The 132927-nt window shown below is 40.4% G+C and overlaps 3 protein-coding genes across 8 annotated transcripts; 2 read left to right on the forward strand and 1 right to left on the reverse strand.

Moving 5' to 3' along the window:
- The first annotated feature begins 1175 nt into the window (after nucleotides 1-1175).
- On the forward strand, nucleotides 1176-46150 carry rhpn2 (rhophilin, Rho GTPase binding protein 2). Of its 3 annotated transcripts, none has more exons than XM_030044668.1 (15): nucleotides 1176-1390; nucleotides 8973-9088; nucleotides 17352-17480; nucleotides 27720-27795; nucleotides 28547-28624; nucleotides 29255-29379; nucleotides 30382-30548; nucleotides 32235-32422; nucleotides 32895-33051; nucleotides 35948-36072; nucleotides 36326-36515; nucleotides 37524-37600; nucleotides 39658-39804; nucleotides 41817-41972; nucleotides 43068-46150. In XM_030044668.1, exons 1-15 carry the CDS (start codon nucleotides 1328-1330, stop codon nucleotides 43332-43334), a joined length of 2061 nt encoding a protein of 686 aa, XP_029900528.1. In that variant the 5' UTR covers nucleotides 1176-1327; the 3' UTR covers nucleotides 43335-46150. The 3 variants fall into 3 exon arrangements, with proteins under 3 accessions (XP_029900528.1, XP_029900520.1, XP_029900534.1); XM_030044660.1 differs by having other exon boundaries at nucleotides 35948-36067; nucleotides 36321-36515; XM_030044674.1 differs by having other exon boundaries at nucleotides 35948-36067; nucleotides 36321-36515; nucleotides 37524-37570.
- Nucleotides 46151-47357: 1207 nt separating this feature from the next.
- Nucleotides 47358-115216, forward strand: cep89 (centrosomal protein 89). Of its 4 annotated transcripts, none has more exons than XM_030048173.1 (19): nucleotides 47358-47638; nucleotides 48292-48398; nucleotides 49403-49534; nucleotides 49705-49906; nucleotides 51126-51183; nucleotides 53369-53473; nucleotides 54179-54232; nucleotides 54999-55265; nucleotides 56072-56214; nucleotides 56427-56477; nucleotides 57425-57508; nucleotides 61079-61182; nucleotides 64859-64974; nucleotides 65385-65586; nucleotides 66329-66496; nucleotides 67212-67353; nucleotides 68334-68423; nucleotides 101932-102080; nucleotides 113429-115216. In XM_030048173.1, exons 1-19 carry the CDS (start codon nucleotides 47597-47599, stop codon nucleotides 113751-113753), a joined length of 2541 nt encoding a protein of 846 aa, XP_029904033.1. In that variant the 5' UTR covers nucleotides 47358-47596; the 3' UTR covers nucleotides 113754-115216. The 4 variants fall into 4 exon arrangements, with proteins under 4 accessions (XP_029904033.1, XP_029904034.1, XP_029904035.1 ...); XM_030048174.1 differs by having other exon boundaries at nucleotides 55098-55265; XM_030048175.1 differs by lacking the exon at nucleotides 101932-102080 and having other exon boundaries at nucleotides 113429-113699.
- LOC115377599 (E3 ubiquitin-protein ligase RNF182) lies at nucleotides 79961-81551 on the reverse strand. Its single transcript, XM_030077452.1, has 2 exons — nucleotides 81545-81551; nucleotides 79961-81500 (listed from the first exon to the last, which is right to left on the reverse strand). Exons 1-2 carry the CDS (start codon nucleotides 81549-81551, stop codon nucleotides 80755-80757), a joined length of 753 nt encoding a protein of 250 aa, XP_029933312.1. The 3' UTR covers nucleotides 79961-80754.
- Nucleotides 115217-132927: the final 17711 nt, after the last annotated feature.

Genomic DNA, 132927 nt, shown 5'->3' on the forward strand with positions numbered 1-132927 from the left:
ATAACTTTTGTGATGCGGATCCTTTATTTTGTTTATTATTTCTTCCTTTTTTTGATTTGAGCTCACAGTTCAGGAAGTCAAACTTAATGAGAATTTTCTCCCCAAATAAGGGACATCTTGTTGGCTTCCTTTATCAGACTGAAAATGAAAGATGAACTGTGGGACCTTTCCACTGTGAGTCAGTCAGACAGGGCGTGGCAATGGGTGTGGCCTATCAGGAAAAGATGCATTATTAGAGAGGGCAAAAGGTCTGACTGATTTTCACATGAATGAGAGACAATGTCCTCAAGAAGTTTACTGCTGCCCATCACAGAGTTCATGATGAAACTAATGTTAGCTATTCATACTGAGGGCAGCTGAAGAAAATTTGTCACTTTCATCAATGATGGAAGCCCTTTACTGCACACCAGAGGGGAAGAGGGTTAGGGCTAGTTTAGGGGAAGACCAAGGATGACCTGGTGATGCGTGGTTGAGGCAGAGCTGAGAGGCTACAGGGCTCAGCTGGAAGGAGGCATCCAAAGTGGCCTTTTGAATCACGTCAAATAATGAGGCCTGAGTAATTCAGTAAGTCATAAATGCCCACGCCCATGTAGGAGACTGGGAAGTACATACCATTTCTGTACTGAGCATGTTTTTGTGAGTTCCAAACAGATTTGAAAAATGGAAAAACATGGTGGAAAGTTCAGCCATGGGGCAAAGAAGAGCGAATTTAACCTTTGGCCTATCTCAAAAAGGCACATAACTCCAGTAACAGAGATACTCCCTAAATCAACCACACACCAGGGACCTCTATTATGGCATCCTATTATGGTATTGCTGTTTTTACTTTATTTTCCAACACCACTTGGAACTCATTTTGAATTCATTAAACAAAATATTAACTTAAACTAAAAGCACCAAAAGTTTAATTTGGTCATTTATGTGACTTGTACATGGCTCTGTCTTGGGAATTGTATTGCGCTGGCGGAGGTATGCACGCTGCTGAGTGTTGTCTCTCTAGTTTGTTTCGTTTTGCGCTTCAGGGTCAGTCAGTATTTTCACGTTTTTCCTATACACACGAATGAAGCATGAGGGGTGTCAACTTTTTTTTCCTGACGGGTCATGAACGCACCGCCAGCCTTTCCCTCTGGGCGGAGTTTGTCCTGGAAAAATCCCTGGTTCACATCAGAGGAGCCAGAGAGGAGAGACAGTACCGAGAGAGACTCACCTGGGGAGCAGCGGCTACCTGCCTTAAATTACGTCAAAGTTAATTAAACGGAATTAAATTAAAATTCCTCTTTTTTTCTGAGATTTTCAACCAACTGTTGGTCCGAGTCTGAGCTTCAGCATGACGGACACTATTTTACCGAACGGCATCAAGGACAGCGGGGGAGACAATTACTTCAAAAAGGTTAGTTTTTACATAACTAGTTTCCTTTGCTTATGGAAAAAAAAAATCTAGTTTTTGGAGTTGGAGTTTTTTGTTTTTTTTTTTACTGCCCACTGGGGTAAACTAGAGAGAAAAGTAGCTAACTGAGTCCTACATTCACTGCAGTCCAGTTTGAAGCTCCAGTACTTGAGTATTTCCATTTAGTGACTTTGTACTTTAACTGCACTACTTTTGAGAGGGAAATCTGCTTCTGACTACACTACATTTATCTGACTGCTGTAGTTACTAGTTTCTTTGCAGAATAAGCTTTTAAAAACATCAAAAGTTACGCTTTTTTAGGGTGTAAACAAGCCAAAAATGTATTGAGCCATTACAGCGACAATATTGAAATACTAATTTTCACAGTAACTTCTTTTACTGTTCATTCTTACTTATATTTACTGATAATTATGTATATGTCTAAAATGTATATATTTTTTAAATACTTTTCCCCCCACTGCTGTCTACTGTCAGAAGATGGGATATTTTTTATGTCCAGGTGAACCTTGGATAATATCAAATTTGGAGGAGACGTCTGTTTCACTGACTTATTTTTTAATTTGTGGTGTGTTTTTTCTTCACCTACTGAAGCCTCTTTGTTTTCAGTGATGTCCATGTACTTCATACTGTGTTAGAATTGTGATGGTATGTAAGTTGAGTGTATTTTCTTATATTTTTTCCAGCTTGTTCTTGCAAATTGTACATTGTCACAGTCATTGTGTTTCATTTTGATGGTAGACCTTTTGGTGAACTTTCACCTTGGCGATTTCCACTGTTCACACAGCTCACAGCTTAAATCTGAGCAAACACTGCAGCTCCTGATGGGACAACAACAGCTGTCAGCTTCAGGTGTTGGTGTGTGTGTGTGTGTGTGTGTGTGTGTGTGTGTGTCAGAGTAGCTGCGTTTCCTCAGCTGATAGTGGTTGCTGAGCTGTTTAGAGATTGAACGCACAGTGACATACATGGCAGAGTGTGTTAACGTGTTACCTGCCAGTGGAAAAAAAGCCACAGCCAACATGACACATTATGGATTAGACCTGCAACTAATAATTATTTTCATTGTCAGTCAAGCTCTCTTTTTGAAGTAACCGATCAGTCCAGTCTACAAAAGAGTCAAAAATCATGACAAATGCTTATGGGAAGTTAGCAGAGCCCAAGGCGAGGTCATCAAATTGCTTCAGCAGCCAAAAAACACCCAAAGTATTTATTTCATGGCTATCGAAATTATAAAAGATTATTAAAATTATAAGCGACCCATCAGTGAATCAGCTAATGATTTCCGCACTGTTATGGAAGCTGGGTTCCTCCAGAGTAACACGAATAGCCCTGGTAAGCATAAACCAGATTAGCCCACTGCCCAACAGCTAAATAATTTTAAGCCGTCCTGCTTGGGAAGTTGGTTTTGCTCAGTTAAAAAATGCAGCCACAGGAGGATCATTAGGTCACAGGGGGGCTGACCTTTGAAAAACTTGTTACTCTCAGCTCCTTGCAATGTTGGTGATGTAGGTATAGAAGTTCATTCAACATTTATTATTTTGTTTATTGACTTTACCGATGTTACGGGCACAGGGGAAGTCATTCTGGATAACAGTGTCAGCTTAATGCCTGACATGTAAATGTGGGTGCTCAGTGGGAGGTTATGTAAATTGTCACTCAGGGAAGAGCGCAGAATATTCCCTGTCTTTATTTGTGTTGAAGATGAAGCCTTTTCATCATGTAAATTAGCTTGTGAGCGGTCCTTTTACAGCTGCGATCATCAGTATCATTAGCATTTAGTGACATAGGACTGGCAAGGTGAACCTCTCCAGCCAGATCTGCATTTTATCTACCTGCAACTGTAGCGTTTTATAAATCACCTCTGTTGAGGTTGAGTGTATGAGAAAAAGACTTGGCAGGGGGTTGAATAATTACCTAATGTGTGTTTACTGTATTCCCTGGCTGCCATGATGCTGTCCGTGTCTGGTTTGGCCACATACTTGTACTGGTGTCCTCAACTGGACTGTTTTTTTTATAGCCGAGCATGTTTAGATGGGCTGCTGAACAGAGCCTTTGTGTCCTCCGATCCCCCTGAATCCCCATCTGAGCGCTGTCTGGATTTAGCTTTGTGCTGCACTTCCTGTGTCTATAAAAAGGCCAATGGGTGCCAAGAGTCTGGCTTGGCTACAGGCGATAATGAATTTAATATGTCTATCATAAATTGTTTCCGTTCTTCTTACTGTTCTGCACACTGTAGGTCTGACCTATGTATCTTGTTGCTCTCTCCTCCTTTATTTCCCCCCTCTATAGATTTCCATTGTTATTATTTTGATTGTGGGACTCCCTTCTCAGTATGAAAAGCCTTGCACAATTTCTTATGGGCACGGAGTAACTTGAACTTCTCGTGGTGTTTAATGTTAAAGAGATCTGTGATTTGGAAAGAGTTCTGCCCAAATTTTAGCTAAGCAGAGCCAAGAGTGTTTTTGTCTCCCTCTGCTCCCTCTCCCTTCATCTCAAGGGTGAAAATGAGTCTGGTGATTTACGAGACCTCGCTGGGTTGAGCGATGCTGCAGGGAGCTGCCGTGGTTCAGGGCCTCCTTCCAGCTCGGTGCTGTTTCACCTCCAGCTGGCCGAGGTCCGACTGGACGGCTGCAGGATGGAAAAATGGTGGACTAAAAAGCCGATTCGGCATGTTTCTGCTCTTTCTCCTCCTCGGCCGGCGAACGCATTGACGTCGCATCTGGCCCCAGGCCGCGCTGTAGCCAGACCACAGAGACAAATTGACAACATGTGTCCTGGTTCAGAGAGCAGCCCAACTTACTCTGTAGTTGGAAACAGTTAAATGCCCTCAGCAGGGTTTAAACTGCAGGAAAACAAATAAGAGATGAGACAGTGACCAATTGCTGTCTCACTCACAAATGCAAAATGTTGTGCACTTTCCTAAAAGTGACGCATGTCGCTTTTTGCTCATATCCAAACTCGCTCAGAGCAAGACTGAAAGATGCAGAAAAATTGCCGGTCAGGACCGTTTAGACCAAACATTTGGAGTAAGGACATTTATCATTAAGTTTATGTAGTTTTCACCTTCAGAATAACTCACTTGATAAATTGCCAGCTGGTTTAAATGTTCCTTACTTAATCAACCCTCAGTTTTGCATAGTGCACCTTAAAAAATCTTAAATTCTTATGTTACCTGTCTTCAACCTTGGATACTGAATTTTATTTAATGGCTGAAGTGAATAAAAAGCCTTCACCTGGTCAGTTTGAGTGTCATGGAGATGTTGTAATATTTACTACAGTCAGTGTACTTTGGTGAAAATAAGGAGTGGAGAGTCCTTTCCGCTGTCACAACTGGGTCATTCATGGCTGAAGCCTCTCCGGCCACTTGCCAGCCGTAATCACCAGTTGTATAACCCCGAGATCCCATGAATCACCGCTCCGCACGTTCTTTATGAAGCCTTGGTTATACAACAGCAGACCGACTTGCTGTTTGGTGGATGTGATTATGGGCTATGAGGCCTTTATGTTTTGCACTAATGAAGTTTTACCAGCCTTTGGTGAAAGGCTGTGTTGGTTCAGAAAGGCAGTAACAGTGTCAGGGTTAGAGATTCAATTCTCTGTGAGGCTCAACAGGTAGAGCAAGGTGATTCAAGTGCTCCAAAAGGTAGAAGTCAGGTGTCAAAACAGCTGGTTTATGGTTAAGTGTATTTTAATGTATTTAAAGTGAACATTGACAGCATTTCACTCTTGTAATTATGGTATGATTATGACTAAACCTCTGTATGTGACAGAAAACAGCTGGATAAAACTGCATGGTGCATACACAGAAATTGGACGTGAACTTCACTGTACACCACTGTCAGAAATCCACCAAACCAGTGTCACACATTTCTTTTAGGACCTTTTCACACCTGAAAGTCCCAACCAAGTTTCATGTTTTTGTTATATTATTGATTATATTATATTACATACATCATTTGATCAGGCTAGTTTTTCTTTTGCATTGCAGATATTCAAGTGCACTGAAGAACTTTATACAACATACCATCATTTGGTTTGTACCCATTGTGCACAGCTGCACAAGGGGTGTGTGTGTCACTTTAACTGGTCTCAAAGTCTGAGCCACCCATCGGGAGAGGAACTTCCAGGTTTCATACCTGGAGGCTGCTCGTCTCCTAAACACCTCATCAGCCAGATCAAAGTCATATGCAGTGCCAGTATGCTGCTGCTTGTCTTGAAAAAAAAAAAAGCACGTAGCTGCTTTTTTCTCTTTTTTTACTGCATCAATTTAAAGGTGCACTGTGCAAAATTGAGGGTTCATTGAAGTATGGATTTAATTTGAATGTCCGCAGTGTTTTTGTGTCCTGTGTATTTATTTTATTCCCATTAATGTAAGCGAGCTGCTAAAACAAATGTGACTCAGTCCTGTTCATATGGCAGTAAAATTCTGACTCTTGAATCAGAAGGAAATGAACTTGTTGTAGGATCAGAGTCATCACTGTGGAAATGAGTTCCTGTGTCATGGTGTGTGTTGTGATAATAATATAGATTACAGACAGAATGTACTGCTGTGGCTACTATCAGTCATTAACCACTCCCTTCTTAGCACGCACACACATACACACACACACTTTCCTCTATATGATGTAATGGCTTACCTACGTGCGTAAGGCTGTCAGTCGACGCCCTCTGCAGCCATGTGCTAACAATAGCCACCGCCCCGCCCAGCCAAGCCCCGCCCCCGACAGTATCGCTTCAACCTTATTGTGTGAGTGACGAGGCTTTAATTTGTTTCTTTAAAGGTTAATCATTAGACTGAGGTCGCTGTGCTGTTCATGTGGTTAACACCCAGGGACAGTATGGCACATATTTGAGAAGCTGCCATGTGTTGCTGTTATATAAAGACACTCTGCTCACGGGGGCTCGACATGTAGAGCACGAAACACCTAAAAGTCAGGTGTCAAAACAGCCAGGTTGCGGCGTCCTGGGTTCGGGTCCGGCCTGGGCCTTTTGCTTTATGTCGTCCCCCCTCTCCCCTCTGTCTTTCCGGTCTCTCCACTGTGGCTGTCTTGTAGGAAGCCCACCCCTGAGCAAAAGATACTCTGCTCTCTCATTGTACAGTAAATCTGTCAGGATGATCAGCAGCTAAATGATTACAGTGTAAATGTAATAGTTGTCTATATACATTCCTAGGTTTTGAGATTTAGCACGTTCAGTGTTGTGTAACTGCATCTTTTAACTGCTCGTCCTCACGTTGTTTTTGGGACGGTTGGGGGCTTATGATGGAAATACTTTGTATATCTCTGCTCATCTTCATTTTTGAGCGAGCTATAGTGCATGTATAGCCACAATAAAGGAACTTTTATACGATCTGTGACAAAAGTGTAATGATGCTACGCTTGCTTTTATAGTTTGCCAAATACAGATGACAAAAGAATCTCCTCTGCGGCCAAAGATTTGGTGTGATTGGCTGAAAATGGTCAGGGTCATTGTGGAGGGCTGTTACTCGCTGTTGTCCCAATGCAGAAGAACAAAAGTTGGCCACCTCCCCATACATTAGATCTCTGTGTTAGCTACCTCACAGCCTGCTGGTTAACTGTAAAAACTGCCGATACCTGATGATGCTCCATTTGATTGGTGAAAGTACTTTCAGCAGTTTTCCAGAAACAACTGACTGGACTAAAATGAATGTATGTGATTATGTATTAACAATTATTATTATTAACAAGATATTGAAAATGACAGATATAGTCATATCATATTAGGGAAGACGTTTTTGGGGACTTGCATCCACCAATAATTTTAATTTCCTCTGCTCCTTAATGGACTTTGCCAGGCATTGTGGAACTTCCTGTTCCACCTAATGCCGTTTTCCGTGTCCTAATGCCAGAAGACGGTACCTTTGTGTCTTTTGTGAATGAGACCGTTTTGCATCCTATAATTGTCTTCCTCCTACCTAGAAATGCCACTTAAACAGGAACCTTCTTTGCACTTGAGACAGAGCCAGTGTTTAAAGTCGTGTCCTATCTTCTCATTTCGCTATCATCCATTGTTCTTTTAGTCTCAGGGGGAATATTGTTACATCTATTGTGTTGATTTTTTTTATGTCCTTACTGTTGGTTGCTATGTAATGCTGCTGATACAGACATTGGAGCCTCTTCTGCTTTTGGTCAGATAGAGTCTGATTTAAAAAAAAAAAAGACAAAAAGTTGAATGTGTCACACTGTCAAGGGCTGTAAACGAACCGGTTTTACTGGGCCAACTGGTCCATTTACATCTTGTTGCTAGTTATTTATTCGTTTATTTTTACAGCAGGTCTTGTGCCGCACAGACACACCTGTGCGGTGCTCTGAGTCAGGCCCTGTGAATGTCAGTGGACAGCATATCTGTGCCTGTTGACTCAGTGACGCTGGGACTCTTGTGGTTGTGATAGGGACAAGGACACACAGTGCAGCCAAATACTGTCCACAAGGTACAAACACAGAGAGAGTGAGACAGGGAGAGACCGAGAGGGTGTAACCAGGTATTGCACTTTCTAGACTCTGGCTTGAATCAGCGTGTCTTTGACTTGTAGTTTCTATCGTTATAACACCCGTTAAAGTTAAAGCACATTTACTTTAAAGTCGTTTCTATGAAATATTCACATCAAAGACGGAGTAAAGACAGAGTGAGAGTCAAAATGGTGTGAAGTGTGAACTGTGACCCTGACTGAAAAAACAAAAAACAAACAAACAAAAAAAAAAAAAACACGGTCTGAACACTCCGAGTCAACACACACACACTGATACACCACAGTCTGCTGAACTATGGCTGTACAGCAACATATACAGGAAAAAAATGTGTCACATATACATCAGAATATACTGAGCAACAGCTTTCAAAACAGATAAAAATGTCCAAAAGTATTTGCATGTGTAGATGACATTAATTTGAAATCTCTAGTTGAGTGGTCAAAAAATAAAGCATTTAAAGGTACCAATTTCACCAAAAACACGTCTGATTTTTAGTCTTTATATTCATACTTTTTTTATATACCTATTTTAAAACCATCCCACCCCAGTCCACTCTGCAAAAAATACATTCCACATAATATTTAAGAATATGTTTTAAAAGTACAAACCTGGCCAACTGGTGAATGTATTTTTACGTGTAAATTCATTCATTCAAAATATATTTAAAGTTACCAAAATACAGTATATATTTTGAAAAGGCTATTTTTGCAGATATGCCATGTGTTTCCAAAATTGCAACAGTGAAAATAAAAGTAAATGTTTCCACTGTTCAGAAGATATATTTTTTTTCTGAATTGCAGCTATATGCACAATCACGTTTTGGTTTTTAATGGATTTTGAGTCGTATTCTGAGGTGTGTACGCCTACGTGAAATGTTGTTTGGGTTGAGTGGGAATACAGAGATAAAGTGTGTCGTCACTGTTGTTTAGAAAATGTCCTGCACAAGATGTCCTTATAAACGTTTTCTTGTTAGAGTTTGACATGAAGAAAATGTTTCCTGGCTCTAATGTGTCTGGCCCTTTCTCTTTCTCTCTCTCTCTCTCTCTTTCTCTCCCTCGCTCTCTCTCTCTCCACAGGGCTGTAACCCGTTCGCTCAGACGGGACGAAGCAAACTGCAGAATAAGCGAGCCAGCCTGAACCAGCAGATCATCAAACAGATGAGGATGAGAGCTGGAGCCGAGAACCTGCTGAAGTAAGAACAAAACACACACCTGATAAATACACACATACTTATAGAAGTGTGTCTGTGTGTCCATGAATATTCTTCAAACTCCATTCTGAGGCATGTAAATGAGCATAAAATCCGTAAACCGCATCAATCCGTAAACCTGGAATCAGTTTGAATTTCACATTTCACATTTTAAAATTAAATGCATACAAAACATAATTCTATTGTACTCCAGTGTCAATATCCATCTCTGTTCCAAAGAATATCTGAAGTAGGGCTGAACTTTGCTTTATAGAGACCCCAAATGGCAGGGAGAGACATTGTTTGAATTTTTTGAAAGTCTGAAGGACTTCATTACCCAGAAATCCTGTGCAGTGATGTCAGTAAACGAAAGGCCTTTTTTACCAGCTGTTACTACATTTGTGCACAAGAACCCAGATTAGTGAGTAGCGAGTCATGGAAAGAAATCAGGTAACACATTTACACCACATCTGCCCTGGAGGGTGGAAGCGGATGTGTTGTGTAAATTATATACAGCAGAAAGTCTTTTTTTTTTCTTCTGAGCGTTGCACATTGTGTGTTTACCGTGTTAGTTTCTTTATCCACTCTCTCTTGCACATGCTCACATGCAGAAGAGCAGACATCTACACGGTCCAGTAATTGAGCTTCTCCAGAAAAAAATCTACCTTTGTTAACCAGATTTCTCTTAATTCCTTATTAGCCCGATTACTGAAGTGCATGTAAACACAGTGAACGTGTTGGAAGTGGTGAAGGAGGAGGTTGAGCCATCTTTGCATGGAGCAACCTCTTATTGCTGTTTAGGAAACACTTTTGGCTTTTGCTTTAAAGTTTAAATTTATCCTTTGTGCCAGTATGATTTTCCACCTGTGTCCACTGGGCATGAGATACTCTTTCTTTCTTTTTGAAGGATAATTCTGAAATTTGTCAACTTGGGCCCTACTTTTCCACCTTTTGGGGTCTAAATGACTTAACAAAAAAGGGGACAAAAAAAATTTGAAATTGAACCGTTACTGAGCAAGAACATTAACCCAGCAGTCGTGAAATGGGCTGCAGTGTCATCGCATGGGGCAGATTTGCTGTCAAGTTTGCCCATAGATGTGCATGATTTGGTCTGATTGTTACATTGTGTCTGACAATCACTCGTTTAAAATGAACAACTTTTCCAAAAGGATGAGTCGGAGTCTCACACAGGCAAAAACATACCGACGGAAGCAAACATTTGTTACATCAGATGAAATTAGATATTTTAAGTCGCTGTGTTTCTGTTCAGCCATTCATTAAGACGGAGGCTGTGTCCCTTGTCAGCTTGACTGAATGACTGTATAGATTATTATGTAATTGCACCATAATTGGCCTCTAGTAACCAGCTTCCCAGATGGTTTGTTGATGTTTGACGAGTTTGGCTTTACCTCCTTCATCGTCTTGTCAGAGCTGTCACGAGGCGTCAGTGAGATTTAAGACACCCATAAGGGGAGATAATGTCAGGCGTATTCAAATCCTGAAGAGGAGCATTCCACTTAGCCTGCAAACAAAAGGCCCACTGTGCTGTATGGTTCAGATGAAACCACAGAGACATTTTTAACATCTAGCTGATTTTTTTTGTCTTTTGATCATGGGTTTTGAGACTCTGTTGTTTTCTAGCACTCATTTCTATTGTCTCGTCTTGTATTAAAATATGAATTGACTGAGGAGGCAAAATAGGATTGTGTTTGACAAAGTGTGCTGGATGCAGTCGCTGTCAGACCCCAGGGATGTGCCCGTTGTTCAGGGTTCAACAGATAAATCAGGAAATTCCTTGTTCGCGCTGAAATGCTTGGTCTTGCGGGGTTGGATGACGCATTGGAGATCAGGTTTCTCAGCAAGTACAGTAGAACAGAAAGCAGAGTCAGTCCACCGTCCTCCCACGCTCCCTCCAACCTCCAGCTTTTGTTCCTAAACATAGAACAACCACCCTGGAAATCTGTGACTAGCTGCAGGTTTGCAGCCTCATTTGTAATCATTAATGGTTGATGTCGTCAGAGCTGACGATAAAGTTTAGCTGTTCGGGTTTGAATAATAGACAGCAGTTTGGATGAAAGAGGGTGAGGGAGAGTAGTCTGAAGGTCAGAACCTCAGATTAAAGGACAGTAAAATGATTGAAAGACCGTTCAGAGTTTTTCCCACAGGAAAAAAAGGGTTTGTACCTGTGAGGGCCAGAAAACATTTTCAGTCGACCCTCTGTACCTTGAACTTGGACCCCACTTTTGGCCCAGACAAACTTATCCAGAGTAACTTAAAACATGTGAGCAGGTTTAATGTGTCGCTCTATGATACTTTAACAGGTGGTTTCTAAATAACGTTGAACCTGTGATCTTCAAGTTAAAGGACAGTCTCTCCACACTACCACCATACACACCAGAGAGGAGCAGGTTCTGACTTGTGTAGTGTGTGTAGCTGATTAAAAAGGTCCCGGTTGCTGGTCTCAGAGAGCTGATCATTAAACCCATCAAGTGGAAACGAGACCCACAGCTGTTGAAACAGTTAAAACAGAGTGACAGACAAAACCTGAATGACACAAAATGTGTTCCCCTTGGAGACAAAACCAAGAGGTTGCTGTGCATGGCTAATTTATGAGCAGTGCTCCTAAAATTATCATGAAATGGACATAACACCGACAAAACTGGTCAAGGAAGACATTTTTAGACATGAAACAGTGTATCCCGGGCTTAGCAGCTAGCTTTCACAACAGAGGAATTTCAGGAGTCATTAATGACTTCCAAAAAGGAGTCAACTAATCAACTAGTTGGGATCAGGGTTCAAAACACTGCAGAACAATGAGGAAATGTCCACCTGGGTCTTTGGTTAGCTCAAAAATACTAAATAGTTTACCTTGTGTTTGGATTGTGAATAGTTTCCAATAAACATGAGTGTCCACTGGTTGCATAAAGCTTACGAATGAATCAGTTTATTGAAACAAACAGTGACAGTTCAGCTGAAGTTGGCGACGCGATGCAGGCACTCATGCCGCGGTGTCGATGAATAGGTTTGCTTTTCTGTGAAACCTTTAGAGGATACTGATGTGGAGAAATGACTGGATATGTGCCTCCACTTCCTGCATGTGCTTTGGCATTTTTACTTGATAGATTATTAAAATCGACTTGAATAATCAAAGAATTTTATGTCATCCAACTAATCAGCCATCTAATTGTTTTAAAATGATTTATACAGCCCTACAGGCAAGTGCCAAAAAGTGAAGTGGAGTGGACCGCAGCAAACCACTTTGCAAAAAGCCCCCAAGTAATCTCGCCCAATCAAACGATGTGACTTGGCTTGAACTGAAGTACGAGAAGACGCTGTGCTCAGCTGCTTACTAAACATACAGAGTGCTTGGAAGGGTGCGTTTGATTTAGTATTCCCATCCTTACCAAATCTGTAGATCATGCAAGATGTTCTTTGCACTGAGCAAGGCTGGATTAATGGATGGTAATGATAACAATAATACTAATTGTTATCATTAACAACTTAAAATAAAAGAATACAACATTTTTCTTTCATGCACACACCCAAAATTGACCCCATTATTTGAAATTGTAAGGACTATCAGTAGAATACTTGAAAGTTAAAATGATTGATAGTTGCAGCCCTACAGGCAGGTGCCATAAAAAAGAGGCATGGTTGCCTGCAGCAAACTGTTTTGGCAGATAACAATAATCCCAAATAGGTTATTTCCACATGAAGGGCTTGTGTTTTGCTTTGCACCTCTATTCAAAAACACGGCTCCGTGTTGGATTGGTACTCGGTGTCGGCCGATACCCGCAGTCCTGTACTTGGTGTCAGTATCAGGAGAGAGAAAATGGTACTGATGTATCCATAGTGCCGTGAAACCCCGTCTGCCCCCCCTCATGTGATGGATGATGCCGGTTTGTTTCTCTGAACTTCATTTTTAAAGGTTCAAGTCCTGAAACCTGTTGGGCTGGAGAGGAACCAGCTCGGTAGATTTCTGAAGAGAGAAACAGGAAGTAGGAAAGCTGTAGAGCCATAAATCTTCCTGTACGCCCCTCCTTTTGACCCACTTAATCTCTTAGGCTTTTGTTTTTGTTTTTTTTTCCCTCTATGCACCCTCTAATAAAGGCAAAAACTGCAAAAACGAAACAAATTAATTTTTTGTCTTAAAACCTGACATATCTCAGCTGAGCTCTGTGCCATGGGGTCGTTTTTCCAGGAAATACTTCAATGTACTCAATGAAACATGCTGTGTCCTTTTTAAATTTGATTTACAATATCACAGACATGAATTTTGTTTTAATTTCCTTTTTTTTTTATTGTGGTGGTTTGGAGTTTCCGAATGGGCAGGCAGAATGGTGTTGAGTTTTGTCGAGTGTAATCTGTCTTCTGTCAGAGAGAAATAGGTCATAGTTTCATGTCAAAAGTTGTCTCTCTGTCTGTGACGGTGGAGGCCTCTGTGTGTGTGTGTGTGTGTGTGTGTGTGTGTGTGTGTGTGTGTCTGTTTTCCATTAGGCCAGTGTTAGCTCACTGTTAGCCTCGGAGCCTCCACATTCATCCAAGGCCTGGGGCAGATGGACTTTGTGTGTGTGTGTGTGTGTGTGTGTGTGTGTGTGTGTGTGTGTGTGTGTGTGTGTGTGTGTCTGTGCCAGCCCAGCTGCAGTGCAGAGCACAACCTGTGTGTGTTTGAATTTCAGGTATGCTCTCAGCTGTAATTCTTAGCTCACACACAGTATGATTGTATCTGTGTGTGTGTGTGTGTGTGTGTGTGTGTGTGTGTGTGTGTTGATGAACAGGGTTGTTTTTGCTGCCCCTTTTACCTGGACATACACCTGGAATGTTATTCTGCATTCATGTCATATCAGAAAGCTTTCTGCGAGAAACTCTGTTTGCTCCCCTCAGGTTTCAGGTAAACAGCCTCGATTTCCCAATTTCCTGGATTCTGACAAAGGAAATACCGCAAGTCATTGGCTCTTGGTATTTTATTTGGATTTTATATTTGTGGCTGGCATTACAATGTTTGATTTCAAGGAGGGTTTGTTTGAACTGTTATGGTTTAATATAAAACTATTTTCCCATCTAAAGAGCCAATGAAGAATCTCAGGTATACAGTCTGTGTGTGTGTGTGTGTGTGTGTGTGTGTGTGTGTGAGAGAGAGAGAGAGAGAGAGAGTGAGTATATTCCCTTCATGTCCTCAATAGCTCATCTGTTTCTCTTTTTCCCCTCTCCTATCCTCTACCTGGTCACATCTGGCTGCCATAGACAAAGTCAAGTCAGTTTTATTTGTATATCCCAAAATCACAACTTACAAATCTGCCTCAAGGGGCTTTACAGCAATACAACATGCTCTGTCCTTAGACCCTCACATTGGATGAGGAACAACTCCAAAAAAAAAAAAAAAAGAAAGAAACGACAGAGAGACCCTGCAACATCTCAAGTGTCTCCTAAAAATAATGGGAGCGTCAGTCCAAACTTTATGACTCCTCTATTTTTGAGTGTTTAACAAAGTTCCTTAGTGCTAAAACCCTCCCTCGCTGCTCTGCACACACCTGTCCCAATGCACCGTTCATGTACAGATCATAAAAATGATCTATCATTTGGTCTCGGTTGCACATGATGTCAGACATTAAAACAAAAACGGTACTTAAAATTCGTCTGTTTGCTCCGAAATGGCAGCTGTTGGTAACCGTGCCAACCGTGTTTTTTGTGAACAGGAAGTGGCCACTTTGAAGTGATGGAGATGTGTAAAACATATCAGCAATCCCAGAAAGTTTACACGAGGGCATTGCCAATGAAATCTGCGGTCACTGTTGGTATTGACAGTTAATTGATTCATAACCCACAAAAACCCCCTCCATTTGAATATGTCAGCATGACATCTGCTTCTCCAGTGTTTCTATGATCGATTCACTGACAGAGAAACATGTGATCCTTAGCAACTGCGTTCACTTCACCATTCCTCTCAATTCAAGAGTTCTCCCAGTTCCTCAGTCAAAGTCTTAGCAGCTTTGTGAATTGTTTCAAGAGGGAGTTCTTAGCTAGAAACTTTCACTGCTGCTTTGGAGGACTCTCAGCGGTAAGATAAAATGTTTTGTGCATGCAGCCCCACATATCTCTCCTCTCCAGATATGAAAATGAGAAACTGTAAGTTTGACTTAAGTCCAAAAATAAAGCCCTGCTTTCCAGAGAAGAGGATGAGAAAAGCTTGAGTGAAACCACACTGATGGTTTACAGTCTGGTTCCCAGGGTCTGTGGGATGATTAGATATTAAATTGGATATTAATAACAGGCTGCAGGCCTGTCCTGTCCAAACCACAGCACCTCGACCTCCTCCTCATTGATGGCTTCAACAGACCAAACCTCCGCACCAAGACATCAGCAGTCCCATGGTCACTGATGGTGTGTGTGTGTGTGTGTGTGTGTGTGTGTGTGTGTGTGTGTGTGTGTGTGTGTGTGTTGTGGGCTGGTAAATTTCCTCGACATGCTTCCTTTTCTTGTGGAGAATGGAGAGAAAATCACTCCAAACTCCTGGTACTTAAATGTGCCTTTCATATTGAACAGTAAGTGCTGTGACCAGTAGATATAGAATATGTATATGACTTTGTCCCATGTGACATAGCAGTATGGAAAAAATGTGTTTTTTTTTTCTAACTTTGTAATTACTTAAAAAGAAAAGTTATGGGGAAATCAGAGTTTAAGGGGTTAATATTGATTCCATAAAAGATCAGTCGTCATGGCTCAGAATAATTGCAAATAACTGCATTCATCACTTTCAACACTTCTTTAGATCACCTCCTCTCCTGTCGGATGTCACATCAACTGAATGTGTGTGTTTTTTGGCAGTGAGAGGTTTAGACTGACTGACGACACGCTGACAGGTTTGAGCAATAAGAAACAAGATGTTAGCATTCATTGCAGAGCACGGATAAGCTTATACAGGGTGTGTGTGTGTGTGTGTGTGTGTGTTTCCTTAAATCACAATGGATGTGAGTGAAAGCCTGTGTGGATTTTCACAAGCAACAATACATCCTTATCTCTGCTTTATAGTGGATCCAAACACCTGTTCTAAAGTAACACACACACACACACACACACACACACATACACGCCTTTCAATGGTGTCATTACATCCTTATCTCTGCTTTGCAGGGAATCCTAACACCTTGTCTGTTGACCCCGATTCACAGGATGGACACACACACACACACACACACACACACACACACACACACACACAAACACATAGCCAGTGTGACACTGATCCTTCTCAGCTCTTCCCAGGTACATGCCTTCCTTCCCTAAAATAAAAAAAAAGAAAGAAAGAAAGAAAAAAAGCCTAAATACTGCCTGCAGTGTAAATTATTTATTTAGCTGTGTCAGTGCATTCAGTTCCACACACAGTAACTGTTCACAGTTCACATCCAAACTGTACAGAGCATTATATATATTGCATTTAATATGCACTGCAATATGCACATCATAGCCATGGTGGTTTGAGTTGAGGGGGGGGGGTCAGGAGAAATCAAATTGCCGCCAGTGATTGATCCACAAACTGGTTTTGTCACATTCTCAACAAACACAGATAAATCTGTCATCTCTTGTCTGTAATTCTGCAGTTCATTGTGTTGATATATATATATATTTTTTTACCCCAAGGCAAAATTGTGAGTCACTATGTATTTGAATTAGGCTTATTAGATGATTAATTTTACAAGTCATAATAAATCTGAGGAGTTTCCAGTGTTCATCGCAGTTAATCACGTTTTTAATAGTATGGTTTATAGCATGTTGAATATGTCACATTACAATTAATTAAATGGAATTAATTATTTATTGGAGGCCTATTAAAATCTTAGAAGTGTTGCTGAGGATGTTATCTAAAATGCCTCATAACACCAGGTGTTTACCTTGGGAATCAAACCTGCGACCCTGGCAGTGTTGGTGCCTTGCTCTTCATGTGGAAGTGAGCAGTGATTTGGCTCTTGGTGAAGTGGTGTGTGCTGGACGGTAATTCAAGTGCACAGCCGGACACAGTGATCAGGCTCAGTGGTCGAGCACACCAGAGGGGGGACGCTTGTTTTATGAATCAGCTGTGAGGGAATCAGGCTGTGTCGGGGTGGAGAATAAGGAAGAATAAGGAGACTAATATGTATTTCCACCCTGCTGTCTCCTCATTTCTTTTTCACTTTTTCAAACTGTTTCTTTTCCCTCTCTCTTGTTCTTGCTCTCTCTCTATATATATATATTTACCTTTTTGTTTCTCTCTCGATCCTCTCCTGTGCAGGGCGACGTCAAACAACAAAGTCAGAGAGATGGTTGTGTTGGAGCTGAGTTATGTGAACTCCAACCTGCAGCTACTGATGGAGCAGCTGGAGGGGCTCAACAGCTCAGTGGAGGTCTACCAGAGCTCCCAGTGAGTACAAACACCACCGCTGTTACTGCTCATAACATTAATAATTACTTCATTGAGCGCTCAGCAACACCAAGTGCTGTATAAGATGAAGAAAAATGTGAACAAGAAGTAAAGAAGACAAAAAACAACAATCATTTAAATAAATGAATATAATAAAACAGGATATAGTTCAGCTGTTAGACAATAAGCCATTTTGTTTCGAGAGATTTTAATTTGTTTCATCACAAATTACAATACAGAGAGCCGTAATGCAGAGAAAAACAAAAAAAGGACTGAACAAGGACATCAGTTAAACAGTGTATGTGTGTATGTGTGTGTGTGTGAGTGTGTAAGCGTGCAGTTTCTTTCTGCCTGTGTTTGTCGGGTTTTAACATGCAGCTGAACTGAAAACTCTAAATCCCCCTAAACTCTAAATTAGACAGCAGCCTTAATGCCGCTGTAGCAGGCATTTTGAAATGCGTTTCATAACTCTCATCTGATTCTCATTGTTTTCCGAGGTGGCTCTTAATTTGACATTTTCAGCACTGGAAAGCCCCCTGCTGTGCTCTTAAGCCGCGCCACTAAATTTCATGCCGTGCATTCCTTGAGCTGAGTTGACTGGGCAGCTGATGTTCGAATGGGGCGTAGTTGTCAGCAAATGCACATTTTTTGACAAACTTGCTTTTAGTCTTTTTTGTTTTTTTTTGGATAAAGGCAGTGGATGAAAAGATAAAGATGGACCACCTTGTATACTGGAAGGATAAACTACGGGTTTGGAAGATGGATGGATGGTGTGTGTGTGTGTGTGTGTGTGTGTGTGTGTGTGTGTGTGTGTGCGCTCATCTTAGTGACATTTTAAAGGTTGCCTTGAGCTAAGTGCGTGTTTGTTAATCCCTGACATACAACAAGCTTCCTCTAAACAGTTCAGTATCACCACTTTAATAAAGTTTACGGGACACTCCCTATCTCTTCACCTCCCACCTCCGCCTCTTCATACCACAGCATTTAACTCAAGTATTTCCTCAAGTATTCATAGCCATGAAATTATATTTCAGTGTACGGGGATTTCACATCTCGCCCCGGCCTCTTGCATGGTCGAGTTAAGTTTATTTTTGCAGCGAGCCACATGCAGACTGTTGACCTCTGTAGTGCACTGAGAGGTTCCAGTCGGCCGTCACACTGTCAAAACCTTTTGTCTCCCAAATGTCAACTTTTCAGGCTCTAAATCACAGCTGTGATTTTAGCCTCACCACCATGCATTTTTAGTCTATCCAGTGGGTTTTGAATGGGTTTCATCAGCCTTAGGCATTTTCTTTTTTTCCTCAGTTGCTATCGTCCTTTCTCAGTGAGAAAAACACCGCCAAGGGGCTTTTTCAGGAGGTGACACTATAGCCATTCTTCTTGTTGTGATTGGGTTTCAGTTGAATTTTTTTATTATTGTATTTTTGAAAAGTTGATCTCGTCAGACAAACAGACAAACAAGCAAAGGAAACGATGAAAAACAACTATGGCAGCAGTATTTTTAAGCATCCTCTTTACAGTGATCACTCTATGAGTTTAACAACCGCATCCCATAGGATACTGTGTAAAAAGACCAAAAAACAAATAAACAAACACAACCTTTAATGTTAAAACATGAGGATCATGTGTTTGTCACATGACTGCAGTGCAGCGTCCATGCTGCTGTAGTGTTGAAGTTTACCCGGAAACGCCTCGTTCTGCCCCCTAAATCACCTCACCTTGCCCGATCCTGGCCTTTACCTTAACTCTAAAGCAAGTCCTAATGCTAATTTTAACAACAGACCCAAGTTCTGATCCTAGACAAGCCAACCCTTTAAGCTTTACCTGTGGTCCTGATCCTAAATTAGAGCGTTCAACGAGAGGAAAGGCCAAAATCACCTCAGTTCACAGAAATGCTCAGGCTCTGAAGATGTAAAAATCAAACTGGTTCTCCCTAGTGTTGACGTATGAGAACTCACACAAACACACACACATACACACACCACACACACACACACACCTATGTACAGTGTTGAAGGCCTGCACAGGAGAGGCTGAGTGAGGGCTTTGACATGTTGTGATTAGATTGTTATGCCTGCAGCAGCTGAAAGAGGATTGATGACAGAGCACAGGAGAGGGATGGTGTGCAGAAGAAGAAAGAGAGAAAGAGATTTAGTAAGACAGAGAGAGAGAGAGAGAGATAAGGGGTATGCTGTTGAACTGGAAGAGCTGGTTTTTGGACACAATGCACATTTCAGTGAGGAAAAACGATGAGCTGAATTTCCATGTTAACTAAGATAAACACTCGACACAACAAAGCTTCTTTCTGAGCTGTCTGTCGTGTGTGTGTGTGTTGTGTGGGGGTAGGGGGTTAGGTATGGGTATGTGTGACAGTGATGGACTATGATTATCTCTTTTGTTAATGTCAAGTAGTCAAGTTTCTTGTTGGAGTTTGTAGGGTGTGGATGTGTGTAATTTGGACACGCGACGCCTCAGTCACATTGTGGTCCATCCAGATGAAGCAGTGAAGTTGTAAAACAGCAAATTGGAGCAGATTATCTCACACAAGATGATGCCTTATCTGACAAAATGACCAATAAAGATGGAACTAAATGACAAATGATAATAGTAATCACGGTATAATGCATTTGAATAGCACTATTGTTGCATCAAGTACAAAGTGCTTCGTATAGCTGAAGGAGGGAAAGTAGACTTTAAATAATAGTGTAGGTGTAACAAGCTGATAAATGCAAATATGTCAAGCTCTTAAACTCTGTCGCTCCCATGGGTGGGTTCTTCATCGCTCTGCAGCCATCCTCTGTTCAAACCTGCACAACTTTGTTTAAAATTGTATTGGAGATCCACAGGTTTCCAAAGATACCAATATGTACTGCTGAATTACAGGAAAATGGGTGTAAAATCATGCAAAAGACATATTTTCTATTTGATGTAATGCTGCCGCCATATGACACTGGGTTTTGATTATTTCACTCAACACAAGCGTGACGTAACTTCAGCGAAGTGCTGCGACCATCCAATACAGTAAATGGAAATTTAAAGTTCAATCGGAGATGAAGTGGTTAAGACGGGATCAAAACAAACAAACAAAAAAAACCATCAGGGTGGCTGCACCACACTACATCTGAAATAAATAAAATAAGAGGAGTTAAAGATACAAGGTACAAGATACAAAAATACATAAATACATAAAATGCATAAACATCAAAAAATACATAAAATAAACAAGAATGGAAACCAGGAAAGGAAAAAAAAACAACTCTAGTATTAGAGAATTTAGGGAACATAATGTAAAATTTTAACATGGTTTAAAAACAGGGGTTGATGGAACATGAAGATGAATCTTTATTGTCCACCAAGTGGAAATGTGCCTTACATCGAGTTTCTTGTTGCTTTACAGTGTAGCTCTGCTTTTCAAACATGATGCACACAGAGAGCAGCCGCAGCTACAGTGAAGCTTTATGGGAATAAGAAGTGAACTCTCTATGCTGGATGCTATGCTGGATTTCTCCCTGTGTGTTTGTTTCACATTGCTAAAATTTCTGAGTTTACAAAGGAGCCCTTTATATTCAGGGGTGGACACTAAAAACTCACTTTTAGCTGCTTCATAGCAAATGCAACATCATACAGTCAAACAGCCCCATAAACACAGCGTGAATCTCCAGTCCAGATAGTGTTTTAAATAGTGTTAATGTGATTTAGGCTGTAGTTTTCCTTTATGTGGCTGATGAAAAGAGAACACTTAAGATTTGAGAGAATGTCTTCAGGTAAAAATGGTTTTCTGTCATGAACCTGTAACATTTTGGAATCAAAGCCTTAAAATATTTTTTTCTCAGCTCTTAAGATCAAGTGGTCTGCTCCTTTTTGTCCGTTAACTGTGATCAAAAGCCATTTAGAGTCAGCCGTTTCTGCTCTCAGGGGGTTCTCTTGATTAAGAACATATCACACCCACACACACACACACACACACACACACACACATAGACACATGCGTGTTCTTGCATATACTTTCACTAAACACACTCCTTTAGAAGAGGCCTTGTCGCCCCTGACAACCAGTCACAACACAACAAAGTGATGGGATACGGGGGGGCTGTGGAGAATAGTGGTGTGTTGGGTTTGAGGGGGGTCAGGTGGTAACCATGGCGATGTTTCTGAGGGTCATTCACAGGAATTCGACATCCTTCACAACCCAGCCTGCTAATCCAGCAGGTCATTGAGCGCTATTTCCATTTTCCAAACAGCGGTCTGTTCACCATGAAGCCTCTCTTAATGAGCTACCGAGCTACTTCAGTTTTCCCTTTAACTCCAGGTTTCCCCCTTTAAATAACACAGAAATCGGCTAATGGTCTTATCAAACCAAAAATAGCACGTTTCCTTGGCACTGGGAGAGCCCAGATTAGTTTGGTTTGTTTTCAGGATTTCAGTGAAGTGCGAACCAGAAGCGTTAAGCTGCTTCTCATAATTCATTATTGGACATCCTGCTGAAGTGCCACTGAGCCACCCAGGAGCTAGGTTATTATCACCTCAGATATCAACAGAGGCTCCTGCCCCCCACCCCCCCTGGATGTTTTATTTATATTCCAAGCAGGGACCAAAAAAAAAAAAAAAAAACAAAGTATCAGTTTTATTGTCATGTACACAGAGAAGAAAAGACAATCTTAGCACCTTACTGATCTTAGTGAAGCTGGAATCATACAGTGGTTGGCATTTTTACTTGATAAATAGCTGAAATGATTAATCAATTATAAAAATAAAAAAAATTAAAACACTTGCTGTCTGTTTTTAACTAATGCTCTTGTCCAGAGTACCTTATTAATTAATTAATTAATTTATTAAACTGCTACCTCTTCTAACACTAACATTTGGGGCTGCCATCATACAACACAGTCTGATGAAGAGCTCAGGTTCAAAACATCACATTTTGGTGGTTAAAAAACAAAACAAAACAAAACAAACAAACAAAAAAAACAATTTGGGGATTGACAGGCATAGTGTGGCGACTTTGCATTGCTGCTTGAGCCCTGAACCTGTGGTTAACACTGTACGTGCGAGTAGTTTCTGCAAATATACAAAATTGCCTCATGCATCTTAGTGATGGGATAGTCTATTAAAGTTCAACGTATCGCGGCACAAAAATGTGACAGTACACTCAAGGGTCACAAAAAAACAATTGTGATATCAGTTACACGTTGTTCTGCTGTAGAAATCACAAATGAGATGGCTCACCCATCCCACCCAAATTATGTTACATAAGTGCATATTTATATTTTTCACAAGTGCATATATTGCTTATTATAAGAGCATATTTGCACTTTATAATTATAGCATTTTTAAATTGTTTACAGCCTAGTGAGCTATTGCTGTGGCTACAAAGAGTGGTTGCTCAAAAAAACAGCCACTGAGAAAACAATGCCGTTGTTTGATTTTTTTTTTTTTTTTTTTTTTAAATTATGGTGTGCTGTGGCTTTGTGGAATCGTGTATCTTATATCAAGTATCTGATCATATTGTGAGATAAACATATCATCTCAGCACTGGTGCACCTTTAATATTCCTCCTCTTCCTTCCACACCTGTACCTTAGACAGGTGCAGACAGGAGACTGGAGTGAATATCCAAATTCCCATCAGCCTCTATACCGGCCTTTCAGAAAGACACCTGCTCACTGCTCCATATACAGACAATAGCCAGGCTGTGAAACTGCCACCACTTATCCTCCATTATGTGTCTGTTACAGAGAAGATGAAACTGTAATGATCCCTGTGGGGAAGTTGGGTTGGTGCATCAGCAAATCGCAACGGGATACAGCACAAGACAAACAAAACACGTGTCAAGAAGAAACGTTTAATGTAAGAGCAAGACTGCAGCCCAGTGAGCGGGCTGTATAAGAGACCGAAGTGTTTGTCTGAGCAGACGACTGAGTTAGTGACTAGGGGCCTGTGTTGCTGATTATGGGTTTACTTTCCTTTACAGTGAACACATACGATTCAGAGAAGCTGGTTGAGCTTCATGAGAGTGCAGCTCCACTCTGCCGCTCTTTAGTGAAACCTTCTTATTAAAACCCACCTCGGCTTTTTCCGCCTCATCTTGTCATCTTCATGCAGCTCATACCGCTGCAGGTTACATGTCTAATAAATCTCTTCTATACAATACATGCAGCTCAGCAAATGAAAACAAATTGCATAGGATTCTGTAGTAAATATGATGGTTTAACATCAGTTTATCGACTATATTACTGTAGTATCTTTAACTGAAAGAAAAGCAGGGTAGGCGATTTACTGTTAAATTGTTGACTCAGCAGTTATTCGCCTAGAATTTCTTCTTTCAGCGACATACGGTGTGACCCAGGGAGTGTGTTTTCATGATTATACAAATACCACAGGAATACTATATGCAGCAGTGTGTGTGTGTGTGTGTGTGTGTGTGTGTGTGTGTGTGTGTGTAATTCTCGCTCTGTCTGCGACTACATGCATTTTGTCAGTTTGATCATGAATGTACGTCTCAACAGAAATAGGCTACGTTTAATTTAATAAAATCCGTAATCACATGACCTAAATGGTCCACAGTCCGACCAACCAACACGGACCATGGAAGTGGGCGGGGCTTCCAAAACACATCCAGTTCCTTTATTGTTTTGTCCATTTGTATAGACTAAAAATATCTACCTAATGTATAGGTGATGCATGAGAAAAATATGAGAATCCGAAGAAGCCTAATTTGTAAATTTACAATCTGTATGTCCAAAATGTGGTTTATGCTCACCTCAGCAGATCTATAGAATGACACATGTGCACAGAGCGTGCCTAGGTGTGTAAACGTGAGCTGTAAAAAAATCTTATCTCATGTATTCGCTTTGTGCAGGTGTAGGTAACATATACAGAAGGTTTCTGTGTGGGAATAGCAGAGGTGTGTACATCGTCATCACCCGGTCTTTGTAAGGATTTATCTGGGTAGGACGATGCTGTACAGCCACAATGGAGCGTTAGCCTACCTGCCTGAAATACAACCTCGGCCTTCAGTCAGGAAACAAAGCGTCTGCTCGCCTTTCTCAGCTTTTCCCAGCAGCTCTCTGTCCTCTGAATAGACTCTTTTTGAGGTGATTTCTCGCTCAGGCCAGATCCAGCTGGTTTTGGCATGAGGTAATGCGTAACACAAAGAGATGGTAATATTTTCTTAGCAGCATGGTACAAATGTCTGACTGATACTGACCTCCCTTAACCTCCTTATAAAAAATAAAGCAGCTAAAACAATGTGTATTGTTGTGAGTCTTCGCTAATATGAAAATGCCTGTGAAGAGCTTAAAAGAGGATTCATGAAATGTAACTTCACCTAATACTGCTTTTATAGACAATAATCATGGTGACAGCATTTATTAATTGGTATTATTTCTCTGAAATTGAAAACTTGTGTGATTTGTGATATAGTGTGTGTGAATCTTCACCTCCTCTTCAATTTCCCTATGAAGTCAATCGAATGAAATCTTATAAAAAATTTGCTTTTAGTGTTGTTTTTTTTCTTAGAGTGGATGAAATACCTGGCATCTCCATCATCCATCATCATTATATGGAGAAAAATGGTGCTGTGCCCCTAGACCCTTGAGCTCCCCATCACTGATCGCCTGTGATGTTGATGACCTTGAAACTTAAGCTTTTTCTACTCTTGACAAAAACATGGGGCTAGACAATAATTTAGTGTAACCCCTTCAACAGAATCATATTAGACAAAAAGAAATATATTCTGTTATTGTGACAAAATACACCGTCTAAATGAATGGTGAAGCACATATTGTTCAACACCTCACAAAATAAGATCTGAAGAAAATTAGGAAATATGATTTGAAAAAGTTTTATCATACTTTCTTTATTACAGTTGAGTGCGATGAACAGCGGTGTTGTCATAATTTAACGTATGATTTTGAATGTTGGCGGATAATGTGTTGTTATGCATGGGTATTAAATTAATCATGCAGTATTAATCATGATATTAATTTTGACCCAGTCCTATCAGAATGAAAAATGTAAATGGGCATAAGAAGCAGGTTGCTGTCTAACACCGTGTTTGTACGACTGTGTTCATTACAACTGACTGACGCTCTGTTTAAACTCTATGTGCTACACTGCCATGCTGTTCATCTCTTCCAAGATGAAGTCCTGACATTCACTGTCTTTGGTGATGACATGGATGGTGACTCTCTATGGGTTTTGGTATTTAGTCAAGGGTAGATTTCTGAGCTCTCACTGTTTGAAGCCAGAGCTAGGCTGGGCTGCCTCGGTGGTGTAGCACTCATCTGCTCCATGTCTTGGACATTGGTGTGTTAATGATAAGCAGGAGAGTTGAAGTGGTGGTAGGTGATGGGTGGTAGAGGAGACTGGTGGGAGGATTTTAAAATTCCTGCAGAAGAGACGTAGTCAGCCCCCCCAAAACCAGAAAAAGACCGCAGTGGTTTCATCTGAAGTACTAATGGGCTGTACCGCATAGTCCCATCCTCCTCTGTTTCTGATGAATGAGACTTTTCTGTGATTCAGTGTGCTAGAGGAATGCTGCCATATCAGCAAGTGATGAATGAGACTAGGAGCTGTTTGAAAGCTGTGGCATTGGCTTCTTGTACACCTCACCTCCCATCCCTGTAGAGCTGAAGAATTCTGATTGAAGTAGAGCACACACTGCAAAAATCTCCATTTTGACTCTCATATTTAGTGTTAGAATCTTGTTTTTTTCTCAAAGAAAGTGAAAAATCTGACCACAGAATGAGGTAATCCTACATTTCCAATGCAGTTTCACTTCTTTCAGGGGTTTTCTTGGGAATAAGTATAAATTAGTCGAAACTAGTCAGAATGGGGCAGGTCAGCCCACTTGTATCGAGGAAATGACACTTGATTCACTTGACTTATTTGAAGAAAAGCAAGATTTTAACACTGAAGATGAGATGAAATGACTTGTAATGTGGATTTTTTTTTTGTGCAGAAAGCGTATTTTGTTAAAATCATCAAGAATCAGTTGCTTAGGCTATTTGTGATTTTGCTATTGTTACATTCACTGGAGGCTGCTCTGCATAAATTAGAAGTCTCAAATGTAAACGTTAAACATAGAAGGAACCACATACATAGACTGTTTTAAGCCTAGAAACACCTCATTTTCCCTTGCATGGCAGGAGAAGGTGTTTTTTTAGACTCCTAATCAGTAGCAGGTTTTTGTCAGGTGAAAATTCCTCAGCTCCGATAAGAAGTTGGACCTGTTTTCCATCTGTCAACAACAAGGTTCATACAGCTAGAGCTCACAGGAAACCATTGTACTTATGACTGCAAAGTGGAAGTTCTGCACTCCAAAACAAAACAAAACAAAAAATCCCCGAAAACTTAACAAGTCATTTTATTCACTGTTGAAATCATGTTTTTCTTCAGAAAAGGTAAAAAAAACCCAAAACATCTGCCTCTGGAATAAGATAATCACTTGTTTTGTATGGTAATCAATTTGTTTCCAGAATTTTCTTCAATGAAGTATCATTTCTTAACTGTAATGTGTTTTTCTACCTCATTCTGCCTTGTTTCACCATATTTATACTTGTTCCCACCGAAAAATCCTGTGAAACTGCTGATTTTTTAAATTGCCACAAAAAACAACAAAACAAAACAAGATTTTACATTTGAATATGAGACTAAATGACTTGTTTGCAGGGTGTCTGATGTTTTATGATGCCAGAACTCTGTTTGATGCATGAGGAAATGGTGGAAGGTGGTAGCCCTGCTCTGACAGACGCTAATGGACTTCTCTGAGTTTCATCCTCATAAAACCACAGTAAAGAGCAAATTAAAACATAAATTAGTTCAAATGATCAAACAGAAAGTTGTCATTGCTCGGCCTTTGTGTAGCACAGTACACAGTGTTATCTGCTCTAGACTATGACGTTGACAGGCTGTGCATATCAAGGCTTGGTCTGTCGTCAGAGGGTGTTCCCTGCTGCCTGATAACTTCTATCATGCCCTAGTGCCTCTTTTTAACCTACTATTAGCCTATTGATTTATCATCTGTTTTGGCACTTGGTCTTATACAAACAGTACTAGTATTTGTATTATTTGTGAAATAGGTATGTGCATTCCAGTATCTTTCTTATTCTGCACTGTCCGTTTTCAAGGCCCTGCTGCATACTGTGCTACTGTGATAGTTGTCAATAACCCTCATGCCTCACTGATACGGTTTCCCCTTCATTCGCTGTTGAGTAACTGATTCTGTTTCTGCATACAGGGAGACGGCAACCATCCCGCTCATTCCACTGGGTCTGAAGGAGACGAAAGAGGTGGACTTCTCTGTTGCGTTCAAGGTACAGCACGAATGACCACAGTTTCACCATAGCCCACTGTTACTTTTTTAAAATTTTTTATAAATATGTCATCACATTACCCTTATTAATTCATGAAAGAGAGACTGTTTGACTAAGATGAAATAGTTTTATTAGCCAAGATGAGGACAGTAATTATTGAAAATGGAAGGATAATCACGCAGCTGCATTGCTGCTCAGGGAGTCATGCTGTTAAATGTACCCATTGACAGTGACCTACTTGTAGTTACGATTGTTGGCAGGCATTATGGGAAGTGTTGCGACTGTATAATCTTCAGGCAAGTTAATTTCACTCCATTTACTGGCTGTAATTGCACCTCAGGCTTACAGTGATCAGGTGTCTCCAGTGATGCCTGGCAGTGACACAATGACCTACTGGTTCATTTGGCACTGTTGGTAGTTTAGGGATGATGTGGCTGATGTGATTGTGGCTGCCTTGTAAACAAAAGTGTCACAGGTTTAATCCTCAAAACAGATTTTTAGTATTAACAAAGTACTGACTATTCCTACTATGATTGTTTATGTGAATTAGAACATTGCTATGCTGATTAATATTGTTAATAAATACTCTGCAGTTAGTAGTGCTACTAAGATGGTTGTTAGTGTTACTTGGTTTTTAGGATATCTAGTGTGATTATTAATAATGTTACCGTGATTCCTTGCGTTACTATGGTGACTAAAAGTGTTAACATGCGGACGAGTGAGTGAGACAACCTGTGTTTGTTTTCGGCAGGACTTTATCTTGGAGCACTACAGTGAGGACGGGAAGAACTTTGATGATGAGATTGCAGATCTGATGGACCTGCGACAGGTACTTAACACTCATTATATGATGATATGATATACTGTGTGATTTTACAGAATGAAGTATACAAACACAGTTTAAAAAAATATATCATCTACAACTCCCAGAGAGAAAATAAAAAATATAGTTATTATAAAGACATAAAATAAGCTAGCTGCCAGCTTTTGAAAAATTGCATGGAAAAATAAGTTGTGTTAAAATGAATGTAGGACTTTCTTTTAACTGAGCAGGTTAATTCACCAGTAATCAGACCTCCATTTAAGTACAATTTCAGCAATGTAACAATACTTGAACGTGTTATTTTTGTCTTTTTTCCACTCCTCGACAAGTGATGTTGTACAGTATTATGCGTTACAATGATTGCTGAAAACCATTAATCTCCAAAGTGTTACCTTTTTAGAAATAAATAAAACGAGTTTTACTTTTTAGTTTGACCATGTGAATGCATCCAATGGGATTTTAAGCACTTTAACTTGCCCAAGGTTCACAAAATTTTCTCTGACACAGAGGACTATGAAATCCTTTGTCCAAGTACAAACACTGATCATGACTAGGTTTTCATCTTTCATCTAGGTTTCACCAGCAAAAGTTATTCATTTCTGCAGACTGAATCATATATTTCCTTTGTTTTCTTAGGCCTGCCGGACTCCGAGCCGCAGTGAAGCAGGAATAGAGCTGCTGGCAAAATACTTCAACCATCTTCCTCTACTGGAGAGCCGATTTTTCTCCCCAACCCGGCAGACTGGAATCTTCTTTACCTGGTATACATATATAAACGTAATAATAAGAAGAAGCAGAGAAGGAATAATAACTCTAGTATTATAGCCAACTTTATTTATGTATCACATATCAAAATAATTACAAGGTACTTTAGAAGACAAATAAAAGCAACAATATCAAAACAAGTGAAAAGTAACACTAGCTAGATGCTCAACACCTGTAGGAGACTTGGCAAAGAATGTAATAATACATAGCTCTTTTCTAAACAATCATTACAAAGTGTGTTACAAAACATAGTTAAAGTCAGGAGAAGTAACTCAAACTCAAGCAGGGACAGTACTTAAAATGTGTAGAGATGAAGACTTAGAGAAGTATTTCAAAGTTGGCTAATGATAAAAAAGATCCTGTCATCCAAATAATCAAAAGCTTAATGGTGTCAAATGATGACTAATATATACTAATATATGAGATACAAGTTATTTTATAACAGTCAGTAAACAATATCTGAAAAACAGTCAAGATGAGGTGCTGGAATTTGCTGGTTTTAGGTGTATGTATAACTGAGTGTCATCTACATACAGTGAAAACCTATATTATATTTGCCAATGATTTCCCCACACTGAAGCGAATAAATGGAGAATACTACAGGGCCAGCAATATGAATGTTGTTAAACATGATGTGTTACATCTATCAAGACAGCAATCTCTCTGTATGAGCTGTTTTCAGTGCCTTTTTGCTGATAAATATAAGCCTGTTACTTTTGTCAGCTGAAACAAACTTTTAGCCGAACAGATAGATGCCTGCTACACGTCTTTTAGGCCCTGTTTTATTCAGCTACTGTACATTATTATCCTGTACATGACATTTGTATGTTGCATTGTTTATGGCTTTTAGTGAACATTATTTTATTTTCTGCAAAACACTTTGTAGCTCCATTATTTAACACTTGGGAATCCTCAAACAAATGGTATAATGTGTCTAGCTAAAAACAAGTAATCTAATGTTGTACTCATCGGTGTCTGCTTCCATCTTTCTCCTCCAGGTATGATTCCTTCACGGGTGTGCCGGTCTGCCAGCAGAACCTGTCACTGGAGAAAGCCAGCATCCTCTTCAACATGGCCGCCCTCTACACTCAGATTGGTTCCCGCAGTGACCGGCAAACCATTGCCGGGCTGGAGGAGGCCATCTCTTCCTTCCAGAAAGCTGCAGGTATGCGGAAGTGAGGACTGACATTGTGGTTATATAAAATAACTGAAAAAATGTTGTCTCTAGCCAACATTTAGCCACTCTAGAGAGTTTTAATAACAGACATCCACAGTTGGGTGTTTTCTTACTTGAGTACAAAGATTCCATGGTAGGTTTTAATTGACCTTTAATGGCCTGAAAAACATAAAATATGTAGTACACTCCTACAACTGATGATGGAAGTGCTATGTACCTTGTTGTGCAATATGAACAGTAACTAGAGTGTAAATGGAGCCAGCACTGGGCAGCCCTCCCCAAAGACTTGTTAAACCAGAGGAAAACAGACTCTAGGGGCCAGTCACGAACACAGTTAAACACTCCACTGTTCCCCATCAGATAACATGACACTTTAATGATCTTGTGGGAAAACTTTGTCCTAATGAACAACACGATTTATTGAGCTGGTAAATGCTGTTCACAAATAGCCTGAGACAGCACTTGTGATGAGCGGTGAGAATAGAGAAAGGGAGATGAAAAAATGAAAGAGAGAGACATGTAATAAGGAGTGAATGGACAGAAAGACCTCATTTGACCCAAAGTAGATGCTTTACATCCATCTTGTAGTCATGCCCCGCTGAATTTAGACTGACAGTTTTTGAAAATGACTTGTGTTAACACCTTGCTCTCAAGTGGAAAATAAATGTTGTTGATCTTCTATGCCTCCCTGTCATGTGGCTCAGCTCCAGAAAAGCATCACTCATATGAACTAGTTTCCCAACCATCATAGGTTTGACAAAGCTCTAACAAACCTTGATAGAATTATTACCTGGCAGTGGATGAAGAATTGCACAATAATTGCAGCTCTGCCCAGGGCTTGGTTACATTGCTGTGATGGCTATAATTTCCCCCTGGATGAAGTAAACAATTATGTTGTTATGGGACACATTGTCTCCGGTATGAGATACTGGTAGTAAACCAGGATGGGAGGCGACGGCCAGAGATGCTAGGTATAGATGCATTGCCTTTGACTTCGGGAAACAAGAGAGCTTTAGAGGATGGGAGGAGCGAGCTAGCATGGGCAGAACCATGACTGAAGACTACTGAGGCAGCGCTCTGTTATTAAGCTGTCTACAGCTTTCTGCTGCCAAGTTTTTAATCTGTAAAATAAAAGGGAGCCGTGCTTGGTTGGAACGCAGATGGCCTTGTTGCTTCCAGCTAACATGAAGAACTAATTTCAAATGGTTTGTGTTTTGGCTCAGTTTAAAAGAAGCACAAAGACATTGATCTCAGTGCTAGCAGTGGTATTCTTCTCCTTTTATTACACAGTGTTTGGTTGAGAGTGGCAGATGTCAGGAGAGGAGGAATGGGTTAACGTGACACAGTTCAGGGCTTTGAATCAAATTCACAATATCATTAAAACATCACAATCACTGTAATTGCTATGTGGAAGTTTTCCAGAAGTCTATGACCATTTGAGAAAGTTTCAATAATGAAGACCATTATGCCTCTCTGAATGAAGAGTCTGGTATGGGGAATGCTGTTTTGTAGCTGACCTTGACTACAGAGAGTAGTAATCAAAAAGAGAATTGCCCTGCAGGGAGACAGAGTCACAATCAAATCACTGTAACTTACTTTACCATCAAATTCATGAGCTATTTTTAATGTCTGTAGAAGGGCATCTGTTCAAAACTCCTTGATTCCCATCTCTAGGTCTCCTGAACCACCTGAAGGAGACATTCACTCACACACCCAGCTACGACATGAGCCCAGCCATGCTCAATATGCTGATCCGCATGATGCTGGCCCAGGCTCAGGAGTGTCTGTTTGAGAAGACTGTCCTGCCCGGCATCCGAAACAACTTCTACTCCCTGCTGAAGATGGCTCAGGAGGCCACCAAGGTAAAGACATTGCATTACACACTGATGTTAATTATAGATGGATATTTTGTTGAGCTCCGTCCATCTTAGCTTTAGTAACCAGCAGCACAGAAAACATGTAGGCACATTCAGTCACACACACAACAGACTTTGATAGACATACAGTACATAGCCTCTGACCTCATCATACAAAATGGGATGTTCTTATTTTGCTCTATGTGTCCTGCATTTGTCTTTAAGCACTTTTCATTCATATGATTTGTTTAAAAAAAAGAAGTACAAGTACAGGTACTTGTTTCCTTTTAACTGAATATGGTTTCTTTGAAGAGTTGATTTGTCTCAAAGCCCCTTCAAGAATGTCATTAAGTGTGAATGTAAACTAATAATGCCACATCAGTGTCAGATTCTCCACTTCCGTCACTGAGTTTGGAGTTTGTACAGGTTGGTGCTGTTAATGGCCTCTTAGTAACTTTATCCTCTTCCTCTCTGCCAGGTCTCAGAAACCTACGACCAAGTCCACCAGTCCATGATCCAGGCGCCAATTAAAGACAATGTCCCGTTGTTCTGGTCCACCATGTCACAGATCATAACCAACCACTACCGCTCCCTGGCTCACTACTTTGTAGCCACGGCGCTACTGGACCACCAGTGTAAGAGAAACAACTTTTAACCTTCAGTTAGACTGGATGTAATAGCCAACTGGAAGCTAACTGAACAACTTAATTCAGTTTTGCCTCTTCTCAGTTTTTCAGTCTTTTCCTCTCTCCTTGAGTTTCTAAGAGATACAAACATACTGACTTGTTTTGAAAATTGCTTTGGTTGTATAATTTCTGTTGAGCAGTCAGGCCAATGAAACAATTCAATTGAGAATTAGAGCAAGCAGAGGAAAATTTAATAAGGAAGGCTAATGCAAATATGTAAAAAGCCATAACCCAATTATGAATAAGCAGAAAAAACAATAATTATTCTGATATCAGTATCTTAGATCCATTACTCTAAGGCTTCAGTTACACTGAACTAAATACAGTGCAGAAGTCCTCCACCCTAACAAGTCATTCAGTTTCTTTATTTAGTCTTAAACTTTTATTTTTCCCAAGTAAACATTTCTGCAATATAGTGAGATACTCTTTGCACTCTCATTTGTTAAGGCTGATCACTTAGCTAATACAAGAAAATGCCATGTGATGTATGAAAATTGTTGGAACAAACTGGTGGCTACAGATCTAACGAGTAACACTTGAAGTAAAAGTAAATCAAATACAGTTTCTGTTTGTGCAGCAGGGTGGCTCTATGTTTATACAGTAGATTGAAATACCTTCATAGAGTCACAGTCATTCTCTAACTGTAGTGGCTAAGTCAAGCCATGATTTATGTAATATTTAATGTTTAATATGTAACACTGTAGGTAAGTACCACAGTACTTTAAAAGTCAGCATAGTTTTACTCATAGTAGTCATGTTCAGTTGTTTCATATTCAGTTGTTTGAGTGTACTAGATGTTGGCTGCTGCAGGTGGTAAAAATCTGTTCTAGGATCAGTGTTACAGGACTTTCTGATGTTAAACTCCCTGGAGAATCAGGTCTCCCACTCAAATGCACTGCAGAGTCCTGAGCAGTCCAACGGTGCAGTCATCTAAGAGCTGGACTGAACCACAGCCAGCCACAACACTATTACATAACAGCTATTTAGAGCACTCTTTAACACACACACACACACACACGCACACACACACATACACACACCACTCCCCTTGGTAAAGAGTGGCTGTGTTTCCAGCCATGAGAAACTGCAGCCTCTTAATTTTTTTCTGCATCACAAAGCAGCAAGACAAAGTTGAGAGAGAGAGAGAAAGAAAGAAAGAAAGAGAGAGGGAGAGGGAAAGGGAGAGAGAGAATAGTACCTCATGCCTAAAGGAAAAAATGGACTGAAATAGAAGTAGACTGGTGGGGGATTACAGTTATGTAGCTTCTTAATGCGGTCTGCATAATCAGGTGGCAAGATGGAAAGAGAGAGAGAGAGAGTAACTGAGTGAGTGAGGGAGGAGGGGAGAGAGGAAGAGAAATATGTTTGCGTGAGTTTGTAAATTTTCCTCTACAATTAGTGCTGCTACTAATTTTGTCTTGTGCTGCTTGCCTGAAACTCTGCCTCGATTGTCTGTAGCTGTGTGGCGGTCTCATGTTTTTATCTGGATTGTTTTTTTCTTCATCAACAACATATAATGTGTAATGTAGACAAAATCAAACCTAACCTAACCCTACCAAAAAGGGTAACTGTTTCAGAAAGCAACATTAAATTAAATATAGTGGGTATGCGACTAATAGGAAAAAAGTGGTGCATAATGCAAATGCAAGGGTGGCATTGTTGACAATGAGGATTGGGCATCAACATGAGCACAAAACTAACCACGGTGGAGGGGCGATGAAGCGAAGCCACTTTGAGTTTAGCAGCTCATTAGCAAATTCTTGTGTGAAAGAGGAGTATGTAGTAATTAACCACAGAACTGTAGAGAAAGGATTCATCCCAGAAACGAGACAGGATGAAGAGAGCTGCAGTAAACAGACAAACTACAACTAGAGTTCAGTCAACAGTGAATATTGTTTCCAGGAAGTGAACTCTAATGGTGAAGGGAATTGAACTGGAAGCTGTGTTTCCTTTATTGATTTTATTGATTGAGTCATAAACCCATTTAGGAGAGTAGACAGTTTGAAGCAACACACAGAGGATTGTATCATTCCTCAAAATCCTCATTAAGTAACGAGAGCATAGAGTGGTCCAGTTTTGAGTCCTAAAACCTGAATGTCATGAGTCTCCTGGCTGAAACGAAATCACAGTTTGAATAAGGTTTTGGTTAAAAGTCAGTAATACAGTTGCAGGTTAAGACAAACTGAAGACTGTTTTAAACTATCCAAAACTTGTCAAGAGATTAAATCATTAAAAATCCATTCTTGAGTTTCAAATTTTTTACATGCTTTAAAAAAGGAAGTTTCTGCAAATGTCTTAAGAAATTGAACTGTAGTACGTTAATTGCAAAATCATGTCATTATGCTGAATAGGCCGTTTGAAAGCCTCCTACCTCTGGTACTTGTGTATTTTTCAACTTAATGATATTCTGCTGGAGATTGTTAAATTGTAGGTTTTTAAATAAGCTATTCTAGTATTACCCTGGAAGTCAGTTATAGTGCATAGTTGCCGCAATTTTTGCTGAATTTATGATCGTTTCTATTGAAGAAAAGCTGATTTATGCCAAAAGTCTAAAACTGGAAAACTTTTGCCATAAGAAGCTTCATATTTTGATATTAAATGATATTTCAGTTGCAGGTGTTACTAGCATTTTGGATTGAGTGAATTAAAACCTTGGTGGCATTATGCTGCCAGTTTTGTTGCAGCTGAACTTTTTTTGTAATCTTGAAGATGTTTTGCACCAATGCCACTTGCCCTTGACTTCGCGCCACTAGATACACAATGACCTGAATGACTGAAAACCTTTATTGACGTATTTAAAAACTATTAACTATTAGATCATTTTTTCACACTGTCCTCTGTCCAGTGAATCCCAGTGATGATGAGGACCAGCAGGAGAAGACCTTGTCTCAGGTGTATGATCGCCTTCCTGAGGGACGCTCTCCTCTGGACATCCTGAAGAGGAGAGATGAACGCCGGCGTATCGGTAAGACCAAAGACAGCGTCAGCACAGCAGAAGACAGTAGAACCCAGTAGAATCTGTCAACCTTGTGGTTCCTATGATCCAGGTTCCACTGGCTGCTGATAATCAATGTCTCTCATGACCTGACTTTCCCACCTCAACTCTTTACTTTTCCCTTCCTCTGCTTTCCATCTCCGTTTTATTTTCTGTCTGGTCCTCTCTCTTCTTCTCCCTCTCCTTCTTGCCCCCCTGTCTTTCGCCTCCTCTCCCAACTCAGGCAAAGCTCACCTTCGTCGTGCCATCCTGGCTCACGAGGAGGCACTGAGGATCTGCGGTTTGTGCCGCGACCTGAGGAGGCTGGAGGTTCTGCAGGAGATCCTGCAGGCGAGCCACCAGCGCTCGGTCAACAAGTTTGCCGACAACGATAACGAGGACGAATTCACCGACTACATGGAGGCCCCAGACATCATCTGTGAGTGGGAAAGTCCTCAGACTTACCCCGCCTTCCTTGTGTGACAACAGCACCAATTTGTGTACATTCTTTGAGAGGAAGCAACCTCTTGTTTTATTGTCAGTAAATCCATAGCAACCAAGCAATTGACCTGTCAAATAAACAAAGTCAGTGCCAGAGGTTTACAGGGAAGGCGTGGCCTGACGTCTGTTTAGGCAACTCCCTACCTCTATATCTTATCTGTAATGATTCAAATGGAGGGAGCTCAAACTAAGTTCTTTTTTGTTATACATCTTTTAATATAGGACATCATAGAATATCAACAGTTATCACTCACCAGTTAAAACATGACTTAGACGGCACAGTACCTCTGCTGTTTTTGCAGTTTAGAAAAGGATTATAGCATAGTGTGTTAGTGGACGAATGAATTGAGGTTTACTATCACAATATATAGAACTGATACAGCAGAGAATAAATTGGTCTGTCGTCTCATCCTCGGTATTAAAATTTTGTTTTTCTTCAGATAAGGTCAAATAAATTTGCCAGTGGGATGAGATAATCCCATTTGTCTCCAGTAGTAATGAACTTGTTGACTTGTGGTGAAAGATTATAGAATAGCACATGAGGTTATAACAGAATAAGAGGGTAATTTACAACACAACTGTAAAGGATAGGTTAGTATTTGATAGAACAAGTGTGAAATTAACTGCAGTCTCTATTAACCTTGAGTGACGTGAAAGCTATTGTTCCTTTGGCTGGTATAGAAACTCCAGTCACTCCAGCAACACCACAACAAACACATCAGAAATTAGACTAATGCCAAGCAACAGCAAAGTGTTTTATGAGCTTTGTCTTTCTTAAAACAGTTTCTAAACAGCCTCCACATCCTGTAATCAGATAAGTCAGACTGATGATGTAATGTTGACACTGCTAACTCCCTGCCAGCTTTTTTGTATGGAGGACATTTGAAGTGTGGTTGTGACAATAAACAGTAGGGTGACAGCTTTCTGTTTGTCCCTCTCTCCATAGCTAAAACAGAGCACAAAGCAGAGATGGAAGTTCCTACGTTGTCAAAGGTGAAAGTCATCGACTTTTTCCAGAGGCTGGTATGTGGGTTACTAATCCTCTTCCACTCACATTGCTGTTTTTCACACACACTGCTGGGTTATTCAGGACGGGACATGAAATAGCTCTGGATTTGGGTTTTAGAGGTGGCGATGCAATTTTAAAGCGTGCCAAAATTTAACACCCAGAGTGTTTTTTGTCATTCCTGAATAAAAACCAACCATGAATGAGTCTCCTGGCTGCTTTGACATGTTGGGCCAACAGTCCGTTGATAATCTGCACTGTTTTTGTAAAGCCTCCCGGACTCTCATTCAGAGCAAGGCAGCACTAACACTAACCATGGACTGAGGCATTCTGATCTGCCTTGAACTCCACTCCATTTATTCTGGTATTTAATTAAAAATAAAAACCCTCCAGAAGTATGAGAGGAGTTGAACATACACATCAGCGCTTCTGTGGTGGGGAAGGGGGTGATTTTAACTGAACTGAAGGTTTCCATGATCCTCTCTGTGTACTGTTCAAAAATCTCTATTGCACCAAGTAATTTAGCCTCATCTTCAGTGTTTCAATCTTGCAAATGAAAAAATCTGCCAGTGGTATGAGATAGGTGTCACTTGTGTCCAGTTTTGAATACTTGTGTGCCTTATATCAACATATTATTTCCCTGTTCCCTGAAAAATTCTTGAAAAAAGTGAAACTGCATTGAAAACAGGTGGGATTATCTCATCCCTCTGGCAGATTTCTTTTTACCTTGTTTGAAGAAAAGCAAGACTTGGACACTGAATATGAGACGAAATAACCTGTTAGAATGGATCTTTTTGTAGACCCAGTCTTCCATGAAACATGCTCAACATGCAAATTAACATTTTTTTTTCAGACGCACGCAGTCTAAAAATAAGGCAGTTTTTCTAAATTCCTGTACAAGTGAACTTGTTAAACAAGGTCTTGCCCCTACAGCAACACGGCTCTCCTCACATGTTCCTAGACACAAGCTCATAATAAAAATTGTAAGGTGCTTTGGTTAAAAGCCCTCACCTAATGGGTGGAGGTGGGGTGGGGCTGTTGGTGGTGTTGATCAGGGGTTGACACCCTCTGTCAATCCCATCTGTTGTATTTTCACTATAAGACCAGGCATGTGGTTCCTTTCAGCTCCACTAACACACACCAGTGCAATCTGGGTTCCTAGATAACGTTTGTTGTAAAAGGGAGCTGAACTGATGAACTGAGAGGTCAGAGTTCAGAATTTACATTGTGTCTTTACTTGAAGGCACAAAATGATGACATGCAGAAAGAGGTTAGGTGAGATTAAGAAAAAAACAAAAAACAAAACCGGAGCTTGTACAAATGTCTTGCCTCAAAATTAGCTAAGGGAAATGTTTTAGTTCCTAGATCAACCAGCTTAAAAACAACACGTAGTAAGGAAGGGTGAGGGTCAGGTCTGCATTTCCTGAAAGAGTCATGAGCCTAAGAAGTCCAACATAGGAAGCATAGTAAGGTTACAGTTGGTTTCCCAAAAACTTCATAACTAGATGTTCCTAAAACATCATTGTAGATTTCTAGATTATCATCTCTTATTGAGAAACACAGCTCAGAGCCGCCGTTCCCAGACAGATTAAAATATCTCTGCTAATGAATCAGAGGCTCCCTGGCTCCAGGTTGAAAAATCCTTTCCAGTTCTTTATGACTGAGCTCATTCACAGTCTCAGTGATGAGATTCAAATCCGTCAAGATGCGAGGGGAGATGAGGCAGGATTAAAGATAAAGCCTGCAGTATCTTTTTGTACAGTCACCATGGTGATAATTAAAGAGGTGTGGGAGACAGGTTTCATCAGTATTACACACACAAGACTGGCAGGAGGAGACACTGACTGAGATTTTCCTGTCAGATGAAAAATGTATTAACAATGGGAGATAGAAGTTGCTCATAGTTACTCATAGATCCTTTTTTTATAAGAAGGATCATCACATTTTCAGAAATTTTCCCAGGATTTTAGTAAGCAGTTTGTCCTTCAGAACCTGACCATATGGCAGCTGACTTATATAATCTTTCATAGTGCAAAAATTGTATTAACCCCCCCACCCCTCCTTCTCCACACAGGGTCCTCTGTCCATTTTCTCAGCCAAGCAGCGGTGGACGGCACCGCGGACGATACAGCTTCGCCCAGACGACGGAGACCTGGGCTTCACCCTGAAGGGAGAGCAGCCCGTCCAGGTGGTTTCCCTGGACCCACTCTGCCCCGCCGCCGTGAGTTACACCTCAACCTGCTCACACTGTCCCTCTGACCCTCTGACACTGGAGCAGCTGCCGTGCTGCACACAGGGATGTAGTGAAAGATTAACCCAGCTCAGTGCAGTTTACCCTCCTGTTTATTATCAGACTGGCTTAGCTGTCTTTTAGGAGGACAGCAGACAGATTCTTAATGTAAATGTATTCTGTGCATCATATTAAAATAGTGGTGCCTTTTTAAAAACATATATTAATACTTTTCTGAAAATATTGTTTTAAATTGATGACTGGCTACTATAGTTCATAGTTCACCCTTCTTTTCATACTACTACTACTACTTCTAATACTACTACTACGACTAATGATAATAAAATAATAATAATATTGAAGATAACAATAAGTAAACTGTATTAATAGAGCCTTTTTCCGAACCAAAAAAAGTGCTTCACAACAAGGTGCAAGTACAGAAAATTAAATATTCAGAGCAAATGAAAAGTTGTAATAAAATGTAAAAAGTAAGGCCCAAAAAGCAGTTCCATATTTACATGGAAAATAAAAACTCAAACAAATGGCCATAAATCACAAATCAAATGAAAATGCTATTGTAAATCAGGCGAAAATCACAGCAGCCAGACAATGAAACACCTTAAAAATTGTTAGACAGATGCTGTAGTCTGATTTACCAAACATAATGGAGAAGTTAATCTGAAGATCAGCGGGCTGCTGCTGCTATGCACGTGCTCTGTAATACATTAACAAAAGCTGGATGTATAGATTACTTGATGTTAACTCTATACAGTGAGCACCTTTGTCTGCGTCAACAGAGGGTTTGAACATCTACATCAGTATTTCCCAACTTTTTTTGTCTTGTGTACCCCCTGAGACTTTTTGTCAGACCATGAGTACCCCCTCACTCATACGTGCTGATGATTCTCCAAAAGTAGAACGTAACACAACTGATTATTAAATGAAAATCATTTTATTTCATTTCCTTAATTTAAATTAAATCTCAGGCATTTCCTTCTTTTTAACTCAAATTAATTAAACAAAAATAAATATGTTGCCTTGAAAATAAATGAGTAATATAAATAAATACAAAATCAAAATAAATAATAAATCTTCCTTTGTTATTTCTAACTCTTGTAACATTTGCCACAAAAACTGGAGAACCTTTGAATAAGTCCCCTTTAAACAGGCATTTAAATTTTTTAAAAACAAGAACAAAACACTTAACAAAAAATAATATTGTTAACATAATGTTATGTTATGAAAAGTTGTCACGTACCCCTGCAATGTGCTCGCGTACCCCTAGTTGGGAATCACTGATCTACATCACTGATATTTGCAAATCACTCCGTCTAATTGCCCCAAATTCACAATTAAACCTCACTGACGTCTTTGCTGCTGTGATGCAGTCAGTCACGTTTCCTTTTCACTGGTGATGAAGTATTTTAATTTTAGACACTAAATTAAAATACAGCCTCAGACAAGCCACTCTTCCATTCCCTGCTCTTCATACTAATTGATCAGAGTCTCCTTTCAGACTGACCGCTCATTAAGAGGCACTAACAGAGAGCACACTGTTTTTAGGCCTACGAGCCTGCACAAATAAGCAGATTAGCAGCTAAGCCAAACTTTTTATGACTTAAATTCTCAGGATTTTTTTTTTTTTTTATGTCAGTGAATGGACTGATTGCTCTGAGTCCAGCTGACTTGCCTGTGGCTGACGTGGATCACTCCATCAGACAGAAATAGCTGAACCTGTTGAGATAAGACAAGCTTCCCACAGCCCTGGAATGATGCGCTGTGGTGTTGTTTAGAGGGCTGATATCTTGCTGATACACACACAAGAACACAAACACACACACACACCATGTTCCATGTTTGTCTGCTCTGCTCTCACTGCACCTCTGTTGCTCAGCTGAAGTGAGATAAACCCATTCAGATAAACCCTCAGCTGTAAATAATTACTCCATTCTATTTGCTGTCCTTGGTAACACTTCCTCCTCCTCTTTCTCTCCTGTTTCCAGGCTGATGGGCTGAAAGAGGGCGACTACATCGTTGCCGTGGGTAACACCGATTGCAAGTGGCTGGGCGTGAGCGAGGTGATGCGGCTGCTGAAGGATGTGGACGAGGATGGGATTAGCATCAAGGTGGTCAGCATGATGGACAGCAACCCGAGCATGGTAAGCCCCGCCCCTTTCTCCCCCTGCTTCTGCTGAGTCAGAGGCGCAAAGTCATCCATCTGGTTTCTCTAACTGACAGATAGTGATAGAAAAACTGGTCTTTACGTCAGGACGCTAAGGAGCGTTATCAGTGTCTCAGGTTTCTCTTTCGAGGTTGTGTTTCCGACAAATGTGCAGTATAATGTTTCCCATGAGAAAGAGCTCTGTGGATTTGACCCAGCGTATGAAACCGGTTCCAGCTGTCATGTTGAATTTGAATGAGACTGAGACATTTCTAGCCACAGTCATTTGACCAGAAAGTAAGCTTACAAACCCACAGCAGAAGAGCTTTCTTTAGTTTGAGTGTGCAAGAAATGGTATTCAGACAAGTTGCCAAAACACTTGGACAAAGAGCTGAAGTTTGTCTTTTTGCTTATTCTCAATAGGACACAGATTTCACATTAAAGCTTGATTACTAAACAAACGTTATCATTCTGGGTATTTTCACAGCAGTGATGTTAAACAGTGTTGAAAAGACTAACTTAAGCACTAAAGGACTGATCAGAGACTGCAGATTCCCCAGAGACTCAGCACAAAGTTGCTGTTTGACAGGGTTGGAAACAGTCTAAAATGCCCTACTCAAATATAAGTTGTCAGTTTTTAGAAAGAATAATGTTTCATGTGATCTTTTCCATGTAATTCTAAAAGGACAAGAGCACAATCTAGATTCTTTGAACTGGAAAAAAGAGAAGTGACAGAATAAAGGTGACAAAGTAAATGCAGATTCCTCTTCCCTTCGCTGACGGGCTTTTCATTGCAGATGGAAACACAGTTTGTCAGTCTATGTCACTTCACATTCTGATGCTAAATCTGTTCTCTGGAATGGATGGACTTTGATATGGAGTAAAGTACAACACTGCAGCTAAAACACACTGAGGGAAAAATCAATTTTTCTGACTTAAATAAAGGCAAGGTCTCAAAGAAGCTAATCAGTTACACTTACAGTTGGATTAAAAGGAATTAAGTTACTTCCGGCTTTACTCTTTGACCAAACAAATGTATTCTCACATCTGCTTCTTTGCTGCTAAACATCACCCTCATGCTCTCTCTGTTTAGCCCACCAAGAGTGCCACCTTTTGTGGGAACCTCCCTAAGACCTACTCCATGATCTGCCTGGCCTTCGACGACGACGACAAGAACCCCAAGTCCCGCAAAGTCACCAAGAAGCCGTCGTTCCTGAGCTGGGGGCTGAAGAACAGGCTGAAGAGCGCGAGCACGCTCAGCCTCCCCACCGCCGACGCATCGAGCACGCTGCCCTGGAGCAAGCCCTGCCCCACCTTCCCCAGCTCCAGCTCCTACAACAATGACAGCGCCCTCTACTGAGGCACCTGCGGGCTCTTTCCCTTCTACGAGCACCGTGCTGTACCCGTACTGAGCTGAGTGTTGCAGTGGCACAGCGGTGGTACCCTCCGGTTTTAGTGTATTTAGCTCATGTGTTAACAGTTATCATGATGACATTCGACTGCAGCACCCGTGGAAAGTGGCTGCACCAAATGTGTGGGTGCTTGTGTTGGTACATGGGTGCCTCATAAACTGAACTATACACAAAACTAGTGGGAAGTCACTCCATACTTTGCCATAGTATGTGTACAGCACGATACAAATTCACAGTGGGTCAAAAAAAAGAAAAAAGAAAAAGAAAAAAAAAAAAAACACCGCAGTGATCATCAGTAGTGAGTTACTTACTGTGTTATTTTGGCCTTGAGAGGAAAAGCTCCAGATGTATTGAAGAACAAAAACACAGTTGTCTAAACAGCACTAGTGTGTGTTTGTACTCCACTGCAAGAGGTCAGCTGTCTAGTGGTTTGACCGGCCCCTCGGTAGCTGTGCGTTCCGCTGAGAGCTACACACTGCACAGCACAACGGACTGATCTGCTGCAGTGCAGTAAGGTGCACACTGCACACTGTATCTGTGAGGGATTTTGTTCATTGCCACAGTGCATTGCAAAAAAGAAACCTCCATCTTACCAAGTCATTTAGTCTCAAATTGAAGTTTTATTATTATTATTATTATTATTATTTTATCAAACAAGTACACAAAAAATCTGCCAGTGGCATGAGGTAATTCCACTTCTCTCCAGTGCTAATCAGCTTGTTTCCAGAATTTTGTTGAATCATTATTGAATTATATTGAGTCATTTTCTTGATGCTAATGGGCTGATCTGCCTTATTCTGCCTTGTTTCATCATATTTATATTTGTTTCAAGAAAAAAAAAGTGACATAAATGAAACTACCTTGGAAACAAGTGAGAAAGTTTTAAGTAGGAAGATTTTAATACTGAATATGAGACTAAATGACTTGGTGATTTTTTTTGCTGTGTAGTTGTTGCAAACAGTGGATATTGAAGTTTTAAGGCTTAAAAGTCACCTGTTTTCTAAGTAGATATGTACATGTGTCAAACCGTGTTGTTGCAATATGTTAAAAGCCCGGTGAGGGAAAATATTCTTCTACTGTGGAGTCGGTATTTGTGTGTGGAGAGTTGATGAATGCAATGCGCTGTAAGCTGCTAAAAAAAAAAAAAAAACATTCATATCTTTATTTTGTATTATTATCATTTATGTATTTGTGACACAGCCTTTGGAGAACATTGTTCAGGGCGACCGAACAATGTAGGGACACAGCGTAAACGGAAATAATTGGTGTTTTAGGTTTGCTTGGCATACCACAAACTAAAATACCTCTGTCTCTGATACACCAGGAGTTTACCACTCACTTTAACTTTTCTGACTCATCTCAGTATCTAACCCACTGCTGTCCGGTTTTGAGAAGAGAGCTGACTGTGTGTCTCAGTTAATGTGAATTTTGCTGCTCATGAAGGATGTTTTGTCTGCAGAGGTGAAGACTGTGGCCAGACCGACAACATTCCTGGATGAAACCTGCCGTCATCACTGCAAAAATTCACCTCCTAACTTGTTATTTAGTCCAATATTTAGTGTTAAAAATCTTCTTTTAGTGAGAAACACTGACCAGTGGGGTGAGACAATCCCACTTGTTTCCGATGCCGATCAACTTCTTTCAATAGCTATCTTTAATCGAGTGTCATTATCTGCCTTATTCTGCCTTGTTTCAACATATTTATACTTGTTCCCAGATTAATTCCTGAAAGAAGTGAAACTGCTTTGGAAACAAGTGGGATTATGTCCTCCCACTGGCAGATTTTGCCACTTATTTGATAGAAAACAAGTTTTTTTGCACTGAATATGAGGTTAAATGACTTGGTAACCTGTTTTTTGCAGTGCTGTCACTGAATAGTGAGTTAGATTTAAGGCCACAGTCAGTTTTCTGCTAGTCTACCCAACCTGTGTCACACCCAGTTTGATCCTACACTTTACTGACACTCTGAAGTGTTGGTCTATCTCTTTATCTACAAAGTAGATTCTTATACACATTTGATAATCAAATTATTTATGTCATAAAACACAAAAAAGTCGAAAAAAAAATTGTAGGCTTCAGAACTAGTTTGTGGATGGTGAAGTTGTGAATTTTTGTACATTAGTTTTCTTGGTTGGTTCTGAGAATGTATTTTACTGTAGGCTTGTTTCATCCTTTGGTGAACCAGTACGCTGGTGGATTTTATCTGTGTAGAAATGTTTTAACATTTAAAACTTCAGTTAGGTGGATTAATGGACTCTTCAGTACAGATGTAGGAATACTTCTTCCAGTATTGGGCGATTTTAAAAGCATTGTTTACTATTCCTAAAAATAGTAACATGAAGAAGATTTAACACTCTTAGCCTTTTTCTGTACAAAACTGACCAAGTCTTGTTTACTTAAGTGCCATTTATGCATTTTCATGAAGGAAAAAAAAATTAAATGAAGGTCACAATAACTATAAAGGTATAATAAGAATGTGCTGTAAATGATTAAATGTGTCAAGTGTGAACTATTTCTTTTTCCATATATACATTATACACACAGGCCATGCTGTCTCACCAGACCTCTATGTGCATTGATCTTAAATGCCTTTGTCTATATGCAGATGTACCTGTTCTACTGCTAATACTCTCTGGTGGCCTTTCTTCCTTCTCTGGGCTTCCTGCTGCACAATAACTGTGGTGTCAGTGCCTCCATAATTGTTTTCTTGTGTTGTGTGTCCTTGTGTAAACTAAAATATCAATAAACAAGGGAATAAAGCTAATTTGTTGGATTTCTTTTGTTTTCGGATTTGAATTTTGCTCAAGCTGGGACCAAAAAAACAAGTCTATTTTAGTGAACCTGGAGCCATTTGAATGGTTCCAGGTTCACTGTAATCCTTAAAACCATGATTACATAGCATGTAATCATTTGGTTTTTTTTTTTCCTCACTGCATTCCTCAGAGTTCACTTGTTAAACAAAGTGTGCAGCACTGTGATCTTGTTGTCCCTCAGTTTTCTGTTGCTCTGTTTTGTCTGATGGTTATTGCTGCTGCTCCTGTTTCCAAAGTTATCCTCTATTTTCTAAGAAACTGCACACTCAATGCTTTGAGCAGAGAAAGTTTCCCAAGAAAGACATAATAAAATATTATAACAATATGACAAGGCTTTGATCACATATTTTTATATAAACTAAACACTAAATTAATTGAGAATTGGGCATGGATATTAAAGAGGGAAACAGAAAAAAGGCTGGATTTTGTTTTCAATTATTAGCTGTTAATCATCTTAAATATTATTCCTATTGCCGCTGACATTGCTTTGGCAGCACATTTTATTTTCTGTGATGTCAAACAAGCATCACATTCACTGCAAATAATATCCCTCTCAACAAGTCTAGTCTCATATTCTGTGATAAAATCTTGTTTTTCTTCAAACAAGGTAAAAAAAAAAAAAAGTGCCAGTAGGATGAGATAATCCCACTTACCCCCACTTGCTTTTCTTGAATTAAGTGTCGTTTCTTTGAGTGTTGGGGGAAATTCCTGAAACAAGTGAAACTGCAGTAGAAATAAATGAGATTATGGCATCCCATTGGTTGATTTTTTTCACTGATTATAAGACAAATAAGAATTTAACACAAAATGAGACTTAATGACATGGTAATTTTGAAAGGAATCAGAGAAAAGAGAGGAACTGTGATTTATTTGGATCCCTGGTTACTAATTTTCTCCATAAAGCAGAACAGAGGTAAAAGGAAAAAAAAGAAAAAGAAAAAGAAACAAATACAGACATAAAGAAAGCTAAAAATATCTTGGTTTGATTGCGTGATTGGTGCTCGTCAGTAAATAGAACGACAGCGACCTCTGCTGGTCGGACAGCAAACTCAAAACCAACGGCGTTGCTAGGATAATTCAAACACGCCTGTGATTGGCTACTGTTTTCAATTTCAGCCAATCAGCAGTCCTTTTGTAGCGATGCGCCTGATAGCAGAGCAGCGTCTGGATACCATGGAAGTCTGATAGCAAAGCAAGTCAGGTTGACAAGAATATATTCTGTTATATTGTCTATGTCATTTCATTTGTATATAATTTAAATTTATAGAGAATGGAGAGACGAGTTTTTATAACTACGAGTTTTTAACCGTCGCTTGTGAAACAAGTTTAGCTGTGAGCTGTTCGCCTGAAACGGAAAAGATTTGAGCCGAAAGCAAAAAACTTCGATATTTTCCACCATGTTCAAGTTCAGCTTCAGAAGGGACAAAGACAAAGAGTTTGTACGTATCATATATTTTTTGTAACGTAAAGACAATTATATAGCTATCTTAAAACACTTATGTTAACGTTTTCTCATTTGTAGCATCGGTGCTTTGAGGTGTATTACTAAAAATACGTTAACTTCGGTTAGCTGAACAAACGAACACACACCTTCAACTGAGCTTATGGACCTTTATCCTGCATTTATGTGCTGCTTGCTGTTGAAAACCTACTGTGACATAATGATAATGTTATTTAGCCTAGTGATGATTTAGAGCCGTGTTTATCCTGTACTAGCTGATCCTGTATTTTACCTGTATTTTCCCCTGCTTTCCATGTCATGCTAGCTAGTTTCTCCAAACAGTCCTTAAAAAAACGTTTATTTATTTATTATTATTATTTTTTTTTTATGTCCACAATTTATTACTTGACCCTCTATAAATTGTCAAGACAGCTGTTCAGTAAGTTCATGACTGAAGCCTTCCTCAACCACCCACTATCATGGAGTCAGCAGCATGTTGACAGTATGTTGGTGTGTGTTTGTGTGTTTGTGTGTTTGTGTGTTTGTGTGTGTGTGTGTGTGTGTGTGTGTGTGTGTGTGTGTGTGTGTGTTCATGTGAAGCTAACATCTCCCCTAACAGTGCCCTGTGTTTTGTTTTGTGGTATTGTATAGAGGCATATAGCTCATGGTTTGGTCCCCGCTGCCTCCATTGCTCCCAAGCCCGCTGTGCCTCGTACCCCACCCCCCCGCAGCCCAGACCCCTCACCTGAGAGACCCAGGTACCCCCTCACTGCCTGTCACATCACCTCCAGCCTGCAGCCTCCTCCAGATGTGTTTCCTCTTGAGCTGTAGTTTGTACCACATATGGCTCTGCTGTGCTCCCAGGTTTCGCTGTGCTACAAACTGTAAATTGAAACATTGAGCAGACCAGTTTACCTTGTGGCTCAAATTGTTGCCTGATGGTGGTGGTGTTGCCCAACTACATTTGCATCGCCCAACCCTGTGTATCACTATCCTCTGTGTCTTCAGATTGTCTTCATACCATCATTTTCTTGTAACTCATCAAAGGAATGTAATAGAAAAGTTTAATTCTGTAAAAGTATTGGCTGTCTTTGTCTCTGTAGTGCAGTTGATATCGACACTGATATTCCTCATCATACATTTACTTTTCTACACCAGAGACTCTTCAGCAGACCCCTTGTGTGACTCTTCAGTGGAGTCACATAATGGGTAACGGATTCCACATTTTTAAAATTTGTTCACCTAAAATGTATTGTTTGCATTGCTTTTTCTCTACTTTGAAAACAAAGGGACCAGTGTAGCAGGAGGCTGGCAGCTAGCTGTGACCCTTACTTGGGTGAGACTAAATTTACACACTGAATGTGCATACCCTGCCCTAACCACCCCTGACTGGATAGTAATCATTGTCTTCGGTTAAGTGTTAGGGTTACGGTTGGGTGAATTAGGCTGGGAGAGTAGTGTGTTTGTGTCTGATTTTTGTAACTGTAGAATAACTGAATAACAGTAAAAAAAAAACAAAAAAACAATTACACAGGCAGAGGAGGGGCGGATCTTCCTGCAACATGCACATCCAGTATGTCAGTATAGCCATTCTGCAAATGTGAAGCAATGCTAACAAAAGACATTTCATGGAAACTGAACATCAACTGTCTCCAGTTACCACAATGTACTGTACATGTCAGTTGAAGAAAACAACTAACTACAACTGAAAGTTTTCCTTTAATAGAAATTATGTGGTAAATAGTGTTTATTTCTTGTTCAGATCGGCCTTAGCAGCAGCCATCTTGTCTTCTTCGCTGACTGGACAGACGTTTGCTGTCCCTCCTGTCAGAGTTAGGTCTTTCTCCGACAGTGACCAGTCACAGTCCTTCACATCTGAACTAAACATCAACAGGTAAACCATCTCTGGCAAACTGCTCTAGCAATCTGCTGCTCAGATTATCACAACCAGCTGTGTTGACTGATGGGAAAAGCTTCAATAACACCCAGAAGAGCAGCTTGTCTCAGATCAGCTCTCCTCTACTTTTTTTTTTTTCTCAAATGCTTGATACTCGCCCTCTGCAGAGACAGATGGTCAGAGGATTTGGCCAGCCAGCCTCACCTGTTCTCCACTGACCAATCTGAAGAGGAGTTGCAAGACAAAGACGAGGAGGAGGTGGAGGACAACGAGGAAGAGGAGGGAGAGGAGCATGTCTACCAAACTCTGGACAGACGTCAGGAGTGTACAATTATTGAGCCCATCTATGCACTGCCCCTAAAACCAAAGGTGAGATTCCAGAGACAGGCAGTAGCATTGTGGAGGGTTGGAGGGTTGCCATTCCAAGTACCAAGTGGGAAAATCTGAATGAGGAGAGTGAATGTGGAGTTATATGAAGGTGAAGCAAGGTGAGTGGGTGTTGAGGGAATAAAACTGCTCTCTGTCTTTCAAGTCCAGATTTTTGCACCTGGTTTAGGATTCAAAGTGACCCTCTTATCACAAAGCTGCATCTATGAACACATCTAATACGACTGTGTCAGATCCCAAGGTTTTTTATGGTGTGTCTGAAGAAAAGTTACAGTGATGCCAGTGTGTGCCATTGGCAGGGTCTCTGTGGTCATCTGACTGAAAAATAACTCTGGCCACTGTTGACTCTCTATTCATTTATCCTAAAATTAGAAATGTTACATGTAAGTAAGCCACATGTTCTTCTAAAACACAGGCAAAAGAGTCTTAACCTAGCCGGGGTTTCTTCACAATAGCAGGTTTGACAAAACCTGACAACACTAATCCCAGACTAACCAATTATGCAACGGTGGTAATCAACTCACTCTGTTGACTTTTAAGTTGAAAAAGGAGTAGGCAGTAGTGGGAAAATGAAAGAGAAGATAAGCACATAATTCTTGACAAAATAGACTAGACTAAAATGATAAAACAACAGTAGCAACAGACTAGAATATGAATAATTTTGGCATTAAGTATACATGCTGCCAATAATTGTCTACCCAAGACTGTATGCTAGAAGTGGGGAGGAAGAGGTGGAAATGGATTTCAATTTTTTTTTCTTCATTCAAGAAAAGCAAACTGAAACAAAAATATTAGCAACACAAAATATAACAGTGAAAAATAACACTGTTCTTCTGCCAAGGCAAAAGGGGATTGCTGAAGGATAACTTTTCAGATAATTGCAGGAATACTGCAGATAGTGGAAATGCTGAATATCTCTGACTACTGCCCTGTCATTAAATGTCCATACTTTTCAGGGAAACAAAATTGTGCCATAGCATTGAGTCTATTATAGCCATCTCTGATAAAATAAGTTTTCAAAGGCAAAGTAATGATACATTGATATGTTGCTAGTATAATAAATTTCATTCATTGTTGCACAGTAGTCTGCTTATTGCTGTTCATTAAATAGAAATAGAAAACAGACACAAACAGTGCCCTGTTTTGAAATCTGTTTGAAATGAGTCATTGACTATCTGTCTGCTGTCTATCTCTCCTCCAGACAAGTCCGCCCCTGCTGAACCAGACGTCTCCATCTGATAGAAGAATGCCTTCACCAGGTAGTGCTTTTATCATTGGTCCATCCCACCTGCATGCCATTCTCTCGCTCTGGTTGGAGTCTTGTAATAACACATGATATCCTCCTGTAAGGTAATGGGTGAACACTGGCATGGCAGAGTGTACTGCTGTAAAAGTGTGCTCATAATCTGGCAGCAACAGCATCAACCTGCACCCAAACATAACAGACTTCAAATGTGGTTTTATTTAGAAAAGCGCACTTAATCCACTTTACATGACCTGTAACTTTGCTCATTCTAAGAATTCATGCATGATTTACGTATTACACTGTCCAATAAAACAGCAACATCAATTGTGAATATCCTCATGGTTTTCTTACAAGCTCTTTGGAAAGTAACTTATGTTAAGAGCACAAAGTTAAGGAAGAGTTAACTGAATGCTGGTGTGTTAATGGGTCAGACTTTTGTTTTTTTGCTGTTGGTTACTTGTCACTGATCCATTGTGTGCAAATTGTGCAGTGTCCACATTGGCGGTCAGCTTGATGCTGCCTTGCTCACTGACACACATTGTGCCATTTTCCTCTGCAAAAGTACCAAACCAAACTTTGGCATTAAAAAATAGGAACTTTGGAGCAGCTCCAGCTGTTTTTTGGTCCCTGCTTGGCATGTGGGAATTACAAAAACCACCAGGACCACGGAGGAGGGACTATTGCACTGATTGGTTACAGGCTTTTGCGTCACTGAAGCATCTAACAGCGAGAGCTGGCAGCTGCCTTATTTATATTCATGTTGAATTAGAAGCATTTTGTTGTTAACTGTCGAGCATTTGAGAAAGCCAAATGGACAAGAACAGGCTGAAGTCCGAGCTGTTGTCGTCACTTGGTCAGAGGACAAGATGCAGTTGGAGCTAGATGGAATGGAAAGATACAAGATGGAAATATTTCTGCACTGGAGGGAATATATATATATGTATATATATATATATATATATACACACATATATGTACACACTCGGCTTCGGCTATTCGGCTTTCGGGTGAAATTTCAGGATGAACCTAAAATGCATTATAACCTTTACAGGTGAACTTAATGTGACCTTCTGTAAACTTTTGAATGCACATGTCCAGCTGTTCAGTGTTTCAGTACTTTTTGCACAATTTGCTGTTCGTTCACACCGGACGCGATAATGCAAATTCGCGTGTCAAGTTTACATTAAAAGTCAATGCAAAGACGCGATGACGCGCGATTTCGGGTCGGGCGGCGCGTTTCGCGTTTTCTTGCCGTCTCCATCGATGTTGGAGACGGCAAGGAGAGCGCTATGCATCAGCCACTGTTGTCACCAGACGAGCCTTTGGTGGTGGTGGTGTTACTGTGTGGGCAGGTGTGTCTAGTCAGTACAGAACTGCCCTAATGGTACAGTGATAAGCCCGTACTACCTGAATAACATCATTAATCCAGACATTGTGCCCCTGCATGAACAACACAGGCCTAATTTCATCTTCATGGACGACAATGCTCCAGCTCATCGAGGTCGCATCATTAGGGAACGGCTGCTGGAGACTGGGGTACCTCAAATGGAGTGGCCTGCACTTTCTCAGACCTGAATCCCATAGAAAACCTATGGGATCAGCTGAGTTGCCATGTAGAGGCTCGGAGCTCTGTACCCCAGAACCTCAATGTCCTGAGGGCCGCCCTTCAAGAAGAGTGGGATGCCATGCCTCAGCAGACAATAAGTCGACTTGTGAACAGCATGAGACGTCGTTGTCAAGCTGTAATTGATGCTCAAGGGCACATGACAAGTTATTGAGACACTGACATTTTTTGTTGTGGTATATCCACCACTGTTGTTGGCTTTTGTTTCAATAAATTGTTTGAGATGAGGAAATCGCCAGTGCATGCTTCTACTTAAATGCCCTGCTTTCATGATATAATATCACTGTAGTGTGAACTTTTTACATTTTCCGTAAATTTCACCCGAAAGCCAAATATCCCTGACTTTTTGTGAGTAGTGTATATATGTTAAGTCCATGCTGCTGTGGTCACAGAGTGGTAACAAAGCATGGCATCAATGTCTGATGGTGTGATCATCTCAGGTAGTGTGTACAGTCACCATGTGCAGTTTATTATGCAGTGGAAGGGCTCATTTAATAAAATCAGCAGGAGACTGTGCTGCTTGCTGTAATAGTCCTCTACTCATTTAGTGACAGCACGATGTTCCTTCTTTCAGACTTCAAAGAGGAGGCCAGACTCCGCTCTCCTAAAGCCCGTCATGGCTCCTCGAAGAAGAAAGAGAGCAGGCAGAACACTGGGAGTTGGACAGAGGACGTGTCAGGTAGGTGGAGGCTCTTTTATAGCCTGCTGTCAATCTGATTTTTCCTTTTCTCATATTGTATTCTTTCTGTTAGTGAATAACTCGATTTGTATAGTCCCACTTCCTTTAAACTTAAGTTAAGTCCCCACTAAACACTTTTTAAATCTGTAAACTGGTTGCTGGTTAATACTGATTGGATTATAACATATGATTGACTGAAATGTAACACAAAGTCCAACAGCAAAAACCACATCCCTGCATACATTGTTCAACACCATTTTGCAGGCTGTAAAGTCTGGGGATGCCTGGTTCAGGTATTAGTCTTTTTTTTTTTTTTCTAAATCACTAAATCTGAAAGTTTTACTCCATGTTAATGGTTTATAAGTTCTATGTTAGTAAGTCCTTTAAGGTTTTCTAGACTGAGCTGTTAACTGATCATGTATTAAGGATTCATCAAGAAAGTTAAATATTATACTAGACAGTGCCGGGTTGATAGTAAACATCAGATGGCTGTAGACAGTGTGTTGGTTCTGTCCACAGATTCAGACTGTACCTAGACAACAAACTGCCATGTAATCAATGCCTAAGCTATACATATCAGTCTGCAAAAAAAGCATATGTATCAGTTTACTTAAAATTGGTCTCTCATATTTTCTATGTGTGTGTGTGTGTGTGTGTGTGTGTGTGTGTGTGTCTATGTGTGCTGTATTTTGGTGCATTGTCCAGCCTCTGTTCATCCCTCCCCTGGCCCATGCCACGCTGTTCGTACTGCAGGGTTGGGTATGTTATTTTAAAAATACATTACACTACAGCTGCCTGTTATCTCGTCAAAACAGTAACATAATCTAAGGACTAACCCCAACTCGGTAATGTATTCTGATTATGTTTCACTTACTTTTAAATATCCCACATTTGAGCCCGATAAAAAGAGTGCAATTTTCAGGAAGTGCTGGAAATTTCTTCTTTCTTTAGCACGCAAAAGCTGGTTTTCTAAAGCCACATTTACAGTAGAGGATTTTCACATCCTTCTCATGTGGCCCGTTTTCAATGCTTCAGCTCAGATGCATTGTATCAGTATCTATATAACACATACAGGCCCACACTCAACATGATGCTCAATCACATTTTATGTTTGCCAAAACGAAAATATCTGTGCTGTTTTGCTCTCCACCTGAATGACGGGTGCTGGGAGAATTGCAGAAATTTTCAAATAAAGGTTACAGTCCCTCACACCATCTGCACTGTAACATTTTATCTATGCAATGTTTCGGTGCTTTGAAATTCCTCACCTGTGAGATTTACAATGTGAATGAGCATCATGAGCATCCATCATCATGGATTATACTTTAAATGTGAATCCCAATCAGAATACATTTTTCTTAAGTAATGTAATAAAATACATTAAAACATTTTTGTATTTCGAGTATGTAATGTCATTACAAATTTTTCTTTCTACCCAACTCTCACTGTACCTTAACCGCTCCCCCCACACACCTACGCACTTTCCACCACCCAAACCACCAAACTACCAACTTGCCTACCACAGCTCCCACACCCAACCCACTCGCTCCAACTAACCAAGAACCCTGCAACAACCCCACCCACCCTGCCAGCCCAGACCAACCCACCACTCACCTGTTCCCAGGGGCCCACAAGGAGGTGCAAAAAGAGGTAAAGAAGGAGGTGGTCCGGGCACTGATGGAGCACAAGGCTGGCCTGGCAGAGGAACGCAGGCTCCTGGAGGACAGACTGCAGCGCCTGGAGCAGGAGCTCAGCCACGACCAGGCCTCCTCCAGCAGGAGGCACTCTGCAGGTGGAGTGGAGCGTCAAGGAGACACAGGGAGGGGGTTTAAGGATATGAGGGAAAGGAGCAGGATGGTGGAGGAATGGAAAAGATGAATGAGAGGAAGAAAGTGAAAGGGGAAGTCACTAGAGAAAGATGCATGGGGAGGAGGAAGGAGGCAGGGAAAGAGAGGAGCTGGAGAGAAGCAGCACGATGTGGATCTCAAGCTCCAAAGCAGCTCAGAAGGAGGAAGGGGAGGAAGGAATGAGAGATGAAAGTGAATAAAAGACAGAATAAAAATCAACAAAATGTAAATTCTGTTTTGCTTGCTCTGCTTAGGTTACAGGGCCTGTCAGAGTTAAGTGCCTTGCTGAAAGACCCTTTAGCAATGCACAGCCACATAGGCATGGAATATGTGTTGGAGGATGAACTCATTAACCTCTAGGTCATCCTGTTTTCAATTATCTGCATCTCATTTCAATATTATCAACAGAATATATTTAATGCTTCACCTCTTCCAGAAATTTCCATAGTTACCCATTGCCCTGTGGTTTCGTGATTATTGTGGGCCACAACGAATGGTTATTTTCATTGTCAGTCTAATCTTGTTAATCTATTGACATTTTTTTTTTTAGATTAGATTATCATTTAGTCTATATAAAGTATAAAAAAATAATAACAAATAGTCATGGGAAGTGATGTCTTCTGACCAGCAGCCAGGCAACAAACAAACAAAGGATTCATGTGATGATATAATACACAAAAAACTAAGGATATCTGTCATTTTTGCTGATCTAGGAATCAGAGTTTGCTCTAATTTTTGCTTTTCCCTGCAGATGTCCAGGCAGAGACACAGACTCAAAGGCAACAAATGCAGAAGCTAGTGGACGAAAATGATGCCCTGAAATTGACAGTTCACCGTCTGAATGTGGAGCTGAGCCGCTACCAGGCCAAGTTCAGACCACTGTCCAAACAAGAGGTTTGGCAGACTATTACACATTCTTGAGTTTAAACAATATGATTCCATTTCAAAACCCGGACCTGGCTAATTAAAACTGCATGATCCATCCATCCCTCCATCTAACTATGGATGGATGACGGGATGAATGTATCTCTCTCTCTCTCTCTCTCTCTCTCTCTCTCTCTCTCTCTCTCTCTCTCTCTCTCTCTCTCTCTCCCACTCTTTTCCAGAGCTCCAGAATCAATAGCCTACCAATGACTGGACCACCTCCTCCCTGGCTCGTCAGTATTTTAATATGGATTTAATGTTACAGTATTTTTACACAGTATAGCTGGTTAATAGTTTAGCTATCTCCCTGAAATGATGGTTTTGGGGATATTGTGGATTCTCAATGTCCACCACCATACCAACTGTAAAATTGTGATAAGGCGAATATCCTTTATTCAAAACTTCTCAGATTTGCTGTGCAGATTCATGGGCCCTAGACTATCAACCTTATTGATTTTGGTGACCTCATGACCTTTTCTCTATCTCCTGTTTGTTGTTGTTCACTGCCATTATATCTGGTTTGGATTCAGTAATCAGTAGGATTTGACCAATATGTTCACTGCACAATGTAGCCATGATTGTAGAATAATTAGTAAACTTTACTGATGCAATGCCACCTGTAGTTTCAACATCAGGTCAGTGAGAAGTGAAATTTCCACAACATAAAAAACATGGGAATGCAAAAACGAATGCATTTATATACCATAACTTTTCATTGTTGCAAGACATGGATATTGGGTTTCTATATTGGGTGGATATAGGGTTTCTCCGTCCTTGAATCTCAAATCAGACAACAATCCAATTACAAAGGCTGAAGCATTCAGTTTGCAGTTAATGGTGATGGGGGCTATTTGTACAGAGCTCTTTTGAGGGCTTTATCTGCGCCACAGCTTGATTTACACACATTTCCAAGTCTTATTAAAACACTTTGTCATGACCACCAGCTAAATGTGACTTATACTATATTTGAGCAGCCTCTGTCAGGTAACCAACGATCATTTGTCTTCCAATCCTATTCTAAAAATGTAGTTAGCTAGTAAATGGCTTCTGAATTCTCAGATTTACCTGCCATGGTAGCTAAACTAAAAAACTGGTCCTGATTTGAATTAGCCACACATGGGCATGATGATTGTTGTGATGTTGAGGCCAACTTGAAATCATGCCTTTTGCCCTTTTTTAGCTGGACATGAAATATTTGTCTCCTCTGCTGCTGGCCTATGAAGACAGGATGAATGAGAAGGATGCTCTTCTGCAGGCTGTTGAGGTAAAGATAGTGTGTGTGTGTTTGTGTGTTCTTACTATCCACTAAATCATCCGTGGAGTAGAATGATTCCCCATGGGAATATTATATGGGCTGTTAGGACAGAGAAACAGGCAGCTAACAGCCAGTTAGAGCATTTAATGTGCAATTTCTAAGGCAGTGCATGAAATGGTCTTCTGGTCTTCATTAAAGAATAATTCTGGTATTTTTCAACCTGGACCTTATTTTTCCACCTTTTGGGGTCCAAATGACTGATAGGGACATAATATTTTTTAAATTGGTCCAATATTGAGCTAGAATACCTCAGCCGGCTGCAATGTGATCACATGGGGCACAAGTGCTTGTTTTTGCCACTGACAGGCTAAGATTGTTATTATAAGTGTCTGTCAACATTATGGAAAGGATCCCTACAGAGCTAGACATTTACATTTAATAATATTACCTCCACTCTGGTGGCAGCAGGTCTCTCTGCTGCCACCAGGAACAGCTTTTTGGAACAGCTTTTTTCTTTAGGTAAAAGTGCTTTGATGAGGGATTTCTTCTCGTCTTTGAATGGCAGTTGAAATATGGTCACTGCAGACCCAATGGTCTGCCAGGTGCAGTGTATGGACAGGAGTGTGACAGTTAGCACAGTTAACTTCAGTGTGTCCTAATCCAACAAACATAGTCTATAAAAGCTGCTCCAAGTGTGGCGTGTCATTGTGTTGCACAACAATTCAGAAATGCACAAATATGAACCATTGTTTTTCTTTTTTAAAATCTTTTAGATTACACTAAGCTACACTTTCTATACTGTTTCTACTGTTGTCTTCCTGCAACATCTCACATCATGTGAGATTTCAGAGCGAGATTTCTCCTTGAGGAAGACTTCTGCTAAGGTGGTAGACGCATGTCTAGCTCTGTAGGGATCATTTCCATAATGTTGTCAGACACTTATAATAACAATCTGAACCTGGCTGTGGCAAAAACAAGTAGTTTTAGTGGATGTAGTTTGACATGCATACACGCTCTGTTTAATTACACTGCAGACGGTTTTGTGACTGCTGGCTGCAGCGTTCTTACTTAATTATGTTTATTATTATCTGGAATTAACCTTTAACACTGTGAACTATCTGTTTGGCGCCAGCATTTATCTGCTGCTTGTGTCAAGCAACTTAGTCCACTTAATGGGAAAGCCAAAGTTTGGAGCCCTGTTCTAAATACTTTATCTTTACTTTACTTTAAAATAGTGCATGGAATGTTTAAGCTTTGGAATCAACCGGTTACTGTGGCTGATAAGATTGCATTGCACACAATTTAGACTTTTTTGCACCTTAGTTGCAGAGTTTAAGTCTTATTCAATGAAAACATTATACAGATCAAGTCATGGGGCTCTAGTTTCCTGGCGCAGCGCAGGGTGGCGCAGTGAGGCGAACCCCGTGCAGAGCTAATTTCAACCAGTGCAACCTGAGGGGCGCACAGTTTGCTAGTTTCGCAGACCGAGGTGCGCCGAGATGGGAGTGGTGGCGCAGCAGGGGGAGGTGTCGACAGATTCAGCTTGGCGCAGTGACAGTTTTGTGCCAAAAGATTGTGATAGTAGCATTGAATAGTGTTTTTTGTCGGTATTTATTGCATTGTTAATGTGCATGACATTACGGAAGCCTCCCTGTGAGGTTTTGGTGACGTGTCCGCACTGCGCGCCGGTCTCCGCTCCGCGCCGCCTGCGGCAGTAGCCCTCCATGTTAATTGTGTAAACTTTCATTACGCCTTCACGCAGCGCATTTTAAAGGCGAGGACAGGGGCTCATTTGATTGGTTTAAAGTGAATCGGCTGTGTCAAACCCACTCCACGCCTTCTCTCCTCCCTTCTGCCGGTAGGAGGGACGGCGGAGTACTTGCGCCACCGTGCACAGCGTGCCAAACTTGCAAAATCCACCTGGCCACACATAGTTGGCGAAGCGCAACTGCACTGCGACCCGGCCTCGCCAGGTCTGCGAAACTAGAGCCCATGGTGTTACAAAGCCGCCAAAAAGAGCAACGTTCAAAGGAATTAGCCCCTTTCATTTGCATGGACAAATTTTGGGCTTCGGCTGTAAGACTTATCCAGCAGGGCTGCCCCCTTGCATACCAAAGCGGCTCTATAATTGGATTGTTCTTTCGTTTGAGTTTCAAGGAGGAAAAACTCTCATTCTCGCTTTGCTGACTTTCTTGTGACAATACTCACAGTAGCAATACTCAGAATGAATGACCAAACTCTGTGCAAAAGTTTGAAAAAGATTTTGTAAGGGATATAACAATTTAGTGGAGTTAGTTTTGTCAAATTTTAATAGATTGCGTGCAGTCTTGATTTGGATGGCCTTTGTTGCTGACAAATTTTATGTCAGAATTTTCACTAATTAACATATATATGATCATAACAAAGGGAAATAAGCTTTATTTTTCAACCAGCACTATCAAGCACACTTTCCACTCTTTGCACACTGTCAGTAAATAGCATGGCACTTTTAGCAGCCACTTTGTGGTGCCATCTCAGGATCCAACATCACATATAGATATTTAAATGAATACATTTGTACATGTGTGGAAAAATTCATCACATGGATGGCTTTTTTTCTCATTGCACAATTATAGATGCAAATAAATTGGCTTCATTTTTTTCACCACCACTATCAAGCTCATTTTCCATTCATTATGCACATCTAGTATATAACATGGCATTTTGTTTTGGCCATTTTGTTGATAAAGCATGCATCTTTCCCTGTGCATTCCCTAAATGGCTTTGTGACTCATTTCCCTGTCCTGGTGTACATCACAGTAAGACTGAGAAGGGCACCGCTACAAAGCTGGAAGGCTGAGAGAAATTGTAGAGAGAATGTCTGTGCCAGATAGTGTGTGGTATGTGACTGACATACAGTTTTGTGTGTGGGACTCACACCTTGGAGAGGCTCCTTTCATTTCTGTTGGCAACGCCACGATAAGGAGGAAAGTTTGTCATCAGAGAATTAATGATCACTGGATAACCAAATTGTCAACTTAGTGCATTGTGACCTTTGGTTCTCTGAAACTCTGCCCTGCTCCCACATGAGCCTAAATCGCATCACACAGCTCTGTGTTTATGACAACCTGCTGCTAGCTGATATATGAAGCTTTTCCCAAACCCAGTTAGGAGTAGAGCAAACACATCCTCTCCCCTCAGAAAAGCCTTCAAGCTTGTCATTTTCTACTCTTTTTAAAACACTAACATTTTGCACGTTATCTAAGTCTGATGCTGTAGATGCATCAACTCACATCCGTATACTGCCAGGGTCCAAGTTCTTGGTGCTGATATCCTCGCATTAGGTGTCTAATGAAAAAAAAATCTGAAGAATATCTCAGTATTTTGGTCGTTGGCTAAACTTATAGGCTGAAATGTTTTACCCTCATGTTAGCCATTAATAAAAATATAGTGTGATTAACTTAAAGTATTTTTGAATATTTTGAATTGCTGCCATTGTCATGGTTTTCATGGGTTTTTGAAGGTAGGCATCTGATTTTAGAATGACACTTTTACTGTCCTCAAACTTTATTACTCTGTGTCTCTGTGTGCTTGCCTTAGGAGGAGATGAAGAAGTTACGTTTTCGTGTGGAGGAGGTTGTCAAAGAAAATGAGCGACTAAATGATGAAATAGCAAAGAGTGGAGGAGTCAGCCCAAAGGATTGGTGAGATGATTTGTGCTCTGTGTGTGTGTGTGTGTGTGTGTGTGTGTGTGTGTGTGTGTGTGTGTTCTTGTCTCTATCAGCTGATGATTCACCATGTTTGACCTCCAGTCTTCCTCAGATATTCAAGTTTATTGAAAAACACATCACTTGCCCTTCAACTCCTGTTAGCACTTACATGACTGCTACATGACTACATGACTCTTTCTGCTGGTGTAGTGAAAACTGAACACACTTGATGGTCTGTTCAGGCACCTTCACTGTTACTAATGTTAAGTGCTTGGGTTGATCGCTTTTGATACATGATAGGAACTGCTGACTTCCTGACTTCCTCATTTCATGCAGCAACAAAGATATGATTAGAATAACAATCCACAGAGAAATGTAATTAACTAGGAAAGTGCCAATTGTGGTAAAACTGTGTGGGCTAGCTGGAGGTAGCTGAAAATCAAAGCAAAAAGCTGCTTGCTGTAAACCTTATACTGCATGAAATAATAAAATCTAAAGTTGTAAAATCACTGCTCTCATTCACTCACTGCTCTCACTGCTCTCATTCACAGTCATTTTAGGTTTAGGATCTGGTGATTTAAGCACTTGATCTGATTAGTCAGTTTTAGACAAGTGTATGAGTGAATGCATTAATGAAACTTCTTTCCCATCACTTTTTCCGTATTTCTTCAACCTCTACGTTTGTAGACTGCATCATGCACTGCTGGGAGGGCCATTTGGATGGCTAGGTGACCACTATCCCATGATCGCCAAAAGAAATGGAACACCCTACCCTACACAGGAGCACACAAAACAGAAGGGTAGGGTGAAGTGGTAGGGCCAGAGGGAGGAATTGGATTTGGCCTTAAAGTTATCTTTGCATAGGTATTATATTTAGTTCACAGGTATTTCAAATTCTTAAGGAGTCCATTGTTAAGGAGCACCCACAAGTCAAGCACATCCATGCACACACATGCAGGACTTGACAAAACATATGCATGTTGAATGGACAATAAACACCATACAGGTTCTTTCCATTTGCTTTTTCAAGAAAAGTTTCCAGTGCACACATTGTTATCAAAGAACTATTTCATGTTCTCTCCATCCTCCAATGAAATCACCTCAATTGCATTAGACTGCTGAAATAATTCTCTACGTAAAGCATAAGTGGATGATACAATGCAAAATTAAATTAATTTTAGATATCCCCAAGCTCACAGAGGTTACAGACGCAATCTATTTCATCTACAAGACTGAATCATCCTGCTTCCATGTGCAGGGGCAGAATGCTTTAATGTAACTGAGCACATGGTGACCTTTTCTGTTTTGACACTGACAACTGGACATACTGTTCCTTCTACATGAGTATTCCTTCCTCAGAGGATATAAACCATGAAGCTTAAGTTTGTATTGCATATCCTGCATCTGTTTTACTTGGTGCTTTCTTATCATTTGTCACCTCAACATATTTACATCACCTACGCTTTTGCACTATACTTTTCCTGTCTTTTTAGTTGTACCGTGGCATACAAGCAATCTGTTCCGCAGTCTAATTATATTAACATGACATCTTATCTCACATGGTTCCCATTCCATATCACCTGTGACAGTTAGTGTTGGGGAAAACATGTGGACTTCCTGTCCTGTTATAAATACCCCCTTTTTAATCTAATTTATTAAACATAAACAGACATCTCATACATTTGTATAGGTAGATATTTGTAATAATTAATATATTCCAAATCCTGACTTCCAGATGAGATTTTAAAACAACTTTCCATGATTTCCAAAGTGCATTGCTTTGTTTTTGCAAGGGTTTATAGTGAGGCACCATTTCTTACACCAGTTACACAAAACAAGAAATTAAGATGAATCTCACCAGTGTAAATGCTTGTCTTTCTGCAAGGGAATAACACTCATTTTTATGTGAAGCAGCAACACTTTAAGGCATTAGAACCCTGCAATATAACTATGTAAAATAAGAACAAAGTGGACATATTGGTTTGATTAGTCATGTTTGAATGTTTGAATTGCATTTGCATACAAACCAACATTGTCATTCAGCTGGCTGCTCAGTCGAAGACCACGTACATTACACTCCTTCCATTGTCTCTTTGTTTAAACTTTATATGCTTTTCTCTTCCATGCCTAGCTTTCTTTCTCCACTGTGTACAGTTTTTTGTTTTGGTGGCCCAGTGGGAATTGGACCTCTACTCCTGGCAGGGTTCGAGCCTTGCTGTACCCATTGATAAGAACATGAGTATGCATGTAAAAACACTGAGCTTACATTTGAGCAACCATACAGTATTGTGTCACATACAGCACATACATTTTCTGGCAGGGTTTACCATGGCATTGCAGAGCTGACAAACAAGTTTCTACTGACTTTCCTCAAGCATACTGTGTTATGGTGTAGTAGAATACTTAAAGCTACATTAAGCAAAATTACATGTTTTTTTTTTTTTTTTTTACAGTAAAATGCAATGTGAGAGTTATCACTGTTGTTCCACCGCACAATTTACAGCCAACCTGTTTTTATTATTGCCTGGTTTTAGCTGTCTAAATTTCTGTAAGGGCCCAAGAATAAGTTCCTCCTCTGCCCTCCTCTTCACACCCTTGTTGCTTCAACTTCATTTAAAGTTTCTTTGAAACCACACATACTCCAATTAAACATATTCAAATTTCAGATCAGTCTCAGGACCGCCTTTGTTGCTGCAATCAGCACTGCGGCAACAGAAAGAGTTAACTGAAAAAACAGTTACCTTGCAGCTGAAAGACTGCAGCCTCACCTTATCTTTGAATTAGAGGTCAGAGATACAATAATCCAAGTAATCTAACAGGAGTTTTATTTGCCTTAACTTTCGGTTTTGTACAAGCGATTTATGTTGAACCGGAAGCAGGGCAGACTCTTCTATTGTACAGTGTACTTCATGCCTACGAATAATATCTGGACAGCCATGGGCTTTTTTTTAATATCACCAGATAATTACAGTGACAGAAATGTTTTGCAAAAGTGTTGCCATAGGACCCACCCTTTCAGCCAGTGTGAAAAGATGGTCACTGCCTCTCTGGCCCATGAACATCCATGTGATGTTATTTGGATGCTTTTGGAAACTATGGCCCTGTTTGTGCTAAATGCCCCCTTTAGGCAACCAAGTTTTATGCAAATTTATGCAGTACTTTTTTGAGTTATTCTCCTTATTCTACTGCTGGATGGACGGGGCAATCACATACTGTACCTCCCTGTCAGAGGTTTCACGACCTTGGCGGAGGAAATAACACTTAATATATTTTGAACCCTACTTGACTACACTAACTGGTATTGACCAGTGGTTCTCTGAAGTTTGTAGCAATCGATCTGAACTTCAAAGCAGCTGCACAGTCTGTCACAGTCCTGCAGCCTGTTTGTAGCTCTGTTAGAGAAAAACCCTCAGCATTCAGTACTAGCAGGGACAACACATCGCTGAACCAACATCAACACAGCAGGTAACCCAGAATAAAGAAGCACAGAGAGAGGGACTTTGTTCATGTGTGATTATGCTTGATGTCCTGAAATGATCCCCCTCCTGTTGCTCTGACCCACATTTCTCTCTTACTTTATCTCTTCCCCCTCTCTCTCTCTCTCTCTCTCTCTCTCTCTCTCTCTCTCTCTCTCTCTCTCTCTCTCTGTCTCTCTCTCTGTCTCTCTCAGTCACCAGCTGCAGCAGCAGGCCATTCTGGTTCTGCAGGAGAACCAGGTTCTGATTGATCAGCTGGAGGTTCAGCATGTCAAAGCCAAGGCCAGCTACAACCGACACCACTCTGAAGGTACTGCATAGATGGAGGCGGGGCCTGGGGAAAAGATAAGTGAAAGCCAATGAAAAAATGTAAGGGGACCACAGCAGAGGCTAAGGGAAAAAGCACAGGCTGTGACTGTACTAGTGGTTGAGATTTGTGTGGAGCGGAGCACTGTGACTGGCCCTGATTGTTATTCAAACAGCCAGCTGGCAGAGTTTACAATTAATACAGGTTAAAGTCTTTCCATCAACATAGTAATCAAAAACAGTGTATCATGTCATCATATCCATGATACACAGCTGGATGACCCTAACCATATCTGATTGTCAAGAATTAAATGAAAGATCGATGGTGTATTTCTGTCTAACTGAAATATATCTTTGTCTCCCCCTCTGTCTTATGATTTTTTTGTTGATTCCTCCTCTCCCATCTCTCTGTAGTATCCAAGGTGTCCAAGAAGTTAATGCTGTTAGAGGAGGAAAAGCAGCATTTGCAGGAGGAGCTGGAGGAGATAAGGAGGGAGGCACAGGTAAACCAGAGGGAACTACAGGAAAAGATCAAGGAGGTGCAGGGGCTGCAGGCTCGCCTGAAGGACGCTGTCACCTGGGATGAACACAACAGCATCATCAGCAAACTCAGATGGTACCAAACATCATCTGTGTTTTAAACTAATATGTCAAATCATGGTGCATGTAGATTCAACAGTCTTCCTATTTTCATTGTAACCAAACACTACAATAGCTCATCAATTATTTTTTAATGTGTGTTAAAGTAGTAAGATGATCTTTTTTGGAGTTTGATTGTAAAAAAAAAAAAAAAAAAAAAAGTCTCGAGCTTCCACAAGTCATGATTGGATACCAGTGTTGTAGAATTTGGTCCAAACAACTGTTTGATGTTTTTAACACAATCTATCTGCAACAGAGGATCAAAAATCACCACTTTGATTGTAATATCTGCAGGAGATCTCATTTTCCTATTAAAGTCGATAAGAGAAGGCCATATCACACTGTTTTTCCATTAATGGCAATACATTGAGCACAGAATGAGGTCTGTGGCTCCTGGAAATTGGGGCAAATCTTTTCTTCTCTCCCCTCTATCTCTGATAGTATTGAGAGTTACTAAGCACTGTTTGTTTCTTTGTGGATATCCACAGTAATGTACAGATTTTTCACAAAAGGCTGTAACATGCGGATATGTGTAGTGTGAGACTTGGTGATAGATGTAATTTTTTTTTTTTTTTTAAAGTGATAATTAGATAGAACGTGTACCTCCCTGGTATTAAAGTTGTTGATCCAGAGAGAAGTGTAAGATGGATTTTTTTTTGTTTTGTTTTGTTTGTCATGTTATGTCATGAATTGCTGTGACATCTGCCCTGGTCCTTCAGGCAGCTGGAGCAGGAGGAGGCCAGGAAGAGGAGCGAGGTGGAGGAGCTGCTGCTCAAAGTGTCCACTCTGCAGAAGGAGAACAAGAGTTTAGCTCTGCAGAAAACAAACCTGACTGTGGACATCGAGAGAATGGAGGCAGACTTGGAGCTGGGCAGACAGGCTAACAGGTACTAATGAAACTACTGCTGATGTTGTTTCTGCTACTGCAACCACTAGTACTACTACCAGTACTGCTACTGTTAGCACTGCAAGTGTGGCTACTACAGTTACTATAGTTAGTACTAGTGGACTTGTGTCCAGTTGGTAACTGTTGCTGACAAGAGTGAAGACTGGTGGTGGGAACATTTAAGGTGTGGAGCCTGGGGGTTCTCCCTAAGTTACATATCATTTTTATTCATTTATTTATTTATTTATTTACAGAGCTATCTTATTTATCTGTCTGTCTTTGTAGACTGAAGTCAGTCTGAGTCTGCAGATCTTTCTCTCTTCCCCATAGAGTTGATCTCAGATTAATAGAGCCTCTCATTCTGAGGTGTGAAAATTGTCAGATGGTGTTTGAAGAGAGTGATTTATCTCTGTCCCATGGAAAGCGCAGAGTCTCAGAGATCAGCCACTTAAACCTCTTTTTTGTCTCCTCTATTCCTTGGACTCTTTTTCTCCCTTTCCATCACTCCTTGGACTCTTTTTTTTCTCCCTTTCCATCACTCCTTCCTTGTTTCCTTTGTTCCCCCTTATCTCCTTCCCTCCTTCTCTACTGCCTCATTCCTTCCTTTTATTCTGTTTTTCTTCCCCCCCCCCTCCTCTCCCTTTCTCCCTCTCTGTCATTCTCTCTCCTTTCCTCCTACCATGTTACTTCCCCTCTTCTGTGTTTCTATCATCCAGGAAGACTGAGAGGAGGATGACTGTGTTGAAACGACAGAAGGAGGAGTATGTCTTGAAGGAGGTGAAGGCTCGGCATTACCTGGGAGCCGTCATGTCTGTGGCTGAGCAAATATCCAAGGAGAGAGACCAGCTAATTCACATGGTACTATTAACATAGCTGACCTGAAAAAGGTCTTGTGACTGAAATGTTGACAATTATTTCCACTTAAAGTAAATTCATGTTTCCTGTTGTGTCTCCTTCAGTCTAATTTCAAGAATTGAATTGGAATTTATCTGGCATTCACAATTCACTTCTGAGCCAAGCACACAAATGACAGTAAAACTAATATAATTATGTTTAATTGTGCTGCATGCATATTTGAGCTGTCTCAGTTTAAATTATAGGGATTGGAAGGTGTTAATTGATATTGTGGTGGGGGTTTTAGAATGGTTTCAGATATCAGACAGTATGAGCAGGTGTTACTTCCACATGTGAGTGCATATTCTGCAGCTGCCAGTGTTTTAAGATCAACAATTCTGTTTTCCAAGCTTAAAACCATAAGTTGATGAATGATATTGAAAGATTTGTAGTGTAGAGGTGAGGTGGAAATGAAACTGTGGGGACTTTCACACTGAAGGGATGGAAGAAAAATAAATAAATAAATGAATAAAATAACTGCAATTATTCTTCAAAGGATAATTGCAGTTATTTTCAGTCGAACTATATTTCCCTTGTTTTGTAATTATAATGATTGTTTCCTGTAGTTTGCTGGGAATGCTCAACTCTAATACACACTGAAAGGGCCAAATAACTCTGTATGAGCAATTAAAAAGAACATAAGGCCTAGGTTGAAAATTTCAATTATTGTGTTAATTTGTCCTCAGTTTAATTCTAAGTAGCTTCTACAGCCTTAAAAATGAACTTTCAGATAACTTGCCATGGCAGTGCTAATGCCTTCTTGGACTCATATTGCCATACAGGACCAACACCATTTTGCACAGCTTCAGTTTTGACAATCTGTCCTTCTTCTGTCTCTCTTAATCCCACACTCCCTCCATCCAACCATGCATTCATTCTCTCCTTCTCTGTTGTGCTCTTGTCCTAGATCAGTAACCCCTCCTCTTTCCCTTCTCCCTTTTCAGGCCTCTGTCCTCCAGCAGGACAAGCAAAAATTCATCGGCACAATCCTGGAAGGCACCGTTCGCTTCAGAAAACTCCAGGAAGATGTCAAAGTAAGGCCTTCATTTTGGAGAAAATGCAGTTTGCTGCTTCTGAAATAATAGCAAAACCTGAGCTTTTGTTTCTTGGCCTGAATACAGAGACTAGGGAAATCAATGAACCCTATTCAACCAATTACAGCAGCAAACTGCTTTCGCTGATAACAGACTGATAAGCATTGGAACAGAGACTGTTAAAATTTTCTGAACCAGTGTGCTTCAGGTGCTTTGCTACCTGCTTCTTCCTTCCTAATAGGTTTTTTTTAATTCAGCCATTCTCCTCAAGAAAACCTTTTAATCTACTTTCTATTGATTGTTCCATTCCACATGTACTGTACCTGTTCAGCTATTTACTGCAGGCCACCACCAAGCAGAAAACATCATTAAAGTGATGACAGCTTGTTTCTCTCAGCCTGCTGTTTGCCAGACAGAGCTCAGCTGTGTTTCTGTGGAAGTAACTGCCCAATTTGTTACTGTAATTTAATAGCTTTTTGTGCATTTGCTCTTTTGTGTTTGCTCTTGATGAGCGCAAAGAGTTCACAGAACACACAGAACATACAAAACATGTGACCTTTTCCATGTAATTCCTTTTAGAATTACATGGAAAAGATCTCATGTAACACTGTTCTCATTTCTAAGAATTTTTACTTTACTTACTTTATATTTTTAATGAACTAGTTATTACTTTCACTCAGTAACCTTTTGCTTTGGTACTTTTACGTCTTGACAGTATTCACATTGGACAGGTATTGGCACTGGACTGGTTGATATGAAGTTAAGTATCTGGATTGACTCTGTTGTGAAATTCAGTGATATGAACTAGATTCGAAGTTGAACATTAACTTTGGACATGAGCGATTTCTGGTCTCTCTGATATGGCTTTGGTCCACTGGTCTCCTTGGGAGGAGGGTCACTGCTAAACCAACTGAATGATTTGGAGTGATCATCAAGAGAGAACTAGGATCATGTCTGGTTCCTGTGTCCAACATCATTATCATGCTCTGCAACCTGTTGACTGGTAAAAAGAAACTACATTGCCTGGGGATATTTTCCTGTTTTTTTTTTTTTTTTTTCCTTGTATGTTCTGGAAGTTTAACATTGGTAGTGCTGGGTGAGAGCTCAACTCAAGGCAGCTTAAGAAACACATGCAAATAGACTAAACACAAGCAAATTAAGAAAGCATCTTCCTCAATTATACAGTATTTAGAAAACACTCAGCGAATTCAGACAAAGCATAACACAGACGCAACACATTACAGATGATACCACAAATTACAGAAACGTGCTTCAGTTACGCCAAATAAACGTTGTGTTGTCTGGAAAGTGCGATCTGTACTGACATTTCATTCAAGAAAATTCTGCAGACAAGTTGATTATCATTTGAATGCAGTGGGATCAGCACATATACCCATCAGATTTTTCATTTGTTTAAAAAAAAAAAAAGCAGGATTTTAACACTGCATATGAGACTGAATGACTAATTCAGATTTTTTTGAAGTGTGTGTGTCTTGTACTTTCTTTTGTTCCCTTGTGTTTGTGCTTTATTGTGTTAATATATAATTTATTGCTGATTGGTTAGATCTAATCCAACTGGTGTTCAGCATGTTTCTCTGCCTTCCCCTCAGTGCATACTAGGATAGACTACAAGCCCCTGTGACTTTGATGAGGAATAAGCAGATATGGAAATGGATGTGTGGATTGATCTTATCCAGTCCCCTGAGACATGCATGTGATAAAAGGCTCTATAAATAAATGAAATTCAAGTTATGTTGTTTGGGGTTGATGCAATGTGACAAGTTGGGGTCACACCATACTGTCACTGCAGAGGTAGAACTAAAGGAGCTTAGTCAGATTGCAGGAGCTTTTCAATATTCTCCAGTGGTCTGGAGCTTCCTAAATGGTATCTTTCTCTCTCTCTCTCACACACACACACACACACATACTGTACATACACACACACACACACACACACACACACACACACACACACACACACACACACATATGCACACAGATCGTGCAATGCAATAGTTTGATTAATTCTTGGTGTATGGCTGCTCCTGGTCATCTGTAAAGACCTCCGCTGAGTCTTGGATGTGTCAGCCACAGGCTACCTGTTTCGCTTCAACAAACAGGGAAGGTTATGTGTGTGTGTGTGTGTGTGTGTGTGTGTGTGTGTGTGTGTGTGTGTGTGTGTGTGTGTGTGTGTGTGTGTGTGTGTGTGTGTGTGTGTGTGTGTGTGTGTGTGTGTGTGTGTGTGTGTGTGTGTGTGTGTGTGTGTGTGTGTGTGTAGCTATCATGCTTTTCATATATTGCGCCATTGGTTAGAGCAGCTTTTGGAATGGTAGGGAAGAAAAGTAATTGTCTCCACAAGTATATTGTTTCAGGTTAGAATGTCTTAGAATATGATCATTAAATAGTTTCTAGCTGCCATTTAATTAGTATCATAGTAAAATTACAACTCTTCAAGATCACATACAGATGATGCTTATCAGATCACACCTGAGATCAACCAATTAGAGCATGTGATTTCATGTAGACATGACGTCAAGTTGAGATTCTTTGGCAGATATGTGACATCCATGAGGAGAGCCTTTTCAATCAGCAGTATACATGCCTGAAATAACTGAAACAGGTACAAAGAGCAATACCAGACATGTTGGCCATGATTTTGTGGTCAAGCCAAAAACAAATGCAAATCAGATATAAAAATGCATAACAGAGAGAAAATAGTCCTGTATACACGCATCACAACGAAAACTGATATTGTGAGTCCAATTAAGGCTCTCCCACAGTAGATCTCAATCTAATGTGAATCATACATATATAAATATTTAGTTTATTAGACATTCTTTGTTGGTATGGAGGGTCGCAGCTGTCAGTAAGTGTCTGGTTCAGTGTCTCGGCTCCCTTAGCCCTGACACCCTGAGTGCTAGCACTGTGTGGCTCAGTCTCTTGACACCCTGATGTCTGGCACCCTGAAGCCTGGTACCCTGAGGCCTGGCACTGGCTCCATAATCCAAACAAACTGCTTTCACCAGCAATTGGGGCACAGCTTGTCAGACAGCTGACTTTGTTTCTGCTTTAGCAGCTGTTTGTCAGTGTGCTGGCCCTGCAAGATCTGTTGTACCTCGAGTTCTGGCATCCTGAGGCTTGGTGCCTTGATTGAACCAACTGACCTCTTCTCACTTGTAAATTAGTTTATATCTTGTCAGACAACCAACAAAGTTTCAGTTTCTTTCACTTATTCCTCTTCTGTTCTTATCTTTTTTGCTGTCTGCCTCTTCCCCCTCCTCTCTGCTCCAGTCTGGGTCAGTGGTCTGTGTCCCAGTTATCCAAAATTAAATGGAGATGTTTGTGTTGGTTGAGGGGTGTCCCTTGCTGTAGTTTCACTAAAAAGTAGCACACTGAGGAAAAGTAGGCCCTTACTTCATTTAATGTGAATCTGAGAGTAATGTCAGTGTGATGAGGACTGAGATTACTGTAAAACAAACATTACAGGCCAATCAGAGCTACTGTTACTTATCAATCACTTCAAAATGTCTAAGCCTGCATCTGCGTCACATGGTCAAAATATCATTTTCAGAAAAGTAATTTTCTTCTGTAGTCTGTTCATTCCTAAACTGGGACTTAGTAATTCATATCTGGCTTGAACAATACAAGTTTTAGAGTTCACAACTTTAAAACTCAGACTCAAGGTGTCACTTATATCTGAGAATGATTCAAGAAAGAGATAAAAGAGAGAGCCTCAGTGATTATGGCTGCAGCGCAGCTGATGATTATCAAATTGTATGACAAATGAAAATGTTATGGTGAAAAAAGACAAAAATCATGACCACTATGAAAGAGTGATAGAATGTGACAGATAATGTGAGTTTTGATAGGAAATGCTTTGTTTAGTTATCTTAATGCAGCAGGAGCTCTATTGTTTTTTTTTTCTTTCTTCTTTCTTTTTCATTTTTCCTCACTAAAAGTGTTCATGCAGCAAAAACTCCAAGACTGAAAAACACAAAAATGCAGGTGGATTGCAAATTCCATCTACCACTCAGTTAAATTAATGTAAATTCTTTAAGTTTAAAAAGAACAAAATACCCGATTTTATGCACATGTGATGTTACTGCCTCAAGTTGTGAGAAGCTGTGTGAAAACCCATGCCAATGGCAATGGTACAATCACTGTCTGGGAATCTCAAGGTCCACATTTCAGTCCCCAAGTGGCCAAGTCCTACTTACCAACAATGTGGCAATTCACGTACTGTATATGGTATCAGGCCCGGACTGTACATCGGGAGAACCGGGAGAATTCCCGAAGCGCCGGCCTGTCACTGGCCTGCTGGCCTGCCTGTCTTTTTTTATTTTTTTTTTTTTTTTGGACAGGTCGCCGGCCAGGCCAATCAGCTGTCATGCCGGTCCGCTCTCCGGTTGGCCTGTCCCTTACAGAGGGACAGGCCAGGCCAGGCCAATCAGAGGCCAGCAGCCTGTGACAAGATCAAGACGTGATTGGTTTGTTTTGATTAACACCCGCCCCAACAGTCCGAGCACGCTGTGAACATAGGAGGGGGTGTGGCGACTCGCGCGAGTGTGTTGGACTGTGGAGGAGAGCGGAGGAGGCGGAAGGAAAGGTTTAGTGATTACATTGCAGTTGATAAATAAATTTTTCCATGGACCCCAATCCAAATCCGGGGAAAAAAAGAGGAAAGGTGGGGCAGAAAGGGAGAGAGAGAAAAAAAGAAAGGCACTCGAGGAAGACGCTGCCAAGTGCCTCAAGTTGCCCTTGTTATTCAGCCCCCCCCCTCGCTGTCGCACCGTCAAAAAAAAGTGATGCTTCAACAAGTGAGTTTTCTAAAACACACTGGTTCTTCTCAGTAGGAGGTTCTTTAGGCCATGTACACTCTCAGGTAGAGTTGAATTAACACTGAGGATTAGATTTTACACGTACAGTGTAGAAATGTAGGACCTGGACTTGAAATTCAAAAGTTTTGAAATTAAATAAGGATTGAGGTTTTAAAATCACTGATTTACAAGCCATATTTTTTTTACTGCCTTTGAGATTCATTTTTTTGTGCAACAAATGGGATATAATCATTCCATTATTCTTATAGTGAATGCAAAACACAATAATTCTATGTTTGCTATTCAAAGGTGGTGGTGGTATTGATAGCAGTCCTGTTGGTGCTGCAGAAAGAGAGGCCAGTGCACGACCATTGGCAGAAGGTACACAACAATGTCTACAGTAGGGCATGTGATAGGTGGTACATGAGTCATTTGCATGTTCCTTGGGATTACATTACAAAAATGGTAGTTATTCTTTATTATTAATCACCAACCTGTAACAAGTTGCAGACATATGAAAACCAGGCAGTTGACATAAATATGGAGTGGCTATGTGACATCAGAGTGAGTGTTGGAGTGGGTAGTGCCTGTATGTGTAGGCTTCTCCAACACTCCAGGAACACTCCAACGAATCAGACTAGTTCAAGTGACTTTGCTCATCTGTGTGAAGCCTGAAACCAGGTCGTTGCTGCTTGAGGCTTTTCAGAATTCATAAACTGTTTAATAAGCATCAAAGCTCGAAAAGTTCTCATGCTGCTTAGACCCCCCTCATCGCTGCTTGCAGCTATATTTTATTTTGATCTTTCCTAGGGCCAGAAACCTCAATGATATGTCACATTTTATAGACTTTTGAAGAGCAGGTAAGGAGAGTCGTGCTGTTAGGCCATGTACAACTTAGAAGCATCAAAAATCCAAAGTTGTTTTCGTCCTCCTCAGAGTTATGGATGGTCATTAATGCTTTTTATCTCATCTAGTTTAGACTCCTGCAACTCCCTCTGCTCCACAGTGAAGCTCTCTCATCCCCAGCTTGCTCAGAGAGTAGCAGACAAATATCTCCACAGGTTAACCAGTCAGAGCTGATTTGAAGATAACTACTGGACCACCATATAGAGCATGGCAAGCTCTGGCCCCTTGCTAAATCACAGACCTTCTGTGGTTTTTGTGTGGATGGCTTTATATAGAGGTTGGTTATGCAATAAATTTGCATTTAAATTCAGTTACCTGCTGACTTGTTGAAGTAGCTTTTTGATGGATTTAGGTGCTGGACTTTTAAGGAGCTCTGTGCCATGCTAAAGGATTCAGATGTGATTTCTGTGGCTTTCTGTGCCAAGCCCTGCACATATACCCTCCATAGCCCACATCTCCCAAGCATCTTCTGCTCACTCACTACATGAATTTCCATCACATTTCCCTCTCCGCATGGAAAAAGAATTCCCCACGTATCAAATCTCATTAAAATGGAAACACATCTGAGAGTTATCACCAAATCTATATTTTTTTTCTCAACAAGGAAACAGGCATTGAAATTTGTATTGTATTTAAGTCACTCTAATGTTTAAGCTGTCAGTGGTTCTTCTGTAGGCAAAGGAATTAAGATTTGCCAGATAAATTGAAACATGCAAAAACAAAGTAGCCTGAATTAACCATGGATAGAACAGGGGCCTGTTGTGTAATAAAAGGTGTAACATACATGCTCTTTTTCAGTGCTGATGTGAAAAAGGACATGTGGATGCATTAATGCATTTTGTTAATTCACTCTCCTCAAGGAAGCAATAGCCATTCCTGTAGCATATGCTGTGTGAAAAAGATCATGCCCTGAACTATTAGTGCTCTCTATTTTGTTCAGCTGTGCCTTGTGGGGAAAGCAATGACAGAACCATTATCAATTAAGCTAGAAACAAGACCATAATTCCATAATTCATGATAATGCAAATGAAAAACAGTACGGAGCTTAACATTAAACAGAAGACACAAGCACGTCACATTCAGAACATGTTCATAATTCTCAAATGCAGTCCATTATGGTCACTGAGCCATTTGTCTCATCCATATCCATATGTCTGGCTTTGGCTGTCTACTAAGCTACACAGGGAATGGGAAACCCATAACCCTGGCAGTAATAGTGCCTTGCCAACAGGTCTCTGGTGTGTGTGTGTGTGTGTGTGTGTGTGTGTGCTCCAGCTTTCAGCAGTTCCTGTCACTCCAACCAGAGCAGCAAACGAAACTGAAGTAGTTCTGACAATTTTATTAGTGTCTCCATAGCAACAAGAGAGAGAAAGAAAACTGTGTGTGTGTGTGTGTGTGTGTGTGTGTGTGTGTGTGTGTGTGTGTGTGTGTGTGTGTGTGTGTGTGTGTGTGTGTGTGTGTGTGTGTGTGTGTGTGTGTGTGTGTGTGTGTGCGTGCGTATGAATTTTATGGGTGCTGTTCAGGCAGGTAAAAGTGAACAGCTGTAAATAATGGACCCCAGAGAAAGAGAGATTACTCTGTACAGTCTCATCAGTAGAAACCTGCTTCCTCCTTCTCTCTTGTTATTAAACTTGGCTACTGTTTTGTTCACTGCCATGGCAACAAGAAGTTCATTAAGAGTCACATCTGATTAATCCTGTTCCATTACATCTGTTTAATTATTTGCAGACAGCCTGTTGTGCGGGTGAAGAGTTTTCCTACGTCATAGTGCTTTGATTGTTGACCTATTAAAACTGGGATCTGGACCAGTCAGAGGTCTGATGAAGTGGATACGATACAGTTCGATTGATTATATATTGTTTATTTGATCAGTTCTACACTGGGGGCTCTATCTTGTGCCACCCGCTATCCGCTGCCACTACCCGCTACCCGCAAATTGCGGATTTAGGAGCTTCCGCTATCCCTAAACGGTATCTTGCGCCAAATAGCGCAATCCGCAAATAGCGGGTTTAGGGAGTCTGGCGCAAGATAGGGCCCTGGATGTCTGCAGGAAGCTCTTAATATCATTTGTTTGTTCTTCTTCTTCTTCTTCTTGTGCAAGAATGTAGATCTTAAACCTTATTGATTTTGTTTGGATTCCCCAACTTTTCCTGCTCTATAATAATTAATATCTCAGAGATAATAAGTCCTAGTCCAACCAAATTTGGTGCATAGGTTTCAAATCCCCATCACTGCTTAGGCTACAACAATTATAGTGATCAGCCAGATGGCAGTGCATTAAAAACTAACTTTTACATTTCTAACTGGCAAGACATCATGTTGTCTGTTGTTTGATATGAGTGGATCTTGGGTTGACCTGGGAAATTTTGGTACTATGTCTGTGATCTCATCACAGACATAGTCATAGTGTATTGCAGACCACCTAAGGCCAGATGCATAAACAATGCATATACACAAAAACATGCATTCATTGCTTTTCCACATAGAAATTGGTATTTAAAAAAAAAAAAAAGTAGTGTCAACATCCTGTTCCATCAGGAAGTACATCAAATCATGAAGTAAATGCAGTTCCATGGGATCTTTAATGGTCTTGTTCATATTCCTGGTTAGTAATAACCCATGCTGTTAGTTTGTGTTGAAAGATACTGCATATATGCAGCTCACACTGAGAATGCTGCCTGGCTCAAGGAGCTTTTCCTGAATGGGAAGGCACAGGAATTCTGCTAAATAAAGACACTAAGTGGAGGACAGCCTAGCCTAGATCATGAAAAACAAGATAACATCTATAAATTTAATGAATCTGGACTGTAAGACAGGATTTTTTTGCGATCATAAAAAAAATTATATGTATATACATATATTCCAGTTGATCCTCACAGCAAAAATCTCCACGTTAACAAGTCATGTTGTCTTATATTAAATTTTTTTCTTAAAACAAGTGGAAACACAAATTGCCAGTGGGATGAGATAATAATAATCTTCTTGATACTAGTGGGCTGAACTGCCTTTTTCTGCTTTGCTTCAACATATTTGTACTTTTAAATTCCTGAAACAGTTGGAACTACATTGGAAACAAGTTCACTTGTTAATAATCCCATGGAATTATCCTGTCCAACTCCAATTAGAACCTTTCTCAAAATGCAAAACTCATATATCTTATTGCACTACATAGTAGGGGGGCGAGGGGTTCCTCAGCAGGTCAGGCCATTTTGGAGTGGGACAAATATCTACAACATGAGCTGCACTCTGAGCTGCTTAAAAATATACTAAATCCAAAGAAACAGTTTCAAAAAGATCATGGAGGAGCTTAGGCTATATCCATTTATTATCAAAATTCAAAAGTGAGCCTTTAAATTTTGTAAAATTGGAAAATCCAGTCCCCCACTCCCTTACAATATTTGATCTGGAAGCAGCAGGACACTAACTTTCACTTCTTACTTCATCATGAGGTGTACTCAGATTTACCCTAAGAATTTCCACAGTCTTATTTATATGATAGGAGTCATCTTACTTTTTTGTTCAAATTATGAATGAATATTAGGTAGCTAATCTGTACTCATTTGATTGTTATGGATTTACAATGATTGCAATTTATTTTGTCACCTTGTGAACTGACAGGGAGCATGCATTAGGTAGAGTCTGCATGTGTGTGCGCGCTATAGAGAAAAGGGAGATTGTGACTACATTATTCATGTGTTATTAAAATTAATGCCCCATCTGCTTGAAACACCTGACAGTATTGAATAATTGAATAGAAAATATAAAAATATAGTTTGTCACAGGTTTGCATGACTGGTTACTTCATTTCAATGTGAGATGAATTATTGTGCTTGGCAGAATGTTACCAAAAATTCTCTTTGGCTCTGAATTTTCATTTCTTTCCCAAGAATTTTCACTCATACTCCTGTGTGAGTGAAATTTCTGTGAAAAATTTCAAGTAATTGGATTTGCATTCATGTCCGCACTTTATTAGGCATACAGACTCTTATCTATGATTAGATTTGTGACAGCTTCTGACATCTGCTCACTATTGTTGTGACTGTGAGTGTGATTGTGACTTTGAAGGCTCAAAATACATGGAGAAAATCTAAGAAATAAGTAAATATTGGACTTTTTGCTCCACAGTGAAATTATTTGGCTTTGTAACACTTAGAGGATTTTGCTGGAGAAACTATTAGGAGTCATTTTTTTTTCTTTTACCATTTTTGGAACTCTTTAGAAACGTCTTCAGCAACTTCTGTTTGAAGATGCCTTAAAAAGTGGGCTGTCACAGAGCTGTAGTATATGTTATGTGTTATATGTTATACAATATATTGTATATCCATATGGCATCCATATGGTGTGGTATACTGTCAAATTGGACACACCACATCATACACCTCTGAAACCTTACCTGCTCACCTGTAGAGAGATGAGGTCATCATGGCTAACTCAGAGGGCCAGACCGTGACATCAGTTCATCATCTCCATACGACAGACTGCTGGGAGATGCTTTTTATGTTTCCCTTTCTCCAGAGATGGTGACAGGGAAGCATGGTAAATATGGTGGAGCGAAACTCATTTTTCTGTCAGATAGAGTTGACGAGACTCAGAGACTTCCATAATGTAAGCTGCCACTCAGCTCAGAGGGATGAAAGGCAGGGCCATGTTCTAGCTGTCAGTCAGTGCAACCAGCAGGCCCGATTGTCTGTCTACCAGCAGCGCGCCTAATTCAGGCAGAAAATAAGACTTCTTTCATATATGGAACAGCAATTTATGGCTTTATTAGTGAGGAGGACCCTGTGTACTTTTGGCTGTCATTGTAGCTCAGATAATGAGAGGATAATTAATTCATAAATTGTCATTTTGGAAATGCAATCACCTTCAATTAGTGCCACTTAAAGCCAGTGTCCACTGCATTCTGGCTTCATGGTGGTCACATCACATTTGAATTAACGGATGTAAAATCCATCAGCAGTGTTTACAGCCTGGATTCAGCAGAACAAAGACAGACATTTATTTTCTGTAATTTTCCTCTGTTAATTGCTGAAGTTATGGGCAAGCCATGTCTTGACAGAATGTAAGTTTACTTCAAATACTGTGATTTGTCTCTACTGCTCACATTTTTTTTTTTTTTCACTCACTGGCTTCAAACAGGGAAATGAAGTCATGGCATAACAAAGAAGGTACTTGTTAATTCATAGGAAGAGAGAGCAGAGCTGGCAAGACGGACAACACATTTGGCTACAAAGGAACTAGAGGAAAAGGCTGTCATCTTCAATTTACTGGTTTCAGTTAGCAAACTGAAAATTTAGTGCAATAAATATATCAATTATATAAGCCAAGGATATTGATTTTCATTTCCTTTATTATGTATAGATGTACTCACAAGCCAAAAGTGTATTTCCATGCCTCTCAGACATAAGCGGCTCTGATAAATTGACCAGAAGCAGAGCAGCACAAAATGGCTGCACAGCTCCCCTATGGCTCCCATACTATGTTCACGCTGGGAGGACACAGCTAGACTGGAGAAAATGGCTCTATGTTGGCTTCAACGCAAAAACAACATAAAAAAATATATATATATCTGGTGGACCTTTGCCTTTAGTGCCCTGCAGTGAAAGCAATACTTTTTGCTTTTGCCCTTTCTGTCTTGAAAGCTCTCTAACTCATAGCTGAGGTTATGATGCACTTGATAACCTCAGAGTGATGTTGAAGGAAGTGTAAAAAAAATTGAGAGAATCAAGGGCAGTCAACGGTGATATGAAAATGTCAACAACTACAACTCAAGCAATATGGCCAAAGTGTTTCTCCATTTATTTTATATAGCTCGTAGTGTGTCACTAAGCAGAGATCTGCACCCATCAGAGCCACAGAAACACAGCAAAACATAGCAGGAGGGGGTAGAGAGACAGCAGTAAAAAGAAACTGACAAACGAAAGTAAAAGAACAGAGACCCAGACATCAGCGACTTACCTGGACTCATCTGGACTCATCAGATTTGAGACAACATGTGGAGTGTATTTTTTTTCTTATCCAAAATGCATTTTGAGGAAAATACCATGACCTGAATTTAAAAAGGACCCAGACTGTTGAAGTGTTCTCATTTAGTCAATCAAGATTTTAAGTTTCCTACTATCCTTTAAAAAGCAGAATCATTTGGTTTGACTTTTGTGCTGTCAATCATTAGGTCAGCGTATGTGTCACCTACGAACATCTCTTAAGAGTAAAAATTTTCATACAGAGAGAGAACAATACAGATCAGAAAGAGGTTTAAAAAAAAACAAAAAAAAAACACGACACGTTACAGAAACCTAGGCACTATTGGCCCTGCCTCCTATTCATAGTACATACAACACACACACAGAACAATGGCTAGTGCTACAGTCAGTTGTTCTTCCAGGTCACTGGCAAAACTTGTCAGTAGCTGTATCGTTCTTCTTGCTCAAGCTGCTCTGCCTGACACAGAAACAGACTGACACTAAGGACAATCTGAATTCAACTGGTCCATGTGCTCAAAGGCTTTAAAAACCTGTTTACAAGTGGGCCTGTTATCTGTCTGAAGAATAGCTGATACCTGTCCATGTGAGCAGCCCATTCACCAGTCCTCCCATCCTGTTAGCATCGCATCAGACCCTGGAGGAGCAGTCACACATGCCCTGGCAAAGACACTGGCAGAATCCATAGACCAGGCAAACTGTCAGGCTTGAGGGCACCAGGCTAACGCAGACAATGCCGAGAGTCACTCTCTGGATGACCAGCAGGTAGATTCCCAGAGGCAGAGACCCAAAGTAGAAGAAGCCAAGCAGCCATACCAGGATGCGAGGGACGTGATTACAGAGTTTGGACAGAGCATCCTGGTCACCGGGCCTGTTTGAGCCCAGTGACTCTGAGTCCAGGCTCTGCTCAGCGTAGATGTCGGAGCTACCATTGCGGCCGGGAGAATGCTGTGAGTCTCTCTGCACCTCCATAATGGTGATGACCAAGCAGTTGGAGGAATCATGGGAAGGGCTTGAGGAAGAGAGGCTCTTGGGAGTCAGGACGACCTCCCTGCTGTGGTCAGAGCTCCAGGACTTGTCCCGCGTTGCCAGCAGGGACATGATGTTGGCATCGTTGGGTAGGCCGGACACCTCGTACTCTGTGACTTCGGTCTGGTGGCGGCAGAAGGGGCAGGAAATGCAGCTAGCGGCATCGGCCACGTCCAAGATCTTGTTGAGGCAACGAGCACAGACCCGGTGCAGGCAGTCCAGGATCTTGGGCTTACGGTTGTGGGCATTGTAGCGCTGGTAGCAGATCTTGCACTCCAACTCCTCTGCTGGAAGACTGACCTTCTCCTCCAGCTCAGCCTGATGGCAGCTCATCTTTGACTCATGTTCTGAAGAGGAAAGACAGATTTTAGATTTTAGACAGTTTATTGACTAGTCATTGGGCATAATAGTGGTTTTTAGCAATTCGGCCAGAAAACCTATGTAAACTATTTTTTGATACAATGAATTGTATGTACATAGTTATCATTTCTTTGTCTAGGCTCTGATTTTATAACCTCCTGTGAACATGCAACTGATCCAAGAGAAGCAGGGACTGACGATAGAAAAGCCCCCACCACCCCTTTGAGGGACCTATAACTGGGGCCTACAGGTGGATGCTGCTGTGGAGGTAGGAATGAAAAATGCAGCAGCTGAGGAGCAAGCAGCAGCACAGAGTGCACATGTTCTCTTTGCTGGTTTAAATAAACTGCCTTATTGGGAAGGAGTGTTTCACTGTTAATTTCTTGAGCAATGTAAGATGTGATTGCAGAGTGACTCAAGTTGTCAGCCTAAACTAGCTAGCATGCAGACTCGCAGGTGAGTGGCAGGAAATAAGGTGGTTTGAGAGGATCATTGCTGGACTTTCCCTGCTGGCTCACTTTAAATGTGTAACAGCATAGCTATAGGATGGCATGAGTTCACACTCCCACAGTTGATTCTATTTTACAGTGACTTACAATAAGTGAGTAGTAGTGGTAGTGACTTGCTCAAGATCAGTTCAGCAAGACACGTGGCTGTTGACACACTGCCTGCTGTGCGCTTGAACCTGTGACCGTTACCTATGGCATGAATCAGTCTTTCTCAGTATGAAACCAGCCTGCACCTGCCCGGCTGTGCCAGTAATAGGTGGTGTTATGACTCACATCTGTTGGATTTTGTGGGAAAGAAACATGACAGATTTATTTTGTTGTTGTTTTTCCTCATTGTAATGTAAAGTTTCCATGGTCATGTACATACTGAGTGAGTTTCGTTACCCCTGGGTCCTTGAAACTTGTTATAGAATTTCAGTACTACATGGGAGTGAATGAGCAAAAGAAATGACCTTCCAAGATTTTATAGTTCCTAATTGAAGGCCATGGCACCCAATGTAACAAATATTCTTGTAGTTAGTTAAGACTGTAGGTTTTAGCCTCTAGCTATAAATTAAACTGTTTCCAGCAGAGAGGCCAGAACCAGAGCTGCCCTCTGGGAACTGAACTCTCCCTGAGGAAAAGTTGACCTTTTCTCTATTTTCAGACAAACCACAGTCAGATGCTGTTTTCATTCACAGCATTTCAACTGAATACTGATGCACTGCAAAATAAAGCACCAATCACAGAGCAAACAAGCTTGCAAGATCTATCTTTAGCAGTTCCAAGGCTTGAAAATATTAGTATTTCACTGAAGTCGTGCAATGCCTCACAGAGTTTGGCTATAGTGCAGAAAGGTCAAAATGAAGCCATTTTGGGGGAAAAAAAGGCGCAAGACAGTGGCCTGGGGTTTGCAAGAAGGCACGTGAAATATGTAAGGTTGAGAAAAAACAAACAAACCAACAATTCTGCAGCTATAATGCAAAGCTCAATCTGTGGTAGAAACTGAGCATCTTCATCTTCAATCTGATTCTACTTTGTTGCTTTTAATTTTTGTCATTTCCAGATTTCCAATTAAAAAAAGGAAAAGGTAAAAATATCAGTGAGTTGGTCTGAAGATGAGAATCAGGTAGACTCAACCATCATGTTACATGCTTACTCCACATTTCTCAGTTGAGTCTACATGGTCCTCACTTCAGTGAGCCCGTGGCATTCTGCGCAATGCACCCTTAAAAGAATGTAGTTTGAATTTCTCACCTAACACAGTTACTGTTTTGACAAAGTAATCAGTACTTTTTAAACTATGTTGAGAAGATTTTTACAGCAGTACTTCTACTTATACTGAAGTAAAATATCAACAAAGTAACAGTACTTCTACTTGACTAGCAATTAGTAGTACTCTTTCCACCACTGGAGAGCCTGCCTCAGAATGCCAAAGACTTTAATGAGAAATGTCTGGGCTGAAGAATTCCCACTTGATTTTATACTTTAAAAGGATTACAAGAAAATTGGACATCATCGGTGTTTGTTGTCCTTGTCCTTCACAGTAAAGGGAACATACTTCTCCTAATTTTAAGAGGGAAGAAGAGACACAATCACAAAGTTTGGAGCTTGTGTGTACACAATAGCATAACAAATTACTTTCAAATTACTGTCTAAGTCATTCATGACTTTTGTGAGTAATGAGTTCAAAACTAGATATGAACATGAATGGTGAAAATTACAGAAGAAGGAGACAAAATAAGGACATACATGGGCGTCTGCAAACTCTGTAGAGACAGAAGGTAAACCATCTGCACTCATTTACTGTTTTCTCATCAATTACTTAATGTCAGATTAACCTCTGCAGCTGTTTTGAAAGCAGTTTAAACTCACCCATCTTTCTCTTTTCTCTTGCTCTCACATTCTCCTTTTTTCTCTCTTTTACAAAAAAACAGTCTTCATCTAATATTTGTCTGCATACACACACAAACTTGCAAGTTAGCAAAATAATCAGTATATGCTTCTCTTTCTATGTCTCTGTCTCCCCCTTCTTTGTTTTAATTGGCAATAAATTTTTAAGCATTCCACTGAAGGTTTCGACCAGAGACACTCCCATTAAGATCAACAGTAGAATGAGCTTCAGATAAGCCAGAGACGGGAATTAAGTGAGACGGCTAGCGACTTCTGTCATCAGCTCTTGAAAATTAGGCAGCGCTCAGAGCTCAAAGTGAATGGGGCTGAATGTATTATTTCTTCTATCAATAAAAGTACATTAGATTTATTTGTTCAAAAATACTGGAAATCTATATGGTATTAGCTATGTTTTCATGAGTTTACCAATCCCAGCGCTCATTGGGTGGAAGGCAGGGGCCGGTCCATCACAGGGCAGACAGACTGACTAAACTGAGACTTTCCTTTTGTAAATCTTTTCTAAAAAAAATGTTTTTAGCATCTTGTGGGTGCAGTCTGATGAGGTATGGTATTTATAAGGCCACCAAAACCAAACTAGTAATTAGTAAATGCTTTTGTGCAAAATTGTTGTCTGTCATGTCTGAGAAGGGTGTAAAATTAAGTTAAATGTAGCATTTGGTTTAAATAGCCAGTGTTTGCTTTTCCTATTGACAATACACAGTATGTGACATTGCTTGGTATTGAATCTATATAAAGTAAAAGCATCATGTGCACACTATAGCTGATGTCATACTTGAGGTCTACTACTGTGGCAACTAACTCTGTTATTGTGCTATATTGAGGGCATCGCCCCTTTGGATAAACCACATTATACACTACCAATAGTGAAGAGCGCAAAGGTCACAGTACTGGATGAAATATTCCTGTGATCCTAGAATGATCATGGATGAAAAGAAGTGGTAAAAAATAGAAAGGAAAGCGATAGAGGGATTTTTTAGAGTTAACCCTCTTTGGTTGGGCAGATGGACAGTTCCAGATAGAAGGGAAAGTAGTTTTATGAGGAGATTGTGTTTGTGAGTTTGTGTGTGTCTCCATAACCAGCCAGTCATGCACTTGTGTTGTCTCATCTATTGCTGCAGTCTATAACTAATACGCAGCTCTGTCAAAACAGCTTCCCAGGACAGTAGCATGGTGGTGTGGTTGCCAGCAGACTGAAAGCATGATGGGCTTTGGACTGGATTGCATTTTGTTATGTTAGATTACATTAGAGCAAGCGTTAATGATCTCCTTGGGGAAACTGTGCAAATGTGGGTGTTAAACATGATGTAAACAACAATTACCACAATTAATGCAATCTGTTAAGTATAGATACAATTTATACATGAAAAGTATGAAAATAAATATGAATTACAGCATGAATGCAGTTAAGCAAAGTAACACTAATAATACTGAGACAAAGAAACAATGAATGAACAAACAGATTATACCAAAAATATGAAAATGTATGCAGCTGGAAAATAAATAAAAAATATGAAAATATTAAGAAAGGCAACAAATGCATAAATAAACACATTCATATTCACACTTCATATTCTCACATTTATTCATTAGGTCCACAGAGGGCCTGTATACTATATAGAAACCAGTGCAGAAAGAAAGAAGAAAGATACCAGTCTGGCAGCAGCCCAGTAAGTAAGCCATAAAATTGCCAGCATGGCTGGTACACTGTTGATAGGACACAAGCTGACAGCTACCAAAGCCCCGCAGGGCCAAAGCAGGAAGACTCCAGTGATCAATTTCCTCCGTGGAGAAACAGCATGAAACTGTCAGTCATCCTTAAGGTCAAATAGCTGCAAACACTTATCAATCAAACACCAAACGCTTGGTGAATGTGTATGAGGTTAATGAACCTGATAGATCTCCATGGTGCGTAACTGTCGTCTGCACATCCTTAAAATACCTGGAAAAGAGTTAAGGTACAGCTAATTTATTGTTGTTGCTTTTTGTTATACGGCCCTTTGATAAGTTCAGCAAGCTGGACTTACATTCAGCTCCACATAGTATTTACCAAACTAGTGGTCTGTTGGAGATCATGGATTTAAAAAAAAAAAACAAAAAAAAAAAAAAAAAAAACAAACGCTAGTATGCTGTTTAATCAGGCAATAGCCAAATGTAAAACCAAACACTGGGCATTATCGCCAAAAGACAGCTGACAGGGTGATCAGGTCTTGTATTGCCCATGATCACCCAGTAATGATTTATTTTCACAATAATGACGAGAGGGCTGTACATTATCCTTTTTATTATGAAAGGAGGCCAAATTTTAAGTCTCTGCCAAAACAAACAGTCCATATTATGTTTGCCTCCATAGTTGGATAAATTAATAACATTTCAGCTCCATCAGCCTACTACACATTATAGTCTACTCCAGATTATTATATTATAATCTGCTGTACATTCATGTAGTAAGAATATGTTTTTGGATGTGCTGTTCATACATTATCTTGTGATTTGATTTCCATATTGTTGTGACATCTCAGCTCCAACAGGGGTCGTTGTTATGCCACTTGATTAATGATAAACTGGTGGGACTGTTCATAGCAACAATCAGCTATTCATAATGGCGATCATTGTTATGAAATATCAGACCACAGAATGCCTTTATTGGCCAAGTCAAGGGTCAAGTGTTTAAGACAGCCATTTTGTAATCAAAAATAAGAGTGTTTAGATTCCTTAAAGATGACAAAGACGTGTTTCAGTACAGAAACATTGTATTAGACAACTAAGTACACAGTACAGGCATGCATGGCATAAGGGCATCAAGACCATTCATGCGGTGCAAAGGGACACAGCAAGACATTCAACCAACAGTTGGCTACATGTATCACATTACATATAAACAGTAAACTGCATATATCACTCCACAAACATTCAGCATTCAGCCACTGTGTGCCTCCTAAAATGAATCATTAATGAATAATGTTTTTGTTTTCTTCATGCTGAAGTGTAATCTCAAAGCATATGTGAGCCAATGTGGTTCCCCTGGCAGTTCAGTGACCGAGATGAGGCCTGCAACTCTTTTCTACAATAAGGCATATACCAAGTGGATTTCTGAGTGTCACTGAGACACGTGAAATGAGTGTGATCACACAGGAGGGCAAGGCTCCAGAGCTGCAGGTTTGTAATTGGAGTGTTGTCGGTGTAAATTCCCGCTAGGAAAATCTGCAGTCGGACACTGAAACACTCTCCCATGTAGCCACTCCTGATGCTGCTTTTGTACCTCTGTAGTTTGGAGTAGCTGTTTCCTCTAAATCTGATTTGTTTCTCAGTCGCCTAACATTAGCTGTGGTTATGTGCCATAGATGTGTTGTTGTGTGTGGTTGTTCCTGATATGGGCAGCCAGCTAAACTTTTATAGGTTTGATCCTCACAACAGTCAATGTAACCTTAATTCCATAACAGTAAATGAAAAATAACACGAGAAATGCACTGAGTTTTACCAAGAGCTACAGAGTTTTGAGCAGAGCTGCTTTGAGCCTTCAACCTCTTATTGACCTGTTGTTACTTCTTCCTTTGCCTCTATACTTGCTTTTCAACAAGTCTGCTCTTCTCAAGCTGATAATTTATAAAGAAAAGCCATTCATTCATTCATTCATTCATGACCATGAAATATAGATTGTGAAGGGGTGGGTGTTGCAGTGGCACGTGGCCAGCATGACTCTAAGTGACTTGCTGACTGTTAAATATTTCAGCCTTCAGTGTGTTGAGTTTAAAAGCCCTCTGGAGCATGCCAGAAAGAATCAACTCTTGCTAGATGAAACCCAGCAGCAGAATTGCCCAGTTTCCCCCTAAGATTGTTAAATATATAAAAGGGCAGGGGGTTGGTGTTATGCAATATAAAGTCACATGTACCATAACCGTTGGTTTAACTACAGCATCACCTTACCTTCAAAAGCCTCTACTGCTATTCAGATCAAGGTTGGGTGGCTACTGAACACCAGCACTGCACAACATGGGACTTCTCCGAACAAGCTAATGATTCCGGCATTGACTACCCCAGTGAGAAACAGCAGTGTGATTCCAGATAGATAAGCATTAGTGCCCGCCCTGCCTGGTTTAATAAAGACAAAAACAAATAAATCAATGAAACATAATTGTCACCTCACTGCTAGGAAATAGGATGAGTGTGTTTTACCCCTAACAGCAGTGATTTCCTCTGTCAGTACTACAGTGAGGTACCCTATCAAACTTTTTCTAGGTAGAGCTGCTCTCTGATGGATCTCCATGCACTGTCCTATCTGTCTCTGTCTCTGTGTGCCTTTACCAACCTCTGGAGGTACACTCTTAACAAAACTAGTTCTACTTCTCATATCAGGAGGTGATTTTTCTTAACGTTGTGTCACAGCAGAACCTTTTTTTCTTGCTGATATATTGGGCCATTTTAGAGGCCCCTGCTCTGACCAAACAGCCATTCATGGGCCTTTCTCTGTGTGCTCTCAATAGTTGTGTTCATATCTGGTGCTAGAGAAATATGGGGGGCAGGGGTTGATATAATAAGTGGTTATTTCTCATCAGCGGTAATATAGAGAAGATGAAGCCAAATCACTTGTACTTGTTTTGGTTTTGTAGTGGAACTGAGGCAGGCAATCGCTTAACACTTTTTTTTTTTTTTGTCATCTATTATCTATTTAGCTGGATGCAAAGATACACACCAAAGGAAGACAGTAGTAAACACACAGTATAGCGATAGTATATGTGCTTTACTGAAATTTGGGTAATTTATTTGCCACTTCATATAAAGTCATAAAAGTTTCAATGTTACACCAAAGTCAACATCCCTCAAACCCTTCAGACTCTCAGGTTTTCTTTTAGGTTTTATCTTTGCAAATTTGTCAGTTAATGGATTTAGTGAATTAGTGATGGTTTTAGTAAAATAGCACCAAAAAATAGGAAATCATTATCAATGACTGTGGTGGATTTAGTGAATTAGTGACTGATTTGGTAAACTGGAGATGGACAATGGTATAGATGAAAAGAAAAAAAAACAAAACGGGAAAAAACAACTGACTGAAGGATGAAAAAGACTGAAGGTACTACTTGTGTAATGGGGGATCAGGAAATTCTTGTGAAATGAATGAATAACTTGAAAAACAAGTGAAAAACATTGTTAATGCTGCAATGCATTTTGGGAAACCCATGCTTATAATGAGAATAGAGAAGCATAGTAATGCCCCATTGACATCCCCCCTTTTTAAGCCAACCTATCTTAGTCTTGACCCTAGTGTAACTGCACAAAAATACAGTTACATCTCAGTCTGTGGTGATGCCAATAACTGCTCTTTGAAGAAGGGTTGTGATGAGTGATTCAGATACAATTGTATCCCTAGCCCAAGCAGCACAATCTGTCAGTCTCATATAAGGAATAAGATGTTTCAAACCAGTGATTATCGACAACACCTGAAAGTGCTGTAGCAGTCAGCTTAGTGGCAAATAAACTTCATTGTACTTTAAAAAATGATCATTCCTTTAGGAATACATTCACTAGAAATCCACACTAGACTGTACACATAAAAGCTTTAGTCAGTGTAGTATACTTTGTCTGTGGCAATACCATCTGACATTGTAAACAATGAATGTACTGGGCCAAACTCAAATTAACAATCAACACCTGGTGAAAGAGTCTCCTAGCATGAATGGCCCACAGTAGTCACTGAGTGTTTGTTAAAGAATTCAGTGGTGATGATTGGTACAACATCCAAACAGCACTGAACTGTTTCCAGCTAAACAACAGTCTGCTTTGCCCTTCTGGATGCTGTTGCTAGGTTACCGTACTGAGAGGTTACTAGCTAAGAGAGCATCAGATGGTCGCTGGGTATAGAAAGATGGTCACGACGTAAAGAGGGGAACGAATACATTGAGTCTTCAGATGGACAAGTGGGTAGAGAGTTTGGTGTGGTATTGGGCTATTGTCTCATTTTGTCTTAAATAGCAGCGTAGAGTATCTCTGCAATTACTGTCGCTCTAGTCCCTTTGTTTCTCAAGCCGGTGCTGTGCTGCAGTGTCTGTCTCTGGCTGTGTGTGATAGTAAGTTGTGTTTGCTTGTAAGGCTTATTTACCCCGCTCAGTGAATATGTGGATTTCTCAGCATGCTGCCAGTCCTTGGAAAGCAGAACATTTTGATAATCAGGTTTTGATTATGTGTGTGTTGGTATGTCTATGTGTACACAGAGACGTTGTGTGCGTGATGCAGCCAGACGATCCATGTGACTGGTTTCTGTGGGTAGAACGGGCAACCTGGCTGCTTGACTGACTGAGTGACTGGCTGACTGAAGGGCCAACAGGTTGCCTGAGTTGTTGGAAGGTCTCTAGTGAACATGTTCTTGTTCAGGCTGGAAGGTGCATCATTAATATGAACAAGAGTCGCAATGTTTCGCTGTGGAGCAGCAACACAGGAGAGGAGTGAGGACATAAGGTGACATTTGGCATTTAGAAGATGGTGGAGAAGTGCAGAGTAGAGCAGAGAGAGTCAGAGAGCAGATGATGTTGGAGGGGCTGAAAATGAGGGCAGTGGAGAGTTAAAAAAAGCCCCTGTCATTTTCTAAAACAGGAACATTTTCATGTAGAGATAGGTTGAAGAACAGACTCTCTCTCACTCTCTAGTGTAATTTAGGGTCCCAGTTTTTGTCTTGAAGTGACCCAAATCTGGGCCATTACCCTCTCTTTGGACAACACTGCTTACTGTTTTTCAGCCAACACTGATCTCCCAGTGGAGGGGGGCAAAAGAAATAAGAATCCTCTATAGGAGTTAATGATGTATCACTCTACACCACTTGTAGTAACAGGTCAGTATCTTAATAGAGAAAAGTGCTTTGATCAGCAAGTTTTGTCACATTGTGACAAGGAGAACTTTGATCACCAAGATAAAAGTCAAAGCTGTATCATCACTGCTTAAGAAGTCTGTTCAACACTGAACTATAGCAGTTCTGCTGGAGCTGCTCCCATTCAATCACAGCAGCACAGCATTCAGTCTCAGCAAGGATCCTGGCAGGACCAGTAAGTCTCAGCCCTGTCTGTTTTGTTGCTTTCAAGACAGCAGATAGAAGTTTCCCACTGGAAAACACTGTTCGCCTCAGCTTTCAACTAAGTGCTCCTTTGTAACTCAGTGGGGACTCTAACGTTATGAATTCTGATGTCACCAGCAGCGAAATACCTGCAGTCAGGTGTGACGCAGTCAGGTATTCATTTGAGATAAACCATACAGACACACACACACACACACACACACACGTACAAAACACGAATGCGCTTGGCGGAGCACAGGCTTTCACCAATGTCAAAGCTGAGAGTTAAGACCCTGTCTGTACTAAGCCCCACCCACTGCTACACCCCTTGACTACCCAAAAAGGTAAACATTTCTTTGCTGATCCATGAACAGCGCTCCCACCAAATTTTGTGTGAATTCATCCTGTAATTGTTTTAGTTATCCTGCTGATGGACAGAGAGGGGCGATCACATGATCCCCTACCACAGATTTGACCTCCTTGGTGTTGGTAATGAGCCACTTTCTTCACTTAAATCATATTGTGTTCACAACTTTAAAATGCTATCGGTAAGCAGAACTGACTGCTGTGTTTTAGACTTGAGTTTGCTGTACAACATGAAGTCAAATGTGTTATTGGCTGAGTGCAAGTATATAACTATTTTGACTGGCAGAGATGCAACAACAGGCAAACCACAAACAACAACAGTCTCACAGTCAAGACCCTAATGTAGATAGTTTAGCCCCACCACCTGAGCTTTTTGCAGGCTACACTGGCATGTGTGACACTTGTGTGTTATCACAAAAATGTCTCTTTGTTCATGGGAAGAAGTGTTTGCCCATATTCCCCTCCTCTCCTCCTCTTCTGTGTGGAGTATGCTGGTAATGATAGCTTTGACCTGTGCTGTCAGAATATCTGCTCAGTGATGCTGCTCTAAATTATCCTATCGACACAGAGGATGATGGTTCTGCTGCTGGTGAGAGATCATTTTCCCTTGTCTGCCATGAGGAGAGACACCAGAGCTATAGCAATGTATTCTGGTCACTTTCCAAGAAGGGCTTTGCGGATGAAGATACTCCAGTGCTCTATTCTGTGAATGTTAAAATGTTGAGAGAAGACCGACCAACTAAGCTGTACAGAGTGCGATGATGCGTTCTGAGCGCTGAATTTGTAATATATCCTAAGGCAGCATGATATAAAGGATCAAGCTTAGCTTAAGAAGACGAGGGGGTGAACTGACACACAATATCACAATAGTCAGGCTAAGTCAGGAAAAGGCCCAGTACCAGTTGTTTGCATGCAGTAGAAACATGATTTTAGCCTGTACAAAAAGCTCAGTGTAAGTGTCAGTTTCTGCAACAGTTAATACAAATGGAAGTGCAACTTGGGATTTATAATGTTATCCACATAGATTTAGAATAAATGCTAAATCTAAAAAAATAGACTCACATATTCATCAGACATTTAAGTGTAATTACACTAATTGGTACTAAGTAAAATTGATGCAGTTTCTGTTATATCCATTTTTTTGAGTGTTCACTTTCTTGTTTAATGTTTAATAATCAATACTTATGAGTAGCTCCGCATAATTTGATGTGTGGCACCAAATGGCACACTTAAATAAGCAATATTTTATCCCACCATATTCTGAATAAATGTGCATGTGTTGACTAAACTGAAATGCAAAGTCATTATGGTGCATTCTATTTCATGTACCGCCTTTAAAAACAAAATCTTACTCCTGGTTTTGCAAGCCATGTACGTCTTTGGTTTGCAGTGCTTTCGCCTTGTCGATGTTGTTTTGTGTGTGTTTTGATCAATATAATTTCAATATAATTTCAATTATCGCCACATACATTATGACACACCTGGCGCACGATCTATATGCCTGATGATTGAATAATGTAATGAGAGCGCTGAGAGTGGAGAAAATAAGGAGGCATTGTCAGACAGAAATACTCTCTCTAACTGCTTCCTTTAAGCAGAGCAGATTTTCTTGTTACAACAGTAACAGCAGTGTTCTTTGAAAGAGCAGAATACACCTCTACTTTTTACATTATACACTTTAGTAATTTATCAGATTCTGTTATCCATGGCAATTTTCAATGACGTCAGCAGCAGAATAAGCTTAATTTCCTAGCTGACCAAGATTACAAACAACAACCAGTCAAGGGTCAAAACTGCTGTAGCTTCAAAATAGTCAGAAAAATCCATATTTGTGCCTGTTTATTAGTGACAATATATCTGCACCAGTACTACCAAGGCAGTATCCTCAGCATTCATCATTCACTCATTGACTCAAATGTCCAGTAATATGGAAACAGCTCCCAGTGAGTGTTAAAATAAATTTTGCTATAAAGGAGATAATTCAGCCAATCTCAGCTACGGATAGTGGGAAATTGCATTTTATGGCTGTAAAGGATGGAAGCCACAGCTTCTCTTCAGATGTGTGTGTGCGTGCGTGTCTGTGTGTGTGTGTGTGTGTGTGTGTGTGTGTGTGTGTGTGTGTTGCTGTGTGTATAATGTGTTTGCATTTAGTATCTGTATATATGTGTTTCATCAGTGAGACTGAATGTGGGCTCAAGTGTGTGTGTGTCTCCTGTGTAATTGAAGGACAGCTAATATAGCTACCATGAGACAGAAAAAAGATTGCAGTACTGCCTTTTGGACAACAGGGGCAGTGTTGGGCACTTGCGAAACACAGTAGACTATATGGCAGTCAATGTCACTAAGTGGTATAAATGATTGCCACATTTGATTCCAAATATTAACAACTAACTGGACTATTAGTGTTATTGTAGCACAGTCCTGTGTTTATAATGAAAACATAATTATAAGCTGATGTGAAATTGATGGTTGCAAAATTTCCACTAGTGTGAACCCACTGTTGACTGGTTGCATAGCCAGAAGAGAGAGAGAAAAAAAAAAAAAAAAAAAGGCTTTTTTTTTCAGATGGTTACAGATTGCATTGATCAAAGCACATAGAAATGTATATCCTCTTAACCACTGTCTTGTCATTTTCATCAGTTCACAGTAAAAAATTATCCCAAAAATCTCATTGACCACTGTTCATTTTACTGTTTAGCCCAGTTTTAGTGCTCTTCCCATATAGACTGCATAAAGGTTGTGTTGTGTAAAGTCAGCCTAAGATGGTTTGTGGGTGGTTTTGCTTCATTTATACTTTGCACCGCTGCATGTATGGTGTTCAGTCAACATTCCCTGGAGAAATAAATAATTAAAAAATTACATTTAAAGCCTTTAAAACACCTATTATGCTGCAACAGTGTTCTGCTTGGCTGTTCAGAGTTTTAATGTTTTTGCTGTTATTGTGTGGAGAAGGTCAGCCAGCCTCTGGGCTGGAGCTGGGTTTATTGGTTTGCCGCTGCTTAGCTCAACGCAGTGTGAGGTCTGAATGTCACTGCTTCAGCTGGCCTGATGCTGGTGCCCTGCTGCCTCCCTTGGGGCTGATAGCGGTTCAGCCTGAGAGACATTTTCCTTCCAAGATGACAGCTCTCTGCCAAAAAAAAACACCAATTCCATTCATTACTGTGTAGAATGGGGAATTTACAGACTGGAGAGAGAATTGCTACTGTGAATGGCTCAGTGGTGTTATTTAAGGTCTGTGTAGTGCTATAGCACAGCAGCATCAACAGAACTGGCTCCTTAGAAACCATCTTCAGCAGGAAATGGAAAACCTCTTTCTTCCCTCACCTCATCCTCTTCCCACTGAATGAACTGTACATTCCCTCAATCTCTCTCTTTAGCTGTTATTTTGTTTCTTTTTCCAGCACTTTTGATATGATCATTATATGCCCACAGGAATATTATCAGGGCAGTAAGGCTGTGACTTTTAGCCTCCACTCTGACCCCCATACTCTGACTTACTATTTGGTGCTTATAATGTGGGTGATATCGGAACTGAAGCTTATTCTACTGTTGTTTGTCTCTGGAAAAGAGAATTCGATAAAAGACCAAAATGTTTATAAGAAAAAGAAAAAGTAAAACAAATCTGTAATGATGCGAATTTCCTTCGGGATGAATAAAGTATCTATCTATCTATCTATCTATCTGATCATCAATTGGAAATTTGGATAATGATTTATAAAGAGAGTATAAATAGGAAGGTAGCAACTAAATAGAAAAATTAGAATATAAAATGTTGCAAGTCAGTTGTTCATTTTTTTGTGTCATATCAAATCTTTATGATATGTCAAATGTATATTTATGTTCATTCTTTTTAAAAACAAGAGTCTTACTGAGTATACCTGCCACCTGCAGCAGTGTCACCTTCCTCCAGTGCAGTGTCAGTGTCATGCTCTTTGTCTTCCACTCATTAGGGCTTCCTTGATTATCGAGGTGACAGGTTTGTCAAATGCAGAGTGCTGTGCTGATGTGCAACAATGAACATCTTAGTATCAACTTTTTTATCAGGGCATTTTTAAAAACATTTTATATTTCTAGTTTTGTAAAGGGTTGGGCTCACTTAGCTGACAGCAGTTATTAGGTCTGAACAAAGTGGTTTTGGTTGGTGATACCCGAGCTCAGGCCACAGGGGAAATTTCTCTTTTCCATCTTGTACTGAAATTTCTCGCACAGAAACTGGAGTGACAGGCACATTTACATGCATGTCAGTACTCATGATGGTATTTTATGAACCATCTGTGGTTAATTAATGAGGTTAATGGGTCAGAATATGAGGATTGCACACATATACCACTACGAGATTGCTGGGATTTATGAGTGAGGAACATCATGCCTGTGCGCATGTATGCACATAACCTCTAAAAAATGGTTTTATACATGAAATCCCAGGAGTTTCAACAAAGTTCACTATACGTAACAGAAAATCCAACTTGCAGGTAGATCTCTGCTACTAAGTGATTGATGCTTTAAACTAAAAATTGGTGACTCAAATTGTGATTAAAGGTTTAGAGCATCAGATTACATTATAATGACGAATAAAACTTATAAATATTTTATTGCGTAAATATAGTTTAGATGCTGCTTTTTAATGTGAAACATATGGAAGATGCTCAGGAATTGACAGCTAAATAAAGTTCACAGCTGCATTGAAAGATAATTGGTTTCTGTTTTGTTCCTCAGTGACACTGCTAGAGCCACATGACATTTTCCAAAACAGTATTGTTGAGTTTTTATTTTCTGGCAGTTTGTTGGGCTGCACTAGCCTCTGGGGATAATGAGGAATCTCTAAATTTCCTGTTGATTTACAGACATTTTGCTCATCTGTACAATATCACTCTTGTATTAACACTATCCTGCTGTTAGTCTCTCTCTCTCTCTCTCTCTCTCTCTCACTCACTCTATCTGTCACAAAACCACAGGTTTGCCGCAGTAGTAACAATTATATTACCTGCCATTGCCCCCACCGGCATTTTTCTTTCATTTTTTTATAGAAATAAAACCAATTTAATTCATATTGGCGTATCAGCACCTACTTATTTGCTGTACGATGGATGCTACAATTATAAACTGAAAGTGTCTGTGTGTGTTGAAGGGCTGAGCCCCAGCCCAGAGGAGAGGACAGAAACTAGCGCAAGTCAGAAGTGAGTTGATTAAATATTATTTTGTTATCATTAATCATTCTGGACCTTTGACCTTGAATAAAAATCAGATGCAGACCTTTGAGTAATAAGTTCGAGACTCGTTTCTGAGCATTCATGCTGTTCGGAAAGTAACGGGAAGCTCTAAAGATCTAAAGTGAAAGATCAAAGTAGCGCTGTACAGGTATTTAGCCAATGAATATCTTTTCCTGCAAAATGTCCAGTGTAATCAGTAACACCTGTGTTGTCACGAGTTCATTAACTGGTGGGAAAAATTCCTCACTGTTGGATCCCCACTGAGTGTGTGTGTGTGTGTCTTCAGGGAGCGTGGGTGGATGGATCAGTTCCACTCCCCTCTGGCCTCATGCCAAGCCTGCAACTTTGTGTGTGTGTGTGTCTGTGTGTGTGTGTGTGTGTGTGTGTGTGTGTGTGTGTGTGTGTGCATGCATGTGTGCATGTGTGGTTGTGCACACATGGTGTGAGTGTGCACACAAACATGTAAATGAGCATTTACCAGCTTGTTTCATACTCAGCCAGGGCACAGTAATACTCATCATAACATTAGTCATTTCCTCAATATAGCAGAATAGAAAAAATGAATAAATATCTGTCTTGCACATAAACAACCAACAGTGCAGCTGCACAGAAACGCAGACGTTGAATTAACTGAGGAATGCAGTCTTTAGCAGCTGTCATTCAGAGGCTGAAATGTTGATCTGATGATGCATTGAGGAAATTAAAAGGAAAGGTGATTCTTTTTCCTTTGTAGGTATTGTTTGAAAGTGTCAGTCTTCAACAGCTGTTAATGCATGCATCACCCACTAAAGCCACCAAACTATTTAAGAACAGACTGCGCTTTTTGCCACCCATTCTTACATGTTATTGTTCCTGAGACACACTCTACTGCATCTCTGCACCCCCTTGGGCACAGCCAAATACAGCAAATCACCAAAATATCACCAAAATGCTACTTTGCTGCTGTAAAGCTTAGGGTTGAATAATATTAACAAAATCAAGTATCATTATATCTTTGACTGTATACCTTAATGTTGATATTGTGATGATATTATAGGGATGACTGTTGATGCTTTTATAAGGTAGAGGTCAATAGTAATCTGGATATGATGACCAAGCAGGCAGAGGCAAAAAATGCAGCCCAACTATAATGCAGCCTTTAAAATCAGAAAAAGACAATACTTATATAAAATCATGATATTCCAATATCCAAAATCCCAAATGATATCTAGTCTCTTATCATGATATTGATAAAATACTGATATATCACCCAGCCCAAGCAAAGCCTTGCAATGTGCTCCACCAAAAACAGCACCCTGTACCCAAATGCCTTTGTGTAGTGTTAATTATGATACAAACCTTACTGTCCAAACTACCAGACAATGCAGCCTGTGCAAGTATCATAAAGGCTGCAAGAGACCCTATCACATCTATTCAACTTGTATCACTGTGTCTCCGTTGCATCATGCAAGGTCATATTGCAGTGGTTTGTCATTGTGGAAATTTGTCAAAATAGCAGGTTAGATTTGACCTGAAAGCAGATTGGATTGTTTTTCCCTTCTTGCCTGTAATGAGCCTCTAATATTTTAACTTCAGCTCTTCCAAGAGCTGTTTTATGGCAATTATCTGATTAAGCAGATGTGAGGAATCACCGCAGCAGAAATGGGTTTCCAGCTAAGGAGGTAGGGACTGCAGTTCCCAGGGTCGTACATGGCATGTAATCACTTGGAAGTCCAATGGGTTGAGCCACTGAGGGTGATATCAAGGGGTTAAAGGCTGAGCTTGAAGTGCTGGCAGGGATTGGGAGGAAGTGACATGGTTTACTCTCTAGCTACTTGTGTCATCAGCTCTGTAAAAACAGACAGAACCTGGCACTCAAACTGGATGAGTTTGGACATCTTTTTTCTTCCACAAATAAAACGACATTAGAACAAAATACATTTGTTTGAGCACCATATTTGAAATGTAGGCCTATGTGATCTTAACAGTGTTTTGACATGTTTAAGTCAGAAATTCATTCTGCAATTTTTAAAAAAAAAAAAAAAGATGTTTTTAACGTCTCCTTGGCTCAGTATTGAAACCACAGAGCTTGAATAGGCACAACTGTACACATAAAAATGTCCTCCACTCCGACATCCTGGGATGTTGATTCTAATAGGAAAGCTTGTTCTATCCCTTCAAATTTTGTTTCAAACTTTTCAATACTGGGGCACACCAGTACTCCACCTTCACCACATATCAGTGCTAAGTCCTTTACTGCAGTGGCTTGGTGTCAAATCCTCTCTATCTCCCCTGCCTTTGCTGTCTCTCTTGCTGCTGTCACTATCAAATAAAGCTGCAAAAATAAATAACTACATAAATGAAATAAAAAATAATAATAATCTGTATAAAGATTTTTTTCAGTATTGCTTTTCCTGTTAACAATGTGTGCATGTGACATTGCCTGTTATTGAATTTACATGAAGTAACAGAAGTATATCTACATTTTAAATTACTACATTAGCTGCGTACTTGTGCTGTACTATGGACAGTAACGAATTATCGTATTGTATTACACTGAGGACATCACCTCTCATTCATTTTGGCCCGAGCTTCAGCTCTTTGGCACAGGTATGTTTACTGCACATGTCCTTGCAGGGTGATTCTGTGATATCCAAAATCTAAAAGAGGAGAAAGGACTGATCCATCAGCTGGAGCAGCCAAATTACTGTGAGGCTCTGATATTTTGGTGTCCTTGCTGTTTGGGTGACATACAGGTTTTGCTCATTTATTTATGCATCTATTTATTTTTCTTTACCTCCTTGTTACCTTTACCGGAAAAAGTAACAAGGTGCTGGCAGCATTCCCAGAGGCTTCGTGATCCATATAAAATGGGAACACTTTTCATGGCTCAACCTGTTACATACAAGCATACAGAACTATGAAAATATGAGTCACTGAAAGGTCAGGCAATTTATTCTATACTGAAGAGAGGCTACAACAGCAGCATGAGGCTTCAACTACATCCATAAGTTGACTGGATGTACTTGCTTCTGTTTTCCAAAATACTCGATTTTTAATTTTTGTTGAAAAAAACATAGCTTGCATTTAAATGAACGTTTTACTATGTAAAATTCCATTGTGTGAGAAGCCTTTAGACTGCACTGACAAACCACTCTGTTTCACTACAGGCAGATTTCCCCCATTTACTACGATGGGCATGGAGATAAAATCAGTGAATTAATACATATAAAAAACTGTGGATATCATGGAAATTAGTGCGTACATCTGCTTACCGAGACGATGCAGTTGACTAGGCTGTCTTTCATTGTGGCAGGGGACACATATGCGTTCACACTACAAAACATATGTTGACAAATGCATCCCACGCCGCCTCTGAATGTGGCTTGAGTGATTGGATCTCAATCCATCTAATGCGTTTAATAGACAAAATAAAAGAAACACCAGATGCCGTTTGTTGTCACTGGCATAAATGCATATTTCAGGGAAGCCAGAAGCTTGGCATAGTATGGAAGAATTTGTCACCTTTTACATTGGTTTAAGTGATACGTATACATCACTAAACTTGAACTTGACAGCACAGTTCGGAGCAAAGGAGCAGCTTTGTTGTTGCTCTCCAGCTGACAATAAGAAGAACAGAGCCCTCACACAGTTGCTTAGCTCACTATTCATAAACGTGATTACTCGTTTTACTCAGTGAATCAGTATTTCAATGAATTCTTACAGTTAGCCCTGTGTAGAAAACAATAAGATTGCAAAAGCTACCGCAGGAATGTAATTATAAGTCCATGATAAATATGTGTAATCAAAACCAAAAATAATGTCCAAGAGAAACCAATTTTCAGAAGGTGGCCATGGAGAGATGGGATCAGTCTCTTCTATTATAAGCTGATTCATATGCAGTAATACATCTGATACATGAATAATTTCATTTGAATATAATCTTGTTATATTTAAGCTTAGTTTCTAGAAAAGTTCCACTGACTGCTGTCCATCTTGCTGATTGCCCACTTTTACAGCTCTATATCGCCCCCTTAAGGTGGCCTCACACATTTTTGTTGGTGGAATATCTCTATGTAGACTATCTCTGGCACAGGACTAGTTTCATAATGGTGAATGTGTTAATTTATCTCCTGTGGTAAAACAAACTGTATCCAGTGGCTTCCAAGCAGAAGATGTAGCATGGGAATACAACATGTCTCCATAATTTAATACAGACGTACAGACTGCTATCGTCTATGATCATCCCAGGATCAAATGAATATTTATTCCATTGTCTGACTATTGTTTCCTCAGATTCTTTGACCATTTTGCTGTTGTTTGTTAAGTTGATGGTCTAGGCACTGAAATTTACTGTACTGTTGACATCAGTGGAAATGTCTCAGGATAAGAGTCAGGTGACTAAAATATAAAATGTGAGTTGACAGAGCTATAAAGTCTTTTGCACACACAAAGAAATCAAACTGGCAAAAACACACAACGTCTGTCTGTATAAAGAGCAGACTCTTCTCATCACAAAACTGCAGCAAACAGAAAAACAGCACTCACGCTCATGGGCGCACATACACACTTAATCTGTTCCGCTCTTCCTCTCAAACTGTCTCCATCTACCGTACGTCTCTCTCTGTCTTTCATATTTTTGTCTCCTTCCACTGATTTATCACAACCGTTCATCTCAGTGCCCCTCTCTCAGACAATTCAATTTGCTTTATGAATGAACGAATGTTCCTCAGCCAAAGCATCCAAATTCAATTGCATAAAAAAATGCATATATCAGTAAACATCTATTGTACTTGTATGACACGTGTGTCATACAAGTACGTGTGCACGTGTGTGTGTGTGTCTGCGTGCATGTGTGTGTGCATGCATGTGCTTAAACTCTTTCTACTGCTGCTGTACTAACAGTAGCAAACATCTGACAGTGGCTTCACAGCTGATTATCCATTATTACAACTTAAATACCCCAGTCTGCAAAAGTACTGTCATCTACTGTACATCACACATGTTGCATACAGTACAAACACACACACACACACACACACACACACACACACTGTCCAAACACCCCAGAAGAAGTACTCATGCACTCATAGTGACCCCTCTTCAGAAGACAGGTGTGTGTGTGTGTGTGTGTGTGTGTGTGTGTGTGTGTGTGTGTGTGTGTGTGTGTGTGTGTGTGTGTGTGTGTGTGTGTGTGTGTGTGTGTGTGCTTGTGTGTATGTGTCATGCCTTACCTTGCCCAGGTGTGTGTGACTCTTCCTCCCTGACTCCACTCGTCTCTGTGATGCCTGTCATGTAAATCCACGTTCACAGCAACACTCCACATCCCATTCCTCTGTGCGTGTGTGTGTGTGTCTGTGTGTTTGTGTGTGTGCGTGTGCGTGTGCGTGTGTGTGTGTACGTGAACGTGTGTGTGGTCCAGGTGTACCGCAGGCAGGCGTCGGCCAGACTGGCGGCGTTGCAGGAGGCAGCAGAGGGGAAGACGGCTTCTCACCGGAGGGAGGTCCTTCACCTGCAGAGGCTGCTGGGAGAAAGACAAGAGGCTGAGGAGAGACTGCTGCAGTACAAACGGTAAGAGAGAGCGAGAGTGAGAGAGAGAGGGAGGAGCGAGGGAGGGAGGTGAAACAGTACAAGGCAGAGAGATGGAGGAGGAGGGAGGAGAGAAAGGTGAAGTGAAAGACTGTATGAATGAGAGGAGGAGAACTGGTGTATGGCAGTGAAAAAGAGGAGCAGCAGCAACAGTGTGTGTGTGTGTGTGTGTGTGTGTGTGTGTGTGTGTGTGTGTGTATGTGTGTGTGAGAGAGAGAGTGAGGGAGAGAGAGAGAGAAGCACTCAGTCACACCAACAACACAAACCAATTACTGACGAGAGACAGAGACAGATGCCTGGACAGACCCATCAGATTTGAACTTTCTCTCTGTCTCGTCTCTTTCTCCTCACATTGTTTCCATCAAACTGAATTAATCAGATTTCTGCAAGCGTGACGGCACAACACAGCGCACAACACAACACAAGACAGCGCTCAACAGTACAACAAGGCAGCATAACACACGACAGCACACCAGCAGAACGTACCAACAACATAACACAACGCCACTGTTGCTAGGAGACTACTGAAGCCCATTCTCAATTTAACCTTACTCACATATGTTTAATTCCCGAAAATGTGCTTTCAGTGGTGTCAGGGACATGAACAAATTACTGTGTGTGTGTGTGTGTGTGTGTGTGTGTGTGTGTGTGTGTGTGTGTGTGTGTGTGTGTGTGTGTCTGTCTGTCTGCAGCTTGTCTAGGAAACTACTGTGTTTATCAGCCTAAATTGTTTACGTACACTTATGTCTGTAACTCTTGTGGTTGCTATGAGTCAAAACCTTTGCAAAACGTTTTTTTTGTTTTGTTTTGTTTTGTTTTGTTTTGGGTGCTTCAGTTCTCCCTCCATTCACTGTCTACCTCGCTTGACCATGCAGCTGTCTTGCCATCCCTCTCTGCACTTACTGCGCCTCCGTATGTCACCTGTCACTTTCTTCACTGTCTAGTTCACTTGTTTTTTTTGTGTGTGCTTTGTTTTGTTTTTTAAATCTTACTCTGTCTGTCTGCTCCAATCAGGGCTGAATAAATCCAGGATGTACACTGTTTGCCTAATCTTTGCAGGTCAATAGAAAGAGAGTGAGAGAGAAGAGAGACAGAGAGACTGAGAGACAGAGAGAGAGAGATTTTGAATTTGAATTTTTGAATTTTGCTATTTCAATTTGTGCTCTTTTCAAAAGCGGTTTCTGTTAAAATCCACACAGCTTCTGGCAAACAGCAAACAAATGACTGGTGAGCTATTGTTCAGTAATACATTTGAATAATACAGTAATTTAATTTGTAATTTCAAAAGCGTTTGACAACACAATTAGCTACTGAGCCCCTCCTCCTCCTGAAGTGGTCTTTGCAGTAGGAGCCAAAATATGTGTGTTTGGGAAATACTGTGCATACAACTGGATACCGGAGACTTGGATTATATAGCATGATGATTGTGACTTTTTTAAAAAGAAATTTTGACAGCGTTTTGCTGACATAAACTTGTAAAATTACCCACCACGTTATTTTTTTCCCTTTGGATCAGAGATGGCAAAGTTTACCATGAATGCTTGCAAGTAAAAACTTTTCCATTGGAGATTGAGGGCAAAAATTATTTATTATAGGTGATGTTTTCCTTTAAAGAATAGGTTCAATATTTTTCAACCCAGGCCACAGTAAAATTTTGGTAACCACCATTTATAACTGTACAGAGCAGAACCTCACCGCTCGATTTAATGAGGAGAAACTGTCCACTCTGCTGCAGTTTCTTGGTAGCCTTAAACATTATAAATACCCCTTTCAAAAATGGGAAACTCACAGCACAGTCAAATACATCTCGATATTGTACGCCCAGAAATAGTGGCAAACAATGCTGTCTAACAAGTTGAGCGCACATGAGCGGTCTGGTGATAAATAATACCCCTGGTGTAGAGATCTGCCCCACCTTGCAGTCTAGTCGGCCACAGCAGCACTAATGGAACTAGTAGAGAATATTTCAACTGCAACAGACAATAAAGAATGTACAATGGAGTATTCATAAATCTCAAAAAAGTGTTCGATACCATTGATCATCATTTACTTATGAAGAAGCTAGAAAGATAAGTTTGATTTCTAAAATTCAGTCAGAGGCATGTCAGAGAATTAACCATTTATTGAAAATGGTAATGCAGTTATATTTCATGGACAGGCTGTGCTTTTTGAGGGAGCTTCAAGGAATCCTCTCAACTTGAGGAAAAGCGCTGGGAGCAGTAATTCTCCCGCATAGTGAATCATCCCCAAAGTGATCCAGCTTGTTGAAACTATCAGGAGGATGTTAGGCTGGTTGGAGAGAGTTGTGAGTCTGGCGTGGCATGAAATCAGCTTTGAAAGACCGCTTTGAACACTTGTATCAATGCGATTGGGTGACTAGTCAGCTGGGCCAATCAGCTGAGGCGCGGTCAATTGAATGAGTGAAATAGCTGATCAGCTGTGATGCTTGCAGACGTCAGCAAAAGCAACTTGAAAATAGGAGCCTATTAGGAGCACTCGAAGGGTGAGGAGGGAGAGCTTAACTCTTCTCAGCACTGGTGGAGGTGGGATTACTGCGATACCCATGGTAAAAATGTCTGCTGTCATGGTACTGTAAGCAGTTTTGGATGAAAGAATTTTAACAAACGGCTTGAAAGTTAACCAAAAAGTTTTTGAAAATGAAATGTGAAAAGGGAGTGAAATTGTGCTCTCTGCGTACAGAAGTGGAAAAACAAAATGATGCTGTGGGATTGTTTTCGTTTTCCAGTGGGTTTTATTTTATTTATACTGACAAATAGTGCCACTACTCTGTCTCTGACTCCTGCCCTGCAGAGGAATATCGACAGCTGGCTGGTAAATTTTTTTTTCCCTCTGAAACAACCTGCCGCCTCCCCTCTGTTCTCCTGTTCGGATGTCTGTTTTTAGCTCAGTCTCTGGGCTGCTGCCTGCTGCTATCAAATGAAGGCCAGCTAATCAGATTGTTAGCAGCTCAGTCCTGCTCTGCCCCGAGGACAGCATAATGACTAACCACACACACAACCACACATCACAAACACAGCCAAACCAGCTTTACCAAACCACACGCACTACTACCTATTGGCCTTAAATACAGGAACTTTCAGTGCTGAAGGGCATTTTGGAGTGGTGATTGCTGTTCTAGCTTTTGCAAGGGGAGGATTGCAGCAAGCCATATTCCCTGTTCTGCATCCTGTGCTCTGCTCTCTAGATAAGGAAAACATTATGTAGTCAGCCACATTTGTCTTACGGTCTCCACGTCCATCTGTTTATGTGGTTGTTTGTCTGTTTCTGCATTAAAGGCGCTGTTGGTGTTTTTGATGAAACAGATGTTTGATTGTAGGGAGGCGAGATGTGCTTAGTGGTATCAGACCTTTAGTATTTCTTATGTTTCTCCCTCACAGAGCTGGAGGCTGCCCTGCAGAGAGAGAGAGAGAGAGTTACAAAAAAATGTGATTCAACTGTGGGTCCATTTCTCCTTTTGTGTGTGTGTGTGTGTGTGTGTGTGTGTGTGTGTGTGTGTGTGTGTGTGTGCGCACATGCTCATGTAAAAGACAGAAATTCTCTGTCTGCTTCACTGTGAATGTGTGTGCATAGCCCTAGCATGGCAAGGAAACAAAATCCATTTCACATTTTATTTGCAAAGACTTGTTCATCATTTTGGTGTGAAACACTGCAACTTGCAATCTTGTCAAGTCATTTCATCTCATATTAAGTCTTATAATTGTTTTTCTTAACACAAATGAAAAAAAAAATCTGTCAGTGGGATGAGATAATCCCACTTGTTTCCAGTGCAGTTTCATTGCATTAGAAACAAGTATAAATATTTAAAATATGTTTTTTTCCCTCTTGTGTTTTAATTTGGCTCTTTTGTTGTAAAACACTTTGGTACAAACTTTGTTGTTTTTTTAAGCATTATATAAACATATTTAACTTATGTGTGAAGTATAATTATGTTGAAACAAGGCAGAATAGGAAAGATCAGCCTGATTCGAGAAAATTCTGTTAGTTAAAAGTTAATTACTATTGGAAACAATAGGGATTATCTCATCCTATTGGCAGATTGTTTCACTTGTTTAAATAAAAACATGATTTTAACACTGAATATGTGACTAAATGATTTGATAAAATGGAGATTTTCTGCAGTGCTCATGGGCAAACATTTTTGCCTGTGAGTCAAAATTATCGTAACTTCATCTAAATATCTATCCACTCATCTATCTGCACATTTTCTAGCTAGTTATCTGCAGCAGAAACAGTGCAAACAGAACAGCCCAAACATCCGTTTCCCCAGCAACTTTCTCCAGCTCTGTTATCTAAATCTACTCTAAATATTTAACAGTGGTCACACTCGACAAGATGAGTGATTATCTGCAGAGTAGACTGTCTTAACAGTTGCTATTTTAAAATCACGTGTTTTTCCAATAGAGAGGGACTTCCATATGATGGCTGCTGGCCTAGACAAGGTAGCTGCTGGTTTGCAGACACCAGTATCTGCCCACCGAACACTTGGCTGAATTCAAACTTTTCATCTCCACACAGAGAAAAATTTATTGCTGTTTCTGTCTCCCTAATCTTCTGCTTTGTATTCTGTCCATTCCTCCACCAACAGGGCTAATAGGTAGTGATTGCAGTTTGCCTGCCGAGTTCTGTGTAGCCTGCAGGGAAACAGCTTCATCTCAGGAACTCGTGTCAGATTCAGCCTTCAGATTGCTTGTTTTTTCCTCTCTTGAAATTAATCCTGTCTGTTCTCCCACCAGCCAGAGACACACAGTGGATATCTGCAGTGTATCCGTACATTGTGATCCTTGAAATAACTTTTGCATTTACAGTAGACGACTCCTTCCCTCTGTGATTTGCTCAGAGACCATGATTACATGCTGCATGATAAGCCTGTGCAGACTCCATTTTACAATGCATTTAGAATAGATGTTGACACAGATGTTTTTAGTAATGGGTTCAAATGTGTTCAGTGGGTTTATAATGAGTGTAGAATGCATTCCCAGTGGGTTTTACAAGGGGTTTACACTACCTGCACTGAAACAGATCAGGACTCTTAAATTCAGAGTCAGCTTTTACATATCAAGATTTTTTTTTCAGCTTTGCCACTGCTTTTATTTCATAATTCTGTCTTCATCCTCTCAGGTTTGTTCAGGCTCCATTTGGTGCAGCATGAATCTGTTGGCTGGGAGATGCGCAGTGTAAATTGCTGACATTATGTTATGTTAATCACGTACACACTTGGAACCTTATGCATAATTAATTCTAGGGCTTATTAATGCAGATAAACACATGTTTTAGCATGTTGCATGTTTAACACTTAAAGCCACCCTCCAGCCATTTATTAAGTGCCTAAAAAGAATCTCTGTTCATCAATATTACATACTTACAAGTTTTTGTTTTTGTTTTTGTTTTTTTTTACCATGGAAAACATACTGACTTACTGTATGGAGGTATGGGGAAACACTTACATCCCCATGCCTTCAAATGGCCTTAATGTAACTTTAAATCTTGACCTCACTGAAAATGCACAGATCTATGAATTTGCAAATAGTCCCCACCCTATCATGAACGTGTTGGTCTTGTTCTTTTATTGTTGTTGTTGTTGTTTTTTAATTAAAAACAAAACATGACCAACAGTCAGTGAACCAGCACCGCAACCAGTGGAGCTGGTGACATATCAAATCTAGGTGGCCTGGGGTACGTCTAAATCTCAGATTTTAGGGGCATGCACACACACCTCCACCTCCACCTTCAGTAGAGGATTGTGAAGCACCTCTCTAGTGACAAACTTTGCACAGTTACACGTCTGTACAGTCAAGGTCAGATAGTTTAGGGGACATAGATGTAAGAAAAACATGTTTTTTGGGAGGAGGGTGACTTTAATGCTTTAATGCTTCCTTGGTTGTCCTTCCCCGTCCTTATTAGATGTTATGTGCTTGTTTTTGTTTTCTCCTGTCTTTGTTTTGTCACTTAGGTCTGACTTGTTGACAACTAGTTAATTCTAGGAAGGCGAGGAAGGCTTTTTTTTTTTTTTTTTTTTTTTTTTGGAGTCCTTTGAGACATGCTTGTGATGGGGGACAGTATCTGCCTGCATCTGCTGCCCTGGATTCTAATTTTCCAGTAGCATAAGTATCACAGCTGTATCTGTCCTGAAATGACACATTTCTCCTCAGATATGGGAGAAGGGGTGTGAAGTATTTCTTGAAGACATAATTAAGGTCTGATAGCCTAACTAGCTCTGTTCCCTGGGGCTGTCTCGCAGCCAAACTCAGCTTGTAAACTCACACTGCATAATGGCGGTGTCTTGGCTGGCTGCATGATGAGCATGGAGATGATGTGTTATAGAGCAACAGAGCAAATCCTGAGACGGCTGAGGTCAACTGAAGGTGTAATCCTTATAGTGTGGGATTATGTTAGGCTCCACAGGTCAGAGTGCAGCTGTGTGGCCTAGTGGTCAGGACAGAAGTGCACACAGAGGCCTATTCAAACTGGTGGGCCACGTTCCCCCCCAGATTTTTGATATCTGGATTTTTTATGTATTTATTCTATGTTATATTCTATGTTATTCCTGTTATAAAATGTAGTTGTAGACATTTTATATCAGTCACACGTATTAATCCAATTATGCTATCTCATACCTCAAAAAGTCATTGTGTCAAATTACAAGAAATCACATCATTCTTTTTTTTCTGGACCTCATGTCACCTGCTCTAATTGTGCCCCCGCATAAAAAAAAAAAAAAATTGGGGCTTGCATGACGCCCCTACAGTACACATACAGTGGTCCCTCGTTAATCGCGGGAGTTACGTTCTAAAAATAACCCGCAATAGGCGAAATCCGCGAAGTAGTCAGCTTTATTTTTTACAATTATTATAGATGTTTTAAGGCTGTAAAACCCCTCACTACACACTTTAGGCAAGCTGAACGCATTCTGTGCTGTACAGGAGACACGGAGATTGATTGAAATGGTCTACAGTCCCTTAGCCAATCAGGACGCAGAACACAATGCGCTGTAAAAAAAAAAAAAAAACAAAACATGCAAAATTGCACTAAAAAAAATCAGCGAAACCGCGAGGCTGCGAAAGGTGAACTGCGTTATAGCGAGGGACAACTGTACACACACGCAGACACACACCTTCACTCAGTCACACTCGCCTTCCCCATCCCTCAGTGCAGCAGTATTCAGCTCTGTCAGAGGCTTGACAGGAGATGACTGTTGTTGCCATGTTCTGATTATTATGTTTTTCTCGAGCCTAACTCATGGTTGCGGGGTGATATAGTGGTTAGAGAGTGGTTATTGCTGTGTCGGCACCTTACAGACCTGGTACTGTGTCCCCATATGAAGCTCTGTAGTCGGATGATATCACTAATGCTTCAGCTAGACGCACCGTGAATGTATTACATTGTCTGAAATACAGTTAGACGTTTTTATGATCATCATTATTATTGTTATTATTATGGTTGTTGTTATTTTACCAGGCAATGACAGGTTTATGCTGCATGCTCATTCTTAAATGAAGACAGAAAAGTGGTTAATAGTACAAAATGTATCTTATCTGCTTTATTAGACTTCCCCATCAGACATGGTTGCACTGTTAGATATCATCTAGTTTGATGTTGAATACACTGAGTTATTTCGTGATGAAGTATTGCAGTGTACTTTTCCTTAACCTTTTTCCACTTTTCGTTAACCTTAATCTACTCCTATTTCAGACTTCCTCCATTTCCCAGAATACATTTTGACAACCACCTAAGAAAATAGTATGGGCTGTTTACATGCAGCTTGTAGAAGTGATACACATCTCACACAAATCTGCCTGTCAGCAACTCACATGAACCCACTTGCCTAACACTGCGTAATGGGTGGTGCATTGATGGCTGCTTCATGGTCACAACTTAACACAAATTGTCAGTGGTCAGGCAGTGGACAAAATGAGTAATAAAGCCTTTTCAACCAGGAAAAAATGACCCAGGTTGAAAATAAAAGGAGCAATCCTTTCAGTCTGCCTGGGCTCTCGCTTGTTTATTTAATGGAGCCACAGTGACGCATGAGCAGCATGGAGCCTCATCACCTGTAATTCAACATAATAACACACCTTCCCTCTCGCTTTCACACATTCAGTGTCAACGGTGTCCAATCTATTTGATTCCCCTTCCCTATTATATCTGCATTTTGTTGTTTTTGTCATGTTCTCCTCTTTGTTGGGTTTCAACGTCATTTGGCTTTTGTTGTCCAGTTCGTCAGTGTTCATCATGATAAATTTGTTTCAGAGAATATTTTCAGTATGTACAGTATGTACCCTCATTTTTCGTCATTTTTTGTCATTTGTGTTTGTGTGTGTGTGTGTGTGTGTGTGTGTGTGTGTGTGTGTGTGTGTGTATGCCAGGTATTAGTAATGTTGTAGGGACATAAATGTGTTTACACAGTCACGTTGTGGGGACTCGCCTCCCTTGTGGGGACAAACAGGAAGTCCCTTTGAAAAAATCATTAATTTTAGGGTGAAAACTCGATTTAAAGGAGAGCTAACTTTAGGGTTCGAGTTAGGGTTAGGCCTTTAGTGGTTAGGGTTAACATCAGGATAAGTCTGTAGGAAATGAATGTAAGTCAATGTAATGTCCTCTGAAGTGATGGAGACATGACTGTGTGTGTGTGTGTGTGTGTGTGTTTCAGTTAAGCCCTTCTGCAAGAGTCATACACATCATTATGCTGAATACATTCACTATGTTACGCACACTCATGATTCAGTGGCCACGTAACTGTCAAATTCCACTTACGTGTACACACACGCAAGCACGCAACTGCGCATGCATGTACGCACAACCATACATTCATAGAAATCACAGTAACACACACACACACACACACACACACACATTTTTGTACTCCTCTCAACATACACACTACTACTACAGTTCATGTGTTTCTGATATTTCTTTTTCATTAACTTTCCATGATTCTTTCCTTCATCTTCTCTCCTCTTTAATCCTTTCACTTTGATTCTCCTCTTCTCTTCTCCTCTTAGTTACTGATGTTGATATTTTATCTAACATTATTAATATTGTCTGTGCATATTCTCATTCGTCCAGGTCATAGGCATCTAAAGGAGATTGTATCAGGTCAGCTGGACTTAGTTATATGTCTAGAAGACGTTTCGCCTCTCATCCAAGTGGCTTCCTCAGCTTATGCTGTTCATTAGACTAGACTGGTAGTTGGTAGTATTATTATTGTAACAGTGACTGTAAAATACTTTTTTTTTTAACCCAATTTTTACAATTTTTACAGTTTTAAAGTGGAAAACTTTTTTTTTTTTTTTTTTTGCTCAAAATCCTATTCAGCATAAATGATACATTTTGCAAAGGGCTTTTGAACAAATCTTTTTGATTTGTTCCTGGTTGAATTTTATGATTTGCTGCATTTAAAAATAAGATGTACAACAGCAAATCATGCTGATGGACCAGGACAATTCTCTGGTGCTGGTGAACCTAAAATGATTCAGATCAAAATATAATGTTTAAATTATCCAAATAGCAGTGAGTAAATGGTTTTCAGCCCCAGTTGTAGTGACATTTGATCTGTGAAATTATGTGGTGAGCGTTCCCTTATGCATGAATGCAGCGGTGTCCATTATGATACATAAACAAGACACAAAAGAAAGACTACTTGTGTCAGAACCATAAAATTTATGCAAAATGAGATGAAACAAGTTCAGTGACTGTGTGTTTCTGTATTCATTCAATTCAGATTCTCTTATGTTAAAGCTGTTTTGTGCAAGACTCCCAACATCAAACCATTAGAGCGACTCAGAGGAACGCTGCCTTGGCACGTGTTCAGAGAGGTGTTCATTGAATCAGACTATGAATGAGTCGATAAAGAAAAACAAATCAAAGGCAGTCTTCCCTTAGGGAAAAAAGTTAAAAGCCTTTAGTGTGGTGGCTACAGATTACAGAATAAAAACTGCACTGACACACTGCAGCACATGCTGGCCTTTCTCAGGATGCAAACAGGAGCACAGATGCTGTTAATTTGCCTCATTGTATGGGAAAAAGAGACATGATTTGTCTGCATAACAGCACAGATCCTTCTAAAATGGAAACTAATTATCCAATATAATATATATAACAATAAGTAGATTGTAATATATATTACAATAGACAGAAACACAATCAGCAAACATCAGAGGCAAAAGCACAAGGACAGTCCAGCGTGTATTGTATGTCGCAAACAGTTTTGTAAGAAAAAGAGAACTATTGGATTTTTTAGTCATTGATTGTCATCATTGTCAGTATAATAAAGAAACAGCTTTCTTGAAACAATTATGTTGCCGTGCTACAAACTTGTGCTTTGTTACTGGATGTAACAAAGATAAGATTGAAAATCCATGGTGAAGTGGTTCAGTGATTTGCATAAACATTAGAGGAGAGTAAGTGAGCTTGTGATTTAGAGTTGCACTGAGTTTGACAACTCAATCTGTTTGTGTTCAAAGCAAACTTTTGAAAAGCTGTCAGCTTGTAAAGGAGGTGTGGTTGAAAAATCAAATAAAAACAACACTAAAACAACACTGAAAAGGCCAATAATAAATCAATTTATTTGTCAATAACGTAAACACAATCAGTTTAATTAATGACATGATTACCTTTGCTCTTCTTATTTCATTCAGTCCCTCTCTTATCTAAGCTGTGGAGAATATCTGGTGGTTTTGGTGTCAGACGGGTTCGTTGCAATGAATCATGTTCAGTTTGTCATCTTTTATCTGTGTTTTTCTTCTGCAAAGTGAGGAAAGAACAGGACACATTGACAAGATAATGGCTGTCACGATTTCTACAATTTCATCCTCTCATTTTTACATTGTAGTAATCATTTTCTCCTTCTCATATATTATTACAGATAGATGCTGGGTGCTTGGCTGCTGCTCTTGTCCTTGCAAATTGGAGAGAAGCTGTAACTGTGAGCAAGTCAAGTCTAGATTAAAAACAAAACATCCCTATTGGCTGTTTGAAACCTTGATTACAAAACAAAAAGTCTCTACTGTGTGTCTCATAACAACCATTCTCAGGGCTCTGCTCACGGCTTTTAGGCTTTTCAGGAGCTGCAGGAAGCACCAGCTCACGTGCTGAAGTGCTCTGAGATACGTGGTGTTGTACTGTCTCATTTTTTTCTCTTTCATCTGCAGTTGTAGTTTTGCTACTTATATTCTGTATCTCTCTTTTTGTATCCCTTGCTCTAGTTACCTGTCTGGCTGTCACAATCTCTGTCAGTTTTTTTTAAATTACTATCCTAAACCCTCCAGCTAAACTATCCTCTCCTCTCTCCTCTGCTCTTCTCACTCTTCCAGGGAGGTAGAGGAAGAGCTGGAGGTGGTGTGGCAGGCAGCGACCAGGGAGAACCGGCAGATGAGAGAGACTCTGTTGGACTGCACTCTCATTGGAGAGCTTCGGGGCCAGGCCGTGCTCTGCAGAGCCGCCACTGGCTCCTCTCAAGCACTAGATGAGATGACTAGCTCCGTTCAGCCTCGACCAAACAGCCCCGGGTTTCCTATCCAGAATCTCTCTACCGCTCCCGGCCTCCAGAGAAGCTCGATATTTGAATCCGACTTATCTTACCATCAGAACAACTCGCTGGATGAGAGGCGGAAACATGGGCTGGATTTCTACTGCTAAAGCACTCCCTGTCCCCTCATGCTGGCATCTGTATATAAACCAAAATGCCTCTGCCAAGCTTGATTTTGCTTCACAGAATCAAACCATTTTAAGCCTGTACACCAGTCTGTGTATGCAGCTAGCATCAGTATTTAACTACACTCTAATCATCTATACAAATCTCTGCAATTTTCTTTCCTGACAGGATTTGCAGTAAGAACATATAAAAAAAAAAACAATGAAAGAAATTGAATTCATAAAAATGCATACAATACAACAGTGACGTTTAGGCCTCAGCATAGACCTTTTCTTACATTGGTTTGCATAGTGAGACACATGGTAGTCTTTGTTTTCCACAGTCCCTCTCAGGTCTGCCTTGCGCTCAGTTTTGGCCACTCAAAGCAACTCTTTCACATGTGTGTCCATAAGAACAGAGCGCTGTTTTGACTTCACTTGTTTTGGTGTAGAAAAAAAAAATAATTTCACAGATATACGTTGGTCCAAGCAAGCATTGACATTAGTTTGAGTGCAGCCTGTTTGACATTGAGATGTCTCTCTGTTGGCCGGGCCATCGGTCCTGTCTATCAACAGCACAAAGTCGGGCAGCTCTTCCTTAACTGTGCAGTCTTTTGGCATGGACCGTACAAATAATGCCAACTGTGGCTTATCTGGAACATCACAAAAGTCATTCAAAGCAATGCTGACACACCAGCGTTTCTCAAGATCAGTATAGAGCTGTGTTTTAATTGAGTTGTTCTCTGTTCAGTGGTGTGCCATGACAGCTGCAGGTGTTACACAGAACGCTTCACGTTGTCATTTTCAGGAGTGAGGACAGAAACATCTGTCTGGCACGTCTTTGCAAATTCCCGTTCATTTTATGGTTTTTTAGCATGAGTGCTTCACAAAAAAGTCTGATTCTCTGACTGACATTTCAAGTTCCTGTCTAGATGGTAACCCTGTTCTTGCAAATGTAGGTTTGAAATCTCACGAGTGCAGTTAGGGCTAGGGTTAAGGTTGGGGTTAGGATTAGGGCAGAGCAAAGCCCCAATGAGCTGAATCAAGAGCGCATGTGCAAGAAAGCATGAGAGTTTTGCAAATCTAGGGTTACCATCTAGACACAACCACGTTTCAACGCGTTTACCTTGTGTTTGTGAAGTTCAGCATCTTTGGGAAACTCCTGGGCCATGTTAACATGGAGTGAGGTGAAATGGCAGCACCAGGTTTGAAGCTGTAAAATGTGACAGTGAAGTCTGGCATATCAAGCAAAAGGGTTTCCCATTTTGATCCACAAAGAAGTAAAAATCCCCCCATTCAGGTCAGAATATCCTGCTCTCGTCTTCATATTTGTGCTAACTTTATGTTTTCCTGCCTCTGACATGGCTTGGGCTAGAGTGGCTATATGTATGACACATGTCAAATGTACTGGCAGTATTGTCCAAAATTCAAATGCATGTTGATTTATCAGAAATATATTTTAAAATGTATAAAAAAAATAAAATAAAATAAAATAAACTGAGAATGCCGATAGAACTGCCCCAAATTGCACAGGAGCAGGCAAAGAGTGTGTGTTTTCCAAAGACTTATTTTTTTCACTCAGTCTCAGGGATTTGCAGAACTTCTTTGGAGGAATAAGAAGTATGCCAGCTTAAATTTTGAATGATAATCATTATTTGCCGCCTAGGTGCAGCATCTGGCACTCTTGGCTATGTTCTTTTGCACATACTCTCCAGTGAATTGCTGGTGCCCTAGCTTCAGGCTATTATCATCATTGTTATTGTTGATTTATTATGATTCAAGCACATACCTGTACGTTTCCATTTGTTTTAGAATGCTATATATATTTTATTCATAACATGCTCCAATATATCATTATCAAAGCATCAAAAACCACATGCCCATAATGGTGCTTTCCATCAGAGTACAATGACAGCCATATTATTATTACTGCGTTTATGCCAGCAGCCTGTCATGTAATTAGGTGGTGTATTCTCCGTGAAAGCTATTTTACAGTGTCAGTGAAGCTATGTCACACTGACACGGCTTACACACAGCCACTGCACTCAGCCGTCACGGTGACATGTTCCCTCAGTGGCCTAGAACGTGCCATAAAAATGTGTGAAAAATGTGTGAAAGGTTTTTCAGTGATGCACAGAGCTCAGTGATATCATCGCACTGCTGGATCACAGGGACGCCACGAGGCAGAGTGAGTCTGCGGAGACGAACCACAAAACCCCGCTGATGGACACACACAGAGCCGGGTGGTGCAGTGTGATGTGGTATGGTTGCGTGGATGTCACACGACACCCATCTGACATCTTCTGTAAAAAAAAAAAACAAAAAAACATTTAGCTTCACCTCACTGGCTACAAGTACAAGTGCAAGTGCGGATTGATTTTACAGTTTTATTGATCACATTGAACACACATTTTGAACTTGCACCAGCCAAGCCGGGCTCAAGTCCAAGTGTGAAATAGCTTTCCAGGTTATGGAACCACCTGCCAACTTGGTGTCTCCTTAATACTTTTCAAAATGTTCTTTTTTTTCTTTCTAGATTTACTCTGACTTAAATGTGGTCTATTCTGTTTATCTGCACGACTTAATAATTCTCTGTGTTGTCATTTTATTTAATTTCATTTTTGTCTGTTTATTTATTGCTTACATTTTGTCTATCTTGTAAGACACTTAAATTGATTGTTAAATAAAGGTTTATTATTATGATCATTATTATTATTATTATTATTATTATTATTATTATAATTATCATTATTAGAAAGTAGTTGTGTAGTAGCAGTATTGTGTCTGAAAGCTTTAATAGCCCATCTCAGAGAGAAGTGTCTATCCTGGGCAATGGATGGTAGTGGGCTGTCAAACCAGAATCAATCAGACAAACTTTATCATGCAGATAAACTTTGTCATGCAGTACAAGGTGCTTAACATCAAGAAAGCAGTGGCAAGTAATTTTTGAAAATGTTGTATTCAAATACAAATTAAAATCCTAACAACAACAATGTAAAAACAGATAGTGTAATATGAGTGGAATAATCACACAAGAATAGCATAAAACAGGAAAAATAAACAAATGGGATAAAAAAAAAAGATTATTGCTATTATGTTATTCCTGCTATTATAATTATCTAATTAAATCATAAGAACACTGAGAAAAATCTAGGGAAGCACTACTTGTGTTGAAAAGGATAAAACACTAATCAGTAGAGATTTCATGCCACCAGGATTTTGATACTTTATTTATTTATTTATTTATTTATTTGGATCCCCATTAGCTGTCGCCCTAGGCAACCGCTACTCTTCCTGGGGTCCACACAAAATAAAAATACATACAACAATGGACTTAAATATAAACACTTTACAAACAAACAAATTAAATGTAAACAAGTATCTAAACAAATAGACACTTAAACAAAGGTTAATCCGTCATCATCAAGAAACACAAAATTTGCATAATGATCTAAGCAAAAGCATCCCAGATTCAATAGATATATAATATGACAGATATTTTCAAATACACCTCCTAATTATCCATTAAAAAACACAGTCTGTGTTCTGTTTGTTAAATAGCTATAAAACCAGGTAAGCGCTGATTGCTCAAAGCCATAACAGGAAAGTTTCTTCAGTAAAAGATCATGATCAATGATATCAAAGGCAGCAGAGAAGTCTAGAAATACAGCACCAATCATATTTTTCTTTTCAATCCCTCTGAGCCAATCATCAGACATATGTGTCAGCGCGGTAGCAGTGGAGTGGCTCTTTCTGTATGCATGTTGAAAATCACAGATTAAGCCAGTGGATAAATAATTGTTGATTTGTTCATATACAATAGTTTCTGCCAATTTACCTAACAGAGGTAGTATACTTATAGGGCAACTATTTGAACTCGAGAAAGGCAATTTTTTGTTCTTTGGTAGTGGGATTATTTTAGCCTGTTTCCACGCCTGTGGACATGTACAACATGTAAAGCTTAGATTGATGATATGAGCTAATGCAGGAGCAATATCATCAGCAGCCAATTTGAGGAGCCTGCTGTCAAGGCCATCAACACCCAGTGGTTTGTCCTTGCAGATTTTCAGGAGATCCTTTACCTTCTTTATGTTTACTGTTTCCAATTTGAATCTAACATATTTTCTTTTCATAATTTAATTTCTTATCAATAGGTGAGATATATCATCACTTAGATTAGGCATATTTTCTTTTAGTTTATCTAGTTTGCTAATGAAATAATCATTCAGGTAATTTGTAATTTCAACAGGCTTAGTTATGAATTTGTCTCCAGCTTCCATGAACGATGGGTTGTCTTTGTTTTTCCTCCCTGTCAGTTTATTTAAAACTTTCCATATTTTTTTGCTGCCATTTCCTACCTTATGAAATTGGTTATCAAAATATATTTTCTTTTTTTTTCCTGTTAAGTTTGGTGACAGAATTTCTCATTTTCCGATAGAGGTCCCAGTCACATTTATTTCCTGTTACAACTGCAGTTTTCTTCAACTGATCTTGCATTTTCAATTTCTTTGTCTAACCAGGGTGTTATGGCGTTCCTGACATTAGACTTCCTCATTGGTGCATGTTTCTCTACCAGGGGCATAAATAGCTTGTTAAACTTCAATAGAGCGGTTTCAGGATTATTCATTGATATGATTTCTGACCAGCTGATCTTTTTTACATCATTAACAAATTCATCACGATTAAACAATTTATATGATCTCTTAAATACTACTGTGGGTCCAGGTCTACCAACTTTAGTATTTCTCACAGGTTGGCTTAGCTCCGGCTGTCGTTGGCGCCGATGTCGCTCCTGCTACCTGTTGGCGCTGGCTTAGCTCCGGCTGCCTGTCGGCACTCGCTTAGCTCCGGCTACCGTCAGTGCAGGTGTCGCTCCGGCTGCTGTCGGCGCCGATGTCGCTCCGGCTACCCGACGACTCCGGCTCCCTATCGGCGCTGGCTCAGCTCAGGCTACCTGTCGGCGCTCGCTTAGCTCCGGCTACCGTCAGTGCAGATGTCGCTTCGGCCACCCGTCGGCGCTGGTGTCGCTCCGGCTACCCGTCAAGCTGGCTTAGCTCCGGCTAACTGTTGGTGCTGGCTTGCTACCTAAGCAGCGTTACCTAGCAAGAAGTAACCGGGTCCTTTAATGTCCAGTTCCAAGATCTTGTCTGGTGTTCAGGGGCGGACTGGCCATCTGGACGTTCTGGAGAATACCAGAATGGCCAATGCTGCCAGTTGACTGACGGCCGGCCGTTTTTTTTTTTTTTCCTCCCCTCTTTGCTTGTAATCTACTGTTGTTCCATGTCCAGACCGATAGGTGGCAACAATGTGCCGGTAGGCCCTTAGATGCGCAGGCTTACTCGCCAGTGTTACCAACTTGGCGACTTTCTCGCTAAATCTGGCGACTTTCCAACTCCCTATGGCGACTTTTTTGTTAAAAGCGACTAGCGACAAATCTAGCGACTTTTCCTGGTGTTATTGGAGACTTTCTGTTATTTTGGAGACTGAAATGAAAGCATGCATCGTTCCTCTGCAGTTCCTGTTCTCAGCGAGCAGCGGGTGATGCCGCGAGCCCCTCCCCCGCCCCAAAGTCCTCACAGGCGGTCACAGCCTTGAGCCACGCGCGGCAGTCGCAGGCAGCTGCAGTCAGGAGAGGAGCAGAGAGGAAACGCACCACTCTGCGGCCAGGCAGCAGATGAATCGCGTGTGCGCAAAGCCGTGTTGATCGCGCCCTTCCCGTAAATTTGTAGTTCTAAAACATATTTAGGGTGTTTTTTACTCACTTTTTGTCTCTCCCACAACGTTATTCCTCTCCTACAGCGTTCATTACAATCACGTGCAAATTGCCAATTATGCAAATTAGGCGATGATGTCATTTGGCGACTTCTAGCCACTTTTAGGACAGCCAATAGCTACTTTCCTTACTGAGGAGTTGGCAACACTGTTACTCGCCACTCAGCCATGTCAAAGATACTCGTGGTAGTGTGTGCAAGTTGAGATGACTAGAGAGAGACCATGGACACCACTTGTATTGCTCACCCGTGATCGACTTATCAATCACGGAATTGCGGAATTAGCCAAATAAAACGGAATCTATTTTTAACGCAGAATTTGACATAATAACAACTGCACCGGCACCGCACGAGCCAAAAGGCAGACAAACTCTCCAGCTACAGCAGTGCACTGACATAGAGTTGCCACTCCGCTCTATTTTCACTGGCTAACAGCAGCACACTGGCTTAGCTTGTCTATTCAGAGAAGAGGTATCACTTCGGCTTACCTGTGTTATCACAGGCATACTACTGCTCATTCATCGGTAGTTGAATTGTTAGGTCTGTTTTATAAGTAATTTACATTTTTAAAACAAATAATTTAACATATTGTTAAATTATTAGAGTCAAGCTTACTTGACTTCCGCTGTTATATTATTTTAGGTTGATATGTTTTTATCTACACTCAGAAATTTGTTATTTTGGGCTGGGCTTAGTCAAAGTCCAGGGCTGTTTTTTAGTCCCAGTCCGCCCCTGCTGGTGTTCACACCTAAAACTCGCTCAATTCGATTCAGTAAGGCCTGTCTGTGTGGAGTCTGCATGTTCTCCCTGTGTTTGTACGGGTTTCCTCCGGTTGCTCCAGTTTCCCCGACCATCAAAAAACATGCATATTAGGTTAATTCTCCTGTCAGCGCCCTTGACCAAGGCACTGACTTAGAATTGGAGTTGGCCCCCGGGCGCTGCACTGTGGCTGCCCACCACTCCTTTCTTCCACGTGGGGGTCAAAAAAGGATAACTTAAGATTCATCCGCCCTAGTTCACAGACTGAAAGAGAGGCAAGTTGGTGTTGCTCTCTAATTTGGGCGCAGCCGTGGACTAAAGGTTAGAGGAATGAGCTTGTGATGGGAAGGTTATTGGCTTGATCCATCAGATCCTGCAGAAAAAAAATCTGAGGTGGATTCGGTGAATGGCGCTCTCACCTTAAGCAAGGCATTTGACTCCCAGCTGCTTGGTAGCCAGTAGCGTGACAGAACAGTCTGGCAGTCTGACACTGAGCAACAGTCTCTGATTTGAGCCACTGGATTTCCCTCATCACAGTGAGGTCCTTTACAATGCCAGAGCCCAGCTTACTGAACAATTCACTGCTGCGAGAGTGTGGAAATGGAACAGCTCAGGATATAATATACTCCATATTGACTCAGTCACTGATCGTGTTACTTGCTCTCCCTATTTCAATGCAGCTCAGCACTGCTGCACCACATTTTGACTTTTACTAGTTGAAGCGTTCTACCTATCTCCAACCCAGTCAAACATGTTAATATTTCTCTTCTAGTCCTTTATTTATATAATGTACATATTTTAAATGTATAATAAATGTACTTTGCAATAGACGTTGTTGTTTGTGTTTACTAAATGTCTTTCTACTACTCCATCTTTGATTACTAACTACGATTATTGACCACAGATATGCACCTGGGCCTCCAGAGCCTTACTGGGGTCAGCACAGCCACCAAAACTCTCCTTGTAAAATCACACACATAATTCCACCAACTTGAACCTTTTTGAATGACTCTAAGGCAGTTTTAAGATATCCATCTGACAGTGTGTACAAATATGAATCCCAGCAGCAAGCATGCACAACAGCACTGCTGCTGAAAAAAAAAAAAAAAAAAAAAACAGAAAACACTGAAGTCAGGTGAGAACTCTTTGTTTTTTAGCTTTTATTTTTTGGTCCTAAATTTCATTTGAAGAGGCATTAAAAAAAATCTCAAAATTTAAATTTCTAAACCTGCGGAAGCCATGGTAAAGATCCATTGATGGAAAGAAATTGTATCAGTAGGTGACTCCCTCCTCCTCAGTCAAGCATGTCTTGCAAGGTGTCCATGATGAAGATGGCTCCCAGGGTCTAAAGTAAAACTTTACAGCTGACACAGGAGAGGAGGTTCTTTGGAACTGACATGAGGCATGATGTCCATGAGCATGTTAGCTGCTACAAGCAGTGTGATTTCAGCAAGACACATGAGCATGAATAAAGAACTCTGCTGGAAAGCATCAAAACTTCAAGTCCGCAGGCACTGGAGTTCATGGATCTCTTGTTTCACTGACTGGTCATAGCACTTGCAAGCATGAGGCATTTTGGTAAAAGCTGCTGTCAACACTAATACACACATATTTCTGCACCAAAGGGCACTAACAGGTCTCCTAACAACCGCCAATGATTGGCAGCTGATGGTGGACCTGGGAAAACAGCTCTGGTTCCCGGAGTCCATCACAGCGACCACACTGAGAGCAGATATGGTGCTTTTTTTCGGCAGCTGGTGATCCTGGAACTCACTGTTCCTTGGGAGGACTGGATAGAGGAGGCGTCTTCGAGAAAACAGGCCAAATACGCTGAACTGGCAAATGAATGCCGCAATCAAGGATAGAAGACCTGGTGCCTGCCCATAGAAGTGGGCTGCAGAGGTTTTGCAGGCCGGACCCTCTGCAAAGCTTGCTCTTGGGCATTACAGGCATGCACAAAAGGCAGGCCATCAAGCACAACACGGAGGCAGCTGAGAAGGCCTCAAGATGGCTGTGGTTAAGAAGGTGCAAACCATGGAGTGCTACTCAGACACAAGTCGGGGTCTGATCAGCCCCGGCTGGGTCGCCCTGGTGAGGGTGTCTGATGTTTTGAAAGACCCAAAACACCCGATGACCCAGGGTAACATCACTGATGATGTGTCTGAGTGCATCGCAGGATGTATCATAGAAAAAAGAAATTTTATAGATGCAACATACTACACCATTTTTTAATAACTGTAAATGATGTAACACGTCTGCTGACAGTGTCATCATGTATGTCTGGATGTCATTTACTATTTTCCAACTTCAAATCTGTAAAACAGCTAGTGCACAAATATCTATCTATCTATCTATCTATCTATCTGTCAGGACCTCAAGTACTATTTTAAGCCAGTCATATCAGTCCTTGATGTCATGAAGCATCCCTTGAATTTGTCAGTGGTGACACTCTCTCATTACAGTCTAAGTTGCAGTCTAAGCTCTTTAATGGACTCATTGTGGTTCTCTCTAAAACTATTGTGTCATGAGGAACTTGTGGCATGAGCAGCAACAAGGTCAATTTATTGTGACGTAAACCATTTTCCTTAAAAAAGCTGTTTGATCATCATAACAAGGCATCTCCTCCATAGACTGCCATTCAAACGAAAGAGCTCATGGTCCCCCTTGTGCTCAACAGCGTAACATTTCTTCAACAGGTGATTGTTGTTGTGGGCAGCACACTCAAAACACTGAGCCAAATTAAGTATATTGATTCTGCATTTCCATGCATCATTGGTGTGGACACACTACGTACTCAAAACTTGGTCAGAATGATTATTTAGTATGCATTTTGGACACAGTTATTGAGCTTTGCCCACAGCTGCCGAGCTGATGAATTGGCTGGCTACTCTCCCTTCTACTTAATGTGTAGAGGGATCACCAGACTGCTGGTGGATGTCATGTTCCAAAGTAAACCAATGCTGACTGTAGCCAACAGCACCAACAGAACAGTATAATAGCAGGCCAAATGTCAGCGGCACTGAGGATGAGATCAGGCCATTCCTCAGTAATGAGGGTGAAAGCAGATGCAGGAAATTGGAAATGGGATTCTGCCCTTTACATTGTGGTGTCCAGCGAGCCCAGATGCCAGCCACTTCAGATGGAAATCCGGCTGTGTAAGTCTGGGTTATGAGCCAGTGTGCACATATTTTTCCATGTTTATAACTATATAAATGCACGACGAAGCAGCAACATTGTCATGTTAATGGTGGTGGGAGAGAGCCTGCGAGCGTGTATTGATGCTACTCCCATAAGAAACAGAATTTGCTAGAATCCCTCAATTTCTGTGGGTACTCCATCCCACATTGTCACAGAGCGAACTGCAGAGCCTGTACTCTCGTGTGGTAGATTCTTCTGCCTTTGAGCCATCTTGCAGCTGCTGCACTAGAAATGATAATGTGGAGAGGATGGGAATGATCGGAGCTGCTGCAGTCTGGCTTCTGTCTTTAAAATGTATTTACAGAGGCTGAGCTGGATCAGCCTGTCAGTCTGGTTTAACAAAGCTGAGTCAATCTGACTGCCTCTGCTTTCTTGAATGTTTTCCTACAGTTGCCAGCCTGACAGCATCAAGGAAAACTGCTAATCTGTAAATCTGCCTCTGAGTAGTTCAGTGGGCACATCAAGGTACTTCCATTCTATGCCACCTTTCTGCCCCATTTTCATGAGAAAGAGGGGATAAGATGAAGAGGGGATGAGCTAAGGAGAAAAGAGTTGCTAAGAGTATGAAGGTAGAGGGACACACTCATAAACACACACATCTGTTAGAAAAATCTATCACATAATGTTTTGTTTTAATCAAATTTGGAGTCTTCATTTATTTATTTTTCTGTTTATCAAGGGCAACAGCCAATTGTAGATTATGTAGATGCCATAAAATCTGTTTGCTAGTTGCATCTGTGTGCACTTTAAAGTCAAATACTGCCATCATGTGGCGTGAACCTGTAATGACAGTCATTTGTTGCCCTTTGCCTCAGTTGTGACGCATTAAATCTCTGTATCCCACTGTAATATCTGTAGTCCTTGTTATTGGACAAATGAACTCCATGAGCACAAAGCCTACAACATCCGGTTTCAGTTTAACCCTTTCATGCATGAATTATTACATCATACAGTAATCATATTTTCTGTTGTTTGTTTTGCTTGTAAAGAAATATAAAATTATCAGCTTACTTTAAAATCAGTATACATTGGTTTCAAGGAATTAGGGATTTGTGCACTGCCATGGACATCATGCTGTTTTTCTGTTTCTCTCCACTGTGTGTATCTAATAAAGCAGACGGTTATGTCATTCGTGTCGCACTGTTACACTGGTGAACTTGTCTTTTATGGTTATATGGTTTCAGTACAGTGCTACAAGTCTTCAATCAGCATTGTCTGAATGCAAAATATTTTATGGTTCTTAGTGTGAGGCACAGAGTCAAAAGTTGTAGACAGGACAGTTTGAAAACCAAGTCGAAGATGTATTGTGGTTATTTGTTTTACAGTTAATGGTTTTTATTGTAGCTGGATTGCAAACATTGCATTGAAGTTGTCACGTGCAACAAACACGGGCTGAGAAATGAAAACCAGCCACAACAATCTGCTAAATAACTGTATCTGTCAATTAGTCTATAGATTGCCCTCCCAAAAAAGGTATATAAATACATTAAATAAAATAATAATAATCTCAAAAAGGTGACTAAGTGGAATTTCACATGGGCCTGCGGAAAATTTGTTTCTAAACTAAAATCCTGCAACAAATGACACAAAAGAACACACAAATACTATTTAGTCTATGATACTTCCATGATTGCATTTAAGGGTACAATTCAGTATACTTAGGCATACATAATTATGTATTGAGTACTGGTATACCTATTATATATAAATGGGTGGAGTTAGGTATGCTGAGTACTTACACAGTAAAACACAGGAAAAGGTGTAGTACATTGGAATTACATGGTAATATGCTGGAATACAAACCTAATAGGCAAAATATACCATGTAATGCTTGATGTAAATATCCCATCAAAAACTGGATAACATGTCATGTAGCCAAAAAATATTTTGTTTTTACCTGTCTGATTCTCACAAAATGAAAAGGCCTAACAGATTCCCCAACATATCTCCCTTCCCTCTGCCATTTTTGAATTTGTGATATCACAGGTAAAAAAGACATGAACAGCAATAACCATATGGAAATGACATGTCTTGGGTGAGTTCACCCACTAGTGGTTTGAACATGGTAATACCAATCTAGCCAGTTAAAGTGGCCTTTACTGTAAATGTTTGTCCACATCACGCCAGAAAAGGGTTCATGTCACACAGCAGAGATTACAACTCCTATAACGTTTCACGGATTCAAGGATTCAAGGAACTTTACTGTCATACCAGCTCACATTTACACGTTAGTGGTACAAAATTAGGACTCAGGTCCCGGTATAAGCCTAAATAAATAAATAAAGCAAGGTTAAAAAAAAAAAAAAAAAAAAAGAAAGAAAGAAAGAAAGAAAGACGTGTAAATATAAAATATAAAATATGTAAGTATAAACAGTATATATAAATATAAACAATATGTATAACTATAAACAGTATGTATAAACTATAAACAGCCTATATAAATATAAACAGTATATGTATATATATATATATACACACACACACACACACACACACACACACGGTGGTCCTGCTCTGAATGCTCCTCAGCCGCCTGCCTGATATGAGGGGAGGGGCTGAAACAGACTGTGAGCGGGATGGGTGGAGTCCTTCATGATGTGGAGGGTCCTCCCCCTGCATCGTGAAGTGTAGAGGTCCGAAGTGGCGGGAAGGCTGCTCCCCACAGTCCTCTGTGCAGCCTTAACCACCCTTATTACAGCATTTGAGGAAACAACCTCAGGCCTTAATGCAGTCAACCTATCACCCAGACTCTCTCTACAGGATATACTGTGTTAATGTTTGACAGTCAGTGAAAATTACATTACTGTAATGCCGTTTAACTTCTGACCTGGATCTTTTGCTAACTGAGAACTTAAATGTTAATTAGTAAGCACTGAGAAGACACCCTTCAACTTGATTGCAAATTAGTCAGTGTTAGGACTAATGTAGCTACTATTTTTATGAATTTATTGCTATCTGGTGCTACCAACCATCAACAGTCTTATAGCATGACAGCCCTCTTTTTCAGTACTTTCAGTAATAGTAGGTGCAAGTTCACCTACTATTTTTTAACCAGAAAAAGAAAGAAAAAGAGAAGGACTCATTGATGTAGCACCCAAAACATAAACAGATTTCAGAAAGGTTAACCTCCTGACCCCCCTTCCTCTTCCAGCCAAGTGTATCACATTTACAGGAAAGCAACAACAGCACACTGTTGTGTTCCATCATTTTCTCACTCAATCTTGGTATCTGGAGCCAGGCAGGGGGACGGTGGACGGAGAGCGAGTAGCTGGTGGCTGGAGCAGCATCGTATCCTTCAAGCCTCTTTACAATTTATCTTCTATCTAATCTTTCAGGTATGTCTCAGGCCACTATCTACTGCTCTGAGGAAAATAAAAAATAATATTTAAAAAAATGAAACCAACCTACATAAAAAGAATAATAATAATGGAAAGTGATAAAATCTCTAAAGTATACCAAAATTAATAAACTTTACCTCTCGTGGTCATCTCTGCTCTGTGCACCTGCTCCTTATCTCTGGAATGCTTTAAGTAAAACAGTTATTGTCTTAGTTTTATCTCATCTTCTCATATTGTCTCTGTGCATACACGTGTACAGTGCATTCAGAAAGGATTCAGACTCCCTTCACTTTTTCCAAACCACAAAAAACCACAAAAAATCATTGTTAACACTAATAAATAATTTTGAATAATATAGTAATATTCAATGAAAGCACAATGCAAGTGTTGCTATTTATAAATGTAGAACAGTGTGTTTTTAAGTGTTAAAAATTAACAACAAAAATGAACCCCCATGCCTCAAAGTGGTTTGGTCAGCATCCTGCTACCGGCAGAGCAGCAGCTCGGTAACTTTCAGTCAGTCTGTCACTCAGCCGGAGAGGCAGCAGCCCAGGGGCGCCACCAGGAATTTTGGGCCCCATGAAAAAAAAAAATACATATATATTTACATGATGATTGTTTAATAATTTTATATTAGTTTTTACCTATTTTTTGGGCCCCCTGTCAGGCAAGGGCCCTTGGAATTGTCCTAACTTTTCCCCCATATACGGCGCCCCTGCAGCAGCCTGATGATAACTGGCAAGAAAACCTCCTCAAGTGAAAGCCAGTGAGTCATTTATTACACCACTTGTTCACCAAGCACAAGGTTGTAATATGAAAAGTGATATTTTCCCCTGCTTGGTTCAAAACCTGCCTCTTTCAGCTCACTGTTTAAGCTAATAGCTAATGATTGTTTACAAGTTCAGGCAAGTGCATGACAGTGAGGAAGAGAGAGGGCCGACCACAGGAGGAGCAAATACTGAGCTTTTTATTCTTTCAAAAAGTCTGTCAGGATATTAATGTCAGAAATAGTTCATATTTTACTGATATTTTGAGTTTGTCTCTAGATAAATCTCTTTTTTTTTTTTTTTTTTTTGCATTTTAAGTTGCATTATTTTGTGACAGTTTCATTTTCTTATTTTATCTCAAAGGGACAGTGTACAGCTCAAACTATACTATATACTGTATGTCACTATTTGATGCCATATCTTGCTTTGTTTTTTGTTGACACTACAATAAATATGTTTTTTGAAGAATAGTTTGATGTAGATGGATTATTCAAGGTATTTCCTCTAGTTTTAGAGCTTATTTTGAGTTTCTAGTTCTTGTAAAGCTACTTTGATGGACTGTAGTGGAAATAGAACAGTGAGCAAAGAAATTTGGTTAGAGGATTATTGCTTTTAATACCATTATTTAAAACATATGAAAATGCTGAGGGCTCAAGACTGTACGGCAAATTTCAAAGGAGCGTAAGAGAGAAAGAGGGAGGTACAGTTGTGCCAGACAGCATTTTTTTTCATGTCCCCCCCAACAATTACTCTCAGAAATTTTGCTGTTTGCTGCCCCCCCACAATAATGAAATGTGATTTTCGCCCCTGTTCATGTTCATCTATTATCTCAGCATTTACACCTGTGTCCTTATAGTCTAACTGTACACTTACATAATAAATCTTGGCTCAGATATCCAGATATATACAGTACATGTTGTGCGATTCTTCAGTCGTATGCTAAAATGTTTCTGTAAAACCTCAAATTGTGCATTGTCATGGGAACCAGAAATGCCCAGACAGTGACCTCTATCACTACTGGCAATGATATTACGCTGCACTCAGACTCTCACTGATTGGCTCCCCTTGTTTGACCTCCGACATAGGTAACCCTTGAACCCTATAAAGTCAGTGTTGTTAAAGAGGAGCTTATTGTGCCAGTGTTTGGACTAACAGCATGCAGCACAGCTTCCCCAGCCTCCACACAGAGGTACTGTGTTTTAATTTATATTAGTGACAATTATAGCTCAGTGGAGTTTAACTCTGCTCAAATTTACACCTTTATTTTACATGAGCTTAGTTACTGTATGTCTCTTTCCATTTTCTGCAGTGTACCTCATTTTATTTTCATTTAATTTAGTTTTGTTTGTTTTTAGTTTTCTTCATAAATGAAGAAAAAAGAAAAAAATCAAAATAATCTAAATTTAGATTATTTAAATGTTGCTCACTTACATAACATCTATTTTATTTGTTGATCTATTGATTTTTCTTTATCTGGTTTAGTTTGATTATGTAACGTTACGTTACCTTTACCTCAGTTATGTCATTCGTGCCGCAGTGTTACACTGGTGAACTTGTCTTTTATGGTTATATGGTTTCAGTATAGTGCTACAAGTCATTGATCAGCATTGTCTGAACGCAAAATGTTTTACGGTTCTTAGTGTGAGGCACAGAATCAAAAGTCGACAGTCGACAGGACAGTTTGAAAACCAAGTCGAAGATGTATTGTGGTTATTTGCAGTGTTGTAATGTAACGAAGTACGAATACTTCGTTAAGTAGAATTTTCACATATCTGTACTTTACTTCGTCATTTATATTTCTGACAACTTTTACTTTTACTCCACCACATTTCAGAAATAAAATGTGTACTTTTACTCCGATACATTTCTCTTAACCATCTTCGTTACTCGTTACTACAAAATAAAAGTTGAGTTGGTGACGTAATTCCTGTTTGTTATCGTTTCAACTGATTTCAACCGCGGCCACCAAGTGCGTAGAAGAAGCTCCGCCACCGGACACAGGTTACCCGGCTCATATATATAAATCGCTGTAGGCTTTCTATGTTTTTTCGGCAGCATCTTTGTGATTTTTTTTGTGCATTCGTTGAAAGACAGCGTGACATATTTTAGGCCATTTTCGTCGTGGCGAATGCTGAAGGAGTCGGTCTTTAATTTGCGGTTTCCCTCGCTCGCCCTGCGTCCCATATGAAGCTGCACGTCAAACCAGACTTGAGAGACAAGCCCCCGAGGTGTGTTTGAACTTAGTGTCTGAAAGTGCTTCATCTTCTGGCAGTCTGCCTCGGTTATGGCTTGGTGGTGGGAAGATTTGTCACGTCCTTCTCGGCGGAGTTTCTTTACCGCACCGGCGAAAACATTGTTGCTAGTGGTGAATTCAGCATCCTTTAACAGACACCAAGCACCTCCTCCAACCACTCATCCAGGCTCAGGCCACCCAGCAAATCAAAATTCACTACAAAGTCCGACGTTTTGTTTACAAAAGTCTTGAAACAAATGTGACCTAACGAGTAAGTTGAGCGCAGAGTAGTTGGTTGCTAGGCAACCTTATGTCCGTTTCCACTGGCGCAGGGATATTTTGTGCTGCGGTCTGCCTGTGGGTTACACTGATTTTACAACGGCATGGAACGCGGCTCAGCCAATCACATTTAAGGATGGGAAGCACCCGTTTTATAATTTCAAATAATAACTCGCGCTCATGACAGTTGTTGCCAGTTGCCAAGTTCAGTTTGTCCAAACAGGGAGGCTGATAGACAGAGAGAGCTGTTGATGGTGACAGAAGTTTAACGGTAATGTTAAAAAGTTGAAGCTTTTTTCTCCTGTACCCAGGTTGCTTTTACTGTAAGGAAGCCACAATAAATTCATTATCAAAATGCTAACCGCTCACTTTGTTTAAATACTTTTACTCTAATACTTAAATACAGAAAATATCAGAAAATTACTGTTGATACTTAAGTACAGGTCAGGTACTTTAAGACTTTTACTCAAGTAATATTCTAAAAGGTGACTTTAACTTATACCAAAGTCATTTTCTGGTAATATACTTGTACTTTTACTCAGGTATCGCTTTCAAATACTTTATACAAGACTGGTTATTTGTTTTACAGTTAATGGTTAGTATTGCAGCTGGTTTGCAAACATCAGTGAAGTTGTCACGTTCTACAAACACGGGCTGAGAAATGACCACCAGCCACAACAATCTGCTAAATAACTGTATCTGTCAATTAGTCTATAGATTGCCAACCATTATTTCGAGTCCTTCTCTATTTTAAACATCTGATTTGCAGGTAAAATAGTGAAATTGCCCTGTGGATGAAAAGGTGTTTTTCTTTCCTTTGGTACAAGACAAAATGGGGACCACTTCTTTACCAGAGGAGAAGAATGGCATTCAATGCATCTCTTTTGTAAGTACAGGACAAATACCAGCCTTCATCAGAGTGCTCTTCCTTTCATGTTGCTTTCGCTCCTTCAGATCTTTTCCTTTCTTATTGTTTCTCCTGCTTCCTGTGTTTTGCTTTCTGGTCTCCTTCATCTGGTTATGTAATTCTGTGTTGCTGGAATATTGACTTGAAGAGAGGTTTGCTACTGAGTTTGCCTTGGTTTCTTTTTGTTCTTTTTGTATCTTTGTCATTTTTGTCTATTTTGTCTGTCTCTTTCTGAGCAGACAACAATGGACGGCGTCAGAGGGAAGAGTGACTCCACTGCTTCCAGTCCTGAGGGTCTCGATGGTTTGGACAACAGAGCGAAGACCCGTCCTCCTTCACACAGCAAATACCACCAGAGCCTGAAGACCCTCAAACCCTTCCGCCGCTCCTCACAGTCAGTCTCATCATTATAAACTTCGCACTATGTTCAGTGTGCTACAGCTATGGTCAAATAACAGCGCTGTGCTTTCCCCATATTGGACCCACCATGGCAATGATGCAGTATCAGTACTCTGCGGGGATGATGCCTTAGTTTTTACTCTTGTCCAAAATTTCAATGCTCTACCAACTGAGAGCATCTTCATTTCTGATTGCAAGTTTGCTGTTTTAAATATTAATTATAAAGCCTCGTGCTATAGCACATCAGTGCTTGAGTCTAACAGCATGAGCAGTTCAATGATGAGGTGTTTTCAGTTTGAAGGAATATCACACTGCAACACACCAACACTCCTGGTTATCCTTAAAGTTATTACGCATAACTATTGTTCACTTAGTTTGGCAAAGCTCATGAAATATATTAGGTCTTCAAACATTACAGAGGTCAAACAGGGAGCAAATGGTTCATTTTAATTCATATCAGCTTCATTTCCTTTTCCACTGACCCTGGCTGATTTGTGTGTGTTTGTGGTGACAGTCAATCGGTTCGCTATCTGGCAAGATACTGACACACTGCATTGTGTATAGTCATTGGGCTTCATAATTACAGCCAGTGGGCAAAGCCTGTGTGAAATAGAAATATAGTTATGTGTGGTAACTCTAGTTCTATGAGTACAGGTAGAAGCCTCTAAAATCCTGCTGCCTCAAATGAATCTGAAGGCTTAGTGGCAAGAAGTCACAGGATGATTAGGTTCATCCTGACCAGCTGATGATGAGTATGTGCCATTGAAATGCAAGAACTAGAAGTGACGATCCCACTTGGCTTTGAAACCAAGTGACATTTTCAACTTTCAAGGAGGCGACAGAAATTGTGCCAAAAGAGGAGACATTTCTCCATAGACCACTGTTATATTTTAAGGCTGTAAAACACTGCAGGTGCAGTGCTCCTGTTAACTGTACAGCCTCTAAAATTAACATTAAAAAAAATCATAGATTGTGCCACTTGGGTAGGCCAATCCACATGCCTAGCCAAGAGGCACATTGTTTAGCTGGTAGGTGAGAAAAATGAATTGTGGCTTGTTATTTAGTTGAAAGGTACTGTGGCCTTTAAATTTTTGGCGCATCACAGCCCTGCTTGTGGTTATTTGTACTCTGCAATGTGCTTCTTGTTGTATGGCAGCTTCCTGCTGATGTTTCAGTGCAGGAAAGTACGGAGCCTCTCAGCAGGTGGCCATGGTTTGTACTTCCACTGGTGTTAGGAAGTAACAGTCCAAACTGTACCAAGCTGTGAGCATCAAAGACAAGCTTTACCCAGCTGAAACTCACTGATCAGCACTTACATGAATTCATATTTAATTAATATTACCTCCACGATTCAAGCATGCTGAAAACCCTCTTTCAGCACAAGATGGTAATTGAAATCACATTATACAAAGATCATTTTTCTTATAATTATCCTTTAATATCAATAACAAAATTATTTGTACTATTTCCATATATGCTGAAAACTCTGTATTAGGCATATCACAATGTTTTTCACATCACTTTAGCAA

The sequence above is a fragment of the Myripristis murdjan genome, chromosome 3, assembly GCF_902150065.1.
Source record: "Myripristis murdjan chromosome 3, fMyrMur1.1, whole genome shotgun sequence".
In the NCBI taxonomy this organism is placed as follows: domain Eukaryota; kingdom Metazoa; phylum Chordata; class Actinopteri; order Holocentriformes; family Holocentridae; genus Myripristis; species Myripristis murdjan.

What these genes read in the sequence shown, in the direction of transcription:
- rhpn2 (XM_030044668.1), top strand. Translation starts at nt 1,328, where the DNA reads ATGACGGACACTATTTTACCGAACGGCATCAAGGACAGCGGGGGAGAC. An exon ending in ATCTGATGGACCTGCGACAG is followed by an intron (nt 28,625 to 29,254) that starts GTACTTAACACT and finishes TTGTTTTCTTAG; the next exon opens with GCCTGCCGGACTCCGAGCCG. An exon ending in TTCCTTCCAGAAAGCTGCAG is followed by an intron (nt 30,549 to 32,234) that starts GTATGCGGAAGT and finishes TCCCATCTCTAG; the next exon opens with GTCTCCTGAACCACCTGAAG.
- cep89 (XM_030048173.1), top strand. Translation starts at nt 47,597, where the DNA reads ATGTTCAAGTTCAGCTTCAGAAGGGACAAAGACAAAGAGTTT. An exon ending in GACCACTGTCCAAACAAGAG is followed by an intron (nt 56,215 to 56,426) that starts GTTTGGCAGACT and finishes ACTCTTTTCCAG; the next exon opens with AGCTCCAGAATCAATAGCCT. An exon ending in GACCACCTCCTCCCTGGCTC is followed by an intron (nt 56,478 to 57,424) that starts GTCAGTATTTTA and finishes GCCCTTTTTTAG; the next exon opens with CTGGACATGAAATATTTGTC.